Raw genomic sequence first — 144,179 nt, forward strand, 5'->3', positions numbered from 1 at the left:
ATGGCCCACCATGCCAAGACCCTATGCACGGTACGGCCCACGTGTCTGTGCCGTGTCGTTCGGCCTGATTTTTCTAATGCCATGACGTGCTATGGGCCATCCTAATTTTGCCTGACCCATATTCCAGGACTACTTCGTGTTGTGAATATGCAAATGTACTTTACAAAAAAGAGGCACATGGGAATGGATAGTGTATCGGTTGTAGTGGTCGTGTAGCCCTATCAGAAACGCTTCAGGAAGGAGCAGGTGCTCCGATTTTATTTCAAAAGCTGGCTCGAGGAAGCAGAATGAACTGTTGTGGTTCTTCAACAATGCAACACTCCATATACTCATTCAGTCCTGTGTAAACCCTTTTCCGTATCCAGCATGTCTGATCAAAATTTGTTACTGATCCGCCAATTTTCCTATAGCGATTTAATCGAACCAACTAGCACAGGCAGGGAAGCAACGTGTTTTGGAATTGGGATAGATAGCTATCGTCGACTTAGGGAGTAAAAGAATAGAACTTGGTTCGAATATTGAGGGGATGCACAAGAGAGAAATGGAAAGATGTGTTTGGCACCCGTGGAGAAGTTTGTACATACAAGCACTTGCGAAATAGTTGCAATGTTTCTATACACAATGGGTGTATGTCTAGCCAATAGAAATACACAAAATCGGTTCAAACATTCAGGTGAAACGGTTAGTAGGAAGTTTGATGAGGTTCTATGATTGCAATAGTAGAATGCTATTCGAGACCTAAAGACTCTAACTTTTTCACTGTCATAAGAAGATTATAGATTATTAAAGGGTTTATCCAAACGTCAAGGATTGCATTCATGCTTTTGATGGGAATCACATACGTGTGTCTCTTTCTCCAGATGAACAAATGAGGTATATTGGATGGTCTAGAATTGCAACTTAAAATGTTTTTGCAGAATGTGACTTCTATAGGCCCTGAGTCATGTTGAGAGAATGGTACCACGTTAGCCCCCCTGAGTTGAATTCAGTATTAATATAATATGAACATAGGTAGTTAGAGTATGACTATAAATACCTCATCTCATTGATACGATGACATTAACAGTTGAGATACCAAAAATATATGTTCACTGTGTTGTGATTTAGATTCCAACAAATCGTATGTATGAAACAAGTGTGCTATATCATACAATTAGGGTTGATGTACCAGGCTTCCCACATCCTCCTCAAGGTAAATATTATGTCAATAAATGACTTGAATTGTTCTTTTAGAAAAGTATTATGTTATCAATACAAACTATCCTAATTGACTCATAAAAGAGTTAAATGTACTATTTACCTAAGTAGCATAGAGACTTATAACCAAATATCTCAGAAGAAATTCAAACAAGCACACTCATATGTACGTAATGTTATTGAGTAATTTTTTGGAGTATTGAATTCGAAGTGGCAAATTTGGTATAAGATGCCAAGCTAATCGATGGAGAAGTAAAAATAATTATCGCTGCTACTGTGGTGTTTTACAACTTCATATATGAGTATGGGAGTGATGACTTATACTTTGCTGACTGTGATCAAGCTATGTCTCTATCATTTTGGAAAGATATAATAAATATGTTATTTCTTAAATAGTATTTGATGGGCTAATTTTGTAATAAGTAAAATATCTATGGATACATTTTGTGATGATATGGTCACTGCTGTTGCTTTTGCCCTTGCTTGGGAGTAGTATTTTTGCGATGTGATATGAGTTCATTTTGCTAGCTACTCAGTCACCGCTATGGCTTTTGCTGTTGCCTGGGACTAGTTGGCTTTGTTTCACACTCGACGCTAGGGCGGCTGCAGCGAACACTTGCCGTGTTCTTACCAAGCCAAGCCCCAGCCCGCTTTCCCCATTCGGCGAGCGGCGACCGAAACAAAGGCAAGCGCAGGCCCCGTTGGACCCGCACCTGCTTCTCCCCTCCCCACTTCCTTCTCCTTCCACTGCAAGCTCGCTCATCCGCCCCCCAAATTCCCCAACCCCACATGCCGGCCGCCGCGCCCTAGCCCCCTCCCGCACCCCACCGCCATGTCCGAGCCGTCCGCGTCGGCGGCGGTGGACGGGCTCCTCGCGCTGGCGGAGGAGGCCGAGCGCCGGCGCGACTTCTCGGCCGCCGCCTCTTGCCTCGAGTCCGCGCTGCGCCCTCCCCACGCCGCAGCACTCCTCCCACTCGCCGAGGCCCGCGCGCGACTCCGCCTCGCCTCGCTCCTCCTCGACCGCCGCGCCGCCACCGCCGCCAAGGGGCACCTCGAGCGCGCGCTCCTCCTCCTCTCGCCGCTCCCGTCCGCGCCGCCGCGGCTCAAGCTGCTGGCCCACTCCCACCTCGCGGGCGCCTACGCGGTCCTCGGCGCCGTACCGTCGCAGAAGCACGTGCTTCGCCGCGGGCTCGGCCTCCTCGCCTCCGCGTCCGCCTCTGGGCTCCTCCCCCGCGCCCCCGCGCTGCTTTGGACGTGCAACTTCCAGGCGCAGCTCGCGTCCGCGCTCGCCATCGACGGGGACGCCGCGTCCGCGCTCTCCACCCTGTCCGCGGGGGGAGCCGCCGCCGCGGAGCTCCAGAGCCCCCAGCTCGAGCTCTTCTTCGCCGCCACCGAGCTCCACGTCCACCTCCTCTGCTGGGAGGACAGCGCCGCGGTTGAGGGCGCCGTCGCGCGCGTCACGCAGCTCTGGGACACACTCCCGGCCGAGCAGGTAGCCGCAGATTAGTATTCCTTTTTATTGCCATAAATAGCAGCAAAGAGATGTAATCTAATGCATATATTTCTGTTGCTGATTTGAGTGCAGAAGGAGCACTGGGTTGGGCTGTTCTTCTACACAGAGCTGCTGCGGACCTTCTACCTGTTGAGGATCTGTGACTACAAGCGCGCCTCACAGCGCGTAGAGCTGCTGGACACAGCTGTGAAGAGAGAGATGCAGAGAGGCCAGCACATTAAGGGGCTTGCAAGTGAGCTCACCGCAGTGGAGAGGACTCTAGGTCAGCCTGGGTTGAAAGAGCGGGAGAGGTCGGCACTGGCACACAAGCAGAGGCAGCTGAAGGCTCAGTTGCGGACACTGTGTGGCTATGACTCATTGAACGATGTGCTGGATTATGGAGATAAGTTGCTTTTGGCGCCACCGCCGATGCATGGGGAGTGGCTCCCGCGGACTGCGGTGTTTGTGCTTGTAGATCTCATGGTCGTCATGGTGGGTCGTCCTAAAGGGATATTTAAGGAATGTGGGAAGAGAATAGATTCAGGACTGCAGCTCATCCATGGTATGTGCTGCTGAATACTAACCCATTTGAAGTATTTCTTCTAACGCCATCAAACTTTTAGCTAGCAAGGCATGTTAGACGTGGCAAATTGACTATCATGGCTACACCCGTGTCCATTTTTCTTTTGACGAATCGGACACTCTGAATCCGAGTCGGATTCCAACACCCATGTTGGATTCCAAATTGTATTTCGTGTGTCTAAATTTTCTTTGTCGAATCGGACACCCGAATTCATGTCGGATTCTGGCACCCGTGTCCGTGTCCAGGTAACGCTGGGTAGTAGCCATTTTTGTTAAAGCGTGTGCACCTTGAGAGGTACTGATGCTGCTTGCATATCTTGATTTATTTCGTGAGGTCCATGCATATTTTGATGAATGGTGAATGATTAGCTACTAACTAGTAATCACACCTACTTGTCATGAGTGTCTTTGGTACTATACAACTATCCACATTGACTATTGATGTCTTTGCCCTTGTGAACCAGTTAAAACTTTGCACAATTCTACCCATTCACTTCCTCATCTCCTGTCTTCGCAAGTAGTAATTTTTGAAGCAATCCTCACTTTTTCAACTTTCAAGCCGTTTTCCCATTACTTTTTGAAGCAAGTGTTGTTCAACTCACTAAGAATCCAGGGAACTAGTGAACCTATTCTCAAGAATGAGTTCATAATGTTACTCCAATGAATGCATTCTTCAATACAAAAAGCATGGCCGTCTTATAATTAATTTTCACCACCCATACATTTCTACAGAGAACTAGTGTGGTGACAACAGCAGTGATCTTAGATTGTGGGCTCTGACATTATGTTAGCAACACTGACAAGGTTATTCTAGTGTTGGTCAGGATCGGTTTGATGAGTTCATCATCATAATCATATTTGGCAAGGTCTAGAGCCAATCTTAGGCGCCCCTGCAGCTACATGAAATTAGGTTTTGTTGAGCTTGTGTGGCACAACATTCCATGGCCCATGGACAAGGCTACACAAAATTCAACTAGGTTTTTGTCTCATTGCTTCCTAAAGAGTAAAGAGAGCACATTACTAAACAGCAGTGACCATGTTAGTTATGGTAGATTGAGAGTTGAGACACATGATGTAGAAAGGTGGAAAGAGACAAAGGATGAGAAACAGATGTTCTATTTTGAAGTGAAAATTACTGTTCTACCTTTCTTGAGTTGGTACTGTATGCACCCATCCAGGAGGTACTGCCCAGCTACAATGAATCTGCACTATTCTGTTTCATTAGACATGTGACCCGCATAATATTGAAATCTTTCTGTTTCGTACCATTATATCCACTTTTGGTCCATTTCGGTCATTTTGGTCCATGCCGACCGGACAAGCATTCTGGTTGCCTTGTAAGAACTCACTAGATCTAGGGTGGAGTCTGCCGGGTCGAAGGAAACTGAAGAGGCGTGATAGCCAACAGAGTGGAGAGGGTGGTGTTGATCAACGTGCACGATGCAGGTGCCGAGCTCAGTCGATACGGTGCATTCCTTTTTTTAAAAATGCCTTTGATCGTTCTAGATTTGCTGGGTCTGTAGTTGTTGTAATGTGGTTGTTTTACAGTTTATCATCAATATCGTTAATATTAGTGTATATGACATTCCACCTCAGGACATTTTTAGCCCTTGGTTGTCTGTTTGGGTGTGGTTAGGTTCTCTATACAACTGTAGTAGAATATATAAGCCTAAAAACCGTCAAGACCAAATGTTAAACCAGAGTGGTCATTGGAATGAAATAAATGAGTCTGATACACAGTCTTGTAACGCTGATTGTGTATTGCATCTTCTAAAAGTTATCATCTAGACAGATTTGTTTCCTGTGCGTGTAAAGCTGAAAATCCAGAAACTTGTCTCTTCCTTTTTGTACTTAATGGATTTTCACATTGTTTTCCACAGATGAACTCTTGAAGCTTGGCATCATGGATGGTGTGACAGGTAATTACTCTGTTAAATCTATTACCCTTTTTTTAGTGTTACAACTGTATTTCCATATTTTAGAGCACATTTATGCATTGCCCTGATGGTTTTCTTATCATCCATGTGATGTAAGAATCCCACACATTATTTTGTCCAAGTAACATAAGCTCTTTTTTAGGGGTCTTGCTAGGATTAGGCTCATGGGAGCAATTCATTTATTTGTGTACTCTATTAAACTATATGAGCTGAATTACGCTACTAAGCACTACTTCCTCCATTTCCTATGAAAAGTTGGACATGCCTATCCCCATTGAGTAAGATGGTTGGGATATGTAATAGTTCTACCTTTCATAGGGGTAAACATATTAAATGTACCCATAATTAGGAAAACCATTGTGACCACACTAAATTTATCAACCAATTAAATTGAACATCCACAAGCAGCATTAGTTCCATTTTAATATTGTTTCCGGTCTTAACAGAGTTCAATGATATAACTTTTCACAACTCACAATCTGTTGCCCTTTCTCATTCGTCTCCTCATCCTTTCCAATCTCCCTTTTACCTTTTGAAGATAGTGGAACTATAGAGCCCTAACAACCTAATCATATGGTCGATCTTTGTCCCAGTTGATCAGATCAGCCATAATAGTTACTGAACTATTGCTTTTGAATGAAAGAGTGAACTATGTCTGATTGGATGCTTTTTCTTTTCGAACCTTCTACTGCTTGGTACTTTAGTTAAAGGCTTAAATCACTTATTCCATCTACGGGAGTCTCTTTTGTACCTTACAGAAGAAATGAATCTTACCAATTGAGGCCTGTCTTGTGGTGTTCTTGTCCTCCTGTTCCCTTCATCTTGTCTGACCTATGTGTAGTCACTGATTTATATTTCATGGTGTAACTTCGATGCTATGCAGAGGCAAATTTGGAACACTCAACAATATGGACAGCTGGGCTGTACTTGATGCTTTTACTTCAATTTCTGGAAAACAAAGTTGCTGTGGAACTCACAAGATCAGAATTTGTTGAAGCACAAGAGGTTAACACTCAAGTATATTCATGTTCAACTAGTATGCATGCTTCTGTTTTCATCCAGAATTATTAGAATTTTTCTTGACTGTTTAACATGGCTTTTGTTAGTTTTGCTGTTTTCCCCTCCTTTTTTTGTGGGGCGAACTCAGAAGATCCTTATATGGTTGCCTATGTTGCAGTCATAATTGATGAATCAGTTCTGTACTATGCCTTTTGAAGATACTTGTCCATTTCTTATGAGCACATCTTAGCGCCAAGTAGTTTACTGCAGATATATCACACGATAGGTTTGCCAAATTTATATCGCCTGCAGATTATGGATTTGATGTTAATCAGATTTTATCCAGCATGATAGCTCACAGTTGGTCTAATGACTTCTGGTTGTTAGCTAACCCTTTTTCTTTCAATTGGCCACCTTTCTATAGGCTTTAGCACAGATGAAAAACTGGTTTACTCGTTTCCCAACAATTCTCCAAGGTTGTGAAAGCACCATTGAAATGTTAAGGGGACAATATGCACATTCTGTTGGCTGCTTTGATGAGGCTGCTTTCCACTTCCTTGAAGCAATGAAGGTATTTTTGGCCTATCTTTTCATCTTTTGTATATCCTTTCCAAGATTGCCAAAGCAAAAGCATGTAGTGAAAATGGTAGATTTTGCTGTTATAGACCAAGTTCATTAATGTTCTTTTGCATATGATCTCAGCTGACAGAGAGCAAATCAATGCAATCAATGTGCCAAGTCTATGCAGCAGTGTCATACATTTGTAAGGGTGACGCAGAATCTTCTTCACAGGTACAGTAGAATTTGATATCATATCACGGTTTTATACCTGTCTTTTGTTGTTTCAAGCCAGGTGGCGACTAAATATTGCTTACCTGTTTCATTCCTTAGGCACTAGAATTGGTTGGTCCCGCTTATAGAACAATGGACTCATTTGTTGGCGTACGAGAGAAGACTTGTATCATTTTTGTTTATGGACTTTTACTTATGAGACAGCATAATCCACAAGAAGCTCGGTAAGCGTACTATCTCAGAAAGTAGCAAACATGAGAATATTATTTTTCTCAAACATAACATGAGAATATTATAAATGTTTGTGTGTTGTGTGATAGGCTTAGGGTCCACATTTCTTCAGACATATTAGCTAATGTTCTGCATTATTTTTCTCCTATTGTGTCCTATCACGTACTAATTTTCCTTACCTTCTGAGCACACTGTTAGCATGTTTGCTAATACTTCATTACTATGTTGTCAATATTAAATGCTTATATGCAATACAGGAATCGCCTTGCAAGTGGTTTGAGAATAGCACACCAACAGTTGGGTAACATCCAATTGGTTTCTCAGTATTTAACAATACTGGGGACATTAGCACTTCAGCTACATGATGCGGGACAGGCTAGAGAGATCCTGAAGTCAGCATTGACCTTGGCAAAGACGCTATATGACATTCCAGCACAGATGTGGATCTTGTCAGTATTTACAGGTATGCCATTGAGGTTATGTGGAATTCTTGTCAAAGCAATTGAAACAAACAGTTCTAAAGTTAGGCATTTGTAACTTTTATAGTACCTGGTGTCCTGGTTTCATTTCCTTTTATATGCTGGTTATTTAATATTTGTTATATGCATATTCTGAAAATAGTGGTTGATGCAAACTGATGTCCAATTATATAGCCTGGTTATCAAACCTCTTCATATGCATGTTTTGAATGTAGATGTTGATGCAAACTGATGTCTGATTTCAGAGTTATATCGAGAATTGGAAGAGAAGGGAAATGAAATGGAGAACTCTGAGTATGAAAGGAAGAAAGAAGATGATCTGCAGAGAAGACTTTCTGAAGCTCATTCTCATGCTTTTCACCAGGAGCTGGTATGTTAACGGTAGTTGAGATTTGAAGTTAAGCTAATTGCATACTTGCTTCCACTTCAAGTGTGTGAACAACTCCACAAATAAGATCTAAGAGTCTGTTTTGTGCCAAAGTGCTTTTAAATGAGTGCGGTGGACCACAGAAAGCATTGGTGATGTTTTGTTTGCAATGCTGATTGCTGAAACATCTGCCACATTTTTATAACCCAGAATGTGAATCTGCATGGTGAAACAACATGCCGCTTTTTCTTTCTGGTTGTGTACCAATCCTTTATTTTTGTGTGTGTGTTCGCTGTGGTGGTTATGAAGAGATCTCTTTCTGGGGTTGTGTAGGAAACCTTTTGTGTGTGTTATTGTTGGAAAGAACTCCAACATGGACATACTATAACACATTTGAATGATGAGCCAAATAATAGGCAGATGTCAGTTGGCCACCTAGGTGGTTCTGGCAAAATATAGCTATTAACCATGATAGGCATCTTCGTACAAGATACACAGCTAGCTGTACTGAATAAACACAAATGCATTAACAACAACATAGTTGAGGTCTGGAGGCATAAAAAATTTGGCACAAGAAACCTACATTATGGTTAATTTTCAACGGATGAATATTTTGTGAATGGCCACTGGTTCTACAGTGTTAAAGAAATCCCAAAAGTTATCCTTTTTTTTTAAACTCAGCTGCTAGGACAAGTTAGTACGTTTCAATTTCTTTCCCAAAATTAATATCGTGGAATGATACTTTTTGAAACATCAATGGTAGGATTGTTTGTTTGCAATATCTTGCCATTAGAAGTCACCAATCTGGTCTCAAGCCGGCCAGGCACAAGCATCACCTAGAAAATGTTGAGTGAATTGCACAAAACTACAAGTATTGTGTCATTTGTAACACAAACTACAAGTATTATGCCTAATAACACAAAACTATAAGTATTGTGCACTAATTTCGTATAAACTCGATTTTAATTGAATTCACTAAAAAATGATCTTATATTTCTCAAAAATTCTAGGACTTTTTGTATATGTTTCATAATACCTATTTTAATTGGATTTACCTAAAAATCTGTATAAAATTTAAACTAAAATCTAAAAAAAAAACTGTTTTTATAACTCCTAACAATTATTAGAGTCTTAAATAAAATCTTATAAATATGGAAAAATTTACTAATATTTTTATTATATGATGGACTAATTTTTAAAATTATTTTTAGCTCTAGGTTATATGGTGAAAAAGTGAGTTTCTTTGTAATGTTTCATTTATATGCTCCATTTATATTACTTATTTTTACCATATAACTTAGGATTGGAAATAATTTTAGAAATTTGTAAATCATATAAAAAGAATATTAATGATTTTTTTCAGATTTTTTGGATTTTATTTGAGGCCCTAATAATTGTTAGAAGTTATACAAGTAGTTTTTTTTGAAGAATCTTAGTTTAAATTTTACATAGTTCTTTTGAGTGAATCTAATTAAAATAGGTTGTATATGAATTATGGAACACGTATAAAAAGTTCTACGAAAAGGTGAATCTAATTAAAATCGGGTTTTATGTGAAATTAGTGCACAATATTTGTAGTTTTGTGTTACTAGTCATAATATTTGTAGTTTTATATGTTATAAATGGCATAATACTTGTAATTTTGTGCAATTTGCTCAAAGTTTTAACCAGCTGACCTATACAGTTTTTGTCGCCCCTAGCGACCATATTTGGAACTCATTTATCAAATTTAATAATGCATAAGCAGTAATGGTTAATTTGAGCTCCCTTCCAGGTGGAGAAATCAAGAATCCAGATTCAGCCGCTGCGTGACTTATCAAGGAACCAGCCGGAGATGGGTGCCTCAATGGCGAACACTGATCTTGACATCCCAGAATCGGTGGGGCTCTCGGCTCCTCAGCCTTCATCTGCCAAAAGGCTGGTCGAGCCAACGAGGCGCAGTGCCAGGAGGAGGCAGTCTTGACAAATGTTGACCTGACGCCTGGTGTCACCCATTAAAACGGGGTGCTGTAATCATATAGTGATCTTGTTGGATAGGTGTAGTGGATGACATCTAACTTGATGTGTTTTTTAGGCTCTCATTTGCTGATTTGTGTTAATTATTTGTATTCGACAAACATTCTAATTTCCTCTGTAAACAGAAGAAAGAAAAAGGGAGAGAAATATTCAATTCCAGTGTAAAGGTAAAATCCCAGTTCAAAACAAAAAGATGTTTCGGAGAAGTCAAGCACAGTATATACTGGTGTTTTCTTTTGATTATTAAGACGAAATGACAGCAACTATAAGATCACGAATCTTAACACTGAACTGAATCTGACACCAGAAGTTCCGTTTATGCTTCGGCATCCATCTTTTCCAAACCCATCGTTACTACGGTAGACGCAGCTCAGTTCATTGATGGCAGCACGAAATACTCCAGCTTTTCTCACCATCAGTGTTATAAAAGGTTGCATACACGTCCAAGCATTCGCCATAATCCGTGAGCTGGCCAAGGAGCGAGAAGCCAAACAACCTGACCACCAAGACCTGCGACCTCCACCCCCATCCATTTCAAGACCGAACGGAGCGAGAAGCTCAACGAAGGCCAAATGCCTCGTACCAACATTTGTTATAGCAAGTCTAATGGAAAATTTACCGTTAACCAACACCAGAAGAAGATGCAACTAGACAAACAGCAACCAATAACTTACGTCTTGTACAAATAGCAAGATAGAAACGAGAAATAGACACACCACATACAATTTATCCGATGTCTTTCTGAAATATATAGGCAAGGTTCCTGGAGCAGGCACAGCGCTAGCCGCTTGGTGTGGGTATCAACGCCAGCATTTGGTTTTTTATGATGCCCATGCACATCTCGATCTCCCTGAAGATCTGAATGTTCTGGGCGCTGCATGGTTGTAGGCGCGACAGCACAGAATCGAGAACGTCCGTGACTTCAGCAGGATGATACTGCTTCTCCGTGCAGTTCTGATGAATGGAAGCGACAGCAGTATGAGATCACCAGGTAAAGTAGTAGGACTGCCGGAATGCTCTCAGTTCTAAATAATGGGTAGAACTTGGATGTTTTACCTGCATCATAAGAATGGTAGCTACACAGGACGAAATCAACTCCACAGGAAATTGAGCTCTGGAATCACACCCATCGGACAATCTTGGACTGGAAGCGTTATTTGTTGCAGGGCCAGGTGTGCCGTTATCTTGATAGGATGTATTTGCCTGTTCCGAATCAGGAGGTATCCGTCTTATGCCCGGTAAGCATTCTCTATACAGATTATCTAGTGCTTCACCTATTTTTGCAAAAGCATTCTCTCCTTCACCCATTTTGCACATCGCCTGGTAAAAAAAAGATAAAAAAGCAGCAAATATGTAAATTGAAACAAAATAAATTTAAAAATGGAGAGGGGAAGAAAGGCTTATATTTCCGTGGCACCAGAAATCGTACAATAGAATAAAACAGGTAATGCTTCAGTCAGATAGACAAACTCTAGAAACTAGATGCAGCCTCTAATACAACAATAGGCATAACTAACAAGAGTGCAATATATCGAAGCTACCCCAACAAGCAGACAGCAGAGCATCAAGTCAAATCTGAAATAGCAAATGGTCAATTGAATGTTGAAACATGCTCATGATTAACTTAAAAAATCCCAAAAATTGATGATCGATCGAGACAAATCAGGTCCTGGGTTTTATCATGAACTCAATAGTTACTATTAGATAGGCAGTTTTATGTTATTTTGGTTAGTAGTCATTACTGAGTACTGGGCCCATTTGATAGAACTAGTTTATTGATTCGTTGACAATATGAATTATAAATTTTATCGTTTTCGTCAGAACTGTGGCAGGCAATGCTTGTAAATTGGAACTACTTTCTTGTTAAAATGCAGAGAATAATTCAAAAGTATATAAAGGGATGAGTAGATCAGAACCATGAGGAGCGCTAGGTCAGATAGCGTGACATGATATTCACAAAAATACAAATAATTCAGGCCAACTGACCTGAATAGCGACATCAACCATCATTTTTGCTCTGCATCTTGAAGTCTCAATAATTTCAATAGCTTGGGAACCAGACTCTGGATTAATATAACCAGAAAGGTTATAAGGGTCTGGTGCTCCATTAAAGGCTCCACCATTTTCCATAGATTTAGGATATGACTGTACTGGATTCCCATGATATGTGTTACGTTGCCGCAGTGAAAGCAACGCTGAGGCTACCTGAGTGTGATAGTATGTTGTGTCATTGGCCTAAGGGCACGAAAATCACCAGTTACTTAATATGGCAGCTTTGAACTTAGGAAGGTTACTTGATCATTGGAATCTCTTAGCTGCACAAGCACCATAGCATATTGCGCCCTGAAATGCTTCGAGTCTCTAATAGTTTCCCCATCCTTTTGCTTTCCAGACACTTCTTCATTCATGTGCCTCAGCTCTACCAGCAAAGCTTCCTACAACAGATTTAACAGTTCATCATAATCAAAGCAAGGATTTTACATATGAGTGTGGATTTCGTATCCAAGGGTTCCGGGGTCCCCGTTAGCGAATTCAGCATGTTGCAATGTTTCAAAAACTCGTAAAAAAATCATGTATGTAGTACACATAAGTAAACCTGCAAAAAATTCAATTTCAAATTCATCCTAGTGTTAAGAAACAAAATAGATAAATAGTCAATCTGGCATTGTTCATCATGTGCTAACAGTACCACTTGTCATTTTTGAATCTCGACATCAGAGATGAATTTGACTTTGAATTTCTGTAGGTTTATTTATCTATATGTGTATGACATACATGATTTTTTATGGAAATTTTTAAACTTTGCAACATGTTAGATTAATCAAATTTTTGCTAAAGGGGACACTGGATCCCCTGAGCACCAACTAATTTTCCAATACATAAACACTACGCGCTTGAATGATGTAAAAATTTCCAAAGCATGTATATTAAATAATAATAATAGCATGTCAATTATATTTAATGGTGAAATACAAACTGCAGCTGCAGAATGATGTTACAACGATAAAAGTACTTTGTAGCCACACCCAGATCTGGGAACTAAAAGGAACTCATCTTTCAAACTGTACAAGTGGATTAGTTTATACTCCATGACAGGTAGCCCATTTCAAGTATTAGCGAGCTGAATGGACTATCAGCATTCAATATTGGCCCATCCTAATAAATAAGATTTAGGCAACGCTACGACAAGATAAAATATAGAATAGGTGAACCATCAATATCTATTGTCAGATAGTTGAGAGCACATCACTGTAAAATTAAGGTCAACTCAGCTGTGCCAACTGCACTCCATCTATGCATGTATGAATTTGTGAACGTCCAGTTCATGTTTGCAATGTAGTTAACTCTTTTTAGAAACAAAGATGGTGGAGAATTCAATTCAAGCATGACCTAGTCTTCAAACATTAGAGAGATACGAAAACAAGGCACAAGTCTTGTCACACTTGCCTTTTTATCAAGAGCACGTGATAGTTCAGCAAGAGCTCTTATATCAGCTTCTCTTTCCTGTATCTGTGATAGAGTGCATGGCTGATTGTACATTGCCTGTTGTGCAGCGACTGTAACCTTATTAACTGTAGCTTTGGCCTGTGCAATGGAGTCAATTGTGTCACCCTATTGCACAAATCCCAAAGGGAAAACAGTTAGCTTATTCTACATAATTATATAAAGGTAAATAGCTTCCACATCAAACATGCACCTTCGCTTGCTTTATTAAAGTACTTATTGGGTGACCAGAAGGTATATGAAAGGTTACATCGGCACCATTTAAATTCGCATTTGCTGTGAATCCTGCTGCACCTCCGCTACCCAACTCTTTCATTGGATCCTCAAGTTTTGGTTCCAATAAGCTGTTGTAATATTTGTTCAAATTTTCCAGAGGATGCAAGGGCATACAATCAATATCCTGCAAAACAAGTCACTTTTAATAGCAACCTTATTTGTCATGCCAACTCTTTCATCTTTGTATCAATATTTGTTATTATATTTCAATGCAGGTGAAACAAAATCATTTTAAAGACATGAAACAACATGTTTAACTACTAGTTGCTTATCATGTTTTTCTTCACGTTTAAAGACAAGATAAAGCATGTTTATATTAAGGAAAAAGTCCAAATTACTCCCCTGAACTATGGTTGTTGTCCGGATAACCCTCTGAACTTTAAAACCGTTTATTTAACCCCTCGAGGTTTTTGTTTTTGATCATTTTTAACCCTAGGCTATTTTTGAACTCCGGTTTCATTGACATGGAAGGTGGTTTTCGCCCTCTTATCCAGATCAGCATGCCGACGTGGAGGGCTCAAATTGGTCCACAAAACCCCCTAGCCCTCTCACCTCACACTCCTCTCACTCCTCCTGGATTTGGCTGTGTTCCTTGGGGATTTGTTCGCCGACGTCAAGCTAGGGTTCCTCTGTGGGCATGTTGGAGAGGAGCTCGGCGACGTCATGGCCTTAGGGTTTGTCTGCGAGCAGCGGGTGGTGTGCCTCCAGATCGGCCATGTCACTGGTTCGTTATCGGCACAAGCCGCTGGGCTACGAGCCACCTGTGTGGTGCCTATGTTCGAGGAAGGCAGCAATGTGGATAGCTTGGAGTGATTCGAACCCGGGAAGAAGGTATTTGACTTGCACAAATCGTCGGGTAAGGAGTCCCCCCTTGTTCGATTAGGTCCAAATCGAATGTTTTTTGTTTGATTTCATCAATCTATTTCTACCTACTGTGTTTTTCTTGATGGTTCTCTCATTGCATAGAAGACTAAAAAGCAAACCGCAGCTTCTCGTTCTAGTGCAGAGGCTGAGTTGCGAGCTATGGCACTGTTGACAGCGGAGCTCAGTTGGTTACGGTGGTTACTTGAGGATTTTGGTGTTTCTTCTCCTGCACATACTCTTTACTCAATTAGTGCAGATGCTATCAGTATTGCTCGAGATCCAGTAAAGTATGAGCCCACTAAGCATATTGGTATTGATGCTTCTTACATACGGACACAGGTACAGAATGAGGTGATTGCTCTTCAATATGTTCCTTCCGAGTTTCAGTTGACTTATTTCTTCACGAAAGCACAGAGTACAGCTTAGCACAGGTTATATCTCTCAAAACTCAGTGTGGTTGATCCCCTATGAGTTTGATGGGGGTGTTAGATATATATATTATTCTATGTAATATCCCCAGACCATAAGGAGATAAGGAGTTTCTTGCATCTTGTCACCTGTACATATGTATATATATTTGCTCAGGGCCTCCAGGGAATAAAAGTTGCTACTCCTAACAGACATGTTATCGTAGACTCACTTCACCAAGTTGATCTACCTGAGGTTCGGGCCACCTCTACGCCAACCCCACTGGGCGAACGTCTTTGAGCGTTGGGTACCGACAATGCTGGCAAGTGGCCGCGCACTTTGCAGCCCGTTCCACCCATCGCTTCCATCCCCATCAACGTCCAACGTTGAGCACATGATTGTATTCATCACATCAGCCACGGGACAACCGGCAATGCCCAAGGCGCAACAATCGGCCACGACGGCTATCGCCGCCCGAGATGGAGGGGTCAGCTTGGGCCTTGGGCCCAAAGTGGAGTAGCAGCATGGGCCCAGGTTGGGTCCAAGTGGGGAAAAAGGGGTCGGCTAGCCCTCAGAGTCTACCCGAACATTGTTTTTCCTGTTTTAAACATTTTGCCAAGGTATTTTCAGTTCCCGCGATTCATCAGAGAAACTGGAAAATGACTTTTTCGACTTCTAAGGCATTACATCCATGCAGTCCAATTTTGCTCTAATACTATGTTTTTCATTGTACAGTTATACTTCTTTCCTTTATGCTATGTCTTCAAACACAACTGCTTATGGAAGATAGTTTTCCCCTCTATGAATGGGTTTTCACCAAATGATTTTGTTTCACCTGCATTGAAATGAGATCTTGAATCTCACCCTTGCTTTATCGTTATAGGTATGCGTTAGTGTGACTTGTCGATCATGAAGGGCTTGGGAGTAGTAGCACACACAACACCACTTAGGTTGTAGTCTTTTGTATGTGATGAAGTTTTTGGTTCATGTTGGTAGCTAACCTAACTTGTGAAATATATATTAGGAAAGTATGGTTTGGTGGTATTTACCTTGGGCAGTAGAGGTATTTGTGTCTTTTTTTTCCTTATGTTTATGTAAGTGCCTCAGTTTTTCTTCTGTTGTGAAAAGGAGGTTCTGCCGAACGAAATTTTCATTTTTTTTTTTTTTTTGCAAGCTTAGTGTTTCGTAGGCTGTTTGTGTAGCATCACTGGGTGAGAGGCACACCTGGGGTGTTATAATGGATCACATTGATGATTACTTACACCTAACAAAAATACACGGACATGTTTTGTTTGGCATTTGAGTGGCTTTTACGGTGCACTTCCATTTCACCATTTTTGGATACATAACTATATAAGAGACAAAACAAAAACACTACAGTACTGCAGATAGTAAAAATCCCGTACAATGAATTAGATTCCACAAGACAGCACAGCAACCAAACAAGATCATGAGTAAAACCAAGGGTGTTCTAGGTCTAAGCATATTCAACATAGAAACAGGAACACAAGGAACAGAACATATAGAAAATTGCTTTTTCCTAGTATCTCAGTTCAGAAAAATGCCTTTTTGTTATGTGCATGGTTGGGTGCAGGTCCAAGGACCGAGGGTAGGGCACTCACACTCATCTTACCTCCGGCAGGACTCTTCCTTGGAACCATGGCCGTGTAGAGAGGTTCCAACACCAAGAAAGAGGAGACTACGAACCATCTTAGTTATTCTCAGTATTCTACAAAGAGCTAGCCTAGACGGGAGGGTAGTCCCTCGATAGCAAAATTAAATGAATCAACCTTTTTCCCAACTGGGAGCCGTTGGTCATGAAATTAACTAGAGAAAAACCATATGTGCATTAAATGATCACGCATTTAATCTTTTTACTAGTTATATGTAAATATTAACACAACAAGTGCTCTGTAAGATGTTCAGAGGCTTAGCAGTCTTCTATGTCAAACTGTTCTACTAATTTATTACAAGGCATGGACATTTCTAGAGTACAAGTAATCAAAACAATCAGCTGAAAGCATTTTAAACCAAAAGACATTAAATGAAACTTCCAGAAAATGGTAAAAATACTAAGTGAGATAGCAATTGATTACCATCGCAAACTCAACACCCAGCTCAGGCCGATCAAATTGAACCCGGCAACAATTATGATCAACAGTCAGAACATTCCCATCATGAAGTTCCCTTGTTCGAGGATGGCAGGCTATAACACGCTGTCCAACTGCTAGAGGTCGTGCAAGATCTGTCGGCAGACCTTCTTGAACACCAGATCGAAGTTCAGCATAGTGCTGTCTGACTGAATCACGATATTCAGAAAGCTTCTCTCTCTCCTCATGCAAAAACTGTTTCGACAATCGACGGGGCTTTCCAAGAGAACTGCAAAACAGAAAGATTTAGGAAACAAATTTAACTAAAGCAAACTAAATATCTGAAGATTACAAACCTCCTTATGACATCCCACTCAACACGAGTCAGCCTTGGAACATGACCCAGCTTGACATGATTCAAATACTCAACAAATTCACTCTTTGCAAACCATGGATAATCAATTGCACTATAAAACCATTCAAACATGCACCATCTACGGAGCAAACGTGACGGCAAGCAGTGAGCGAGTTTGTCCTGCAACAGGTCAGAGCAAATATGAATTTTCATCCTTGCAAGTGATGAAAAACATTGTTCAGCGCATTTAACTTGATAAAAAGCAATACCATACCTTAAGATCAATAAAATTATTCACTGAGTAAGAACATTTATCACTTCCGGTATCGCTAGCGCCCTCTGTAGGTTTACATTCTGGAGTTTGAGATTTCTGAATGCCTAATTTACGGCGGCTTTTACCCTTTGATGTCAAGTCAGCTTGCGGAGTAGTTGAAACTTGTGTAGTTGTCTCTACGATATCCATGGCTACTTTTCCAAAATCAGTATGTGCTGGAGAAGTATGCCTACCTTTATTAGAAGATACCTTCCCTTCTTCAGTAGATACCTATAAAATACAGATATGCAAGACCAAAAATTATATTGTATCAAGCATAAGGAGATAAACAGGAAAGGTAAAACTTGACTACACATGGGTAATGATTCGAAATGATGAACTATAGCACTATTGATTGATAAGGCTTGGTACAATAGTGTAGATTGCAATCATGCCATATGATGCATGCCATAAAAAAGTTTTGATATTATTGTTACAGAATGTCAAATTTAAAACCATAGCACTTATTATGATTGTCACTGTTGGTGCCATGAGATGTGACCCTAAAAATAAACTACAAGAAACAAGAAACTATCGCATTCCATCAAAAATACTTTGTTACTTTCAATGTGATACATATACGCCACATGATATATGTAACAAAAGAAACTTCCCAATGGGTCATTAAAGCATCATGGCAAACACTACGACAGGTATAGAAATACTGGCAAGGACCAGCTGAGTCCTCAATGTTTTGGGGATACTAAATAGCTATTTCACTGGAGTATTGCTGTTAAGTATTGTGCAAGATTAGACAAACATAAAACTAAAGGAATTTATGGAGAAAAGGGGAGATAAAAACAAGTGGACTGGCAAATAACTGGGCAACAAAGCTCAGCTGGGGTCCAGCATGTCTGGTATCCGATCTAATCTCACTCAAAAATTCTGTGACACTATGGGACATGTTTATTAGTTATTGTTCTAGGTGACAATACTACCACGTGTGATACTAATACTATCTTACAAATAACCACCTTTTATCTATAAAATTTGTTGTGGGGAGCTCCCCCACAGTTTCCCTAAAAGAATACTAATACCAACGGGATGCTGGCCCAATACAAAGGTATTGTTGATCTAGAACTGTGGTATATTTTTTATGTAATTCCTAGATGGAACCCATTATTGAAATTGGACCTACGGCCCTCAGTGCTCCTTACTAGTCATAGAATAAAGGAAAAAAATGCGATCTAAAACGGTAGCAAAACTGAATGGCTTGTCATCCTCATCCATACCTTAACATGACATTAATTAAGTAATTTTTCATATACTATTTGGTAAAACTCGACTAGGGAGGAGAGACATCCACCCTAGCATTAATATGTAGAATGTGAGAATCGAACCATGGTTGGCTGGGTGACAACCACCTCGACTAGAAGTGTTTTCTTCTAAGGTGGATATCGTTTGTTTCCAAGAGACAAAATTATCTTCCATTTCCCCTTCGCTTTGCCTGCCGATAACACGAGGGGTGGAATTCTTGTTGCGTGGATGCTTTAGGTTCTAGGATTGATAATTTTTCGGTCTCGGTTCTATTTGCTGATGATAATGGTCACAATTGGTGGTTCACCGCGTATGGGCCTCAAGAGAACGAGGATAAGCTGCTGTTTTTACAGGAGCTTCGTGATGTCCGCGCGCTCTGTGATGGACCATGGCTTTTGGCGAGGGATTTCAACTTGATCTATCAAGTCGAGGATAAAAATAATGGGAATCTTAACAAGCCGATGATGGGTCGTTTTTGTTGTTTCGTTCATGATTCGGAGATCAAGGAAATCAATTTGTTGGGCTGCAAATTTACTTGGTCGAATGAGCGGTCTTCTACCTTAGTGAGGCTTGACCGGGTATTCTGTTCAGTTGATTGGGAGCATATATTTCCGGATTCTCTCCTCCAAAGTGTTGCTTCCTCAATCTTTGATCATTGTCCTTTATTGCTCAGCCCCAAGGAAAACATTCAGGGTAAGCACCGCTTTCACTTTGAATGTTTTTGTCCTTCTCTGGATGGTTTTCAGGAGGTGGTTCCTTCTAATTGGGAAATTCTGATGGCTGCTTCTTGTCCTCTTGAGCGATTCCGTTTCAAATTGAAGAGACTTAACAAGGGTCTTCAGAGTTGGAGTCAAAGGAAGGTCGGCCATATCAAAACTCATCTTATACGCGGATGATGTGGTGTTATTCATCAAGTCGATCGTTGAGGATTAACCTTCTCGACGCTTCAGGTGAGTGAGTCTGCTTAACAGTTCAAATGAATAGGAGTTAATAAAGGGAATTCTCCAGATCTTTGGAGACGCCTCGGGTCTTAAGACTAACCTTCTCCAATGTTCGGTAACTTCTATTCATTGTAAGGAATTAGACTTGGCTATTGTTCATGACATCTTGCCTTGTGATGTTAAGGATTTCCCGTGTCCATATTTGGGCCTACCCTTGTCGGTCAGAAAGTTGACAAAGGCTAAGCTTCACCCTCTTGTTGATAGAGTGGCTGATCACCTTCCAAGTTGGAAAGCATCTTTGATGAACAGGGCTGGGCGCTTAACAATGGTTTGCACGGTTTTGTCGGCTACTCCAATTTACCAAATGATTGCTATGGATTTACCTAAATGGGTTCTCAAGGCAATTGATAAATTGAGGCATGGTTTTCTTTGGAAGGGGCAAGAGCAGGCTAAAGGTGGAAATTGTTATAGTTTCTTGGAAAAGAGTATGTCTGCCTCTTCAATATGGTGGTCTTGGCATTCAGGATCTTTCGATGCTCGGATGGGCGCTCCACATGAGATGGCTTTGGCTTTAGAAAACGGAACCTTCTGGACCTTGGGCTGTAAGTCGCTGAATTCTTACTCTTGGTAGTAGCAGAATTCTTACTCTCATAGAGAGGATGACACTAGGAGTTGGGGCAAATTTTTCTGGTCTATTTCTCACTTCTCATACAATGCCATGCCAACCTGAGGGGTTGGGGATACATATTTATAGGCCCATGGCCAGCCAAGCATATGCCAAGATGCTAGTCTAAGATGAGAGTCTAAGATGCTAGTCTAAGATGCTGTCCTAGATGCTGTCCTAGATGCTGTCCTAGATGCTGTCCTAGATGCTGTCCTAGATGCTGTCCTCTAGTCTAAGATGCTGTCCTAGATGCTGTCCTAATGTCCTAGATGCAGCCCCACAAAGACCATGCAGCAGCACAAGGACTTATCCCATCATTCTCCCCCTAAGTCTTGTGCGTCGTCTTGTGGGAAGATTGAACCATCCCGGTCCTGGAGCAGAGCTCAAGGAACTTGAGCCTCCCAAGAGGCTTGGTGAGCAGGTCCGCAAGCTGATCCTTGGTGTTGATGTAGCTCGCCTTGATGCTCCCTTCCTCCAAACAGCCTCGGATGAAGTGGTACCTCACCCGGATGTGCTTGCTCCGTTCATGGAAGACGGGATTCTTTGCCAGGGCTAGAGCGGACTTGCTGTCCACCCTGAGCTCCACCGCTCTAGTGTCTCTGCCGAGGAGATCACCAAGCAGTCGAGCGAGCCAGAGCGCCTGAGTCGAAGCGGTGGAGGCCGCTATGTACTCGGCCTCGCAGCTGGAAAGGGCCACCACCTGCTGCTTGACCGATTGCCAGCTAACGAGGCACTTGCCGAGGAAGAAGAGGATCCCGCTCGTGCTCTTGCTGGTGTCGATGTCGCCGGCGTGGTCGCTGTCGCTGTACCCGACGAAGTGGGCCGCCCCAGGGCACCTAGGGTAGTAGAGGCCGTGGTCGAGAGTCCCCGCAACGTAGCGGATGATCCTCTTCACAGCCTGCTGGTGCTCCGTCGTCGGTCGCTGCATGAACCGACTAACGTAGCCGACGGAGAATGCCAAGTCCGGCCGTGTGTGGGCGAGGTAGCGAAGGCTCCCCACAAGACGCCGGTACTGCGTAGCGTCCACCTCCTCCGTCGTGCTGTCGCGGCTCAGCTTCAGCCTCTCCTCCATCGGAGTGAGAGCTGGGTTGCAGTCGGTGAGCCCAGCTAGCTCAACGACGCGCTTGGCGTAGGCGGTCTGTCGAAGCGTGATCCCGGAGTCATCCTGGTGCACCTCGATCCCCAGGTAGAAGGAGAGAGGCCCCAGGTCACTCATCTGGAAGGTGGCCTTCATCTCTTCCTTGAATGCCGCCACCTCCGCATCCTTGGTGCCGGTGATCACCAAGTCGTCGACGTAGACACCCACCAGCAGAGCAGTTCCTCCACTGCCCCGTCGGTAGATGGCCGCCTCGTGCGGGCTTTGCTCGAAGCCCATCCCCTTTAGCGTGGAATCCAACTTGGCATTCCACGCCCTCGGCGCCTGTCGCAAGCCATAGAGGGCCTTGCGCAGGCGGAACACCTTGCCCTCCTTGCCGGGGATCGTAAATCCCGGCGGCTGGTGCACGTAGACCTCCTCCTTCAAGTCGCCGTTGAGGAACGCCGACTTGACGTCCATGTGATGAACACGCCAGCCCTCCTGGGCAGCTAGCGCAAGGAGGAGTCGCACGGACTCCATCCGTGCCACGGGAGCGAAGGCGTCGTCGAAGTCGACCCCCTCCTGCTGCACGAAACCTCGTGCCACCAAGCGAGCCTTGTGCTTGACGATGGCGCCGGCTTCATTCCTCTTCAGCTTGAACACCCACTTAAGGGTGATCGCTCGGTGACCACGAGGGAGGTCAGCAAGCTCCCAGGTGCGGTTCTTCTCAACCGCATCCATCTCCAACTGCATCGCGGCGCGCCATGCCGCGTGTCTCTCGGCCTCTGCAAACGACCGAGGCTCGCCGTCGTCACACGCAAGGTGCAACTGCGCCTCCAGATCGTGAGGCACCAGTCCCGGCACCGGCTGGTCGCCGAGAAGGTTCTCCATCGTACGGTACCGCAACGGCTCGCCGTCGTGGTACGCGTCGATGCGCTCCTCGTCGTGAGAGAGCGGAGTAGCGAGCTCAACCGGGCTGTGCTCGACACGAGCTGGTGTTGGAGTAGACGTGCCCGGAGAGGTGCCTGTCGGTGCTGGAGTGCGTGGCGTTGCCGGCTGTGGTGGAGCTGGCGAAGAACTCATCGCAGCCGAGGTCCTGGCTGGAGAGCGTGGTGCTTTTGAAGTAGCAGGCGCCGGGGTCGGTGGAGGCTCGGGGACTGGGGTAGACACGCTCGTCGAAGAAGAGCTGCCTACTCCCCCAGCTTCCTCGAAGTGGACGTACTCGACAGTGAAGTCGTCGTACGTTGGAGCCGAGCCGTCGTCCACCGCCTTGTCCCACGCCCATCCTCGCCCTTCGTTGAACACAACGTCGCGCGCCGTGCGCACACGCTGTGTCTTCGGGTCGAGGATGCGGTAGGCCTTCGAGCCCTCCGCGTAGCCGATGAACACTCCCGGAGTGCTCCTGTCGTCGAGCTTGCTGATGTAGCCAAGCTCCTTGGCGAACGCGAGGCAGCCGAAGACCCGCAAGTGGGAGACCGCCGGCTTGCGCCCATGCCAAACCTCGTACGGCGTCCTGCCGTCGAGCGCCTTGGTAGGCGAGCGGTTGAGGATATAGACGGCCGTCACCACCGCCTCTCCCCAGAAGACAGCCGGCATCCCCCTCTGCTTGAGGAGGGCCCGAGCCATCCCCACAACCGTCTGGTTGCGCCGCTCGACGACGCCGTTCTGCTGCGGGCTGTACGGCGCGGAGTAGTGGCGCTGAATGCCCTTGTCAGCGCAGTACGACGCAAATTCAGCCGCCGTGAATTCGCCGCCGTTGTCGGTGCGCAGCACGCGCAGCTTGCGGCCGCACTCCGCCTCCGCAGCAGCCTGCGCGCGCCTGATGGCGTCCGCAGCCTCTCCCTTGCTGCCGAGGACCATCACCCACATGTAGCGGGAGAGGTCGTCGACGAGCAGCAGGAAGTAGCGTCGTCCTCCCGGTGTGGCCGGTGTCACCGGGCCACACAAGTCCCCGTGCACAAGCTCGAGCCTCTCCTTGGCTCGAAAGCTCGCCTGCTGGGAAAGGGGAGTCGCCTCTGCTTCGTCAACACGCAGACGTCGCAGAGCTGCTCCACATGGTCGAGGCACGGCAGGCCTCGCACCATCTCTGCGGCACTGAGCCGCTTCAGGGCCTCGAAGTGAAGGTGCCCGAAGCGCTCGTGCCACTGCCACGCCTCGTCGTCCCGACGAGCGACGAGACAGAGGGGTTGTGCCACCTGCACGTTAAGGACGTAGAGTCGATTTGTGCCTCTGGTTACCTTGGCAAGAAGGCGACGACGGCGATCCCAAATCCTCATGACTCCATCCTCAACCACCACGCGCGAACCGTTCTCATCCAGCTGTCCCAAGCTGATGATAGAGTTCCTCAACGCGGGAATGTAGTAGACTCCGGTGAGCAGCCTGTGCTCACCAGACACGGCGGTGAAGATGACGGAACCGACGCCCTTGATCTCCACGCCGGAGGCATCCCCAAATTTGACGGAGCCTCGGACGCTGGAGTCAAGCTCGGTGAAGAACTCCCGTCGACCGGTCATGTGATGGGTGGCGCCGGTGTCGAGGCACCACCCGTCAGTCTTGTCGCTGCCGGAGCCGTCACCGAGGAGGGCGTGGGCTTTTGGCTCGTCAAGGTGGAGGAGAGCCGCTGCGGCCGGTGCCGCTGGAGGTAGCTCTATGCTCGCATGAGCCATGAACAGAGCCGGCTCCTCCTCCTCCGCTTGTGCGACGTGGGCCTGGCCGCGTCGTGGCTGACGACAGTCCTTGGCCCAATGGCCAAGCCGGCCACAGTTGCGGCAGGTGTCGTCTCGTGCCGGCTTGTGCTTGCCGGCGGCGCCGCCCTGGGCGCCTCCGCGGGCATCACCCTCGGCACGTCCTCGCGCCCCGGCCTCGGCGTCTCTGCGCGCCTTGCGCGGCTTGCCACGCTTGCGGCCGCCTGTCGTGGAAGAAGGCTCCCCCTTCCTCCGGTCACCCTGGCAGGCATCCCACTGCTCCCGAGTGAGAAGGAGCTTCCCGCCAGTGGTGATGGGCCCCGAGAGAGACTGTGGCTCATCGCTGTCGACGACCTTGAGGCGACCTATCGCCTCCTCGATCGACATCGTGGAGAGATCCAGCAGAGACTCGATCGAGCGAGCCATCTGCTTGTACTTCTCGGGGACGCAGCGGAAGAGCTTCTCGACGGCTCTCTCCTCGCCGTAGGTGTCGTCGCCGAACTGCACCATCTTCTGCAACAGAGTGTTGAGACGGAGAGCAAAGTCATCAACGTCCTCACCTGGCTTGAAGGCCAGGTTCTCCCACTCCTTGCGAAGTGCCTGCAGTGTGGATTTGCGGGCGCGGTCGCTGCCGATGCGTGCCGCAGCGATGGCATCCCAAGCCTCCTTGGCAGTCCGCTTATTGGTAAGCGAGAACTGCATCTCGGACGGGACTGCAGCGATGAGGGCATCCAGCGCCCGTCGATCCTGGTCGTAGTCGACGTCGCCGTACCGGACTGCCTCCCACATGTGCCGCACCTGGAGCTTTACCCTCATCACCGCAGCCCACTCAACATAGTTGGTCTTAGTGAGGGTAGGCCACCCACCGCCGGGGCCGACGTCCCTGACAACAGCCTGGAAACCGTGGTGACCACGGTACCGATCCGGGGAGAGAGAGCCACGCCGCCTGTGAAGGCCGCGCTCTCCATCGACCCGTCCGCCACCGTTGCCATGCACGCCTCCTCCAGGAGCGCCGCCGGCGTGCGCGCCTCCTCCAGGAGCGCCGCCGGCGCGTCCGCGCCTGTCTGGGCTGCCGCCGCGCTCGTGGGTGTGCGCGGCTGCCCACTGTGCCGCCCGCTCTCGCGCTGCCTCTGCCTCCGGCAGCTCGAGATCCGCGTCGGCGCTGTCGTCAGCAGAAATGGAGCTGCCGGTGCTGCCGCGCAGAGCCTCGACCTCCGCTGCCGCCGCACGCGCTGCATCCGCCGCCGCCGCTGCTTCTGCCTCCGCTCTGGCTGCTGCCAGCTCCGCCGCTGCTAGCCTCGACGCCCTTGCCGCCGCCGCAGCGGTCTCTTCCGCCGCTCGCTTGCGTTCCTCTGCCGCGGCAAGTTCGGCCTCCTGCCGACGCCGCGTGCTCGAGGCGACCGAGCGCTGAGACTGCCCTGCGGACATGACGCGCTACCGGGGGAGAGCTGCTGCGTGGGGAGAGGGCTGCTTCAGACGAGCTGCTGCTCGTCTGTGCAGAGGGAGAGGAGTGAGCAGGAGCAACCGGGGCTGCTGCTGCTCTTAGCTGGGGCTGCTGCGAGGCTGAGGGGGGAGATGAGCAAGAGATGCTCAGGCTACAGGATAAACAGGCTCTGATACCAGTTGTAAGTCGCTGAATTCTTACTCTTGGTAGTAGCAGAATTCTTACTCTCATAGAGAGGATGACACTAGGAGTTGGGGCAAATTTTTCTGGTCTATTTCTCACTTCTCATACAATGCCATGCCAACCTGAGGGGTTGGGGATACATATTTATAGGCCCATGGCCAGCCAAGCATATGCCAAGATGCTAGTCTAAGATGAGAGTCTAAGATGCTAGTCTAAGATGCTGTCCTAGATGCTGTCCTAGATGCTGTCCTAGATGCTGTCCTAGATGCTGTCCTAGATGCTGTCCTCTAGTCTAAGATGCTGTCCTAGATGCTGTCCTAATGTCCTAGATGCAGCCCCACAAAGACCATGCAGCAGCACAAGGACTTATCCCATCATGGGCAAGTCTGTAGGTTCAGGTTCATCCAAACTTTAGGGCCTTATTTTCTGTTGCCATGGTGACTTTAGTTGGAGATGGCTCTAACACTATCCTTTGGCGGGATCGTTGGGTTCATGGTCGGTCCCTAGGTGAGATAGATCCGCATCTCTTTACTTTAGTACCATGCAAAATTGTTAAGCAAAGGATGGTGGCTAAAGCTTTGGTCGATCTCACTTGGCTCTCGAATATCAAAGGGACTATCGGTTCTTGCCATTTTGGAATATCTCCAAGTTTAGGATTTGCTTGATGGTTTTATTCTACAACAAGGGGAGTGTGATCAGCATGTTTGGCGGTTTTCAACCTCGAGAGTTTAGTAAGTCGGCATATAATGCCTTCTTCATTGGCTCTACTAGGTTCGCTCCCTGGAAGCGCATTTGAAAGTCTTAGGCACCACTGCGCTGCAAATTCTTTCTTTGGCTTGCAATCCTCAATTGATGTTGGACCACAATAGATTGGCCAAACGGGGACTTCCTCATCCTTCTGCTTGTCCGCTTTGTGATTTGGTTCACCATCCTCAATCAGGTCGGCTTGCAAGCGATCACTCCTCAACTGGGCTGGTCTACGTTTTCAAGCTGATGGTGTTTTGCATTGAAGGTCGATATGCAACATAGGAAGGGGCTTAATTCCATTATCATCCTTGTGGCCTGGGATATTTGGAAGCTTCGGAATGATTGTGTATTCAATGGGGTTTCTCCAATTGCTGATTTGATGAAGTAGGTTGTGGCTGTCCAAGAGCCACTTTGGTGCGCTGCTGGTGCAAAGGACCTCCATGTTCTTTTGGCTGGGTCTTAGTTTTCTTTGATTGTTTTCTTGGCTCTCTTTTGAGCCTTTGTTCCTTGTGTCTGTTCCTTTCATCTTTGTGTTTTGTTGTCTCTGTTCTTAGAGTGTTTGTCTGGTTTTCGTTTGTGCTTTTGTGTGTGTTGTACTTCAATCTTTGCCTCTACTTATAATGAAATGACATGCAACTCTCCTGCACGTTCGAGATTATATATATATGTAGGAAATACTTGACAAATGAAGCAATTTCAATAGCTATATCCCAAGAATAGACATTATTGTGTCTAGATGCTAATATTGGTAAAAACAAACTTCCGTCTAGCTATATTATTTAAATGTCAAACATTAAGAAATGGTAAAATCAATCAAGTAAATATGGATTGGATATTTGAAGTTATCTAGGATTTACAATATAACAATACCATACTACAGAGAAGTTTAAAAAAATAGAAATGGACAATACTTAACTTTATGTGTACTACATACTTTGTTTTTTTTTTTTTTTGAAACATTGCAACATGTTAGATTAATCATCTTTTTGGATTTGGGGACGCCGGAACCCCTGGGCACCAACCAATTTCCTTTTATGACCTTCAAATATAGAGCAAACAACACTGATTCTTGCAGGAATGTTGAACAAATAATAATATCAGGAGTACCTTAGCCGTGGAAGATTTCCTCTTCTTTTTCTCTGTTTTAACGCCACATGTGCAAGCTTGCTGCTTTACTTCAGACGTGGTGCTCCCATCATGATGAGGATCTTTAGCAAGTTTAGCTTTTTTCCGAGTAACCATCTCGGTGTTTGCAATTTCTGACTGCCTTCTGAGTTTTTTTACTGTACTTTTGGATATAACTTTCTGCTCATATACTGATACTGCTGAAGGCATACCAGGCTTTTCATCAGAATCAATGTCTTTGCTTTCATCCTTAATCTGTGATGATGATTCTGGAAAATAGGGGCAGTATTAATAACACTATCATTAACAGAAACAATGTTCTAAAAAGCGCTAGGCAAGCGACAGCGTGGCGCCTACTGGGAGTGATAAGGCGGACACTTTTAAAATAGTGAACAGAAGTGTTAAAAATAACAGATTGATAGGTATGACTGTTAGAAATTATCCATCACTAGAAGCAAGTGCATGGAGTTAAGGGAGGTTGTCGTATAAATTAGGTTAAATCGGCTTTGTGACATTTATTGGCATTTGCTGGTGGACACCGCGAAGTCAATATTACACTGAGTGACACTACAAAATTGCAGACATTTCCAGAGCTGTTAGGATAAACACCAGCCGAGAGGATAGCCGGGCGGCATTGGCTACTAGGGGAGGGACTGGACTATAGATTGGGGAGACTTAGAAATATTGGGGGAGACTAGATTAATTCTTCATGCTTCGTTTGATCTAGGTGCAATGCCACATATATATAACCGGCTAGGGAGTATCCCAGCCAGCATACAAGTCCCAATTCAAACCCACTTCTATCTCTGAACTCTATCTCTAATTCTTATCCTGATTTAAACTAACTAATCCTATCTTATCTCCTAAACCGAATTGATTTAAACCAAACTGGACTCTTATCTCTAAACCGGACTGATTTTATCTCCTAAACCGACTAGACTTCCTCTTCTAAACAGTAATCCTTCACATAACAAGAGCACTGTCCATTAAAATACTAATTTGCAAAATTTTGGAGGGGCATGGGGGGAGGTGGGAGGTGTTGCAAATTCATATTTTCTCATGGATACGGATCACTTCTGTGTGTCAGTGCAGTTAAGATCCCATCCAAATGGGGCCTGTCTAAAATAGTAAAAAATGACTTCTCCACAAGTCTTTATTTTTCTGGAAAAAGTCCACTTTACTCCCCTAAACTATTTCACCGGCTGTGTGTTCCAGGAAATGACCCTGATTTCATTAAGTCACTCATTGAATTGACTTTGCAATGCCCTCCAGCGATCAGTAGTTAGAAAACAAAACCTTGCTGCACTGCATCCAACTGTTCAAGAAAGAAGACAGGATACAGCACTGTCATAGTGTCATGAAGCTTCATACCTATGAATATGTGTCTATAAACTGTCCACATTTCTATGCAAAACAGAGTCATAAGAGTGGCAGACAAGTTCAAATGCAAAAACTCAACCATGCACCCTGCTGAGGTACGACCACTGAACTGTTCTGCCACCTCAACATTTAGTAGAAGAAACAAATATGGTAATGGAATAAAATGGGTTGCATCAGAACGAAGTATTAAAAACACTAGCAGTTTGAAAATAAACAATATAGTATAAGATAAAACTGACCGGATTCAACAATTGAAGAAGGTTGAAGGATATTCACAGATAGATCAGCTAATGTATGTAATGCATCTAGAGCTGAGCTTTCATCTGCAAAACAAGGGCATATGGAAGGTTTGCACGTATAGATGGAATGAAAGCAAGAATCCAACAGGTTGACCTTACAATTTATCCAGCATCACACAAAAGTATAACATTATAAAAACAATAAATTCTCAATCAGGCCATTTGCATAGCAGCAAACTCTTTTGAGTGTGATAAGTGACAACTGATAACAATGTATGGTTCTATTTATGTTTCCCATGTGAGAGATATCAATAAATATAATTTTATAGTGCGTCAAACCAATTAGAGACGGCGAATATTCTGAAACAGATTGTTTTATGAGATCATTCTGAAACAGAAATTGATGATGACAAAGATGGTATAGAACATATTTATTTTTGTATTCCAAAAATTGAGAAAATTTTGTACTGCACAGTTTCTAAATGTTTGTCCACCACTCAACCTTGATGAAACTTTTGCCTCGCGCTAGAAGAAAGAGTTCTCTTGTCATTACATAATATAGGACATGTTTGCTTTTATGCTTTACATTTCACTTCCACAAATTGAGAAAGTACTGTGATGTACAGTCTCAGAAAAACCTACCCCAACTTGATTGGGACTAAAAGGCTTTGTGTTGTTGTACAGTTTCAGAAAAGAAACAAAACCAATTTATCCATTGTTCAATTTCCAACTTGCTTGGGAAAGAGAACGCTGTTGGCATTCGATAATTCAGTACTGCTCAACAGAAAATAAAATATAAACATTAAATTGCTAGAGTAGTCATACCGCAAAAAAACAGTTGACTTCTTTTATTCGATGTGCTAGATGGCCATGCAGTTTTACTTCCCAATGCCTCCAGCTCTGATTCCTCTTTAGCCTTTCTCGCACTATGCCCTTCTTCAGTGCCACTGCAAGCCTCTCTGTCATCCTCAAACTGATCACCTTTTTTGTGTGCAGCTTTTTTCCTCCTCTTCTGAGATCTCTTTACTTTTTTCTGAGACTTACCAGATGCAGCACCTTCGTTAGTCATCAAATAGGATGCACCTTTGGAATAGTCACCAGTTTCAGCTTCCCTACTTCCTAAGCTACCTTCAGGGTAATCAGCATCCAAATGAAACCCATGCAACTTTGAGCTTCCCATCTCTGAATCAGCATTCTGCAAATGCCATACAGGGATCTTGATCGTACAATCACTTTACTAAATGAGTGACTAAGAAAAATAAGAGAAGGCACATATTCTACTTTCTTACATTTCGGTCACTAGTTTTAACAGGAGACGTGAACATACAATCACCAGATCTTCCAGGTGTTTGAGAAGCCTGAGGTGAGCCTCCCCTTTGACCTACCTCTGCTAGAGCAAGCGCAGCTCCATGAGCTCCTTCATCATCACCATTGTTAGCATCTGGTTTTGCTTGTCTATTTGCTACACCCCTGTCATCTCGATGGTACATACTTGCGACAGGTACTCTTGGAGTCCTTTTTCCAACAGCATGTGGCCTGTTCCCTACAAAAAGGTCTAGAAAGACTTCAAGACCTGAAATCCTCAATCTTATTGTCACTGTTTGAGGAACACGAGACTACAACATTCTTTTTTATGGTATGGCAGTGTTAGGTTCTAATATCTGATAGAAAGTAAGTTGTTATATCTTAACTTCAGTTAAGTTCACAAGCATTTAAGAGTTGTTGATATTTGCGGGGAGGGGGGGGGGGGATGCAACCACATATATGGGGCGCAAATATGAAAACGTTTTAAGGAAAAATGTAAAATAAGTGTTTCGTTTCGGGTGATCTATTTATGGTCCAGGAACAAAATGAATTGTGACAAAAGTAGCTTTGCTAAAAGAGACATAAATCCCATGTGCAATTGCAAGGCTTGCGGTTGACTCTATTGAAATCAAGACTAGCTGGATTTGAAGCACATAATCTTCAATAGTGCTCTGCTTCTTTCCCCTATTATTATTCTCAAGAATAAGCATGCAGATGATAAAAACTAACGAACGATGCCTAATAAACAAGGGTTAATTAGATCCATGCCGTTGCAATTTCACCGGTTTTGAAACATGCCACTACAAAGTTGGAAATTGTAAACATGCCATCGCGATTTGCTTCTTCTTCGAGATAATGTCATTATGTTACGTTTTTTTGGACCAAATTGCCCATACCTCCTTCCTCCTCCCTCCTTATTGTCTTCCTCCTCCTTCCACTCACTCTCTACAAGCAGCTCACCGACCACTTTGGCTTGCTGAAGCTCAGGCTCGCGCCCCACTTTGATGTGCTCTACACTCGTCGCCGTGCCTTCAACGCATGCACCCACCGCACGCTCGAATCCTTACACCGCTAGGAGTCCTCCATCAACAGATCTCCCACGCACTCGACCACCTCGATTTAGGGACGTTCCTCGGGTTCATGGTCATAAAGCTCGAGGAGGCGGACGCAATGCCTGCCGAGATGTTGTCCACGCTCAAGTGTTGCGTTGATCCAATCAAGTTTGTCATGGACACGGTTGCCAACGTGTTCCCGGTGGATGGCCATGAGTTGAAGAACCACGCGGACTTGGCTTGGGCGTGTGTGTTCATTCTCGAGGCGACCATGCCAACGCTGGCGGACCCAGACCAAGAGATCAGGGTGGCGCAGACCTAGACCTAGAAGATTAGAGCAACCTAGATCTAAGTGGATCGGGTTCGGGAAGCTCTAGATCTAAGCGGCAGGGAGGACGGTGACGAGGCCGGTGCTGACCATGACACGAGCAGCAACGACAGGGTCGCCGGACAACTCACTGATGGCAGGACCGCCGCTGCTACCGTTGTCACCCTTAAGAGGGTGTTGCCCCGCTATTACGGCTGAAACGACGACCTCGAGACAACGGATTTGTCAAACAATGAGAATATATCGTCTTCGGACATGAGAGCGGGAGGGTAGTGCGGCGAGCAGTCGTCATTGTTGACACTGGTGGTGGTGGGAGGAGGTGTTCGCTGGAAGCCATGGAGGGGAGTGGAGGATCTCGTTAGCGGTCATGGACGAGAGGAATGAGTTGGGGAATGGGAGAGCTAAGAAGGGAGATGGGGGTAGTTTGGTCCAAAATTTAACATAATGGCATGGTTACAATTTCGAAAGTGGTCGTGGCATATTTCGAAACTGGTAAAATTGCAATGGCATGTATCTAAACAATCACTAATATTTTGTTCCCACATTAGCTAGGTAATATAATAACTGATTTCACAAAATGTGAGTATCAAAGAGAGGTTACGGTATTTTGCTCTTGGGACTGGGTATATCACAGAAAGATGAGTCATAGGTACATGGGAATATCTCAAATTACCTCCAAAACATTTCTTCTTCAACAAAGAAAGGCATCCATAGCTCGATGAATCAGGCTGAGATTGCAATAAATCAGGGTAACGTGTATCAGATGTTTTAGACACAGATTGAAACTTAGCACAGCCACGCTTCTGTGGCTTCCTAGAAGCTTTTGGTGAACCATTGCTTTCACAATCACTGTGACTTCCATCCTACAGTTCAGAACAGATGTCCTTGTGAGTATTTTCAATAAATGTAGCGAAACGATATAACATTATTCTAGAGTGTAAATCAAGGCTGCTCAAACCGCATATGCCACCACATAAGAAGTAGATCCACCATTCTGTGACACCATTTCAATCAATGACACTGAATGCCTGACAATATTTGAACAAGTGCCAAATGTTTCACAACCAATTGAGATTTTAGCATGGAACTAGTAAATACAGGTGACAATTACAATCAGGTATTTGGAGCTGCCAAGCATTTCAGTACAACTATACTGACGAATGCAACAAACAGTTCTAGATCTTAGAATTTGTTATTGATGCCAAACTAATTACTGATTTTGCATATGCCAAAACTCAAAAGAACAGGTTTCTAAGACTTCTCTTATGATACTACTTTTTAGTCAATGCTCACAAAGATGCAAACAGAAAAGAAAAATTTCTCATTCAAGCTTCAACTTTTTAAGAACATTCACAATACTTTTCAAGTATTAGAGAAAAGAATTACAGAAGCAGTAGATATAGTAAATAACTAAATCTTGAAGTGTATGACCATTTAAAAATTCTTACCAGAATATTGTAGTGATCAGTCATCATCGCTATTAACCCCGCAGCAGTAGCGGTTCCCTCCGGAAGAGATAAATATGCCTGGATATGCCCCACATCTAAGTCTAGCACAACAAATCGTATATAGGAAAATACTAATGAAATAGCAGAAAAAATATGAATTCAAGCAAATTAAGGTTTGCTACCTAAGTGAGCTGATCTACTGAACTGATCTACCGAAATTTAGGTTATTAAATGGAAAAGTCGGCTATATATAATGTGACCAACCCAGTATTTACCTTATTAATGTTGTACAGAGCCTCCACCATTTCAGATGTTCTATCACGGATAGCACCAGCAATCTAGAGAGTGAAATGGAAAATCAGTACATTGAAAGGAGGTCACAAACTAGATATAAATTTCTCAGGTGATCATGTTGAATGTAGGGCACGTGCAACCACATAAGCGCCTTTCTGTTGTCTGAGTTCTGTCTAGAGAAGCATAAAACAAACCTTTCTCCAATCTTTTCCATATTTTCTGTAGGCTCCATAAAAGCGCTCGAGCTCATCTTTGCTCCACTGAGACCCAAGCATGTCTGAAAACTTTTTCTTCTGCAAGTGAGTTTTTCTTTGATCAATGACCAAGATGAAGTTAAGGTACTGCTAACAACTCGAATGCATTAGCAGTACGCCAGTACCCGAAACGATGCTTGAAACCGCACTTTTTCCTTGAAAGCATAAGTCTTCTAGAAAAAATTACTATCACTTGACAGTCCACATGATACTACCATATCATGTAAACAAGCAGAAGTCGATAATGTTCTTTACAGAATATGAAAAACGAAGAAAAGAAATTGCATGTGAGAAGAAACAATATTGATTTTCGCATATACTTACTCGCACTTTACTTTTATGTACATTTGTTTCATCTTTATCCTTCCAATCTTCATTGATTTTGGGATAGCGTTTATTTGCATTTCTCATTTTTCTTGATGGGATAAGTCCTTGTGCTGCTGCATGGTCTTTGTGGGGCTGCATCTAGGACATTAGGACAGCATCTAGGACAGCATCTTAGACTAGAGGACAGCATCTAGGACAGCATCTAGGACAGCATCTAGGACAGCATCTAGGACAGCATCTAGGACAGCATCTTAGACTAGCATCTTAGACTCTCATCTTAGACTAGCATCTTGGCATATGCTTGGCTGGCCATGGGCCTATAAATATGTATCCCCAACCCCTCAGGTTGGCATGGCATTGTATGAGAAGTGAGAAATAGACCAGAAAAATTTGCCCCAACTCCTAGTGTCATCCTCTCTATGAGAGTAAGAATTCTGCTACTACCAAGAGTAAGAATTCAGCGACTTACAACTGGTATCAGAGCCTGTTTATCCTGTAGCCTGAGCATCTCTTGCTCATCTCCCCCCTCAGCCTCGCAGCAGCCCCAGCTAAGAGCAGCAGCAGCCCCGGTTGCTCCTGCTCACTCCTCTCCCTCTGCACAGACGAGCAGCAGCTCGTCTGAAGCAGCCCTCTCCCCACGCAGCAGCTCTCCCCCGGTAGCGCGTCATGTCCGCAGGGCAGTCTCAGCGCTCGGTCGCCTCGAGCACGCGGCGTCGGCAGGAGGCCGAACTTGCCGCGGCAGAGGAACGCAAGCGAGCGGCGGAAGAGACCGCTGCGGCGGCGGCAAGGGCGTCGAGGCTAGCAGCGGCGGAGCTGGCAGCAGCCAGAGCGGAGGCAGAAGCAGCGGCGGCGGCGGATGCAGCGCGTGCGGCGGCAGCGGAGGTCGAGGCTCTGCGCGGCAGCACCGGCAGCTCCATTTCTGCTGACGACAGCGCCGACGCGGATCTCGAGCTGCCGGAGGCAGAGGCAGCGCGAGAGCGGGCGGCACAGTGGGCAGCCGCGCACACCCACGAGCGCGGCGGCAGCCCAGACAGGCGCGGACGCGCCGGCGGCGCTCCTGGAGGAGGCGCGCACGCCGGCGGCGCTCCTGGAGGAGGCGTGCATGGCAACGGTGGCGGACGGGTCGATGGAGAGCGCGGCCTTCACAGGCGGCGTGGCTCTCTCTCCCCGGATCGGTACCGTGGTCACCACGGTTTCCAGGCTGTTGTCAGGGACGTCGGCCCCGGCGGTGGGTGGCCTACCCTCACTAAGACCAACTATGTTGAGTGGGCTGCGGTGATGAGGGTAAAGCTCCAGGTGCGGCACATGTGGGAGGCAGTCCGGTACGGCGACGTCGACTACGACCAGGATCGACGGGCGCTGGATGCCCTCATCGCTGCAGTCCCGTCCGAGATGCAGTTCTCGCTTACCAATAAGCGGACTGCCAAGGAGGCTTGGGATGCCATCGCTGCGGCACGCATCGGCAGCGACCGCGCCCGCAAATCCACACTGCAGGCACTTCGCAAGGAGTGGGAGAACCTGGCCTTCAAGCCAGGTGAGGACGTTGATGACTTTGCTCTCTGTCTCAACACTCTGTTGCAGAAGATGGTGCAGTTCGGCGACGACACCTACGGCGAGGAGAGAGCCGTCGAGAAGCTCTTCCGCTGCGTCCCCGAGAAGTACAAGCAGATGGCTCGCTCGATCGAGTCTCTGCTGGATCTCTCCACGATGTCGATCGAGGAGGCGATAGGTCGCCTCAAGGTCGTCGACAGCGATGAGCCACAGTCTCTCTCGGGGCCCATCACCACTGGCGGGAAGCTCCTTCTCACTCGGGAGCAGTGGGATGCCTGCCAGGGTGACCGGAGGAAGGGGGAGCCTTCTTCCACGACAGGCGGCCGCAAGCGTGGCAAGCCGCGCAAGGCGCGCAGAGACGCCGAGGCCGGGGCGCGAGGACGTGCCGAGGGTGATGCCCGCGGAGGCGCCCAGGGCGGCGCCGCCGGCAAGCACAAGCCGGCACGAGACGACACCTGCCGCAACTGTGGCCGGCTTGGCCATTGGGCCAAGGACTGTCGTCAGCCACGACGCGGCCAGGCCCACGTCGCACAAGCGGAGGAGGAGGAGCCGGCTCTGTTCATGGCTCATGCGAGCATAGAGCTACCTCCAGCGGCACCGGCCGCAGCGGCTCTCCTCCACCTTGACGAGCCAAAAGCCCACGCCCTCCTCGGTGACGGCTCCGGCAGCGACAAGACTGACGGGTGGTGCCTCGACACCGGCGCCACCCATCACATGACCGGTCGACGGGAGTTCTTCACCGAGCTTGACTCCAGCGTCCGAGGCTCCGTCAAATTTGGGGATGCCTCCGGCGTGGAGATCAAGGGCGTCGGTTCCGTCATCTTCACCGCCGTGTCTGGTGAGCACAGGCTGCTCACCGGAGTCTACTACATTCCCGCGTTGAGGAACTCTATCATCAGCTTGGGACAGCTGGATGAGAACGGTTCGCGCGTGGTGGTTGAGGATGGAGTCATGAGGATTTGGGATCGCCGTCGTCGCCTTCTTGCCAAGGTAACCAGAGGCACAAATCGACTCTACGTCCTTAACGTGCAGGTGGCACAACCCCTCTGTCTCGTCGCTCGTCGGGACGACGAGGCGTGGCAGTGGCACGAGCGCTTCGGGCACCTTCACTTCGAGGCCCTGAAGCGGCTCAGTGCCGCAGAGATGGTGCGAGGCCTGCCGTGCCTCGACCATGTGGAGCAGCTCTGCGACGTCTGCGTGTTGACGAAGCAGAGGCGACTCCCCTTTCCCCAGCAGGCGAGCTTTCGAGCCAAGGAGAGGCTCGAGCTTGTGCACGGGGACTTGTGTGGCCCGGTGACACCGGCCACACCGGGAGGACGACGCTACTTCCTGCTGCTCGTCGACGACCTCTCCCGCTACATGTGGGTGATGGTCCTCGGCAGCAAGGGAGAGGCTGCGGACGCCATCAGGCGCGCGCAGGCTGCTGCGGAGGCGGAGTGCGGCCGCAAGCTGCGCGTGCTGCGCACCGACAACGGCGGCGAATTCACGGCGGCTGAATTTGCGTCGTACTGCGCTGACAAGGGCATTCAGCGCCACTACTCCGCGCCGTACAGCCCGCAGCAGAACGGCGTCGTCGAGCGGCGCAACCAGACGGTTGTGGGGATGGCTCGGGCCCTCCTCAAGCAGAGGGGGATGCCGGCTGTCTTCTGGGGAGAGGCGGTGGTGACGGCCGTCTATATCCTCAACCGCTCGCCTACCAAGGCGCTCGACGGCAGGACGCCGTACGAGGTTTGGCATGGGCGCAAGCCGGCGGTCTCCCACTTGCGGGTCTTCGGCTGCCTCGCGTTCGCCAAGGAGCTTGGCTACATCAGCAAGCTCGACGACAGGAGCACTCCGGGAGTGTTCATCGGCTACGCGGAGGGCTCGAAGGCCTACCGCATCCTCGACCCGAAGACACAGCGTGTGCGCACGGCGCGCGACGTTGTGTTCAACGAAGGGCGAGGATGGGCGTGGGACAAGGCGGTGGACGACGGCTCGGCTCCAACGTACGACGACTTCACTGTCGAGTACGTCCACTTCGAGGAAGCTGGGGGAGTAGGCAGCTCTTCTTCGACGAGCGTGTCTACCCCAGTCCCCGAGCCTCCACCGACCCCGGCGCCTGCTACTTCAAAAGCACCACGCTCTCCAGCCAGGACCTCGGCTGCGATGAGTTCTTCGCCAGCTCCACCACAGCCGGCAACGCCACGCACTCCAGCACCGACAGGCACCTCTCCGGGCACGTCTACTCCAACACCAGCTCGTGTCGAGCACAGCCCGGTTGAGCTCGCTACTCCGCTCTCTCACGACGAGGAGCGCATCGACGCGTACCACGACGGCGAGCCGTTGCGGTACCGTACGATGGAGAACCTTCTCGGCGACCAGCCGGTGCCGGGACTGGTGCCTCACGATCTGGAGGCGCAGTTGCACCTTGCGTGTGACGACGGCGAGCCTCGGTCGTTTGCAGAGGCCGAGAGACACGCGGCATGGCGCGCCGCGATGCAGTTGGAGATGGATGCGGTTGAGAAGAACCGCACCTGGGAGCTTGCTGACCTCCCTCGTGGTCACCGAGCGATCACCCTTAAGTGGGTGTTCAAGCTGAAGAGGAATGAAGCCGGCGCCATCGTCAAGCACAAGGCTCGCTTGGTGGCACGAGGTTTCGTGCAGCAGGAGGGGGTCGACTTCGACGACGCCTTCGCTCCCGTGGCACGGATGGAGTCCGTGCGACTCCTCCTTGCGCTAGCTGCCCAGGAGGGCTGGCGTGTTCATCACATGGACGTCAAGTCGGCGTTCCTCAACGGCGACTTGAAGGAGGAGGTCTACGTGCACCAGCCGCCGGGATTTACGATCCCCGGCAAGGAGGGCAAGGTGTTCCGCCTGCGCAAGGCCCTCTATGGCTTGCGACAGGCGCCGAGGGCGTGGAATGCCAAGTTGGATTCCACGCTAAAGGGGATGGGCTTCGAGCAAAGCCCGCACGAGGCGGCCATCTACCGACGGGGCAGTGGAGGAACTGCTCTGCTGGTGGGTGTCTACGTCGACGACTTGGTGATCACCGGCACCAAGGATGCGGAGGTGGCGGCATTCAAGGAAGAGATGAAGGCCACCTTCCAGATGAGTGACCTGGGGCCTCTCTCCTTCTACCTGGGGATCGAGGTGCACCAGGATGACTCCGGGATCACGCTTCGACAGACCGCCTACGCCAAGCGCGTCGTTGAGCTAGCTGGGCTCACCGACTGCAACCCAGCTCTCACTCCGATGGAGGAGAGGCTGAAGCTGAGCCGCGACAGCACGACGGAGGAGGTGGACGCTACGCAGTACCGGCGTCTTGTGGGGAGCCTTCGCTACCTCGCCCACACACGGCCGGACTTGGCATTCTCCGTCGGCTACGTTAGTCGGTTCATGCAGCGACCGACGACGGAGCACCAGCAGGCTGTGAAGAGGATCATCCGCTACGTTGCGGGGACTCTCGACCACGGCCTCTACTACCCTAGGTGCCCTGGGGCGGCCCACTTCGTCGGGTACAGCGACAGCGACCACGCCGGCGACATCGACACCAGCAAGAGCACGAGCGGGATCCTCTTCTTCCTCGGCAAGTGCCTCGTTAGCTGGCAATCGGTCAAGCAGCAGGTGGTGGCCCTTTCCAGCTGCGAGGCCGAGTACATAGCGGCCTCCACCGCTTCGACTCAGGCGCTCTGGCTCGCTCGACTGCTTGGTGATCTCCTCGGCAGAGACACTAGAGCGGTGGAGCTCAGGGTGGACAGCAAGTCCGCTCTAGCCCTGGCAAAGAATCCCGTCTTCCATGAACGGAGCAAGCACATCCGGGTGAGGTACCACTTCATCCGAGGCTGTTTGGAGGAAGGGAGCATCAAGGCGAGCTACATCAACACCAAGGATCAGCTTGCGGACCTGCTCACCAAGCCTCTTGGGAGGCTCAAGTTCCTTGAGCTCTGCTCCAGGACCGGGATGGTTCAATCTTCCCACAAGACGACGCACAAGACTTAGGGGGAGAATGATGGGATAAGTCCTTGTGCTGCTGCATGGTCTTTGTGGGGCTGCATCTAGGACATTAGGACAGCATCTAGGACAGCATCTTAGACTAGAGGACAGCATCTAGGACAGCATCTAGGACAGCATCTAGGACAGCATCTAGGACAGCATCTAGGACAGCATCTTAGACTAGCATCTTAGACTAGCATCTTAGACTAGCATCTTGGCATATGCTTGGCTGGCCATGGGCCTATAAATATGTATCCCCAACCCCTCAGGTTGGCATGGCATTGTATGAGAAGTGAGAAATAGACCAGAAAAATTTGCCCCAACTCCTAGTGTCATCCTCTCTATGAGAGTAAGAATTCTGCTACTACCAAGAGTAAGAATTCAGCGACTTACATTTCTCACCAAAGCCATTGAAAATTGCACAACCTACCTGAAAACAGAATTTACTGAAGATTATTGCTAAATCTCTTCACTAGATCTTTAGTGAACAATGCAAAAGGAGAATTTCAATAGGATAAGTGGACTGTAAACACTATTTTCCCAGGATAAAACAAGTTTTACTTATAGAGAATGGCTTTTTCTACTTGTACATGTTGGTACATGCACAATCACCATCATGAAATATGCAAAGGGATTGAGAAATTTCAATGATCCAAACCACAGTCACATCTTGTAATCATTGCAATGTCCATGCACACATCATGAGGCACTTTATAGGGCTAAGATGGTACATGCACCTACATGTATGAGTGTCTTACCATTTTTCTTTAATTGTATATACAATCTTCTGGAACTAATTTTACAAACCAATAGCATAAGGAATTAGCTAACAAGCTTGGCTCTTGAAATTTCTCAGCATTCATTGCATCATACAAATAACTCCAAAAACTTTGTCATAGTTAAGACAACAATAACAGTCAATAGCATATGGATTTACATGACAAGTACGGAATGCAGATAGGGAATGATGCATGGTATAGAAGGGGGAAATAACACTCAACAACAAATATTATAAGTGTCATGTGCATCCCATTAGGATCCATGTGATGGAGGAAGGAGCAGCAATGTACCTTCCTAAGGCTGGCACCCTAAGAAGCTACGGTGTTGTTCCTTCCTCCATCACATGGACCTAATGGGCAGTACATGACAACTTCTACCTCACTTCACAACAGCTCGTCCTCAAGATGTGGTGGAGGCTATGGCAGCGCTGAATTTGGCTGTAGTTATGTCACACTTGGGGGTGACAACAAGGACCAGACATAGTAATATCATCATGTGCAACCATGCAAGGAAGAACTTTTCTGTTTTGACTCAGCATACCTGCTCCAAGTAAATTCCTTTTTACCATTAATATTCATCCTCTACCTCCTTTCAATGTTTGGTTAGGACTCATTTTTGTTTTGTCACTCAAAACAGCAACATCTATCGATTATTAGGAATAGCAACTTGTATTCAATAGTAGCCTCATGGGGGCAATATATGGAGTACATGAGGAGTACAGGATAAGGACCCTAGTAACCTAACTTATACGTCATGGATAAGGACTATATATTCCTAACATCAATATCATAGGACTATTGCATCGTCCACCAAGATTAGCACAACAAAATCATAGAAGTGTTACACTGTCAATGTTTTGCTAATTTCACAGTACCATAACCATATTTAAGCATTTTTGGCAATTGTTGGTGGCTTGGTGCCACTTCATGGTTGGCGGATATTGACAAAGTAAGTAGTATAATATATTGTGATCCGTATTATCAATCAGTAGATGGCAATGTATAAGTTGCATTTTCAAGGTGCATGCATCAACAGGGAAAAATCGATGTTGGAAGGTTTTGAATACTGTTGAATAATGAAGAGTAACAGCTTTCTTAAGGTCTAACACAAGTAATAAGTATTTTCCTTCCATGGATTTGGTGCAGTGTCACTAGAGGATGTCCATTTGAATTTAGGAATTAGGATAATAATGTGACTCAAACACTCCAGAATTAAGATGCACTATTATTCTCAGAGTACAAAATTAAATGTGTGCTTGCTGGGGAGCTTTGTTACTTCCACAGAGGGTGATGCAATGATGATGAAATTTTATTTTAGTTCAGTTCCCAATCCATCGTAGTGCCCTCAACTAATTTTAGTTCCAGTGAGCTTTGAGTTCACTTTGACAATGGACAGGCAAAAGATATGGGAAGCATGGAGGGTATATCAATGCTACCAGAGGCAACAGCGAGCTAACAGTTACAGCAAAAAAAAATAGTGGCCCTCCTTGTAATGGCACTCAGCATTAAGACGCATTGTTATTCTAAGACTATGCAAGAAATTGACCTTGACCAGAAAATAGAAATGAGTAAAAAACATCACAGAACAGGCAGGAGGAGATGCAGGGCTTTCCAGCACTTCCACAGAAGAATATATCACACTAGCATAGTCTGATAACACCACCTTTCATAGATGGTAACACCAAGCATAATACATTATACTAGAGCTATCCCCAGAGCTTAAGTGGTAATTACTTAAGCACCATGATTTACACCCTTCATATAGAGGTACCTAGAGCTATCCTCATTATCTTCTTAGCGTGACAACTGACAGCTATCAAAATTATCAAGGATGAATCGTTGCCATTAGATTTAACCCTACAAAAAATTAATGGCAGTGATCATCTTACTATTCAAAATATATTTGCCACAAGTTTTTACGGGTGTCAATTTTAGCAATACATCATTCTAACAGTACATGTCATTTAGGCATTTCCAAGTGATGCTCTGAAAGCAAAGACACAGCCAGATAGATAAGGTTGGCATTTCAACTATAAAAATTTAACTTGATTTTTCTGTTTAAAACAATTCTATAGATAGAGAACCTTTAAAGCTGACACCAACAAACTCGACATACGTGCAAAGTGCAAAAGATATCCTATTCTAAATTCTCTCATAAAGGTAATTTGCTACCTTTTTATCAGAAGAAAGGCTCTGATATAAGGAATTATGCATGTTCAGCTCCCAACCAGCTAGATTACAATTTACAAAGCCATGGAATGGAATTGAGATACCCGGAACAGCTCAGTATTAGGAGCGAAATAGGAATCTAATGCTTGTCCTGATAGTCAAAGCAATCGAAAGAGGTACTTGAGTTTAACAACTGGAAGCTAAAATGCACTATGCCTCCTGCCAAAAAAATGTGCCTGAGTCAGAAGGGCAAAAAAATGCGTTTCTCCACCTAAGGTGAGCAAGCTCGTGCAGAGAACAAGCCGAGGCACACACACGCTCGAGTGCCTGACTCAGCAGCTTCGTATCACTAGGGCGAAATAAACAAAACGCGCAAGGGCACACCAATTCCACGCGCGGCACTCGATCAACGACTCCAGCAACAGCGAAGTTGAACAACCCACACCACAACCAGGGGTTGATTGAACCGCTGGCCGCTTTGGAATTGGGGATGGGGATGGGGATGGAGTGAATCAGTAGCTAGGGCTTACCAGGAGCGATCCTGATCTCCGACAGTCGATGAGTCAGGAAATCGGGGAGCCGGAGAGTCCCGAATCCCCGGAGATGGCCGCGGGGGAGCACCGCGAACGGCGGCGGCGCTTTTCCAGTTAGGACGCGAATCGGGGTGGCTGTCCGTCGGCTCGCGTAAACGGAGGCGAGGTCGAGCCGGCTGCTCTCCCTTCAGTGCGAGGCCACGGAAGAGGATGCACCCGTGCGACTGCGAGCCTCCGCCGGCGAGCGGCAGCTGCGGGATGAGGGGCGGTGAGATGGGGGAAAACTGGGACGAGGAGGGGAGTGGGGTGCGAAGAGGAGGGAGAAGTGGAGGAGGGAACCCACCGAGACACGGGCGGGCAGCTGACGCAGACTCGCCGGAGAGGGAGGAGGAGCCGCCTCGCCGGAGACGAAGAGGGAGTGGAGGGTGCGAGCTGCGAAATGGCGAGGGGAAGCGAGGCGAAGAAGCGGAGGTGTGGTTTCGCGGCCTGGGACTGGGGGAGAGGAGCAAAAATTGATGATTTGCCATTCGAAGCTGCTGCTCTGCTTTGCTGCATGGACTTTGCGGGCCACAGGATCTTGAGCCTGTGGGCTGGGCCGCCGGCCACAAATGACTCTTGTTCCTTTCTTCCTTCAGCTGCTTTTTTTATTAAAAAAAATAGAAAGCGAATTCCATTAACGAGCAAAAAACCAAAGGAATTACATGTCCAATGGTAGCTAGCTTGTGAGCTACCTTATTATGCAGCATTCTAATCTAATTTTGAAACTAGTAAATATGAGGAATTTAATTTAATCTCTCTAAAAGCACACCGATGGCTGTCGAATCTAATTTTGAACTGACGATAGCAGTCTTTAGAACAGTCACGTCCGTCTCAAGTTCAGTACCCATCATACCAGCATCACTTGCAAAATCGAGTGTTTGTAAACATGCTTCACTTTCAGTTTCAGTTTCAGACTGCAGGCTGTAACATCCCGATTTTTAGAGCTTTTTAAAATTTAATTTATATAAAGGAAAATAAATAAATACAATAAGTGAATTATATATTAAAAAGTTTACTAATTTTTATTTGCAAAGTTTTTTATGTTGTGCTTGTTGGATTTATGATGTATAATAAATAGTATACAGTATATATCCAGGAAATAAAAGAAAGAAATAGAAAGTAGAAAAGAAAAGAAAAAACTTTTCAACACTCTCGGGCCAAGCCCATTTCCTTCGGCCCACCTCTCCTCCTCTCTTCCAGCCCAACCTAGCTAGCCGCCCTCTCTCTCCTAGGCCGAAGCTGCGCCGTCGTACCCACTTTCCGCGCAAGGACGTGGCCCACTCGCACAACGTCGTCACCCTCCTCTCACTCTCAGTTTTCGTCCAGTATGCGTGCAACAACGGTGACTCCTGTGTCGACCCAAATCGAACTCGAGATGGATTCCAGCCGAGCTTAAGCCAGATGGACTCCATGTATCCTCCACTATCTTTAGCCTACAACATCTACAATGAAGCTCGTTTCAAAGGTGAGATCGAGTTTGACATGTACCCATCGCTAAGCCGAAACCCTTTTCAAATTGAGGCGAATTTGTGAAGATATCGTTCCAGGAGCCGGTGGAAATAGATTCCCTGTGATCTTCACGATGTTTTGCCCAACTTATCTCTAATCGAGCTCGTTTGGACTTAGAGATCAACTCGGAATTAGAATGTATATCCATCAGACTCACCGAAACACTGTCCATCTCTAATCTGAACTCCTCAAGCCTCCTAGATATAAATATGTGATCCCTACCCCTCCTCTCCATATCATGCTCCTTGTGTCCAAGTCTCCAAGACAGATTAGCCATTAGAACCCCTTCATCAAGGAGCTCTAAGGAAGAACTTTGTCATTCATCGTCGCTAACTGTAGTGAAAATTGTTTTATTAGGCCATGATTCTGATTAATGACAATATAGTAAATAGGACTAATATATTTGTCAAAAATATATGTTAGTATGTCTCATTGATGCAATACATTAAAAAGTCATCGTAGCCGGGACAAAGTTTGGTCAAATTGGAAAAGTCTGAGGAAGATTTGCCGCACCGAATGGTTCAGTGCTGTGGATATTGAGATCATAAGAGCATATTTGACAAAGTAGAAAGAGGCCTGAAGATCTCACCAGAAAGTTCGATGATTTGCAAGTATGCTCACCGGAGCAATTCTTCCAGAGAAGAGTGCCATGCTGAAGAATGAAACAACACATCAGATAGTCCGGTAATCAGAGGAAGATACATACCAGAGCATTTCTACCAGAGAAGGTTGCAGCCGTGGAAGATCGAAGATCAACACGCTGGAAAGTCTGGTGATGAAGTAAGGCTACACCGGATAATGAATAGTACAAAGAGGTAGAACGAAGTTTAAGACATCGGATAGTCCGGTGATGAAGTGATGTACACTAGAGGCTTATACCGAAGCAATTTACACAGAGAAGCTGCAAAGATGCGGTATGACTCAGATAACTCACTAGATAGTTCGGTGATAGGGATGAAGTATATACCGGAGTGTCTGGTGTTCAGGATGACTTTGAGTGGAAGTACAATAGCTAGTTTCTGAAGATGTACTCACTAGATGATCCGATGTTAGTACCACTGTTCTTACTGGATCATCCGGTGTTAACAACTTTTCTTAACCATTGGGTTAACGGCTAGTGCACGAGTTTGAGACCATAAATATCTGTCCACTCAGTCATTTGAAGGTGTGGCATGCAGCTGGAGTCCTGAGAAGTTCATGTACACTTGAGAAGACATACAAGTCACAAAAGTGATTAAAGTGATTATCTAAGGCGATTAAGCATACCATTAGAGAGTGATTGGTGCTTATAGACCTAGAGAATGTGTTGCTAGGTGATTGCTGCCTAGAGAGTGAATTAAGGAGTGATCCAAGCTTGTACCTCTTGGTACGCCAGTACCTTTGAGTCTTGGTGACTTACCGGCAAACTTGTTGATCCTCTGACTTGGTGTGGAGCGGCAGCAAGACACGTGTACGTAGACACGGAGACCCTTGCCTTGGTAGCTCAAGCTTCGAAGTGATCACGGCGGTAAAAGACCGGAAGAGAGGCTTGTGGTGGGGCCTTATCTTGGTGGCTTGATGGCTCATCCGGGTTGAAATATTATCTTTGTGACTTAGTGGCCTAATAACCATGATTGGGTACCGACCAATTATGCCATCGATATCATGAGATAAAAAAAACCTTGTGCCGAGTTTGCTCTCTCTATCTTATTTATGTTTTCGCATTTACTTTCTTGCAATTTACCTTCCTAGATAGGTTGCAAGCTCTTTTAATTGGTAGAGTAGACTCACTAGATAAACGTAATGGATATTTAGATAAAAATTGATATATATTTATCTTGTGTAGTTTTTAGAGCCAAATATATTCTAAGTGTCCTAATTTACCTCCTCTTAGGACGTCATCGATCCCTTCACCAACCTTCTCTGAGCATCATCGACAACAACATATTGCTCAAGTAAGTTTGTTGTTGTCTCCTCTCTCTCTCTCTCTCTCTCTCTCTCTCTCTCTCTCTCTGTTTTCAGTTGCTAACATCATAAATAGTGTCGACGATTGGTGAATCGTCGATCTTACGAACTTGTATGAAGGATGGGATGCTTCGAGTAAACGAATCATAGAACACATAGAGGATTCTTATACAAGTTTAGTCTTCCCTTAAGATAATAGTCTTACATCATGTTGGTCTTGTATTGTACTCTATGACTATTTACAAGGGGGTGTGTGACTAGCCTAGATAGATCTAAATCTAGTCGGAGGGCTCTTTTATATGTAGTCGGAGAGAGTTGCTAATACAGATCTAAATTGTAGATGGCTTTGAGCATCAAAGCTTCCGCAAGCTTGAATGGTATGTATGAACTTGTACGACTTGTTCCTCCGTAGGTTCTCCTGCCTCCATATATATAGGAGGTTTTTTTGTATGGCCACATGAGTCCTTCCTTCCCAATTTTGGAGATTAACTTCCCTGTTTACAGGATATCCTGAGTATTTGCGGTCAGTTTCCATGCGTCAAGGAATTCTCTTCCCAGAGATAAAGATATATCCTGATAATGATGAAAAATCATATGGTATTCAGATGGTGGCTTGTGCAACTTCTAATGACTTGCACGGGTGGTTTCATTTCATCTAGGGATCTCTTTTATGGAGATAAAGATATGCCCCGAGAATTACGAGAAAATCTTAGATACATAGATATGGTAGTTATCCAGTAGTGCTTGTTAGTTTTGTTTTACAAACATGAATGCTAATAATATTGTTGGAAATCCCATGTTAGGTTATACCCTTTGTTTTTCTTTAACATCCTTGTCACCATGGTTATTATTTGGTTATGGAAGGGTAGATGATGCTTAGACTTGCCTTGGAATGGTGATAATAATATTTGTTCAACTACATTTGCTAATGGCTAATGGTCTTATGCAATTATGATACAAGATGATGGGATAATATTTTTTTACAATATGGAATTAGGATTTGAGCAATTGGTTTGAATGAGACCGGTATATGTTGTATGGTTGGTTTTTGTGGTAGTCATGCTCAAATCTAAGGATCGGTCTGTGGAATGATCATTTTGAGTAAATAGTACAACTGCGAGCCTAGTATGAGACGGGCCTAGCTGATTAATTTGCTTTACTCTCAACATGTGTAGACTAGTTGGTGGTATGGGGAATAGAAGGATGTACTTCATGGGATCCATAAGATGTAAGAGAGGGCTTTTTTGTTGTTGAGGTGTATTCACGCAACGGTGAAATCTTAGTGTGTATGCACATGTTGATAGGAACTTTGCAGTAATTCCTAGCCACATACCTCATAAGTGTGTAAGTGTTTCATGAACACAGGTAAAATAGGTTATCATAACTTTATGGGTAAAGTGTATAATCTCTATACAGTGTAAAATTGATTAATTAGCAGTACTCACAGTCACGAGTGGTAAGAAATCCTCACATGATTAGAACTTGATAGTCTTGTTGGTTTGGTCTATCATGGTGGTGGGAACTGTGATTGAGGTGTTGGTAATGGTCAACTAAGGTGGTGAGAACCTTGGTTGAGATGGCCTGTTTTGTGGTTAAGTCAAGATGGTTGAAATCTCTAGGTTAGATGTTTAATTTATGTTTTTCACTCAATTCATTACTCACTTTTAACCGTTTTAAGGAAATGTTGTTTTCATGCAAAAGAGCCATATTATTGTTCCAACCTTGATATTCATATTTTTCTTGTCGAAGAGGGAAACCTTCCTCCGATATGTAACTATTATTCAAGTATGCAGCTTGTATTTGTTGTTGAAGAGTGAAACCTTCCTCCAATATGTTTTTGAGTGACATAGGAGGTGCTTAGGGCAAGGTGGATTTTTCCTAAGATCCGAAAAGCTGTATTTTCTTGATTGTCTGCAGAATGCGAACCTGACCGATCTTCATTCATCGAGGTGCATACTCTATTGGAGCAATCAATCAGTTGGGGCTAGATGCATCGAACATTTAGAGTAGAATTATTTTGTCTTGAATATATGCCCTTCTTGTTCATTCATTCCTTAGTTCTCACTTCGCCCCTTCTCCCGCTTAGCGGGCTTGGAACAGATCAACGAGTAACGCTCCTATACCGCTAACTAGTATATACCTGAACTTATAAAACCCAAATTTAGGGTTTCGTTTTTAGACTCTTTTAATTGTTCCAAACTAATAGAAGTTGCATTAATAAAAAAAAAATCTCGTTCTATCTGAGAGTATCACGAGGCTACCGACTGCACGGACGCTAGGAGGAGACGTACAAGAAATAATGGTGGGAGAGGTGGCGTGTGGGAAAGTATCCTAAAGGAAGTAAGGGCTTTCCAAATTAATATTTTGGAAGGATGGCTAGTGGGGGATTAGATGGAAAGTTAATTATGTTGATTAAGGAATTAATTGATTGGTACAGTACAGTTTGTGAGGGTGGATTCAATCAGCTTAATTAATCAGCATGATTTGTGTGTGAAGGGGGTGTGGGGGGGGGGGCAACTTTGGATCTCAGCCATGCGATTGAGTTTGACTGACGGTCGAGATCAAAAGTTCCCTACCAAACACATGATTTTTTTATTAGTATAGATATATATTTTCTGTGCCTATTCGGTGGCAATCATCTACCCTCATGCAGAGCTGTGACAATGGCCAGCGAGTACTACGATTCAAAGTTGGCTGTGGCCAAGTACGAATGTGATCGCCTTGTGTGTGCATTGCTCTTAGCGAGCAACTTCGCAGACCGAGGCAGCAACGACGATGACGAGATGGCTCCAGCTGCATAGTCAGGTGTACCAAGAGGTTTTGCAGCTATTTGATGCCTCACTTATTTTATACGCGTGGAATCATTTTAGTATAAAGAGGTATGATAATTGTTATTTGCAACAGTGCGCTAACTCTGATATAATTAAATTCGAGTACCTATATTCTAACGGAAATATGTAGTTGTCTCCACTCCCAGGTGGGGAGCTACCCACTCCTTTATAGTTTTGCTTTGTTTGTTTTTTTCACTTTGGAAGTTCCCGCCCTAAAAAATGAGTTGGAGTTTCTTTGAATTTTTACGTTGAAGAAAAGGTTTCGATTTTGAGTTTAGTCTTCATTTTCTAGTTAAAAGTTCCCAAATTCTTAAAACTGAAGGTTATCAATTTCTTGTTTAAAGAAAAAAATTGTTGAATTTGAGTTGAAAGTACCCAAAATTGCAGGCTATACTGATGAAACAAATCCTGCATGCTTTCTCGGTATTCACTGGCCTAAAGATGAACTTAAGCCTCCATCCAAGGAACAAGATTGTCCCAAAGAGGCAGTGAACATTCTGGTGCTTGGCATCCTTCTGGGATAAATGTAGGAATGAGATTGATGACTAGATGAGTGAATAAACGGTTTAATATATTTCTTACGAAATCGATATTTTTCTCCTATTTAGATCACCTAACGCACCTCAAAACTCAAACGGAAGTAAAAAATTAAGAGAAATTTTAACAAGAGAAAATAGAGGCAACACGATTCCACTGATGGTATATGAACATATGTTTCATTTAAGATCAATCCATGTGTCTTAGTACTTAAAAGATCACAACTAGCAAAGAAACAAGAAAAGATGAACACCGAGCAACGAAACTCTCCAAATTGATTGTCTAGAGGCAAAAGAATTCAAGACCCTATCACATAAGTGTGTATGTGAATTTTATGTCTCTAGTAACAAGAGAATGATCTCATAAGGTGCTGAAATTTTAACTCAAAAATAAAAATGAAAATCAAAACTGGAAAAGAAAAACTTACACACAAGACAAAAGAACAAAACTAGAATGAGGGGAATTCAAGTACATGAAACAAAATAAATTTCATTACTCAAAGATGTCAGTTCTATTTTAAACGGGTTACAAAGATTTTCTCAAAAACTCTCACATATTACAAAGGCTAAGCACTCATCCTTCTCTCTACTAAAACCCTAATACAATGCTCTCATATGAGTGACACAAGGTGCTCAAATGGCTAGTTCATCCTCTCCCATAGCCCTATTCCTCTATTTATAGGTCTAGGAAACTTAACCCATATATTTTCTAATTTTTTTTCCAAAATATCCCTCTCTTGTAGTACATTACTATCTACCATCAAGGGTATTTTGATCTATTTTCTCTTGCATCGATCAAACGATCTTGGCGCCTTCATGACATAGCTTCGTCTTGACACAAGCTTCACGATGATACCATGTGCACACCATCTGCCCACAGTTTTGTGGCCAAACCGGGAAACTAGCACACGCTTCTCAAGGCGTGACTAACAGCTGCTTACTTTGACCTCAAGCATGTCTTTTGATATTGACGTGTGTCCTCTATTTTGCGATCCTGACTACCGACAAGTCTCTCTCGATCCCGATCCCTCGGACCGCCTTGTCACTTGCACCAGCATCACCTTCGCTTGACTTTGTCAACACGCCGTCTTCATCCTTCACCTAATGCTTTACTTGACCTCCATGTATACAGCCAGGATCACCCTTGACTCCGCTCGACCTCCTTAATCGTCTGGCACCAAGCACCCCGCTTGGCCCCGATCACCCGTCATCGACCCTCAAGTTGCATCCAACACATGCACATTATTAGACAAGCAAACATGCATCTCGAGAATCATATAATATCATCACATGTTAGTCCAAATCAAAATCAAGTTAAAAAAGATAAGACGTAACAAAAATGTGAACACCAGATGATCCGGCGTTCACACCAGTGCAACACCGGACCATCTGGTGAGTACAATTCTATTAGAGCCCGGTTTGCATTTCTTTGTGAAAAAATTAGTCCAATGACCACTTTCGGTGCTCACACTGTCAACACCGGACCATCCGGTGAGTACAACTACTCTTGTTACACACATTTTAGCCATTCTAAAAATATTAGTCCAGTGTGCACCCATTGTCAACACCGTACTATCCGGTGCTTTCTCCAAATTTAGCGTCAAAATCCTTCTCTGCAAGAATTAGTCTGATGCTCACTCTCATCTACACCGAACCTTCTGGTGAATGAATTTTTTCTCTACCTCTATATAAAAAAACTCTAGTACACATAAATAGTATATACCGGACTATCCAATAAGGTCAAACAGACTCACACTAGATTATCCGATGAGTGTAAACTTCTTGCATCGAGACAACGACATAATCTTCAATTCTTTGCTACTTTAGTTACACAAGACCAATCATTGCATACATAACTATGCATTTATAATCAGATGGACACTCAATCAAAACCACATATTATCGATCACGCATTCCAAACGATAAACCAAGACTACCTCAACTTAATTTCTCAGTAACAAAATAAGAGCACACAAAAACTGCCCGGCGTGGTGGAGTCAATGGCGCACATTTCTCTCAAGATCGATGTGAGCTTTGCCTCGCACGTCTGGACTCAACCTTGTTAGACTTGTACAGTTTCTGCCTTAAGGCTTAGACAGACATGGCCAGTTTCCTTTGCTGCTTGCCTGCGCTTAACTTGGAGCTGTGGTCCGCTAGAGGCATGGAGAATGGATGGAGACAAGATAGGGTGGAAGAGCGCGCGAATCTTGGAGTAAAAATCCAATGCTGCCGTGCCCGTCTTCGTCGTCGTCGAGCAGAGAGGCTTCACTTTGAAACTGACTGCTCCTTGTATGAGGAACCACACCTCATACATGATAATTGTGGACCGTCCATTCTGTTTGATCCGAGATATGAGGAACCACACGCCAAGGTAGAGCATTCAGGGGGGTGGGCCCCACCTGCCACTTCACGTTCCTCACGTGCCAGCTTGAGCTAGCAAGCCTCGACAGACCCAGCCACACACGCACACGGACAGACTATCAGCAGCGTACGTTCCCATGCGCGCGGCGCGGGACCTGGAGTGGAGTGGCCAAACAAAACGAAGCGCCCAGCCAGCCTCGCACCTCGCCACCACACACGCTTCTCCTCCTGGCTTCTCGCTCGGCGAGTGGGCTAGCGACTGATCGAGCTACAGCCTACAGGAGGGCCAGCGCCCAGCGATGATGATGGCCTTGCACGTCGCCGGCGCCGTGGGCTACTGCTGCCGGCCTCCTCTCCCTGCCCGGCGGGGGCTCCGTCCGCCCCGCGCGGCGACCTCCGAGGCGACGAGGAGGAGGGCAAGGTGAGGCTGGGCGGGTCCGGCGTGGCGGTCACCAAGCTCGGCATCGGCGCCTGGTCCTGGGGCGACACCACCTACTGGAACGACTCCGAGTGGGACGGTACGTGCCTGCCACTCTGCCTCTGCCTCTGCCTGCTCGGGTTCTCGGGAGAGCAGAAAGAGTGACCACCAACGAACGTTCTGAAATCCCGGTCATGCTTCCTATGCCACCCATAAGGTGCCTGTTGCATTGCCTGAAAGAAACCGTGTGTAACTTGCACGCATGTCGTCGATTCAACCAAAATGAAATTGCCATGTTTTTCCTTCTTTTTATGATCGCTCCACTCCAGGCAGATATGTTGTCGTCTTTGCGTTTAATTGTGACAGAATTATATCGTTGCTACTTTTACAGCATTAAGCGTGTCAATGATCGATGTACCTCCAATGTAAAAGGTGCATATACACTTTCTTTGAGTTTGTCAGATAGGAGACTGAAGGAGGCACAGGAAGCATTCGATGCCAGCATCGATAACGGGATGACCTTCTTTGATACCGCAGAAGTATACGGTACAGCGGTAAGATATTATACCAGCTACCTAGCTCACTGGCACATTCTTCCCTGCTCTTTCCGAATTCTTAAGGCACATTGAACTGAAAGTTCTTCTGTCCTTCAGCTGATGGGAGCAGTGAACTCTGAAAGTTTACTGGGAGGGTACGTATGCCATGTTCCGTTGTTTGTCACTTCAAAATTCGGCAAAAATTATGTGCATCAGTACGTAACCATCTAGTGATCGATGCATGTGTTGCCATCAGGTTCATTAAGGAAAGGCAGCAGAAAGAACAGATTGAGGTGGCCGTCGCAACAAAGTTTGCTGCCCTTCCTTGGAGATTTGGCCGAGGAAGTGTTCTTTCCGCGCTGAAGAAATCGCTAGACCGTCTTGGCCTATCCTCAGTTGAACTCTACCAACTTCACTGGTCGGCTCGTCTGCTCTCTCTGATACATGTATATGTTTGTATATTCTTAGCAGTTTTGACTAAGCTGTTTTCATTATCTCCTTTTCAGGCCAGGGATATGGGGAAATGAAGGTACCGAATGCAACCTACCCTTTGCTAAAATCTGATTTTCTAGTACCTTCTAGCGTGAGTAAACTTCATTGTTCTGACATGACTGAGCATGATCCAGGTTACCTTGATGGCCTTGCAGATGCTTATGAGCAAGGCCTTGTAAAGGCTGTTGGAGTCTCAAACTACAATGGTTTGCATTCTGACTTTGGCTTGCAAATGATCTTTCATGTTACTTTAATTGGCTGCTTCTTTTTCAGTAAAGCTCATTGGAATAACAGTCTCCATTATGGTTTCATATAAGAGAAACGCCTTCGGGATGCATATGCGCGCCTGAAGAAGAGAGGGGTTCCACTTGCTGCAAACCAAGTGAATTACAGCCTGATATACAGGACTCCTGAGATGAATGGTGTAAAGGAAGCTTGTGATGAGCTTGGTATCACCTTGATTGCTTATTCCCCAATAGCCCAAGGTAGGAACTTGCAGTTTCTTAGTTTTCTTTACCCAATTGTTCAATCGTATTGAGTGTTTTGATTTTCAATACAGTGGGTCCAATCTAGTTCTTGGTTTTCCAGTCTCATTTCTTGTACTAACTGATTCCCGTTATTCAGGTGTTCTGACAGGAAAATACACCCCGGAAAATCCGCCTACCGGTCCTCGAGCAAATACATACACTCCTGAGTTCCTCACCAAGGTCAGATATTTGTAAATCTTAAGCTAGCTTCAGCCTCTGCAATGGAACTTTGCTATCTGAAATCTGAAGATGTTTCACGTCACATATATACACAGCTCCAACCACTAATGAACAGGATCAAAGAGATTGGAGGAAGCTATGGGAAGAGTCCAACCCAGGTGCTTCACCTACAAAAGCTCATCGATCCATACAAGAAAAGGAACATATCCTAATCAAAGGCATCGAGGTCTTCACTTTCTTTATTTCTTTCAGGTGGCTCTGAACTGGCTGACCTGCCAGGGGAACGTGGTGCCGATCCCCGGAGCCAAGAATGCCAGCCAGGCCAAGGAGTTCGCAGGCGCGCTCGGGTGGAGCCTGACCGGCGAAGAGGTCGAAGAGCTACGGTCTCTGGCGCGCGAGATCAAGGGCATCAAGATGCCCATCGAGGAGTCGTGAACATGAGTTCTTGCTTTTACTCTGCATTTCACCATACAAGGGTATAACGCTGATAGGAGACTACTGTGCCATGCAGCAGTAAACGTTTTTCTGCGAGGAAAAACGTAAAGATGTAGAAATGAGCCAGAAGTTTCTGAGAGAGACTCAAAAGAATTGGAGGACACGCCACACAATCGGGGCGATCTCTCTATCGATATATATATATATAGCGAGTTAGATCGTGTACATCATGTGCAACAACCTGATAGCAACAGCCGTGATCACGGTGAACAAACTAAAGATAAAGCTAGCAAATCTTAATAACATGAAGCCTTATCTCACTGAACCGGTACAACAGCATACGACAAGAGTATATCTCCAACAGTTTCAGCCTGTGTAAGTACAAAAATATGGTTTAGATGTCAATGATTCTCATCCCTAGACACTGTAAATCTGTAATATAAGTATGTCGACATTTTCATTTGCATAAAGCAGGAGTCCGACGTCCACAATCCATATGTGAAGTGCGGTGTGAGTTGAAGTGCGGTGTGAGTTGTGATGAGCAACTAGGATAGCTTCGATCAAGATAAGCAGCACAGTAACAATCACATGCACAAATGGCACAACCATTCACGTGAAAGAACGTCCTCAAGGTGTGGAGTAAAAAAAAAAAGATCAATCAGTCCAGTTCAAACTTCTAGAGGATTACGACAGCAACAACACATTTATCAAGTTACAAACTTGACATCAACAACAACAATCATTCACAACTAACAAGAGATACGACAACTATTAATTAGAGAAGACACAATTTTTGTCCCTTTCGATTGTCTTCTCATATCTCAAAAATCATAGGTTCATGTGCATGAAATTTGGTAGTAATGTAGTTCCATGTAGACCAGCAAAAGGTTGGTTTGTTTTGGGCCTAAAACATGTGCCCAGACTTGGGCTAGACAGCTATTCTGCATGCATTTGTAACCGAAATAAGCCGGGCTCAGGCTAGACCACTCAATCAATTTTACATGTAAAAGTAAATAAAAATTTTGTTTCGAACCTGGCTCGAACTAGGTCTGATCATTTCGGGCTTGCTGACCTCTGCCTAGGCCTGTCCATTAAGCCACATTGGGCTAGCGTTTTCGGGCGAGGCTTCGGGCTCGGTTAACGAGAAATCTCGTTTGTCTGATCATTTCGACAAACGAGTTTATTTTTATTTTTATATTTTTTCATTAAAAATTTAAATAAATAGATTTCTCATGAAAAAAATTGCAAAACAGCTGCAGCCCTCTGAAAGGGCGGTTAGACCTGCGCCCCTAGGAGGGTGGGTGGCTTAACCGCCCTATCAGAGGGCAGCAAGACTGTTAACCGCCCTCTAAGGGGACGGGATAGGGCCTGGGAGGACGGTTAGCAGCCTAGCAGCTCTTTGAGTGGGCGGTAATGGCATATTTTTTGCTAAAAGTTGTAAAATTTTGTGTATTTCATCAAAATTTAAAATAGGAAATTTGCAAAATTTGGAATTAAAAAAGTTGAAGAGTAGTGAAAATGGTATATTGAGGAAGCGAGAATTTGGAGTAGGTTACGTAATTTTTGGAGGATAAAAAATCAGTATTTGTGAACAAATTGTATATGTGAAGCACTCGCAGCATATTACACGGGTATGAGTTTGCGAACGGCAACAAACATAATATTAAACATATGGTGAAAAATATCACATGAGACTGTAACCACGATGACATGACGAGGAAAAGAAGGTGGCATGTACGGTTCGCACAAAGACCTACTTATTAGTGCGCCGCTCCTAATCATAACATGCCTAAGCGAGTGGAAATATATCGGGTTACATTAGATACTCTCTACTGAGTGTACGGCACAAGGGTCCTCGCAACCAGATGACCTTGGCCGCTGGTGAACATAACCCAGCTAAACAGCCAAAGCAGATAGGCCTCCAAATACATGGATACCGAGTTTGTGTTGGTCTGTGTGTGCATGTACGCCGGCTGCAAGTATGACAGGTGACAATAAGGATCATAACTAGATACTCGAATAGTAAATGAGAGGTTGTATTGTACGGTACCTGAAACTGTAGGATCCACTTCTTTGTTGGCCCTCGTGCATCGGACAAGAACTCAGGCACGTAGGGGGGTGCGTCGGCCGTCCGCTCAACCGGGCCATAGCGTTGATGCATGACGTTGATCTAGTCAGCATCCATGTCGATGACCCCAACCGCATCTCCAGCGCAAGGCAAGCCCAAGAGGTAGGCTACGTCCTGCAAGGTTGGGGTCATCTCGCCATAGGGGAGGTGGAACGTATGTGTCTCTGGCCTCCATCGGTCAACCAGTGCTGCTATCAGCGAGAGGTCAAAGTAGAAACGACGCGCCGCTGCCTCGGGGTTCTCCGTCGATCGAGCCTCAACCAAACGGCAAAGCGGTAGGAGTCTTGCTACTGCCAACCTGAACCATTGGGAATATAAATAAACTGGGGAATGCAATAGATCAATGATATGGTAAATTCGTATAAAAGTATGGATACCTGTGCTTCCACCGATCGTCGATCGTAAGTAGCTCTCCAGGGCCACGTGGTCGGAACACTCCTAACTCCATCTGGTGCTCAGCGGACAAGAAGCTACGGTGCCTCTTGTCCACTGCAGGGTTGAGAAGCTCGGGAGTCGCAGGGTCCACCATATCTGCATTTGAACGACATGTACATTAATACATTGCAACATGTAGACAAGAACAAAATATATTGAATGCCAAGTCACTTTACAACTATATGTAACATGAATATATTGCGACATGTACTTACAAATGAAAGGTTCAAATGCTAGATAGCGAAGTACAATTAAGGCAGCAAGCTATGCTAAATACAATCACACTAGAACGCGTCATAATACTCACCTACACAACAGGTGCATTTTTAGGACAGTACTTGTACGTGTGACCTGTTTCATTGCACTGACTACATCGCTTGACCCTAGGACACGCTTCGGATTCATCCATATCATTGCGAATCCGGTGAGTTTGTTGACGGCCTGGTGCGTTCTTCATCTTTTCCAAATCAGGCACATAGATTTGTGAAGGCCTTGGATTACTTGTAAAAGTGTCAACAATGCCGTAACCATACATCTCATGATTCCAGGGGTTCAGTATTTGATCCTTCATGAAATACTTTGAAACATATTGCCTGGGAAGCATATTGTGCTCCGCACACGAGCTATGATGTGTGTGTACAAGGTTTGTGCAGCAATTGTGGCTTCTGGCAAGTACAAATGCATGTCCCACTCCTAAGCACGCACTCTTGCACATGCTGCTCACGTCTTCCACCCCTCCGACCCTTATCCCGGCACAGGACATTGAACCTGTGCTCCGCAGTCCCCTCTTGATTTGCGCGATGCATGTGGGCCTTCTCCATATACTCATATAGCATCCATCCATAGAGCATACGATTATCCTCCATTACATTTTTAGCAGCTGCGTACCGATCAATAGAGTACTTACAAGTCCCATGTAAAATGCCTTCTACAATTCTAACAAGTGGGAGGGACCTCATTCCTCGCATGACCTAGTTATAAACCTCAGCAAGATTGGCTGTCATTACTCCATATCTTGCCCCACCACTATCGTATAGCAAAGCCCATTTTTTATTTGGCTCATTACGTATCCACTGTGAAATGCTCCTAATAGCTGACCCTGACCTACTTATTATCTGCAGTCCAAGAGCTATCGGTTCATCACCAGTAGGTGCAGCCTCCACTGTCTGTTTCAGAGTTAGTTCATCCAGTCTTGCCCATAGGGCATTGAACTTCCGTTGCTGGTTTTGACTGCACAACTTTTTGAAAAGCTTCATCAACTCTTTGTTTTTGAACTGTCTATAGAAGTTTGCACCCATATGACGCATGCACCACCTACTCTTCAGGTCGGGCCACTATGCTGCTACACCCCGTCGAACACTACCATGTTGCATATCCAGCAAAGCCTGCAACAACCCTGCATATCTATCATGAATCAAACACACATCTGGCCGGTCAAGAACAATAGCATGTTTCACCCACTCAAGGAACCAATACCAGTTGTCCCCGTTCTCACTCTCCACGAAAGCAAACCCTAGTGGTAGGATTTGGTTGTTACCGTCGACCCCAATTGCAGACAATATTTGTCCTTTGTACTTCCCAGTCATGAATGTTCTATCCAGGCAAATGATGGGTCGACAGTACCGAAATGCTTTGATGGATGCAGCGAATGCAAAGAAAGCACGCTGCAATACTCGTTTCCCGCTGTACTCCGCATCAGTGGAGGGATAATGCTTGATATCATAGTAACTGCCTAGGTTCCTTCCACATATTGTAGCTGATTGACGAGGTAGATTGTGATATGATTCTTCATATGTTCCGAACCTCATCTCAATAGCCTTCTGTTTCGCCCTCCATGCCTTCGCATAGTTTATTGTGTACTGGAAACTTTGCTCAATAGCACGGATTATTGATCGTGGCTCATACCTTAGGTTGTCCATAATCTCCCCCATACATAACATTAGCAATAAAGACAGATGACAGGTTCCGGTGGACGAACTCTATTTTCTTAATGTGACAATTATGTTCCTTGACTATTGAGCAATGCTAGTAGTCTACCCATTTCCCTCTAAATGCGTGCACCCGTCAAGGACATTGAGGCACCAAACACTTCACATCATACTCCCTTTTACTAGATTTAACAACCTTGAACTGCCTCCGAAGAGACAACGACCAGAATTTAACTGCATCAATAACATACTCCTTTATAGGGTACATAGCATCCTAAGACACCTCGTTCTCATGGTACTGCCACGGTGTCCGATCAGCCTCGCTAACCACCAGCTTTAAAAATTCATGATCTCTCCGCTCTGCAGGCACTGGAGCATTACCCTCCTCGTCAGATGAAACCCCATCGGCAACGGCTTCCTCCAGCTCTTGATCCTCCAACTCCATCTCTTCAATTATACTAGGGATATGCTCCCTCTCATCGGCTACACCCATCGAATGCATCTCAGGAATATCCCTAACATCTGCCCTGGTCCCGACGTTTACTGGGTCTGATTAATCTTCCACTGCCTCACTTGGTGCCGCTACTGCTTTCACAGAGTTCACCTCTGTTTGATCTTTTCGTTACACCTCAGCTAACAAAATCAGAGGCAGGCCACGTTCACAAGATATATCTATATACTGCCTCTAAGTTGATGTGGCTTCGATCGGAACCACCTCGCCAAAGTATCCATGACTAGCACAGTTGAGGACAGCTTTCAGCTTAAGATCATGTTGTTGTGGATCCAGTTGGAAAAACTGCATGAGCCACTTGCACACACCCGCAATGGTCCTCTCATTAGCTTCACTAAAACCCTTCATAACATGACGAAATCTAGACAGATCTACATCGTTAGGACCGTACCTAATTTCACCATCACCATAATATATCTGAAAAATTAATTTATCTGCCATCCTTGGAAACATCCGTAAATATAACCAATGTTAAGACCGACGAACTATATTTCTCAGTATCGGAAATAAAAAATTTACCGACACCGATTCATACCTAACAATAGGTTCTTCAATACTACCCCTACCCAAACTTACCTACAAATATTACTCTATACAATCTACATTTAATAGCTATCCTACCATGTCAGAATTAATATTCATAGTATACTACCATTTTCTAAACACTACATCCTAGGTCATACCATTATCATACAGTGCTAAATCCTATGTCACATAATACTACCCTACAATTATTACTCTATACAATCTACATATTCAAAACTAACCCATACTACAAATAATATTCTATATTTCATTGCTATCCTACCATGTCGTAAGTAAAATTGACAATTTTCTACTAAATACATCATTTTCTAAACCCTAGATCATACATGTCTAAACCTATGTTATACAGTGCTACTGTACTAATTAACAACAATAAAAATATAGAAGAACTTATCAGAAAAGTGATCTTCAAATCCGCAGATCAAATGCAGCAGGGTTCCACCGCGCTCTCTTCCTCACCTCTCTTCTCCTCTCCTCCCTCTTCAGAGCTTTCTCTTTTTTCGGAATAAAATGAGGATTTCACCTCATTTTTTGCCCTCTTATAGAGGAGGGGGAAGGGGGGAGGCGGGTGGGCAGTCACCTTACTGCCCCCTCAGAGGGTGGCAAGGAGCCGTAACTGCCCTCTCAGGGGGTGATAAGGCCACGGCTCGGGCGGGCAGGTTGTAGCCGCCCTCTGAGGGTCGGTTAGGTCATCCGCCCTCCCGGGGGCGGTAAGTAGGCCTAACCGTATTCTCAGAGGGCTGCAACCCTCTAGTTTTGTAATTTTTTCCACGAGGAATATATTTATTTAAATTTTTAATCAAAAAAAAAATATATAAAAAAACTCGTCAACAAACTATCAAAATCAAGCTCAATCGGCGCCCTTTCACCACCCAAACTGACATTTGCGCCAAAATTGCTCATAACTGAAATTGTAGTAGTCCGAACAAAACACCCCTCAAAACTCAAAAATCGGTGCTCTAGGCAACAAATCCTCAAACTCCCTTAATAAACCAGAGCTCATCAAATTTGATGCCGATTCAACCACATTTTTATTGTATGTCCCATTCTGTCTCCTTTGTGTTGTGCCTTGGGAAGTGGGTGGAAAAACAGGAGAGAAACGCGTCATAGGGATTATAAAAGCATGATGAAATGCCCTGGATTTGGGCGCAGATAGTGCAGGGACTATAAATCATTTTTTCAGAAGGGTATAATATAATGTTTCCTAGGCAAGCTAAGAAATCACCGTACATACTACAGTATTTTACTCCATTTCTTGTCAAACAAATTACGCCGCCAAAGACAAAGAGCACGAGAAACCTCCAGGCCGCCTTGTAAAACCTCTCCGCTCACTCGAATCCCCAAACCCTTCTGGCCTCCCCATGGAATCCGACGGCCACAACACCTCCACCGTCGCAAAAGTGCAGCGTGGGCCACCGCGCCTCGCACCCGCTGTCGACCTCGGCGGGCAGCCGCGTCTGCCTCTCCTATGCCGCGGTGCTCCTATCCTCCGCGCCGTCGTGCACACTCTCGCCGACCCGACACGGGCTTGTAACACCTGTTGCCGCCGGCGTTGATCACGGGGATGTGAGTTAGAGGATCGCACTTATGAAGAACTGGAGGGCGAAGAGAACTCAAGAGAGAAGAAGACAGGAGGTAAGTGTTCTGAATGTTTTCATGTCTGAAACTCCAATTCGGTTAAAGGTTGTGTTATATACTCAGCAGCTACTCACTGGCCATAGGGCCCCACCCATGCCAGCTAGACACATACACCACGCCAGCTCATCAACCGATCGCTGCCAACCAACTTGTTTGAATCGGTTAGCGCCCGCACTGCTCTCTGGAGATGCTCCTGTGGCAGGTCCGACATCTTCCCCCGCTTCAGACATAGCTTGACCCCAAGCAATGGCGTTAGGAAAATATTGCTGAACCACATAGAAATCCGCCCAGGTAGCACAATCAGCTGGCAAAGAGATCTACTTGATTAGCTCTTGTGGCTTCACCTAATTGCCCTTCTTAACCAAGGGTCGGTCCAAAATAGCTTCAGGCAACACATCTCGGCCATCCAACTCAGCAATCTGCGGCAAATGAGCATACACTGGAGTTTAATTAGGTGTAAATGGTTTCAATTGAGATACATGAAACACATGATGAATTTTGGCTTCAGCAGGCAACTCCAGGCGATAGGCAGATGCCCCAATTTTCTGAACCACCTTGTAAGGACCAAAAAACTTATAAGCCAGCTTAGGAAAAGGCCTATTGACCACTGATGTCTGGGCATAGGGCTAAAGCCTGAACAGAACCTGTTCCCCAATCACAAATTGTCGGTCATACCTTTTTTTGTCAGCCTGGACCTTCATGCGGTTCTGAGCTACAACCAATTGAGATTTCAGGGCTAATTGCTGTGTTTCTCGTTCCTTCAGAAATTCACCTACTGACAATTGAGTGGCCTTGGAAGGCCCATCAGTCTAGTCATAACCGTTTTTGCAAGTTAGATTGCAAGTGCTGCTCATCCAAGTAACTCTCGTAAATGGATAAGTGTTGATGCACTTCTCTGAGAGCCTTATTAAGGAATGCCATTGGTTGTCCCCATTGCATAAGAACAACCCCAATCCCAGAGGCACAAGCATCAGTTTCCACCACAAAAGTATTACTAAAATTAGGCAGGGCTAGAACAGGAGTGCTACTCATTGCCTGCTTGAGGTGATCAAAAGCTGCCTATGCTTTTGCAGTCCACTGAAAGTGTTTCTTTTTCAATAGATTGGTCCTTGTGACAGTGACGAGTCCCTCCTGCAGGAAATTCTCCATCACGGTAACCGTCTAAAGGTTTAGCAATGATCCTATAGTGTTTCATAAATTTTCTATAATAACCAGTGAGACCTAAAATTCCTCTCAACTCAGTCACATTGGTTGGAGTAGGCCACTTAAGCATACCTTCAGTTTTGCTTTGATCAATTGCCACCTCTTCATAGAAATAATATGGCCTAAATAGACCAATCTGTCTTGGGCATAAGAACACGTAGATCTCTTAATGTAGAATTGATGCTCTCTTAATTTATCCAAGACCTGTCTCAAATGATCCACATGATCTTCCAAGGTAGCACTATAGACTAATATGTCATCAATGAACACCAATGCAAACTTCCTCAAAAAGGACCCAAGAATGTCATTCATAGCACATTGAAATGTAGCTAGGGCATTTGTAAGCCTAAAAGGCATGACCCTAAATTGGTAATGGCCATGATGGGTTTTAAATGCAGTCTTGTATTCATCCTCCACATTCATTATTACTTGATGGTAACCAGCCTTCGTATCTAAGCTAGTAAACCATTTTGCTGCAACCAACTCATCCAAAATTTCATCAATGATAGGTATACGAAATCTGTTTTTGATAGTCAAAAAGTCCAACTTCCTATAGTCCACACAAAAATGCCATGATCCATCTTTTTTTGGGACCAAGAGTACTGGAGAAGCAAAAAGGCTAGAGCTAGGAATAAGGAGACCAGACTCTAGAAGCTCCCTAACATGCTTTTTTATCTGATCTTTATGGAAAGGTGAATATATATAAGGCTTAGAATTAACTAGGACATCATTAGGGATGAGGGGTATGGAGTGATCACAAGTTCTGGCAGGTGATAAGGTACTGGAAACACCAAAACCATTTTGATATTCAGACAATAAGTGCTGAATTACCTCAGCTGCAGAAGAATCAGCAGGTGAAGAAGGGGACTACAACACTGCTAAAGCCCATATTTCATTGCCTTGGCACCATTTCAGAACTTGTACTGCATACATCTCATTGATCCCAGTTTTAGGCACTCCCAACCCATGCAAAGTGATATCTCTCCCTTTGTACTGAAATTGGAGATATTGATCCTCCCAATGGGGAACCATTGGACTGTAATGCTTCAACCAGTCATAGCCCAAGATTGCATCATAGGCACCCAAATCCAACACCCTCATATCAGTCTAAAAGGTGTGGCCTTGTGTCCACCACTCCAACTGAAGGACAGCCTTTTTCACTGAGCAATGTATCACCATTAGCCACCCTCACCTGAGTAGGTGATATCTGAACTGGTTGCACCCCAATTCTAGGTAACAAGGCAGCATTCACAAAACTATTAGAGCTACCACTGTCCACAAGAATAAGCATGACTTGATTTTTGACTAAAACTCTAATCCTCATTTGATCCTTGGACATAGTACCAGATATAGCATTGAGAGACAAATGATAAGAAGTAGAAGTCTAAATATCTTCCAACTCTAATTGCTATAACACTGAATCAGACAATTCCATCTGAAAATCCTCCAAGGCCAAAGCATTCACCTGAGTCTGTGGTTTCTTAGGACAATGTTGAGCATGAGTAGAATCAAACTTGTCTCCACAATGACAGCAAAGACCATTGGCCCTTATGTAATCACGTAGTTGGCGTTCTTTCCACAGATTGCTCCTAGCTGTACTCAGTTTGGTGCCTTCTTTCCCTGAACCCCGAGTACCAGGTCCTTGGTAGGGAAATTTAGATTTACCCTGGGCCAACAACTGCTGCTGCACTCTAGCAAGAAAAGCTACCCTATCAACTGAATCAGAAAGCTGAGACTGAACGGCCCCTCTCAACTCATATTTCAGTTCTTTCATGAACTGAGACACAAAAAACACTTAATCATAGCCTATGTTATGCATTGACAACTGATATCTAATCTCTTCAAACTCCTTAGTACAGTCCTCAACCGAACCAGACTACTTAAGATCCAACATATCAACAATCGCTCTTCGGTAATCACCCACACTGAATTTAGTCTCCACAACGCCAATAAACTTCTCCTAAGTTCCCATCCCAAGAGTCACCCGATAAATTTGCAACCACTTAGCAGCGTTGCCTTCCATATGCAATGAAGCTACTGTCGGCCACATCGATGCATCCACATTATACAAATGGAAATAATCGAGACACTTCTCCTTCCAAATACACGGGTGATACCCATCAAACTTGGGAAACAACAACTTGGGCACATAATTGCATTGCATATGGGTAAACTGAGTACTACTGCGATGTGGACCAAATGTCGAGTAGGTAATTGAAGGCTCACCTGCAGATGCAGTCGATGCTAGTGGTGGCTGACGAGGAACTGGACATGGAAGCAGTAGATCCCCATGCATATTGACGAGACACAGCGGACTGCTTCCACGATGCTCCAAGGGCCCGGACATGTTCAATTTTTCCTCCAATTGACTTGTAGTCGCCATCAGTTGCATCAAGTGTTGATGGTCACGATTGGATTGATCAACTGACTTCATGGTGACTTCCAATTGGGCGTGCAGCTACCGCTGAGCGTCATCGATCAAGCCCACCCGCGCAAACAACATGTCCAAACTCTCCAAAATGTGCTCTCAATGATCTTTAGATTTCTTCTCTGACACCTCCATCGCCACCAAAACAAACGATTTCTGAGGAGATGGTTTCGGAGGGGTCGTGGTCACCACACCTCAAACTCACCAAACCAGCAGGGACTATTGGGACGTCAAATTGAGACAAGAGAACTCGGACGAAGTCAATCTCAACTACCCCACTGGATTTACTGACTAGCCGAAGGAGTTCTGCACCAACCAGACGCAGTGCCCGCCGAGGACCGCAGAATCTGATATCACTTGTGATAAACCAAGTTAAAATATGTCTTGATTTATTTATGATGGGTGATTGATATTAGTATTTATTTAGTTTGATGATCTTTAGTTTTGCATGAGCTTTGATGTGATTTGAATTGATATGGGATTTCATTCGAGGATATTGATTATGGACTAACTGGAACTAGAGTTGAGGATATATGTTTTCTTATCTCATAGTGTACAGGTGATGGATGCAACTTGGCGATCGACGGGGGGATGAGCAGGACCAACCAGAGTGTTTGTTGCCGGATGATCAAAGAGACCGGACAGATTCAATGATGATCCTAGCTGAACACGTAGAGGTCAAGCAAATCATGAAAGGCGGATAGAGACAGCATGTTGACAAAGTCAAGAGAAGGGGATGCCAGTGCAAGCGACAAGACGGTCCGAGAGATCAGGAGCGGAAGAGACTTGCCGACGGTCAGGATTGTAAGACGGAGTACACGTATCGATATCAAAGCATTTGTTTAAGGTGTAGGCAAGTGGGGAGTCACGCTTTGAGAAGCGTGCTAGAGTTTTGTGGTTTGGCCTCAGTCATGGGAGGACTAGAGGAGTATGTGTCACCATCATGAAGCTTGCATCGAGGTGAAGCTAAGTCATGAAGGCACCATAGCCATTTGATGAATCGAGAAGAAAATAGATCAAAATACTCTCAGTAGTAGGTAGGAGTATACTACAAGAGAAGGATATTTTGGGAAAAAGTTAGAAAACTTATGGGTCAAATTTTCTAGGCTTATAAATAGAGTGGTGGGACTATAGGAGGAGAGAAACCAACCATTTTGACCCCCCCTTATGCCATCTATATGAGAGCCTTGTGATAGAGTTTTGGAGGAGATAAAGAGGAGTGCTTAACCTATGTATTAGGTGAAAGCTTTATGAGGAAAAATCTTTATAATCTACCTAAAATAAGGCTAACCTCATCTGCAATGAAGTTTATTTTTCTTCATGTTATTGTGCTCATCTCCTTCTAGTTTCCCTCTATTGGTCCCCTTGCAAGTTTGCAAGTTTTTCGGTTTCCGTATTTGATTTTTGTTTGGATTTTTGGGCTGAAATTTTAGCGCCTTGTGAGGTCGCTCTTCTTGTTTCTAGAGGCATAAAATTTGCATACACAAGCTTATGTGATTGGGTCTTAAATCCCCTTGCCTCTAGACAATCAACTTGGAGAGCTTCGTTGCTCGGTGTTCATCTTTTCTTGTTTCTTTGCAAGTTGTGATCTTTCAAGTGCTAAGGCACATGAATTGATATTAGATGGACCCTATGTTTCATATACCATCTGTGGAGTCGTGTTGTCTCAATTTTCTCTTGTTAAAACTTCTCTCTATTTTTTTTTCCACTTGAATTTTGAGATGCGTAGGGTGATCTAAATAGCAGAAGGCCATTGATTTCGTAAGAAATTTATTGAGACTTCTATTCACCTCCTATAATCGCTAATCTCATTCCTACAATTAGTATCAGAGCCAGTTTGATCACTTATTGACCTTTACCGGCTTTACGATTTGTAGGCAACAATTGGGAGAAGTTGGAAGATTCCTCTATTTAATAGTCGAGAGTTTTTTTACTGGAAGGTGCGCATGAGCGCTTATCTTCTAAGCCAAGGAAGTGCAATTTGGGAAATTGTTGATTCCAACTGTGTGATTCCGGCTGCTCGCACAACTCAGATTCAAATCGAATAGTATGAGGCCAACAACAAGGTCAGAAATATTTTGTCCACAAGTCTAAGTTGGAATTAGTTTAATACGGTTCAGCACCTCCGTATTGCCCGGAAGATCTGGTCTACTCTGAGTGTCTTTCATGAAGGCAGTAATCAGATTAAGGCTAGACACCAAAGCACATAGAACTAAGAATATCAAATATTTATGTAAGGCCCCAGAGAGTGTTTGGATGAGATGTTTTCTCGCTTTGATGGTTCATTAGTAATCTTCGATCCACTGAAGTTGTGCCCTATTTTGACCACAAGAGAGTGATCAAGCTTCTCTATGCTCTTGACCGTAGCACATGAGAAGTGAAAATCTTAAGCATTTAAGAGTCACCAAGTTATGACATATTAACTTGTGATGAACTCTTCAGCAAGCTCAAATCCACCAAGATAGCCAAGGTAGGTTTTGGAAACTCCCTATTTCGGAACATGGTGTTAGTTTCTGGATCGAATGGTGGCAATCTGGCTGGAGCTAGCTTCTCTTGTGCTAACACTTCATCGAGTTGTTTTGCATTGTTTTCTTTTGTTTCTATCATAGAAGAGCAAGTAGACACTTTAGATGATGAAGACCTTGCTCTTATTGTGAAGAAGTTCATCCGCTTCTACAACAATCGCCAAGACCAGAGGAGGGGCGGTTCTCGTGCCTGCTTTGAGTGTGGTGATACCACCCACTTCAAGGTGGATTGCCCTAAGCTCAAGAAAAGGGAAGATCACGACCACAACTACAACAAACACAAGATGAGGAAAAAGAAGCCCTTCTTCAAGAAGAACTGCAACAAGATGGCCAAGAAGGCGACCAAGACGGCTTCTAGGGCATTTTTGGCTGCTCTCAGTGACATCGACATCTCTTCTAGCTCGGAGGAGGAGGAGCTGCCCTTGAAGGACAAGAAGAAGAAGAACAAGGACTTCACCGGTCTCTGCTTCATGGTGGATGACAACAATGACAGTGACCTCGAGCTTGATCCCTCTGAGGTATTACCTTCCTATGATCAGCTCTCTTTCCAAGTTGATACCTTGAATGATGCTCTCATTAGCCAGGATATGTTACTTATGAAAGCTATGCGTGAGTTGAAAGAGCTTAGGCCTAAGTATGAGTTGTTTCTTCTGAGCTTGCATTGCTTAGGTCTGGGTTTGATGATGAGGAGTGTGAGAGTTGTTTGTTGGTTATGACTGAACTTACCGAGCTTCAGAATGTGCATGCTTAAGTCACTAGTCGGCTTGTGAATGTCGAGAAGAAGCTCCTTGAGTAGGAGTCTAGGTCTACTCTTTTAGGTGCTTGTAAGAATTACCCTTTACTTGTAAAGGATATTGAACTGAAATACAAGTGCCTTAAAGAGCTAGAATCTATATTGGCAAGTGATGGGTGTTCGAAGGATGTGCAGCCGAACTGTTCCACTTGCATATTCTTTCAGGACAAGCTCAGCTAGGTTAGAGGGCAAGTTCAGAAACTCTTGGATGAGAATGACTATCTCCTTTCTCTAGTGGAGAAGTACTCAGGGGGCAAGAGAAAAATGAATTAGATCTTGGCCGAGACCAAGATGTGTGCTGATAAGGCAGGTTTGACTCTTGGATTGAGATTTGAGAGGGTTGCTTATAATGGGTATAGTAAGACTGTTTTCACCACACCTACTACCCTAGAAGCTGAGAAGTCCAAAATCAATGTCATATCACAACCCATCAAAAAGAAATCCACACCACAACCTACTAAGAATCCAGCACCACAACCCAAGAAAACTCCACAACCTAAGGTGAGAGCCCCAGTGAGAGAGCCTAGAGTGACCGGCACTGCACCTACTACTAGAGAGAGGGTCACCTTGTTAGGTTTTCCTTTCATCGTATGAGAGATGAGCGACATGAGTGGGAGTGGAGTCCTCGGGATATGATTTGTCTCTCTGTTGGTGTACATGAGTCTTTTTCTCGCTCTCGCCCATGAGTCTTAGATGCTTGTCAGTTTTGTTCCAGTGGTTTTACGTGGTGTGGATTTTACCATGACTCATATGGTTTTGATCCACATGTAAGAGGCTTTGAGTCCCACCCCTAGCGTGCTAGTGTTGATCTACATTCACTTGCTTTCACTGCTTAAAGGTGGATGACCCAATATTGGATTCCCAAGGGATTTTTGTCTAACCCTAGTACTCATCCACTTACTATTCTTCTCATATGTAGGTGGCACATTGAGGCCTAGAGAATAAGTGGCTCATTGACTCCAGTTGTTCAGGTCATATGAGGCTAAAGCCAATGGTTTCCCTTTGTGGACGAAATTCATGTCGTGAAGGGATTTTCGTTCCCTTCAGCGCTCCAACAGTTTCCCTTCACGGTTCTAGTCATTAAGGGATTCCCAAGGTCATTCCCTTCAGGATGGGATTCTCTCTCCTTTCCCATCGCGGTTCTCCTTGAAGGGAAGCTATTGAAGATGAGAGAAAATAAAGGGAATGAGAACGGGGAAGGGAATCAGGAAGGGAACAAAATGAAGGGAATATTGTTGGAGATGGTCTGACTGGAGATGCATCATGGTTCTCTAGTCTCACCTCGATGAAGAAGAACGAGTACATCACTTTCGGGGATGATCGGAAAGGAAGAGTGAAGACCAAAGGTATGATAAGGGTGAGTGAGAGTTTGACTCTCAAAGATGTGGCTTTGGTGTAGCATCTAGAATACAATCTTTTCTCTGTATCTTAGTTGCTAGATGAGGACTTGGAAGTGCGTTTGAAACACGATACTTCTCAAGTTCTTGATTCTTCTGGTGCTTTGATTCGCCAAATTTTTAGAGTTGAGAGAGTTTTTGGAGCTGATTTTTTTGAGTCTCTTGGTTCCTCTTGTTGTTTGATTGCACAGCCTTCTTCTGAGCTTTGGATGTGGCATAGGAGACTAGGTCACACAAGCTTTGATTTGCTTACTCATTTGAGTGCCCTAGGTTTAATCCGAGGATTGCCCAAGATCATGTATGAGAAGAACCTTATTTATGCTCCTTGTCGTCATGGCAAGATGGTTGCTGCTCCTCACCCACCAGTCAATCTGGTGATGACTGAACGACCAGGAGAACTTCTCTATATACACATTGTTGGTCCTTCGTGGGTTCGTTCGGCGAGCGGGAAGTGGTATGTTCTTATCATTGTTGATGACTTCTCTCACTACTCTTGGGTCTCCTTTCTTGTGTGTAAGGATGAAGTGTTATCACACTTTCGAAACTTGGCTTTGAGATTGTTCAAAGAACTCTCTGATGCATTGAAAGCAATTCCTAATGATAATGAAACCGAATTCAAGGACTATATCTTTTTGCTTTCTGTCTAGAGCATGGCATTGAGCATCAATTTTCTTCCCCACACGTTCATCAACAGAATGATGTGGTGAGAGGAAGAATCGCACATTGATGGAGATGACTAGGATGATTCTTGATGAGCATAGGACTCCTAGGAAGTGTTGGTCTGAGGTTATTAGCACGGTGTGCTACATCTCCAATCGAATTTTCTTGTGCTCGATCTTGAATTTGACTTCTTATGAGTTGCATTTTGGGAGGAAGTCAAATATTTCGCATTTGAGAGTTTTTGGGTGTCGGTGCTTTATCCTAAAGCGCGACAATCTTGATAAGTTCGAGTCGCTTTCTTTCGATGGTATTTTCTTGGGGTATTCTCTTCATGGTCATTCTTATAGGGTCTTTAATCTTGACACTAACACCATCATTAAGTCATGTGATGTGACTTTTGATAAATCAACCCGTTGTGGTAGCCTTGTCTTTGAGTGTGCAGGTGACTAGGAGATGAGCGAAAGTATCTTTGTAGATGACAACCTTCCAGTTTTCGGGGACAACGAGGATGATCCACTACTTTCTACTACCACACTTGCTACCGAGCTGGTTCCTGCATCCTCTATATCGGCAGAGGGTCCTGCAACCTCTACTTCCACTTTAGCTACTTTTGAGACTACACTAGCAGTGTTTAAGAGGGAGATCATCTCGCGGCGTGAAGCTCCTCAACAAATTCAGCGGCGACACCCTCCACAGATGATGATCGGTGACATGATTTAAAGGGTAACGAGGTCCAAATCTGCTCATTATCCTCATTTTACTGATTTTGCATTTGTTGTTTCTTTTGAGCCCCATGATGTTGGACATGCTTATCTGATTCGAGTTGGGTCAATGCTACACATGAAGAGCTAGAAACTTTGAGAAAAACCAAGTTTATGTCCTTGTAGAGCCACCCCAAACTATAGGCACCAAATGGATTTTTGAAAACAAACAGGGGGAGGATGGGTCTGTAGTAAGAAACAAGGCTAGACTAGTAGTTCAGAGTTTCACTCAGGTAGATGAGATAGACTTTGGAGAGAATTTTGCTCCAGTAGCTAGGCTAGAAATCATTAGGATTTTCCTTGTATTTGTGGCATCCCAAGGTTTCAAGTTGTATCAAATAGATGTCAAGAGTGCTTTTCTAAATGGTTTTGTAGAGGAAGAGGTCTATGTCAAACAACCCACATGCTTTGAGCATCCCAAATACCCTTATAGAGTATACAAGCTTTAGAAAGTTTTGTATGTGCTTAAACAGGCACCTAGGACTTGGTATGATAGGCTTAGATCTTTCTTGCTAGGGCATGGGTATGTGATGGGGTCAACTGATAAAACTTCGTTTACTCTCAGGCATGACAATGATTTCTTACTTGTTCATATTTACGTGGATAATATCATTTTTTGTGGCTCTTCTCTTGCACTTGTGGCTAAGTTTGCAGAAACTATGAGCTGAGAGTTTGAGATGTCGGTGATGGGTGAGCTCAACTTCTTCCTTGGACTTCAAATCAAGCAATGCAAACAAGGCACCTTCGTCCACCAAGCAAAGTGATGAGCCCATAGATCCTTTGGATACAATCAATATCGCCAATAATCCTCAAATCATACAAGGTCCAATTACAAGAGCACATGCACGACAATTAGACTACCAGGTGAACTCATTTCTCACTGTTCATGTTTCCTTGGATGAATTACTACTAAATTCTTGTGATATTTTATTGTTTAGGAACGTGGGAGAAGCACTACAACCTTACCCGGAGGTCACCCCTCAAAGGCCAAGTCTACTCGGACTCGATGCTAAACTCCAGTCGAAATCGTGGTCGTAGTCAAGTCTCAAGACAGCACGTCAGTAAAACATGCATAACTCTCTCATAAAAAAACCGTTTAGGCGTTCTTGGACTTGCTGAAAAGCTTATGTCGAGCCCTTTCCAATGGATCTATTCTTGACCAAATATTCCTTATGGTTTAGTCAGAGTCAAAGGAATAAAGTGCTGTATCACCGTTTTGGACCTTGTCGAGTCTTGTAATCATGTCAGGGTCGGAGTCCAGGTTGTGCACGCCTGTTTCCATGGCTGCACAACCCTAGGTCGATCTCCTCACATCCTCAATATATATATATAGTAGCCATCGTAGTTTAGGCTTGGGTTTAGCTTAGATTATTCTGTTTTAGACAGTTTCACCGTTTATTGGTTTGTTGAACCCCAAACTCAAGCACTTCATTGGTAATTAGCAATATTCAGATTGCATCTACATGTTCTTGCTTGTTTTCTCAATTCGCTTGCAGAAAAAAACCTTCTTGACGAGGTCAACCACGTCTTGGCACGATTGATAACCACAAAGTAGTGGTGTAGAGGTTGTGAGGGTTCTTGATCTGTTCTGGTCGAAGCCTTTGGATCATCAACGTCGAAACTCCATCAATCGACTTATCATATTATCTTCGGAAGATCGGGCAAACGCGCATCAAGTGGTATCAAAGCCTCGGTTGCCCGTTAGGTAATTTCAGTTATTCCCTTTGTTGTTTTGTTCCATTACCTAGAGTTCAGAAAAATTGCCCCACAAAATATTAGATCATAGTTTTTCCGCTATACAAACCACTTTGAGCTTTTCACAATTTTGTTTTCAGTTTTCACGTTATTGAGTTTGAGTTCATTGTCGGTGTCTTTATTGCTAGACGAGTCATCGTGTTCTAGTTTCTAGCGTTGAGTCTTTGCTAATTTAGTTGTTAAGTTACTTGGCTTGCCCTAGTCTGCTATAGCCGAGACTGTATCTCTAGTCGAGTCGACCATCAACTCTTTTTCGACCACTAGTTACTTTGACCATCTACTCGAGTTCGACCACTAGTCGAGTCGACCATCAAGTCGTGTTCGACCACTAGTCGCTTCAACCATCTACTCGAGTTCGACCACTAGTCGAGTCGACCATCTACTCGGGTTCGACCACTAGTCACTCCGACCACCCACTCGAGTCCGACCACCTAGTCGCTGCGACCACCTAGTCGGTTCGCTCACCTTCTCGGATCCGACCACTTAGTCAAAGTCGCCCACCTTCTCGGATCCGAACACCATAGCCAAACCAAAGGTAGCCAAAGGTCAGGGAGAGAGACAGGGAGAGTGAACCATATACCCCTGCTCTCTGAAAAAAGGTTGTGACCCATATACCTCTTTCGACTTAGAAAAGTTAGTAGAAGAGTTTTGAGTTTGTGTCACATTCATAAAAAAAAGAAGAAGCAAAGAGTGCTAAAAAAAAGAAAGCAAAGAGTGCAAAAAGAGAGAGAAAAAAAAGAGAATCAGTTTGCATTGCGATTTTTGTTCCATTGTGCTTGTGTCTGATATAGTCTTCGGCTTGCTTAAGCTAGTTCTAGAAACGTGATCGGGCCAGCAACTGTGATGAGTACTTTGAAATTTTATTCAGCTTTGCTAATCTGATTTAATTAATTGCTATTCCTTGCTACTAAATATTGCCTGTCCAAGCTACACCTTCTCTCGATCAAAACGGTATCTTCCCTTGCAACTACCTCACTCGCACCCGATAAGGTATCATGAACCAGCCACCGGTTGTACCAACTGCGGTGATTGGTAAGAACACTTGCAAGAGCGTGGTAAGATGCTTGAGAGTATGTGACTCCACCTCCACCACCTAGTAATCGATAGGGATAATTTATCTTTCGTTGTTTTCTATCTTTGACTAACCATGGCAGGAGAAGCATCGAATGCACATGAGTGTGTTTTGAGAGAAGAACTCACAATGTTGTTGGATGATCATCAAAAAACTATTAATGACGATATTGACAAGAAGCTTGCAGGAATCAATACCGTATTACAGCGACTCAATGAAAGCATTGCAATGCTCAATACACGCTTTGATCGATTGGTTAATCCGCCACCGAACAATGGTCGTGTGGATCCTCATGGTGCAGCCTACGAACAAGATGAGTCCATCGTGGATAATGAAATTTTGAGACAAGAACGTGACGCCTTTGATGAACGACAAAGGAACCGATTGAACTTCAACCGTCAAGGTATGAGAGGTAATAATTTTTAGCAATATACCCATGTATTAATTTGATCTATTTGCTAAGGTTAAGTTTACTATATCATGTTTTGATGGTACTTATGATGCTGAATGGTATTTAAATTTGGAAGATGATGGTAGAACAGAAGTTTAATACTTATTTAGTTCCTAAAGTGCATAAAGCTAGGCAAGCCACTAGTGAATTGAAATTTTTTTGCAATCATCTGGTGTAATAGAGTTTGCATCGATGGATTAGCACCTCATACATGAAAATGCTTTAAAGGTTACTATGCGTAACAGATTTGTTCCATCCTCTTTTAAATGTGATTTGCGTAAGAAATTACAGCGCTTAAACCAAGGTGATAGATCCGTAGAAGAATATTATCAGGAGCTTCAAATTAGTATGTTGCGTTGTGATATTATTGAGGATGAAGAGGCTACAATGACACGCTTTTATGGAGGGTTAAGGTGGGAAATTCAGGACATAGTTGATTACAAAGAATACGATAGTGTTCCTAGATTGTTCCAACTTGCGTGTTTGGCAGAAAAAGAATTGCAGGGACGAAAAAGAGGCCAAGGATCAATTTTAGAAGGATGACTACTTCAAAATCAACACCAGGACAAGTCAAAATAGCCCCACGTTCAGCTACATGATCTCCTGCCCCCTTCTCGAGTAGGGCGCATTTAGCAGTACCTTCGACACCATCACACGCTCCTGAGGTAAGCAAATTCGTAAGTGTGCAGGGTCCAGCCAAGAGCTCTTCTTTGGTTGCTTCTATAGGCCGATCGACCGGGATTGTATGCCACCGATGCAAGGGAATGAGCCACATCATGAAGGATTGCCCAAGTCAGCGAGCGTACATTGTAACAGAAGACGGTGGATATGTAAGTGCTAGTGATGTTGAGAATGAATATGCTCTTGTAGCTAACCATGCAGGTGACGAGGATGGACTTGAGACGGATATCGACCATGAGGAAGTGTTCAATGCCACTGCCACGAAGAATTATAGGACCCTCATTGTGCAACGAGTGTTAAGCACTCAAATAGAGCAAGTAGAACAGCTACAACGCCACAATTTATTTCAGATGTTTCTCATAGTCAAGGATTATCGTGTTCTAGTCATTATTGATGGAGGGAACTGCAATAACTTGGTAAGTTCAGATATGATCAAGAAACTTGCCTTGCCGACAAGAAACCATCCTCACCCTTATCACATTCAATGGTTCAACAACAGTGGTAAGGTGAAGATAATGCAAACAGGTAGGGTGCATTTTTCTATTGGTTCATATCATGATTGTACTGATTCCGATGTAATACCCATGCAAGCATGTTCACTTTTGTTAGGACGACTATAGAAGTTTGATACTAATGCAACACATTATGGTAGAAGTAATAAATACACCCTTATGCATAAAGGAAAGAAAATAACTTTCTACCTTTAACACCTGCTGAAATTGTAAAATGTGAACAAGAGATAGCTAAAAATAACAGAAAAGAGTTTGAGAATGAATCTGAAAATCAGCAAGTAGCGAAAAAAGTTTTTCCACCCAAAAAGGAGAAAATAACAACAATTTCTAAGTCCGATGGAATTAGACTAAAAGGATGTGTTATGCTTGCTACTAAGGCTGTGTTTGTTTCTGCTTCTGAAACTGCTTCTGCTAGTGGCAGAAGCCAGAAGCCAGAAGCCAGAACAAACGAGGTTCTGGAGAAGTGGCTTCTAGAGAAGCCAGAAGCCTGTTTCTGAGGAAAATGAACTAAAGCTGAGAAGCTCGCTGAGATGTGCTTCTCTGAGAAGCTATGTGCTGAGAAGCCAAAAATTTATTGCAGAAGCCAACAACCTATTTCCAAAAGCAGCTTTTCAGAAAAGCCAAAAGCACTGCTTTTCAGAGAAGCTCAAAAGCAGAAGCTCAAACAAACACGGCCTAAATCTGATCTTGCTGAAATTTATGCTAATAAGTTGTCATGCCATGCTTTGATATGCAAAGAGGCCTTAGTTTCACTCAAGAATATATCTAGCTCTTCGCCTCCTGCTGTTGCTAACCTTTTGCATGAGATTTTAGATGTATTTTCAGCTGAAGTTCCCCCGGGATTACCACCAATTTAAGGGATAGAACATCAAATTAATTTGATTCTAGGAGCAACTTTGCCAAACTATGCTGCATATAGGATCAACCCGGAAGAGACTAAGGAAATTTAGCGACAAGTCCAAGACATTTTGGATCACGGGTACGTACGAGAAAGTCTTAGTCCTTGTGTTGTTCATGTTCTTTTGGTTCCTAAGAAAGATGGTAGTTGGCATATGTATGTTGATTGTAGAGTCATTAATAATATTACTATAAGATATTGTCACCCTATCCCTAGGTTAGATGATATATTTGATGAGTTGAGTGATTCTATAATTTTTATTAAAATTGACTTGCGAAGTGGATACCATCAAATTAGGATGAAACTTGGACATGAATGGAAAATTACGTTTAAAACGAAGTTTGGCTTGTATGAGTGGTTAGTAATGCCTTTTGGGTTAACTAATGCACCTAGTACTTTCATGCGATTGATGAACAAAGTTTTACGTGCTTTCATTGGAAGATTTGTGGCGGTATACTTTGATGATATCATGATTTATAGTCAGTCACATGAGTCACACTTTGATCATCTATGTGCTGTTTTTAATGCTTTGAGAGATGTATGTTTGTTCGGTAACCTCGAAAAGTGCATCTTTTGCACGGATCGAGTCTTTTTTCTTGGCTGTGTTGTTAGTCCATATTTAATAGAAGTAGAGGAAGCAAAAATTAAAACCATAAAGTGCTGGCCAATCCATAATACTGTTACTCAAGTGAGAAGATTTCATCGTCTTACGGGTTTCTATCAGCGCTTTGTGCGGGATTTCACCACCATTGCTGCCCCATTGAATGAATTGATGAAGAAAGGAGTGGTTTTCAAATGGGGACCTACACAAGAAAAAATATTCAAGTTGTTGAAATAGAAACTTACCCATGCTATTTTACTCCAACTCCCTGATTTTGGTAAGACCTTTGAGCTAGAGTGTGATGCTAGTGGGATTGGAATTGGAGGTGTGTTAATTCAAGAAGGTAAATCTGTTGCTTATTTCAGCAAAAAATTAAGTGGGCCAAGTCTGAATTATTCCACTTATGATAAAGAATTGTATGATTTAGTTCGTGTGCTTGACATTTGGCAACATTATCTATGGCCCAAAGAATTTGTTACACATTCTGATCATGAATCGCTGAAATATATTAGGAGTCAAGCTAAATTGAATAAAAAACATGCTAAATGGGTCGAATTTATTGAATTTTTTCCATATATCATAAAATATAAGAAAAGAAAGGACAATATGATTGCTGATGCGCTTTCTAGGCGTTATACCATGTTATCTCATCTTGATCATAAGATTTTTGGTTTGGAGACCATTAAGGACTTATATGCTGTTGATTTGGATTTTAAATAAGTGCTTGAACATTGTAAAGAGTGGAAAATATGGAATAAATATGTGCTGAATGAAGGATTGCTCTATCGTGCTAACAAGCTAGCTCCGTTCGTCTTTTGTTGTTACAGGAGGCGCATGAAGGAGGATTGATGGCACATTTTGGAGCAAAGAAGACTGAAGATGTGCTGGCCACTCACTTCTTTTGGCCAAAGATGAGATGAGATATCAAATGCTACGTGTCCCGATGCACCACTTGCAACAAAGCTAAATCTCGCTTGAATCCACATGATCTTTACATGCCTCTCCCTATTCCTAGTGAACATGGGAGGATATTTCTATGGATTTTGTTTTAGGACTACCTAGGAAAATGAGGGGGGATAGCATATTTGTAGTTGTGGATAGGTTTTTCAAAATGGCACATTTTATACCTTGTCACAAGAACAATGATGCTACAAACGTAGCTAATTTATTTTTCAGGGAAATCGTTCGACTACATGGAGTGCCTAATACTATCGTCTCAGATCGTGACACAAAGTTTTTTAGTCACTTTTGGGGATCACTTTGGAATAAATTGGGGACGAAACTGCTGTTTTCTACTACGTGTCATCCCCAGACCAACGGTCAAACAGAGGTTGTCAACCGTACATTATCGACCATGTTATGGGTTGTTCTAATGAAAAATTTAAGGATGTGGGAAGAGTATTTACCGCATATTGAATTTACTTACAATAGGTCGGTACACTCTACCACCAAGGTAAGTCCGTTCCAGGTAGTGTATGGATTTAATCCCTGTGCTCCTATTGATTTGCTACATTTGCCTACTTTTGAAAGACTTAATTTAGATGCTAAGAAATGTGCTGAATTTATTCTTAAGTTGAATAAATCAACTAAAAAGAAAATAGAGAGCATGACTAAAAAGTATAGGATTGCTGGAAGTAAATGTAGGAAGGAAATAAAATTTGAACCGGGTGATTTAGTTTGGTTGCATTTGAGGAAAGATAGGTTTCCAGAACTAATAAAATCAAAGTTGATGTCTAGAACTGATGGAACATTTAAGATAATTGAGATAATCAATGATAATACATACAAATTGGATCTACCTATAGATTTTGGGGTTAGTCCCATATTTAACATTTCAGATCTGAAGTCCTACTTAGAAGAAGAAGACAAGTTTGAGTCTGGGACGACTCCAATTCAAGAGGGGGAGGATGATGAGCCCATGGCTCCTTCAGATACGATCAATACCACCAATAATCCTCAAATCATATAAGGTCTAATTATAAGAGCACGTGCATGATAATTAGACCATCAGGTGAACTCGTTTCTCGCTGTTCATGTTTCCTTAGATGAATTACTACTAAATTCTTGTGGTATTTTATTATTTAGGAACGTGGGAGAAGCACTACAACCTTACCCGGACATCACCCCTCAAAGGCCAAGTCTACTCGGACTCGAGGCTGAGCTCTAGTCAAAGTCGTGGTCATGGTCGAGTCTCAAGACAGCACGTTAGTAAAACGAGTATAACTCTCTCATACGAAGTCCGTTTTAGGCGTTCTTAGACTTACTGGAAAGCTTATGTCGAGCCCTTTCCAATGGATCTATGCCTGACTAAATATTCCTTATAGTGTTAGAGTCAAAGGAATAAGGTGTTGCATCACTGTTTTGGACCCTGCGTCACTATTTTGGGCCCTGTCGGGTCTTGTAATCGTGTCAGGGTTGAAGTCCAGATTGTGCATGCCTCTTTCCATGGCTGCATAACCGTAGGTTGACCTCCTCATGTCCCTCCTATATATACACAATAGTCATTGTAGTTTAGGCTTGGGTCAGCTTAGATTATTCTGTTTTAGACAGTTTTGCTGTTTATCAGTTTGTTGAACCCCAAACTTGAGCACTTTATTGGTAATTAGCAATATTTAAATTGCATCTACCTATTCTTCCTTGTGTTCTCGATTCGCTTGCAGGAAAAGTCTTCTTGGCGAGGTCAACCACGTCTTGACATGGTTGATAACCACGGAGTAGTGGTGTAGTGGTTGCGATAGTTCTTGATCTATTCTGGTCGGAGCTTTTAGATCATCAACGTCGAAACTCCACCAATCAACTTATCATATTACCTTCAGAATATCGGGCAAATGCGCATCACAAAGTACACCAAGGATCTGCTGAAGAAGTTCAACATGAGCAATGCAAAGCCATTGGCGATGTTGATGGCTACCTTGACCGTGCTTGAGCCGAATGAAGATGGCGAGGAGGTGGAATGGTGGGAGTACAGGAGCATGATCGGCTCCCCCCTTTATCTGACGGAGACAAGACTAGACATCCACTTTCTCGTATGCTTGTGTGTTCGCATCCATGCTTCACTGAGGACGTCTCCCCGCCTAGTGGTGAAACGCATTCTAAGGTATCTCAAGCACACTCTCGAGTATGGCCTTTGGTTTTCTGCATCCTCTTTGCTTTCTCTTCGTGGCTTTTTGAATACAGATTTTACTGATTGTAGAATTGACAAAAAGAGTACCTCTAGTACTTATCATTTCTTGGGTAGTTCTCTTGTGTGTTGGTCTTCTTGTAAGCAATCTAGTATTACGCAGTCTACTGCTGAAACCGAATATGTATCTATTGCTAGCTGTTGCTCATAGATTTTGTAGATGGTTGCTACTTTGAGGGATTTTAGGTTAGATTTCAGGAGTATGCCGCTTTTATATGACAACACTAGTGCCATAAGTTTAGCCAATAACCCAATTCAACACTCTAAAACCAAACACATAGATGTGAGATTCCACTTCCTGAGAGACCACAGTGAGAAAAAAGGCATTGAGTTGATCCACATAGATACCCAACACCAGCTAGCCGATATTTTTACCAAGTCTCTAGATGCAACAAGGTTTGCCTTTCTGAGGGGAGAGCTTGGTGTGTACCATCCCTATGACATTATGTGAGAGGGGTTGTCTTTGTATATACTTTATCTTACTTATATTGCATTTGCATTGTATAGCATTTTGTAAGATAATCATGTTAGCAAGCTTCACTTATATGTTCTTTGCACTTTCTTGTACTAGTTGTGAATTTGTACTAAGTGCAGTGGATGTATAACAATTTGTGCAAGCTTAGGCTCTTATTGAAACATGGTATAAAATATGTTGAACAAGCTTGTCTTTTCTAAGAATGAACTTGAAATGTGAACATAATCTTATGTCACTTTTGAGTATTTATTTTAGCTTTATTAGTGCTTAAATTATGGCTAGTTCTGTGAAAAGTTTGTGCTAGGTCGCTTTGTTCAGTTCAGTGGATTAGGGGTCTTTAACCTTTGTCTATGTAAATATTTATCCTATGATTAACCATTAGGAGAGTATGCACTCTTTTATGTCGCAAAGGCGTAACTTATTTTGGCTTTGTGAAAAATTGCATATTTTGAATCCTATATTGAGTTAATAAAATGAATGATCAAGTTTTGAGCTAAAATTGAATTCAATATGGTGACTTAAGACTTCATGTGGTTTGCCAAAGAAGTGAATCTATGGTTGCTTAAAACTCACTTGAGAATAGTTAAATGATCAAATGAGAAAGTTAACTTGCGTTTTCTAATCTGCAAAGAATGTTCTTTTTCATGTTGTTAAACTAAGGCTTGGATTGATATGTGGGTGTTTGCATAGCCTGTCGGGTTGAATTTGGTTGCTTAGTTTGAATTTGACATAGCACTAGTTTTTCTAATCTTTGCACAGGTCATAAAACGGTGGATGCTTTTATGGTGATATCTTTTGGATAATTGAACAACATGATCAAAACTTGCTTCACTCCTAGTGTCTGTGACATGAACTAACTTCGAGACTTTGTGCGTCTTTGAGTTATATTGTTTACTCCTCATAGTGCTTTGACATCTCTAGTCCTTGCAAATTCTTTGTGATCTATATGTGAAGCTTTATAGGCTTGCATTTCATTTGCACATCTTTCATATTGTCTTGAATCCTTGAAGTTTGCATTTCTAAAGGGGAGAAAATGTGCCAAAGATATTATGCACAAATATTCAATAGAGGGGGAGAAAATTGCATTTATCTAGAAATGTAAGGGAAAAAAAGGAAAATGTGCAATCATCAAATAGGAGAATGGGAGTTTTGGGGTTTTGACTTTTTCTTGTCATTTTGAGGTTTTTAGCTCGTCTTTACCTCTCTTGGGGTATTTACAACCTTTATTATGCCAATTGATATGTTTTGCTGTTTTTTGAGTTTTTTGTCACTTGAATGAGCTTATCTTGTTTTAATTTCTTCAAACCAAAATCTTTGTGCTTTGAGAGTTGTTAATGCACTCATTGAAGGGTTACGGGTAGGCTACGCTAGCATAAAATAAATTTTCTCTACCGCATTCAACCAGGAAGCCATGCGAGTAGGGGATCATGAATCGTTACCACTTGACGAGCAGTGCAACGGAAGAAGAGTTGGAGCAGACCAATCCAACGTCGTGCGCGTCAAGTAGTCGATTGTCAACCTCGTCCCGAGCACGTCCCGAGCACCTTTCGAGTACTCGTGGGTACGTCCCGAGTACTCCCGAGCAGATCAGTACCGCAATAGTAGCAGCGCCTCTACGGTATCCACACGTACAAGGATGGAATCGTCGTGCGTCGGTGTGCTAGCACCGCGCGCCCGGCTAGGGTTTCGAAGGGAGTTCGGGAATAGGAGGCGGCCAGGGTTTCTAAAAAACTCAATGCGTCTTGACCCCTGCCTATTCTTATATAGAGCACGCTAATGGGCCTTTAATCAACATTAAAGCCCATTATGACTCTAAACCCTAATGGTCCTTTAATCAATATTAAAGCCCATTAGCAGATCCAATCCGCAAACTCAATCGCCTCTAGGGCATATCACCAACAATCTCCCACTTGCACTAGAGTCAGTACAAGTTTTATATTCCATCCCCTTAAGTGTGTGACCCGTTAGGTTCATGTGTAAACGGCCGCTATCCGGAAACCCTTTTCCGAATTGCAAGTCAATAGCGGTACCTAGCAGGACATATTGACTCCCGAATGCACACAAAGATCATATCGGCTGAACCTTGATATACTCATGCACCAATCCCTTTACCACACGATACCAGTCAAGCTCAAGGCGAGATTCGTGCCACCCTTGTGATAGCTCGACCATTCACTCGATCAAGTAGTGGATTCACCATGATTAACTCTTTAATCACATTGGCATGGCCATGCACTTTCCAATCCAACTACCTCGAGGGGCCCAGAGATATCTCTCCCGTTATTTAGGAGGGGTAAATTCCATCTTGATCACTCACATCCCACGACATGTTTCATAACATACCCGAAAGCAACCTTTATAACTACCCAGTTACGGAATAGCGTTTGGAAGCCCCTAAGTGTGTTACTACACATTCTGGAATCAATGATGATCTCAGGTCAAAGGATTCTGTAGGTACACCATTTGAGATAACAACTGATGGCACATTAAAAATAACAATCCCAGCAGTATCTCAGGGTGGGTCTATCCAACATCATGTTCTCTAACATGTGTCCACATTACTGATTTGATATCTCCATATCTATGATCCGTGAAACATGATCATCATTCAGTCAAATGTGCTAATCTATAAATCATTATTGTCCCACACAATGATATGAGATTAGGGACTATTTAGAATAACATCATAAAAACAAAGAGTTTCACAAACAAGTCACATACTTGCTGATCAATGTAAATGATAATTATTCATGGAACCAGATAACAATTATCCAAAAGTACATTAGCATAGACAGAACACATTCTCTCACATGCACTAGAGTCTATCCCGCAAGTATCTAATACCCATAGAGCTCAAGTGTGCCTCATGCTTGGGCTGTGGGAGAGGCTTCGTCAACGGATCAGCAATATTCGAATCCGTGTGCACCTTGCATATCTTTACATCACCTCTATCAATAATCTCTCGAATGAGGTGATAGCGCCGAAGTATGTGCTTGGACTTCTGGTGCGACCTAGGCTCCTTGGCTTGTGCAATGGCACCACTATTGTCACAATAGAGGTACATTGGACTGGACGCACTAGGGACCACACCCAACTCAGAAACAAATTTTCTGATCCAAACAGCCTCTTTTGCAGCTTCCGAAGCTGCGATATACTCGGCCTCCATCGTGGAATCAGCAACCGTTTCTTGCTTGGAACTCTTCCAACTCACCGCACCTCCATTAAGGCAAAACACAAAACCAGACTGCGATCTCGAGTCGTCCTTGTCGGTTTGGAAGCTAGCATCGGTGTAACCATTTACAACGAGCTCCTCCTCACCTCCATAGACTAGGAACATATCCTTAGTTCTTCTCATGTACTTGAGGATACTCTTTACTATAGCCCAGTGACATTCACCTGGGTTCGATTGATATCTGCTCGTAACACTTAGAGCATAGGAGACATCTGGGCGTGTACAAAACATAGCATACATGATGGAACCGATAGCAGAAGCATACGGGATCGCACTCATCCTCTCGAGCTCATCAGATGTCTTAGGACATTGATTCTTGCTGAGAGTGATGCCATGTGACATTGGCAAGAAACCTTTCTTGGAATCTTGCATATTGAACCGATTCAATACCTTGTCAATGTATGTGCTCTGGCTTAATCCGATTAGTCTTTTCGACCTATCTCTATAGATCTTTATGCCCAATATGTATGCTGCCTCTCCTAAATCTTTCATTGAAAAACTCTTTTTCAATGAAGATTTGACAGCATCGAGCATTGGAATATTATTTCCGATCAATAATATGTCATCCACATATAAGACCAGAAACACAAGTGCGCTCCCACTAGTCCTTTTGTAAACACAAGGCTCTTCTTCATTCTTGATGAAACCAAACCCTTTGATTACTTCATCAAAACGAAGATTCCAACTCCGAGAAGCTTGCTTTAGTCCATAGATGGACTTTTGCAGCTTGCAAATCTTCCCAGCATTTTTCGGATTGACAAAACCTTCAGGCTGTGTCATGTACACATCCTCACTTAGGTTTCCATTAAGGAAAGCCGTTTTGACATCCATTTGCCATATCTCATAGTCGAAATATGCAGCAATTGCTGGGAGAATCCGAATAGACTTTAGCATTGCGACGGGCGAAAACGTTTCATCATAATCAACACCTTGAATTTGCCTGAAACCTTTCACCACCAATCGTGCCTTATAGATGTGAACATTTCCATCAACGTCTATCTTTTTCTTAAAAACCCATTTACACTCGATAGTTTTCACACCATCAGGTGGATCGACCAAGTTCCAAACTTGGTTTTCTCGCATGGATTCTAACTCGGATCTCATGGCTCCAAGCCATTTTTCGGAGTCTGGTCCCACCATTGCTTCCGAGTAAGTCTTAGGTTCATCATTGTCCAACAATAATATGTCGCGATGCCCCGTGGTTAGGAACATAAACCGCTCGGGTGCACGACTGAACCTTTCCGACCGACGTGGGGCTGGTGTCTCGACAACAGGTTCTGCAACATCTTGCATACCGAGTTGTGGTTCAATAGGAGTTGAAGCACTTTCAAGTGGTTCCCGAATTTCTTCGAGTTGCACCGTACTCCCACTAACTCTCTTCGCGAGAAACTCTTTCTCAAGAAAGATACCATTCCGGGCGACAAACACTTTGCCTTCTTCCCGGTTATAGAAATAATATCCTTTGGTTTCCCTAGGATACCCCACAAAGAAGCATTTATCAGATTTGGGAGTGAGTTTATCAGACGACAAACGTTTTACATAAGCCTCACAACCCCATATCTTAAGGAAAGACAATCCGGGACGCTTCCCGGTCCATATCTCATATGGTGTCCTCTCTACAGCCTTAGATGGAACCCTGTTTAACGTGAAAGCAGCAGTTTCTAGAGCGTATCCCCAGAAGGACAATGGAAGATCAGATTGGCTCATCATCGACCGGACCATGTCTAACAAGGTTCGGTTCCTCCGCTCGGACACCCCGTTCCATTGTGGCGTACCCGATGGAGTCAATTGTGGAACGATTCCACATTGCCTTAGATGATCACCAAATTCGTGGCTCAAATATTCGCCTCCACGATCTGATCGCAGAAATTTAATTGTCTTGCCTATATGATTTTGTACTTCATTCTGGAACTCCTTGAACTTTTCAAAGGATTCAGACTTGTGCCTCATTAGGTAGATGTAACCATATCTACTAAAGTCATCGGTGAAAGTAATGAAATACTGAAAACCACCTCTAGCTGTAGAACTCATCGGTCCACATACATCTGTATGTACTAGGGCCAATAATTCATTTGTCCTCTCACTTTGACCAGTGAAAGGCGTCTTAGTCATCTTGCCAAGTAAACAAGACTCGCATGTATCAAATGATTCGAAATCAAATGAATGTAGAAGACCATCTTTATAGAGCTTCTGCATACGCTTCTCATTTATATGACCTAATCGACAATGCCAAACAAAAGTGGGATTCAAATCATTAAGCCGAGGCTTCTTTGTATCAATGTTATAGATAGTTATATCCTCAAGATCCAATATATATAATCCATTTACTAATGGACAATTACCATAGAGCATACCATTCAAAAATATCGAACAACACTTGTTCTTTATTATGAATTCATAACCGTCTTCTTCCAAACATGAAGAAGAGATAATGTTTTTGCCCAAGGCAGGAATATAATAACAATTATTTAATTCCAAAACTAATCCTGAGGGTAGCGATAAGGAGTAAACGCCAACAGCCAACGCAGCAACTTTTGCACCATTGCCGACGCGAGCATCCAGTTCGCCTCTTGCACACTTCCTAGTCCTTTTCAGTCCCTGCAACGATTTGCAAGTATGAATCATTGATCCGGTATCAAATACCCATGAATCATCAGGACGAGTAGCAAGATTAATTTCAATAACATTTATACCTGAAGATGAAGTCTTACTTCCCTTCTTCTTTTTGAGTTCTTCCAAGTACAATTTGCAGTTCCTCCGCCAATGACCAGTCTTATGGCAGTGGTGGCAAGTGTCAGAAGCGGCAGGGCTAGCCTTGGGCTTTCCAACAGGTTTAGGCTTAGAACTCGAGATCTCATCCGAAGTTTTAGCCTTGTCCTTGCGCTTTCTCTTCTTGCTATCCTTTTGAACCATCATCACATGACTAGAGCTCTTCTTAATGCTTTCCTCAGCAGTTTTTAGCATCCCATGCAATTCAGCCATGCTTTTCTCCATGCTGTTCATATGAAAGTTCAAAATGAACGGCTCGAAGCTCGCAGGGAGCGATTGGAGAATTACATCCGTAGCCAACTCAGGGCTAAGGGGAAAACCAAGTTTTTCCAGGCTTTCAATGTAACCAATCATTTTGATCACATGAGGACTGACTGGACTGCCTTCTGTTAACCTGCACGCAAACAAGGACTTTGAGGTGTTGTACCTCTCGGCCCGAGCTTGGTTCTCAAACATGCCTCGGAGTCCCACAATCATATCATGGGCATCCCTGTTCTCATATTGCTTCTGAAGCTCAGAGGACATACAGACAAGCATGAGGCAGCTAACATCCAGTGAATCGTTGGTGTGCTTCTCATAAGCCCTCCGATCCGCGGCAGGAGCATTATCAGCTGGTTCATCAGGATAGGGGACCTCTAGAACATATTTCTTTTTCTCTTGTTTGAGAACAATTCTCAGATTTCTATACCAATCAATAAAGTTTGTTCCAGAAAGCTTCTCTTTTTCAAGAATTGATCGCAAATTAAAACTGGAAGTGTTACTAGCGTCCGGTGCCATGATCTACAACAGAAAATGCAGGTTCAGCACTATGCCTATGTGAATCTTCTATTAAACAATTTAACAAAAGATACTCCACTATATGTGTTTTCCCTCTAACAACATATAGAGGATCAAGATCCATATTCAACTAAGTTCTAGTGAGCTTTGGCATCACTGCTAGAAACTTAGTGACATAGGTAAGCAACGCCTTGCTAATCACATCCCTATGTGACTCTTGTTTGCTGGGTGGCATCGAATGCCCCGGCGCCCAACATCATGCCCCAAAGCCCAAAACCGTTTTGATAGCTTTATCAAGTAAACCAATACTATGCGTGTGGATGTCTGACATCCACTCTAACTGGTTAAGATAAATGATGGCACCCTGCTTTGGCAGACCTACCACACAATGATCAAAACCTTTGTAGGTGCAGCTATTGGAAGGGCATCAATTACTCTTGATTTTTCTGAGGGAAACTACTCTATCATGAAAATCATATCCACCACATATAAAACATGAAAGAATAGTATGACAGGAACATAAAAACATCACAGGCAATCATATTAACTGTGACATAGTATGGCCCCTTCACATGGTGATCTTCATCGCCACGGTTCCTGTCCTCCGGGTCATCATGCTTCAAATCTCCATGATCTTGTTCTAGTCTATTACACCTAATAGCACTAGATAAATTACATGAGAAGAAGCATCACAAGTCGACACGCATGCCGTTATACAATAACATGACAGCCTTGGGCTGCAATTAACCATGACACGCAGGCCATGAAAAATTACACACATGCATCACATATCACAAGGCCATACCAGTCACAACATTCTCTGCAAAAACGAGTTAAGCGTAGAATCGAATTCTAATGTCGTGATGGGATCATGTTATTACAACAATCTATGCGTGTACGCGACGGCGGTCCCGCTATGAAAATCTCATCGGATCGATCGTATCGAGCCAATTCCGAGTCATTCATAATGCCTCAATTTCCATTAGATCAATCCCATTGATCATCGCGTGAGGTTTTTCCAGAAACGATGACAGCACACACGACCTCGATCTGCTGTTCTCCCGACCATGTCGCGATGCACGCAGTTAGCCCCGATGGTGATTCCAGCCGGTAGGGGCAAGTCGCATGCAAAACCAGGTGGGAGATCGAGCTAATCTTTTTGGCTATGTGGTTTCATCGACTGGCATCTCATCCGATCTCTAATTCACCAACCGTGCATTGATCAATCCATCATATGAACTGATCAAAAACAATAGATCTAATCTATTTCTATCACATATCTTCTATATGTGACTGATCCAGATCGAAAACTACGCAGGATGGCTCTGATACCACTGAAGGGTTGCGGGTAGGCTACGCTAGCATAAAATAAATTTTCTCTACCGCATTCAACCAGGAAGCCATGCGAGTAGGGGATCATGAATCGTTACCACTTGACAAACAGTGCAGCGGAAGAAGAGTTGGAGCAGACCAATCCAACGTCGTGCGCGTCAAGTAGTCGATCGTCAACGTCGTCCCGAGCACGTCCCGAGCACCTTCCGAGTACTCGCGGGTACGTCCCGAGTACTCCCGAGCAGATCAGTACCGCAATAGTAGCAGCGCCTCTACGGTATCCACACGTACAAGGATGGAATCGTCGTGCGCCGGTGTGCTAGCACCGCGCGCCCGGCTAGGGTTTCGAAGGGAGTTCGGGAATAAGAGGCGGCCAGGGTTTCTAAAAAACTCAATGCGTCTTGGCCCCTGCCTATTCTTATATAGAGCACGCTAATGGGCCTTTAATCAACATTAAAGCCCATTATGACTCTAAACCCTAATGGTCCTTTAATCAATATTAAAGCCCATTAGCAGATCCAATCCGCAAACTCAATCGCCTCTAGGGCATATCACCAACACTCATCAAGGGTGAGATTGATAAACTAAGTTGAAATATGCCTTGGTTTACTTGTGATGAGTGATTGATATTGATATTTATTTACTTTGATGATCTTCGGTTTTGCATGAGCTTTGATATGGTTTGAATTGATTTGGGATTTCATTTGAGCATATTGATTATGGACTAACTAAAATTGGAGTTAGAGATATGTGTTTGCTTGTCTCATGGTGTGCAGGTGATGGATGCAACTTGACAGCCAATAGCGGGATGATCTGGACCAAGCGGAGTGCTTGGTGCAAGAACACATAGAGGTTAAGCAAAACATGAAAGGCGGATGGAGACGACGTGTTGACAAAGTCATGCGAAGGGGATACCGGTGTAAGTGACAAGACGGCATAAGGGATCGGAAGCGGGAGAGAATTACCGGCGATCAGGATCGCAAGACAGAGTACAAACGTCGATATCGGAGCGCTTGCTTAAGATGTAAGCAAGTAGAGAGTCACGCTTTGAGAAACGTGCTAGGGTTTCGCAGTTTGGCCTCAAAACCATGAGAGGACTGGAGGAGTACGTGGTACCACCGTGAAGCTTGCATCGAGGTGAAGCTAAGTCATGAAGGCATCGTGGCCGTCCGATGAATTGAGAAAAAATAGACCAAAATACTATCGATGGTAGGTAGAAGTGTACTACAAGAGAGGGTTGTTTTGGGAAAAAAACTAAAAAATTTAAGCGTTAAGTATCCTAAGCTTATAAATAGAGGGGTAAGGCTATGAGAGGAGAGGAACAAACCATTTTGAGCCCCTTGTACTATCCATATGAGAGATTTGTGCTAGGGTTTTAAATGAGATGAAGATAAGTACTTAGCCTATGTATTGGGTGAGAGCATTGTGTGGAAAAATCTTTGTATCTGTCTAAAATAGGGCTGATGTCTACTACAATAAAATTTATTTTCTTCATGTTATTGTGCTCACCTCATTCTAGTTTCCTTCCATTGGTTCTTTTGCAAGTTTACAAGTTTTTCGGTTTCCGGATTTGATTTTTGTTTTGATTTTTGGGCCGAAATTTCAGCACCTTGTGAGGTCATTTTTCTTGTTGTTAGAGGCATAAAATTCACATACACACATTTATGTGATGGAGTTTTGAATTCTCTTAGCTCTAGACAATCAACTTGGAGAGTTTTTCTTTCTCAGTGTTTATCTTTTCTTGTTTCTTTGCAAGTTGTGATTTCGGTGTTAAGACAAATGAATTGATCTTAAATGAAACCTATGGTTTATATATCATCTGTGGAGTCGTGTTGCTTCGATTTTCTTTTATTAAAACTTATATTTATTTTCGCTTTCGCTTGAGTTTTGAGATGTATTGGGTGATCCAAATAAGAAAAGATCATCGATTTCATAAGAAATTTGTTGAGTCGCTTATTCGCTCCTTCTACTCACTAATCTTGTTCCTACAACTTGTAACACCCGTTGCCGCTGGCGTTGATTATCGAGATGTGAGTCAGAGGATCTCACTCAAGAAGAACCGGAGGGCGAAGAGAACTTGAGAGTGAAGAAGACAGGAGGTAAGTGTTCTGAATGTTTTCATGTCTGAATCTCCCTCCAATTCGGTTACAGGCTATGTTATATACTCAACAGCTACTCATTGCCCATAGGGCCCCACCCATGCCAGCTAGACATATACACCACACCGGCTCACCAACCAATCGTCACCAACCAACTTGTTTGAATCAGTTAGCGCCCACACTGCTACCTGGAGGTCCGACATCCGCGCGGCCCACCCGTGCCTCCTCGTGGCCCCGCTCGCCGATGCGCTCGTGGGCGCCACGGCCCGACGCGATGCTGCGCTCGCCGCGCAGGCGTGCGACCTCGCAGCCGCCGTGGGCGCCCCCGCCGCCTCCAAGGTCATCGCCCGCCTCGCCCGCGTCCTCTCCTTCGGCTCCCTCGTCAAGCACCTCCACACGGTACGTGCGCCCAACTGCGCCGTCCCAGCTACTCAGGTTTTCATGCTACGCTAGCTATCTCAGAAAATTCTATCGTTAGAAATGGTTCTGCACGGGAGGACATTGTGAGATAGTGGATTTTTAGAAGGCTCATTCTACGCTGATTTGGTTGGCTGCAAAGATGTTTGGAGGAGGCGTGCAGTGGAGGTTAAGTGTCACTGGATCGAGCGTTTGAAAGGAAATTCTAATTTTTTTCTGCATGTAAGAATGAGGTGAACAGTAAGCCTAGCGTTGATAATTTTTCGGCATGTAAGGCTCCATTTGGCACAGCTCTGTATCCAAGATCCATGTTAGATCTAAAGTTATTACGTGAAAAACAGATAAATAAGACATAAAATTAGTGGTGAGTCATAATATGACTTGTCAGTTATAATAGTAGTGATAGGTTGTAGTTGTGATCCGTTACTTATGACAGGTAATAAGTGGCAGTTCATCTTAGACCAGTCATAAGTGACATATCAAATTATAACCCATCATCGTAGGCTAGTTATAAGTGATGTATCAAGTTGTGACCTGTCACTAACGACTAATTAATCAGGGACGGGTCATCCTAGTGTCATTAGTGACGGATCAAGTTGTGACCCGTCACTAATGATCATTTTGATGAAACAGAGCAGATAAAGAAATTTTAATTAATCAATTATTAGATGTATTAACCAATCAATTTGCTATCACAACTTACTTCATTTTTTACGTAGTAAATGTACATAGTATGATGCTATAATTTATTTATTTATTTTTTATTTTTTCTCATCTCAGCAGTATTAGAATAGGAATCATCGTATATTTCTACTCAAATTTGATGTAAGGGGTGGCGATATAGACACAAACGCGTATTCCAAAAATGGTGCAGAAACTTTAGGGAGGCGAGAACTCAATCTTCTAGACCATTTTTTGTCTCGAAAAATTCACCAAATTTGACAAAGTCAAAAAGAAACAAATGCAACTTTTTCTGTAGATATCTGTAGAGTCAAAAAAATGTCAAAATTGGAGTCTGTATGCAAAAGTTATGTCTGTTTTACCGAAGACGCTTCGGATCACCTACTTGGTAACATGGTCATAGGCGTCACCTAATCAGTTTATGACCCATCGCCTATGACTTTTGGCAACAAATATTAAAAGGATAAAATATCTATTTTCTATCACAACGATATGATAGCTGAGGTGGTAAGGAGTACACACGTGAGGGGAAGTCGCGGGTTCGATTCTCGCAGATGCAAAGACTAAAAGCGGTTTTAAAATGAGGAAGCTTGTGGGGCATATATGATGTGCCCTGTATTGGGTGGCTCGCGTAAAAACATATATTTTAACATTTTTTGTCAAAAATCACGAAAATATCATAAATAATGGGTCACTATAATGACTCATCACTTATAACCTTTATAATTGATAGATCAATTTATAACCCGTCACATATGACTGAATTGGTGACAGGTCTTAACCCGTCACCAATAACGACTCATTAGTAACATGTTCAGAGTGAAGAGTGCGAGATCCATCACTAATGACAGTTGTCACCGTCACCCGTTAACTTTTTTCATGTTGTGAGTTTGTATAATAAAATAAAGTGATTTAAATATTTATTTTTTATTAAAAATAAAACCAGATGACTCAACCAGATACCCTCAATGCACCCACAATTCTAAATCCTAGATTTTTTAGAGCTGGTTGTAAATCTAGGATCTGGATCATGTCAAAAAGCCCCTAAGAATGAGCTAGCTTTCTAGTTGTTGCAGTTCATGAATCAAACAATTATTTATAGTGGTGAAATCGCCACATGATTTAGTGGCTTCTTAATATGTCGGCAGAAGATTTATTAGAGCTATTGCACTAGATATGGAAGCTGATACTGAAGAAGAATGACGAGAATATTTGACTAGGAGGAAGAATTATGGGAAATTGCCAGCCTTCACATGATTGACGCACTCTACATTCTCTTATTTTTCGTTACTCCTCAGAGGCCAATCTCATTTCCTATAATTGTTTGCACTGTCATGTTTCAATTATTTCTGCAACACCACCGTTCACATTAATCTCAAATTTTCAATAATGTGTATTTTTTTACAAAGGAGGTATGGTTTTTTTTTTCTTCTTGAGAATGCCTTTGTACTCAATTGCCTTACATTTTCTTTTGCCATCATATGAACAGCTACAAACTGAGAGAAGCATCAATTAAGCCATTTCAGTTGTTATCCTCTTTGTCTGATTGTACTGAACTTATATTAGAATATTCTCTTATACATTTATACCATTAAATAGACTGGCAACAGTTAATAGGATGCTTAACACACCATTTGAATTAAACATACTACTGGTGGCAGGGAAAAGCTTAACCCAGTGCAGAATCATTTTAATTGATTAGTGTCACTCCGGGAGATGTGTCCAAAGGTTGGAGGATGATCGGCTTGCTTGCCCTGTTACAGTAGTTGTGGTTTCGGACTACTGCATTTTGAGTGGCCCGCAGACCTTAGTAGTTGTGATTTTGCTCATTTGGAGTGGCCCGCAGACCTTTTACCTCATCATTTGACTGAGGCAGACTGGATCACTTAAAGATATGAGGCACCGTGGTACTTCTCTTGTAACTTATGCTGAAGTAGTGACCACAATATTGTTGCAATTTTCTTGAATTGATTTATCTCCTCATGTCTGAATCTTTCTTTTATGTCAGTGCAGCTACATTGTTTGGGGCTCTTGCTAAACTCTACCAAAGATGCTGCAGCATATATAGGAGATAAACATTCTCTTTTCTTAAACCTTGTCAATGATCTCTGACTACCAAGGTGAACACAACTGAATTCTGATGTTTATTTCTTACCTTCCAAACACCTGATCTGGCAACATCCTTAACGTCCTCTATACAGTGATAAAATTCGTCGAGAGACTCTTTGTGCTATACAAACTCTCTATATTAAATGCTACCCCATGGGACAATATATGTGATAATGGAGATGTGGACCTTTCAGAAACTGGAAGGAGCTTGCTTCAACTCTCTTGAAGTCCTACTCAAAACTCAAAATGATTTTGTTCGCTTGAATTATGTTGGTTAGCATGTTTCTTATTTTTATTTAATATTGTTTTAAGAAATAAATGGACTATACTAGCATATATTGTTGACTGAAAACAGAATGCAGTACTAGTGATGCATTTTCTCAGATAATTGTTTACTTATTGTAGTGTTATATACAAGTTGATGCTCCATCCAGCAATAGATTCCTGATGTTTGAACTTTAATATTATCCAACAAACAACTCTGACCATTAGTTTTTGTCACAACATATACATAAAGTTGACAAAAGTTCTTTGTGACTAATCCACACGTTATTTTCATGTGAACATTCTAAATATATAAGATACAATTAGTCAAAGATCAAACGAGTTATATGGCAAGCTTCACATAGTTTATAAACTTGAGAGTAGTGAAAGTGGTACAAAAAGATAGTCTGCATACATAAATTGACGAATGCACCATTTCTGAAGCTATACAAGACTGTAGGTACAGATGAACTTCTGGAGCAAGCTTCAATACTTCAGAGTTCCTTTAGTTTAAGAGTGTGTCAAGGTAGGAAAAGAACTCAGAATGTTGATTGAGTACCTTCAAATTGTTTGCACTTTGCAGTGATGAAATTCCTTGCAGCAATAAGAAATATAACATCTTCAAACTATTTTGACTAATGAATTTCGGGTCACTTTTTCTATAGTTATCAGACAACTCATCGAACGTCAAAGTTGAAACTTTTAGCATTTGCTCGCTCTCTACTTGTTAGTGATGTTCCTTTTTTGTGATTCTGCAGCATTGCTCCTTACTTTAGCAAAGAAAGGGCCCTTTGACGTTTTGCTGCTTAGTGATTAGAGTTCTGTGAGGAATAGTGATGTCCTAAAAAGAGATGAATTAGGACACTTAAAAAACTAACGACTTCAAAAACTTCATATGACAAACCTATCTCAATTTCTATCTAAATATGCTCTAAGTTTATCTAGTGTATCTACTCTACCGTTTAAGAGGATTACAACCTACTCTAGGATGGTAAATTGTAAGTATGTAAATGCAGAAATATAAATAAGGTAGAGAGGCAAACTTGGCGTAAGGGATTTTTATCCCGTGGTATCGATGGCACATAAGTCACTCCTAGTCCACGTTGGAGCCCTATAAAGGATATGCTCTTGATCGCCAAATCGATTCCGGTCATAGCTCTTGAGCTACCAAGTCACCAAGACAAGACTTCAAGCACGATGAGCTACCAAACCACTACGGAGAGGTCTCACCACTAACCTCTCTTCCAGTTACTTGTGCACCATTTTCACTTCAGAGCTTTAGTCACAAAGACAAGGGCATCCGCATCCCCACACAATCTTCTTGACGCCGCTCCACACCAAGTCAGAGGGTCAACAAGTTACCAATGAGTTACAAAGACTCTAAGGCGCTAGCGTACCTCTCGGTACATAGTTGAATCACTCCTTGATCACTCTCTAGGTTGTAGCACCTAGCAACACTTATCTCTAGACCTATAAGCACTAATTGCTCTCTAATATTGTGCTTAATTGCCTTAGATGAACACTTTAAACACTTTGGTGACTTGGATATCTTCTCAAGTGTATATGGGATTCTCTAGACTTTAGCACCTTTAAATGGACGAGTGGAGGGCCATACATAGCCTTAACCCTACGGACTAGCCGTTGCTCCAACGACTCAACTTTATTGTGAACACCGGATCATCTGGTGTAGATAGTGGTATAAGCACCAGATCATCCGTTGTGTACAACCTCATAAAATAGCCATTAAAACCCACTCAGAACCACTTATGAACACCGGATTGTCTGGTGTATACTTTATCTAAATCACCACACTATCCGATGTGTATACCCTAGCCTAACCGAGCCAACTTCTCCACTGTTTAACTGTTCAATGTATTGATCTTTTGATCACAGGACCTTCTGGTGCGTATAGCTTCATCTTCTCAGAATTTTTCACACACTCTGTTAAATACTCCGGTGTGAGCCTCTAGTGCACACAATATTGATCACCGAACCATCGGTGTATATAGCTTCATCTTCTACGAGTTCTGGAAAACACTCTGGTGTGCACTGTCTTTTTATCACCAGACCTTCCGTGAGTACCAACTCATATCAGCTCAATTTTGTATCCTTCTAGAAAATGCTCTGGTGTGTATACTTGTGGTATCACCGGACCATCTGGTGTAGTTATTTTCTCTAAGATTTCTCCAATTCAATCAAACTTTATCCCGCCTTTGGTGGCTTCTTCATGTATTGCATCCATGAGAGCTACTAACATATATTCTTGACAAATATGTTAGTCCCATTGACTATATTGTTATTAATCACTCAAATCACAATTATGATCTAATAGGGCTATTTTCACTATAATCTCCCTCTTTTTGGTGATTGATGACAACACAATCAAACCAAGTGGCAAATAATAAACGATACTAATTGTAGAGAGTATAAAGCCTTACCACATTGCTTGGTGTAACACCCGGTTTTAAGACTAAATCGAATGTAAACTACATGTATGCCAAGATCAAGTTACATACACGTAGTAACGTCATAAGTGAGTAACAAACATAATATCATTTATTACAATGTTACTTTATTACACCAATGTACCAAGGGTCTAAAAGAATATTACAAAGCAACGGAAATAAACTTAGCATGGCGCCCAACTCCACAGGCAATCAACCAAAAAGTCACCTAGTTAGAACTCAGCTCCATCTTCTGGGAAATCCTCGTAGTCTTTGCCTTCTGGGCAGCAACAAAATTATGGGGGAGAGAACAAGCGTGAGTATATGGAATACTCAGCAAGTGTGGGAAAAAAATATGACACGTGGGCCAAAAGTATAGATAGGCTTAACTCAAGGGTTTGTTTGCATAAATATCATTTTAATAATAAAATAGTTATAAAAGCAACCTATTTCTATGTTAATGATTCTTATGAGCCAAGGTTCCGACCACCTTGCTCCACAACCGAGGTTCCAACCACCTCTAAACAAAACTAACTTGAATCATAGTTTCCACCGCTGTGATCCACCAAATCCAATTCAAAACCAACCTGGGAACACCCGATTCATCATGTGAGGAGTCCATGCCGCTCATGGCCATGAGCACGGCTGGTATATTAGTTTTCACTCTACAGAGGTCGTACACTTTACCCATAAGACGTGTCCTCCTTCTTGCCCGTGTCGATCAAACACTTACACACTTCCGAGGTGTGCGGTCAGGATTCAACTGCAAAGCCTTTCCAATGCCTCTCTCAGCAAGTGTCGACCCGCTGAGGTTTCACCACCGTACATAAGTTGAGTACACCCTCTACCGCATAAGCCCCCTCTTGCGCCTTACGGTTCTAGGAATTACATCATTCTGTCTCCGTACCACCAAATGATTTCCACAATACTGAGAATAGCGAATTACTAGGCTAGGCTCATCCCATAACAGGCTTGTGGTTGTACTATTTTCATGGGTGGTCGATCCACGAACCGATCTTTAATATGGTCTTGGCAAGACCGATAGCATCCAACATAGGGAGATAACCGATATCTGATAAAGCTAACATTCTTATCTGGAACATTTCCACATGCCAACCAACATGCCAACTTGCCAAGATCCTATTTCCAAGTCTAAGCATTTTACCCAAGTTCAACATTATTAACCAAAACCCATTTTTCCTATGCTACCCATGAGTAAGCACGACTAAGCATTTCTACCCAGAACATGACGATTACACTACGGGTACAAGGAAGGTTATGGAAAACTAGTAAACCCTAACAATAAGATATCATGTTTGATGAGCATGCAATTTGTAAAACAGAACTTTATAAAAAAAATAGGTGCAAAATGTTCGAGGACACTTGCCTTCTCCGTTGAGTTGCTCGAAATCCCCAAAGTCTTGGTCCTGAATGTTCTCGATCGCCTCCGCGACAAGCTCCTCTACAAGTGAGTAAACAAGCACCACTAAGAACAGACACTAAACAAGGCAACCACATAAAACCACCTAAAAGAAACACTAGAACAAGCTAGAGCATAATTTTAGGAAGATATAGGTGAGAGAACCACCCAAATCAGAGCACCGATGCCAAAATTATGGCTAGTGGAATTTTAAACGGCTAAAAATGATTAAAACTATTTTTCTGCAACTATACCTAATTTTTAAAAGGCCTAAAACATTTATTAAAATTTTTTCCAGAGTTAGTTTATAGCATAAAACTAATTAAAACAATTTTTTATAAATTAAACTAATTTTATATGCAACAAAACATATTAAAAGCATATATTTTGTCAAAGAAAACATTTTTAAACATTATCAGAATTAATCTAGATTTCCTAAACCATTTTCCAATTTAAAATATTTATTCTAACATTTTTACAATTATTTTTACAATAGAAGAACATTATATAATATTTACATAAATAAAAATAGAGCAAAAACATTTATATAAAACCCTTTCTATTTTCTAGAATTTTTGTAAACATAAAAACCTATTTTCGGAATATTTGGATTATCACGAAATATTTTTCTAAAGAAAACTCGGCTATACTGCACAATCGCTGACATCAGCGACTAACTAGGCTCTGATCTGCTGACCGGACCGCCACGTAGGACAAAGATGCCTATGTGGCCGCAAAGATGCCTATGTGGTCGCAAAGATGCCTATGTGGCTGCACACGTAGCACGTTGACTAGGCCGAAGGCTATTTAAATCACGCGCATCAATCTGAGAAAGAACGGTTGAGATCCAACTACTGCAAAGGGGTAAGTTACTTCTAATCTACACCGATCACACGAGATCTAATGGTAGAGGGGCGAGCTACCTCGGCTCCAGCTCGAGAAGACGTCAGCGCTGCGATGCTCGGGAGTCGACAGAGAATAGTAGAGTGCGACCAGAAGGCAACAACAAACTCGTTTGACAGGTCACGGCACGTCAGGAACGATGGACGTTCGGAAGTCGACAACGAAGGGTCGTGGATGACAAGATGCGGACAACGGGAACAGGTGCGCACTCGGACGCCTTCTGGGAGGCTTCGAACGTCACGGCAACAGTGAGGTGGCTGGGCGGAGGTTCAGCGACAGCGCTGGAGTTCATGGTTGGAGGAAACTTGATAAGACTTGGGGCTTTGGGCGCGGTGGAGTGCAAAGAAGCTCGACCTAGGGGTGAATCAAGGTTTCATAGAGGGAGGAGGGTGAATCGACGAGGTCGGCGGGGTCTTAACTCGGCGACGAGAAAATAGGGTGTGATTTCCATCTTCCTAGTGTGATTTCCTTCGCGATTGCGCCTGGCTTGATTTCCTTCTTCACTGTGGTGTCAGTTACAAAGAAATCGTGGCCTCTTTCCATAACTTGGGTGAGGGGATGACAGGAACCCAACGGGCGGGTGCTCACAGAGATGGAAAGAGAGGATTCAAAAGAGAGGAGAGGGATGACAGGCGAGGCCCCCAAAGCAAAGAGAGAACACATAGAGAGAGATCACAGGGAAGGGAGAAAATGGGCGTGACACTTGGATGCATGTTCTTACCACTTAGTCTCCCTTTTGTTGTGGCTCCCCCTTTCTCCATTGCTGCTATCTCCCTTGATCGATCCATACAAGAGCTTCTCCATTTCATGCTTTTAATACTAAATGTAGATGAGTCCCCCTTTGTCAACCTTGGCATCTTGCTTGTTCTCCACTAGGAATGCCTCTTCCTTTGGTCATAAAACTTCTTCTCCTTTGTCAACAATCTCAAAAGGGCTATATACACATGTTAAACTCGAGGAAGAGCATTAGAGCACATGGAAGAGGGTTTTATAAATCATGATCCATATAAAATAATACCAATTTAATAGGTATACCAATTGTAAGGATAGGAGGCATTGATATAAATTGAAAAAGACAAACAAGTATCATAATTCATGAAATTCATACGATATAATCTAAACTCTCTTATATGTGTGCATATATATAATGAGACCCACTTGTAGGAATGAAGCAATATATGCATAACTAGATAATAAGTAGAGGAAGGAAGTTTAAGCTATATCATGTATGGAGGTAGCTTAAATGAACAAATAGATTGATAATGATACCAATTGAAGCTCTTAAGCATTGCATACCTCTGGGGACTTGTTGATCACCACATGAGACTACAAAAGATATTACTTGAAACACATGTTAGTCTCAAAACTACAACCCATAGGATATACTCCCCCTAAATGTATGCATACAAGTGTTGAATACTTATGAGAGATAAGCACTTATTTTTTTATAACAATTGGGATTTATCCTATAAATTGGATCATGACACATGAAAGATACCAATTGTAAAACTAGTGCCATAAAGGAACCTACAATTAATAAACCATGTAGGTTGCACATAAGAAAGAGAGAAATACAAGTAACCTACAATATGAAAATCTAAACTAAGCATTGCAATAAATATACATATGCATATACAATCCTAGACAAGCCAAATGAGATACAATAGTTGAAAGATTTTGCATCTAGCTCCATTACCTCTTTTACCTTTGGATGAGGATTTGGGTATTTAATGATCATGATCTTCATTAATGTGCCCAAAAATATGCACTTGACTTTTTTGCTTGAACCTTCACTTCATCTGGCGAGCCAAGTCTCTAAATCCCCGAGTCAACTTGTGGACTTCAAGTCTTCTTTGGAACCCAAACCGATTGGGGTCCCTTCATGTTGATGATGAATTCCTTATGCACCTAAATCGGTTGGTTCCACCCTCAGTCGTTTCTTCTAACCATGTGTGTGACTACTTTATCATTGTTTTTCTTCTTGAGCTTGTAGTGGTTGCTCTTGATCTTGGTCTTGTAGTTGGGCTTGGTGTATACGTTGAATGTCTTGTTGGAGGTTCATGATCTTTTTCTTTTTTTTGATCTCCTTCTTGACTTGCTTGATTGAAAGGACGTGTGACCTTCTTGATGGCACTTGAAGCATGTCACGGTGGACCCCTCCGCAAGCTTCTACATTATGATAGCATGTTTATCTTGAGGAGGTTGGATATGGTTCTTGCCCTTTAATCTTGCCAAGTCCTTCTTAGGCTTCTCCACTTCTTACTTGATCTCATCATTCTCTTATGTAATGAGGTTGTTAGGTGGTTCTACAACAACATTCTCAACACAAATCTCACTGCAAAGGGGTGAGCTAGATAAATCAATTAAATCCTCATAAGAAGTGGAAGCATCTACCTTAGGTTTGAAATTAAAGAGAGAGAGATGGCTTCAAAGGTAGCATGAATATCATTAAGGGTATTGAATTTCTTTAGTTATTTAGATTGTTTCTTTAAGGCCCTTTGTTATTCGTTGATCAAATCAAGAAGTTCTTCATGAGAGGGAGAATCCTCATCGGATTTATCATCACTTACGTGATGACGACTTACATGATGACGACTTTGAGGAAGAGCTTCTCTTGGAGGGGAGGATGGTGAGGCTTTCATCACTTAAACTCGATTCTTCATCGTCGCTCACCCATCTTCCTATGCTTGTGAATGCTTTGCTTCTTCCTCTGGTCTCCCTCTTTTTCTTAGTCTTCTTCTTTTTCTTGATATGATCAATTGTTTTGACCAAATCTCAGCATTGATCATCTTGATCTTCTCCTCTACTTGTAACATAAGCTTAGCCATCTTGGGATCAATTTCTTCATCGCTTGATGTGTTTTGATCATCCTCTTCATAGATCTCTTCATCTTAATCACCATCATCTTCGCTTGTGCTTGACTCTTTCTCTTGTCTTCTCATCTTTGCCTTCATGTGTTTGCATTGAGCTTGCTTGCTCGTGAGAGCAAGTTTCTTGGTGCCAGATGAGGTAGAAGCTTCAACCCCCATTTTTATGGTCATCTCATGGGTGGTGATCTTTCCTAGAACTTGGCTTGGAGTCATCTTGCTCATGTCGTAATTGTTGTAGATGATGGAGACAATCAACTTGTACTTCGGAAGAAGAACTTGAAGTATTCTTCTCACCACTTGAGCATCTTCAATTTGTGTCAAATCTAGCCCATTGATCTCATTGACAAGAATATTCAAACGTGAGTACATGTCATTAGTACTTCTGAGAAACCAAATTGAGATATGCCTTGGTTTATCTTGTGTGATGAGTGATTGACGTTTGTGTGGCTTTTGTTGATTAGCATATGCTTGGTTATATACTGTATTGTTGATTTTGTCTAACCAAAGTTGAAAAGAATTAGAGTTTGTATTGGTATTTCAATACAGGAAATTTGCACTGACCGGATAGTCCAGTGTGAGGGTTTTTTTTTTATCTCACTAGATAGTCTGATGTGTGGTGTAGATGTGAGCACTAGAGCTTTTCAGTACAAAAGCAGAGATAAATTCATTCATCGAAAGGTTCGGTGTGGGTGAGAGTGAGCGCCGAACTATTTTTCTAGAGAAGGGTGCAAATGTGAAAGTCTGGTGCAGTAGCCTCACCGGATGGTCCGGTGTATGCACGGGTTATCACCAGAGGCTTCATCGGACAAAGATTTCCAGAGAGGTTGAAAAACTAAGTTCCAATGAAGATGTACTCACTGGATGGTCCAGTGATGGGCGTGTGAACATCGGAGAGTATCACCGGAGTTTTTCAGTTTTGAGGCAAATGTTAAGGTGTTCACAGGATTGTCCAGTGTTGGAAATTTGTGATCACCAGACTATTTTTTCCAAAGAGGAATGCAAACTGGGTTCTAGTGGAGTTGTACTCACCGGATGGTTCGGTGTTGCACTAAGACCGAGCGGAGTTAAGGATGATCCTAACGGTACACATAGAGGTCAAGCAAGGCAAGAGATAAAGGTTGATGAAGGTGGCGTGTTGACAAAGTTAAGCAAAGGGGATACCGGTGCAAGTGATAAAATGATCCGAGGGATCGGGAGCGGGAGAGACTTGCCGATAATCAAGATCACATGACAGAGGACATGTGTCAACATTGGAAGACTTACTATAGGTCAAAGCAAGCAGCTGTGAGTCACACATTAAGAAGTGTGCGAGTCGGTTTCCCAGTTTGGCCACAAAACTGCGGGTGGATGGAGTACACGTGGCATCATCGCGAATTTTGCGTCGATGCAAAGCTAAGTCGTAAAGGCACCATGGTCGTTCGATGGATGGAGGAGAAAATAGACCAAAATACCCTCAGTGGTAAGTAGTAATGTAATGCAAGAGAGGTGTATTTTTTAAACAGTCAAGAAAACCTGGGGGTCAAGTTTCCTAGGCTATAAATAGAGGGATTTGGCTGGTTGGGAAACCACCCCTTTGAGCCATCCATATGAGAGCTTTGTGTTAGGGTTTTAGAGGAGAGGGAGAGAATTGCTTAGCTTTTGTAATAGGTGAGAGTTTTGAGAGATAAATCTTTATAATCCACCTAAAATAAGGTTGACCTCTTTGAGTAATGAAGTTTAAGTTTTTGCATATGTTTGAATTCCCCTCTTTCTAGTTTCCTTTTATTGGTTCTCTTGCAAGTTTGCAAATTCTTGGTGTTTTATTGTTGATTTTTATTTTTCTTTTTGAGCTGTAATTTCAACACCTTGGGAAGTTGATTTTCTTGATGCTAGAGGCATAGAATTCACATACACATGCATATGTGATGGAGTCTTAAATTCTCTTGCCTCTAGACCATCATCTTGGAGAGTTTACTTGCCCGGTGATCTTGTCTTTATTTTGTTTATCTTCAAAGTTGCGAGCTTTTAGGCACAAAGACACATGGAATGATTTTGAATGGAACATATGGTTAATATTCCATCTGTGGAGTCTTATTAATTTGAAACTTTCCATCTTACTTTGCCTCTCTGAGCATTTTGCTTCTGCTCAAGCTTTGAGGTGCGTTGGGTGATTAAAAATAGGAGAAGGATATCTATTTTGCAAGAAATTATTGAGGCGTCTATTCACCCCCCCCCCTCTAGTCCACTTTCGGTCCTACAACTTTCATGAGCAAATTATTTGATGCTATTGAGCTTAGTAACAAGCACATGGTATTTCTCATTGCGCACATCCTTTTGTGCTTTCATGTATTTTAAGGAGACTATTCTAAATATCATGTGCATCGGTGAAAGAATAAACAGATTAAATGTATCAACACATCAAGATGATAAAAGAATATTCTTTACCAATGCATCTAATTATCTTGCTTTGTTTATGAGGCGTTGCCTCATCCCTTCCTCGATGATTCTCCAACATCTAAACCTTTGGTATGCAAATAATAAGTCATCAGAATTTTCCATCGGGGAAAATTAGTGGCGTTGAAATGTGGAGCATTATAGGTATCCATCCCAATTCTGGACATCACAACTCTAGGTGGTTAAACCTATCAAGAGCACGAGGCGCTGATACCAATTGTGAGGAACAATAAAGTCCTAAGAAAGGGGTGAATTAGGACACTTAAAAAACTAATGACTCCAAAAACTTTCCAAGACAAATCTATCTCAATTTCTATCTAAATGTGCTACCGCTCAAGAGGATTACAACCCACTCTAGCAAGGTAAATTGCAAGTATGTAAATGCAGAAACGTAAATAAGGTAGAGAGACAAACTCGGCATAAGTGATTTTTATCCCGTGGTAATGGTGGTACACAAGCCACCCTTAGTACATGTTGGAACTCCACAAATAATATGCTCCCGGTCGTCAAGTCTCTTCCAGTCACGACTCTTGAGCTACCAAGTCACCAAGACAAGACATCAAGTACGATGAGCCACCAAGCCACCAAGGCGAGGTCTCACCACTAACCTCTCTTCCGGTCACTTATGCACCATCTTCACTTCATAGCTTTAGTCACAAAGACAAGAACCTCCACGTCCCCGCACAATCTTCTTGCTGCCACTTCACACCAAGTTAGAGGGTCAACAAGTTACCGACGAGTCACAAAGACTCTAAGGCGTTGGCGTACCTCTCGGTACACGGTTAGATCACTCCTTCATCCACTCTCTAGGTTGCAGCACCTAATAACACTTATCTCTAGACCTATAAGCACTAGTCACTATCTAATGGTGTGCTAAATTGCCTTAGATGAACACTTTAATCATTTTGGTGGCTTGGATATCTTCTCTAGTGTATATGGGATTCTCTGGACTTCAACACCTTCAAATGGATGAGTGGAGATTATATATAGCTTTAACCCCGCTGACTAGTCGTTGCTCCAACAGCTCAACTTTACTGTGAACACCGGATTATCTGGTGTAGACAGTAGTACAAGCATCGGACTATTCGGTGTGTACAACATCAGAAACTAGCTGTTAGATCCCACTCAGAACCACTTCTAAACACCGAATTGTCCGGTGTATACTTTATCTCAATCACCACACTATACGGTGTGTATACTTGAGCCTGACCGGGTCAACTTATTCACTATTCAACTGTCATGTGTATTGATCTTCTGATTACCGAACCTTCTAGGGTGTATAGCTTCATCTTCTCACGATTTTTCACACACTCTGTTAAATGCTCCGATTTGAGCCTCCGGTGCACATAACATTGATCATCGGATCATCCGGTGTATATAGCTTTATCTTCTCTGAGTTCTGGAAAATACTTTGGTATGTACTGTCTTTTTATCACCGGACTTTCTGGCGAGTACAATCTCATTTTAGCTCAGTTTTCTATCCTTTTGGAAAATTCTCCTTTGTTTATATTTATTGTATCACCGGACTATCCGGTGTAGTTATTTTCCTTGGGATTTCTCTAATTCAATCAAATTTTATCCTGGTTTCGGTAGCTTCTTCATGTATTGCATCTATGAGATCTACTAACATATATTCTTGACAAATATGTTAGTCCTATTGACTATGTTGTTATTAATCACCAAAATTAAAATCATGATCTAATATGACTATTTTCGCTACAAAGTTCAATCAACTCAGGTAGAAGCAGAAGAGTCCATGCAGACAGATTATATGTCCCTAAATGCTTCTCTTCTATTTGCTGAGGCTGTCAAAGGATCTCTGTTGTCTACTAACCTAGAAGTTCAGACTGGGACATTGGATTTCATCTTTCATTTCCTGTCATCTGATACATATATTTGTGCTCTACTTCAAATTTTGATCGATGAAAATGTTGCTGATTATGTAGTTGAGGTTCTCAGATTATCAGGTACGAGAAGTAACCTTTTTGGAGTCATGCACTACTTTCTGAAAGCTACTATGCATTACGAATCATGAAGGTTTACCAAGTTCTACTTTCTGAAAGCTTCTATGCATTATGAATCATGAAGGTTTACCAAGTTGAACTTTTGTTATACATTCTTCAGGAAATAATGATCTACTGGTCATTTCCTCTATTCAAATACTATCACTTTTAGCCAGATCAGAGGATAAGATTCAAAGAAAAGCTTGCCGTTGGATTTTCCACTCTGCTTCCTGTTCTTCACTATGTTGCAGAGAGACCATTTCACCCAGTCCAATCCCATGTTTTACAACTTGTTTGGATTTGCATGGTTAATTGTTCCGGTATTCTCTCGCTACCCCAAGAAGAACAGATAGCCTGTACTTTGACCGCAATTTTGAGTAGAAATGGCAATGGTGAACTTGGCATGAGTTCTGAAACCTTTATTCTGGTTTGCTCAATATTAATAGAGATTCTGAAGTCACCTCATGCTCATGATGTTGAAAAATTACCACTATTTATTGAAGAAGTATAGAAACATGCGATAGCTTCAACATTATCAGACGAGTATGATTCTATGCTCCTTGTTCCACATTCCCTTCTTATTCTGAAATAAGCACTTATATTCTACCTTGAAGGGAACAAAGATCATATTTCTGGCAAGAAGGATCTTGAGGATAGCATCATTGAAACTTGTGGAACATTTTTACTGCATTAGCTTGAAAGTGCTGTTGTTGATGGTAATGATGAAAAATTAGGGATCCTTCAGATTTTCAAAATTATTTTATCAAGGACATCTAATGGCAAGCGGTTCAAGTTTGCTGAATTGATTGCATCATCGTCATGGTTTAGCTTGTCTTTTGGATTCATGGGCTTATTTCCTACTGATCATGTAAAATCAGCAGTATATCTGGTCACTAGTTCAATTGTTGACAAAGTTTTGGGTTGGAAGGCTCTATTTGGTTCAGCTCCTGCTGGCTTTTGCTACTCAGAAGCAGAAAAAGCTAAACCAAATAGTCCATTTTTGGAAATGGTTTTTAAGAAGCAAAAGCTAGCACTATTACTAGAATTCAGAAGCTGACTTGGATGAGCTTTTGTAATTTTTGAGGGATGATATTCTAATAGGTATTACATATAATATACATTTTATCCGTATCAAAAACTAATTCAAAAGCAACTTTTCTATAAGTAACTTTTTAACAACAATTTTTAGAAAAGCCTCGGCCTAACCAAACAGGCTCTAATTACGGAGAAACCATTAGAGATGCATATATTTATCTGCCATCAGATCCTACAGAACTGATATATTTACTTGGGCAATGTAGCTCAGAAGACTTCAACTTGGCATCATGCCAATGTGTTATTCTTGTTATACTGTATGCCTGTTCATTCTACAATGATAGGTACTCATCTCCGGCTGCTTTCACTTCACCATTTATAAGAAATGAATGTTAATATGATTATTGTTTTAACTACTCAGGCTTGCTGTTGACAATCAAATTCTAGCATCTGTTGAGCAATACATCCTCCTCAATGGTGCGAACTTCCCTTACGAAATTAATGGTTCTGCTATGCTTACGCTTCTGGTCCATCTTTATGCCTTTGTCAGAGGCATTTCCTACAGCATTCCACATAGTCCAGAAGCGGAGAAAACTCTATTCCATGCAATGACACGTAAGGAGTGGGATTTGCTTGTGATCTGAGTCCATCCAGTAGCAATAAAATGGCTCTTTCAGAAGCAAGACCTTATGGAACCACTGGCCTTCCAGATGCATAATTTTTGTAAAACTTCTGTGAAAATGAAACTGTCATGCTTTCAAGCAGCAGTCTGGTAATGGACATACAAATGGTTGCAGAGCTGGTACTTTCTGTAGAAACCAGCATCTCGTTTTTTCTGGTGTCCTTACTGAACCAGATTGTAAAGGAGGGTACAGTAGATGAGGTCTCCTCAGTGGTCAATGCTATTGCTGAAATCCTCATGATTTTTCCTTGTTCTTCTGATCAGTTTATATCATGTGGTGTTGTCGATGCATTCCGTGGTATATATTGCTCATTGTACTCTTCAAGGATCAAAACAGTTTGTTCTTGTTTGATCTTTAACATTTTATATTCAGCAACTGCATTGACGTTCTCTCAGGAACATGAATGGCTTGCTCTTATTGTGAAGGTACTCTTGATCTCTCTATATTAGTTAAAACTTGTAATTTTCGATGTGGAGTGTACTTTTAATTACATTTACGCAAATAGCCTTTGGCTGATTACTAATAGGCAATATCTTTGTGGGGTGACTATCTTACAAGTGCATATCTGATAAAAAAAATCGCTTCTTTAACTATTGTCCTGAAACTTTTAAATAAAGAAAGTCTAGTATAATACAGGACATTTTTAGTATTTTAAACATTGTCTGAGTTAGGATTTTCTGGAATCCTAGGGATCCAATGTCTTTAACACCTAGTGTCAGTTTGGGCCAAATCTAAAATTCCAAACAGAACCAATTGCTAATTAGTATTTCCATTTGTTTTGTTACTAGTTAGATTTATAATTTATCTTTTTTGGCAGTTATTAGAGTTTTTCAATTCTGGTATTGATTATACATCTAGTGATCAAGAACACAAGATATTGATTGGGATATTATGCCTTATTTTGCATCATTCAGCAAACAAAGTTCTTATTGAGCCTGCAAAAGCCATAGTCTTGAACAGTTCTTTGGTTTCTTTGACGGATGTTATAGTACATGAAGCTTGTGCCAAAGGCCCATCTTTATTTCAACATAATCAGGAGACAGCCTTTGGGGAATTTCTGATTCTTATACTTCTATTGGTGTTTTTCTCTATAAGAAGGTACGAAGCTGGTATTTGCGTGCTTCATTTTATTTGCTTTGGTATGCACTGATAATAGTCTGTTTTTTCAGTTTGCACGCCATTCTACATGCAAGTATTGACTAGCAGGACTTCCTTCAGTATCCAAATGGCATCCAGTCTTCTTCTGTCCATCTTCTATTAAACTTATTGCTTCACAATGCCTGTTGGAATTGCTCACGAGAGTTTCGGATCAAAGAATCTGTTGTAATGCTGAGTTAAGATGCTCTGTGAAATATCTGAAGTCCATTATTGCAGTGATAGAGGGTTTGGTCTTCAGTGAAGACAGTAAAGTTGCTGGAAATTGTGGTGCCTGTCTCTCTGTGATTTTAGGCTCGGAGAAATTAGGAAGCCAAGAAAAGGTGGCCGTCAAAGAATATAAATGGTTTAGGCTAATAATGGAGGAATTTGCAGTTGCCTTGACTGCTCCTTGTTTGATGTCCAAATCTTTCAGTAATCAGCAGAAGTTTGCAGCGAATCGTCATTGTTTGATAGTCATTTGATGTCCGGAATCGTCGCTAATCTTTCTGCTAGGAATGTTACTGCAGAAATCGTCAATCTCTTCAGTGAGCTCATGGCTAGGAAATATCTTAGTCAAGACCATGTTGTTGTTCTACATAACTTGCTCCAGGTTCGTACCAATTCTCTTCGTAATCCTACAAAGTACGGAGCATGTTATATAATCATATAAGTTGAGAACGTGCTGCTGATAACGGTGGTAAGTCACCGGTTATAGTGCTACCAACAGGAACTCGAATTTTGGTTGTTGTGTATCGTTTTCAGTGTGATTTTAGATGACTATGAAGTCACTTTCAGGGATGTCCTTAGGTGGTCGATCTTTGGTGTATTTTCTCGATTTTTAAAAACTAATGTCATAGTCTGTATTCTTCCATAGGTTGAGGTTTTTTTATCATATACTCACTTCGATTGCAAATATAGGTTGTTTTAGACTTATACACAAGGATTAAGAAAATAGATCAAATGACCTTGTTGTCCTTTATTTATTCTCCGTTGAAAAAGATAACTCATTCATTTGTGAGAGTGATAGCATTTATTAAACAAGGATAAGAAGAGAAAAAAAAGAAAAAAGTGCATAGAAGTTTGAGAATGATTTATATTTAGATAATAGTTGAGGAGGCTAAAACAACCTACATTTGTAATCAGAGGGAGTAAGTAGTTTATTTTTTTGAATTCCCCTGCTGTGGTGTATTTGATTTGATTTAATATTGCTAAAGATCTGAGGAACACAACCTGCATTTCGTTCTTGGAAGGGAACCGATGCTAGCTTCGTACTAGATCTGAAACATGTGGTCGATCAAAGAGCTGAAGAAATGTCGGTTGCCTCCAGGCTAACTTTCATATATTACAATGCAGGTGTGCAGTGTTGGAAATCTTGAGCCAATCACACTCAAACACGAGCATAACACACGTGAGAACATGCAGGAATTTTTTATGCTGCATTGAACTCACGTGTGTTCTGCTCGTGTTTGAGTGTGATCGGCTCATAAGTTCTAACATTTGGTACCAGAGCATGTATTGTCGATCCAAGTGCAGCTATATCGTCGTGGGTTCCGGGCAGTGGCGGACCCAGGATTTGGCGATTGGGTATTCAGTATTAAAAAAAATGTTCAATCTAAAATACGAGAAGTCCATAGTAGCGTAAATTTTAAAGTATAAATTATTCATAGTAGAGAAGTTTTAACTAATTAAAAGAAATTACAAAGCATTTAAAGAAAATTACAATTTAACTTTGTGTTCCTTTTATAGCTTGGAAGCATTTAATGATGTCACTATCCTTAACTTGCACAAAAAAATTCACGCTCAACTGCTGATTGCCGAACTGGGCAGTCACAACATAAAAATCATAAATACCTGATGTTTATTGCTATGTGGGCACTTTTCAGTTAGGGAAAAATGCAAAAATCCCCCAAAAAATCACTTGGATTTTAACTTTCCCCTCCAAAAATTGTTTTGTTGCAAAAAAAACCCCAAATATTTGATTTTGTTGAAAAACACGCCCAAAAATTTAAAATTTTAAAAAAAATCACAAAAAATTCTAAAAAAAACTAGAGACAATTATAAGACCTTTTGTGAAATTTGTTTTCAAAAATAATATCCTTTGCATCATATTACATGGAGAGTAAGTTTGAAAAAAAATGTACAACTCATTTATTAATTCGAGTTAAATGCATAGTTAATTATTTACTAATCCAAAAATTATGAAACAAAATTTTTTAGTCTTCTTACATGATCCTCTATCTTGTAAAAATACATGAAATCTTGAAATAGTTATTGTAACGTGCAGGATTGAGTAAATGTATTGCAGATAGATTAATTCATAATTAATCCATAACACCACAAAATTAGTGAAACCACTTTTATTAGTTTACTAAAACAATTAGTTTACAATTTGTTGAGTGGTCTGATAGATTGAAACAGCAAAGATATATATACTCAGTATAGGTGCTATATACTCAATTTTTTTGCAAAAAAGTTGGGTATTCAATTGAATACCCATGCATCATGGTGGATCCGCCCATGGTTCCGGGTGGCATGCAGTTGAAGACTCCTTCGCACCGAGGCCACCGTAGCTCACCGAAACCTTCGCACTAGCCGCAACACCATGACAATGGTGGTCGTGAGGTGGTCATGTAGCGCGTTGTCAAGGAGGTATAGGGTTCGGTGGTCTACCCCACGCTCACACAGACAAACTACACCGAGTGGGTGCTCGTGATGTGCGTGAACATGCAGGAGCAATGCCTTTGGGAGGCAATCGAACCCAGCAGTGGTGCCTACCATGATAATAGGTTGACGCTGTCTGCCATTCTCCATGCCGTGCCATCGGAGACGCTATCAATTCTCACCGTCAATGACACCAAGGATGCTTGGGACACGTTCAAGATGATACACGTCGGCGTCGAGCGTGTTAGAGAAGCAAATGCACATAAGCTGCAATGTGAGCTCGACGAGATCGAGTTCAAAGATGGCGAGTTTATCGATGACTTCGCCATAAGGATCACGAGCCTTGCCAACAACCTTCGAGTACTAGGGGATGAAGTCACTGATGTTGAGGTCCCGGGAAATTTCTGCAAGTCGTTTCGGAACGTCTCCAGCAAGTCACCATCTCCGTCAAGACCCTCCTTGATTTGAGCACGCTATTAATCGAGGAGGTGATTGGTCCCTTACGTGCTATGGAGAATAGGTACCAGCTCAGCTCTTCGGGTGGGAGTAGCTAGCTCGCGATGGTGAGGGAGGATCCAGTAGCGGCAGCAATGGTAGCTCCTATCGTCATCATGGAAAGAACCGTGGGTGTGGCTGTGGCAACAAATCACGCAATGGCAACACCAAAACGTCCGACCAAGGAGGTGGTCGGGACCAATATCGAAACTGCGGCAAATATGGCAATTGGGCCAAGGATTGCTACAGCAAGCCGAAGCAGGCCAAGGCCCACCTGACATAGGGTGACGACGATGAGTCCATGCTTTTGATGGCCAAGGCTTATGTCGCACCACCTGCCATGTCCACTCCACAATTGGTCAAGACGAAGGTATTCGCATAGCTAGATCGAGAGGAGGACCACGATGATTGCATGTGGTACCTCGACACCGGTGCCACAAACCACATGACCGGGTCACGCGCTGCCTTCTCCGAGGTCAACTCCAAAATCCAAAGCACCGTCAAGTTCAACGACGGCTCCATCTCCAACATCGAGGGGCGCATCACGATCTTGTTCGCTTGCAAGACTAGTGAGCATCCCGCACTTACAGGTGTGTACTTCATTCCCTTGCTCACCACCAACATCATCATCATCAGCATCAGCCAGCTTGATGAGAACGACTGCCTGGTGCTGGTCAACGATAGTGTCCTATAGATCTGGGACTAGAATCGATGACTGCTGGCGAGCGTGAGGCGCTCCCATAGCCGATTGTACATGCTCAGCCTTGACATCGCATGACCGGTGTGCCTGTCGACAGGAGTCTCAGAGGAGGCATGGCGTTTGCACGCAAGGTATGGACACCTCAGCTTCCAATCCCTGCACAAGCTCTCCAAGAAGGCCATAGTGTGAGGGCTGCCATGGATTGATAGCATTGATCAAGTATGCGATAGCTGCCTCGCTGGGAAGCAAAGGCGAGCATCCTACCCCAAGCTGGTGAAGTATTGCACGGAGCACATCCTCGACCTTATGCACGGTGACCTGTCCGGACTCATCACACCCATGACGCCGAGCGGTAACCGTTATTTCCTCCTGCTTGTGGACGACATGAGTCGTTACATGTGGCTCAGTCTTCTCACAAGCAAGGACCATGCACCGATGGTGATCAAGCGATTCCAGGCAACGGTGGAGGTGGAGACAGGATGCAAGTTGAAGGTCCTTCGTACTGACCGCGGTGGCGAGTTCACTTCGGTGGAATTCGGTGAACACTGTACCGAGTGCAACATGAAGCGGCAGCTTACAGCTCCCTATTCTCCGCAACAAAATAGAGTTATTGAGCATCATAATCAGATAGTGGTTGCCATGGCTTGTAGCATGTTAAAGGGGAAATAGTAGGGCAATCCCCATAGTGGTAAATATATTATATATAAAACAGAGAAGAAAAACAAGAAAAAGGAAAAAAAACAAGGAGGACTAGACAAGAAGAGATAAGGAAACTATACAAGAGAGGAAATCCAGGAGGACACCAGCGATTTAAAGGCTCACGGACCCTATTTAACTGTAAAAGAAGTTCAGAAGTGAAACAATCCTTCCATCCAAGGAGGGAATGCCTGACATTTCTGAAAATAAGATTGTTCCTCTGCTTCCAAATGCTCCAGGTAGCAATAATAAAGATCTCCATAAAGAAAGGCTTCTAAAAATATTTTACAGTCTTCTGCATCATCATGAAGAATTGAATATTAAGGTCCCAATGCATATGGATAGAGTACGAGCAGTTGGCTGCAATGGGGCAAGTGAAAAAGAGATGGAAGGTAGTTTCTTAAATGTTACTAGCGCACATCACACAATTGTAGTTATTTCCTTCAATCTTAAGTATCTTTCTTTTCAGGATGTTTCTTGTATTGAGCTTGTCCATTAGCAGTAACCATGTAAACATTTTGAGCTTTTTGCTACAAGTAGCCTTCTAGATCCAACAGAAGGGAGGTGGAGGTTGGATGTTTCTGAAAGGGTAGTTGTAGAATTCCTTTGCTGTGTATGAACCATTGCCCCAAATATAGTGCCATTCATCATTCTAGTCTGATCAATACTGGAGGGGGTTTAATTTTGTATGGAACACTGTGAGCTCCTAGAAAGCCTGTTCTAAAAGAGGGATATGAAAGTGTTTGTGAATTGATATGTCTTCTCTGAAAGCAGCCACTAAAACATGTTCATTTTTGGCATAAGAAAACAGTTTGTGCAACTAATCCTTAAGCAGAACTGTTTGACCTTTGCTAGGGCTATAGCAGGATATGCCCCGAAAGTGGTCTGTAAATTTGAGAATGTCTCTCCACCAAAAAAAAGCCCCTATCATTGGCAACATGAGGCACATAATGATTGGCATAATATGTATTCCAGACTAGGTGAACCCAAGGGAGGTCACGGTTGTTATATAATTTGTGAAGATGTTTCAAAAGAAGAGCTTCATTCTGCAACTAGAGATTGACTACTCTCAAACCTCCATTCCTTTTAGGTCTATAAATCTTCTCCTAGACCACTAGGGGTTTCTTATAGGTATTTATATCCGAACCACGCCAAAGACATTGTCTTCTGGCTCTGTCAATGCTTTGAATAACTCTAGAGGGTAATGTGAGGGTGCACATAGAGTAGATTAGAAGAGCTGATAGAACTGAATTCACCATTTCTAATCTACCCGTCATTCTAAGGAAGTTAGATACAACAAATAATCTTCTTTCCACATTGTTCATAAGAGGGGAATGATCCACAATTTTTTGGATGGGTGGTCCTGAGAGGCAGGCTAAGATAGGTAAAGGGGAGCTTGCCAATAGAGCAACCAAACATTGCATCCAATTGAGAAGCTTTTTCATGATCAATATCGATAGGAATTAGATAGGATTTATCAAAGTTGACCTTGAGTTCAGTGGAGGCAGTGCAGGAATTTAGAATTGCCCTCAAGCAGAATAACTCATTTTGAGAGCCATTTAAGAACAACAAAGTATCATATGTATACTGAATAATTGGAAAATCTTGGTCCACTATCATCTAAATAGGCATAGAGAGGGTACCATTTGTGTGGGCCTTGTTGATGATACACTACATGAGGTCTGCTACAAGCACAAATAGTAGGAGTGAAAGAGGATCCCCTTGCCTCCCACCCCCCCCCCTACATCTGAAAGATTTCCCTGATGTCCCATTGAGGAGCACGACTGAGGATCCAGTGTTCAAGATATTCTCCATCCAGTTGATCCAACGTGTGCTAAAGCCAAGCTGAGCAAGCATAAGGAGAATGGCGTCGTGTTTTACAATGTCAAAGGCCTTTTCGTAATCAAGCTTCAAAATGACAATTTCCTGTTTTGAATGATGGCATTGATGTAAGTATTCATATGCCTAGGCCAGACAATCTTGGATGGTTCTCGATTTGGTGAAACCATATTGATTTTTGTGGATTAGAGGAATGATCACACTCTGAAGTCTATTACCAGAAGCTTGGTAATCAACTTTACACTAATGTTAAACAAAGAAATAAGTCTATAGTCTTTGATTGCCGCCGGTTGTTATTTTTTGGGATAAGAATGATGAAATAACTATTTATGACCTGGAAGTCAATGGAGCCATGATAGAAGTTCTCGTAGAGTGAATAAAAGTCATCCTTGATAAGAAGCCAATAGTTTTTGAAGAACTATTGAACCCATCTGGCCCTGGAGGTTTATCATAAGGCATTTCCTTAATGATCGTATCAATTTCCATCTTGGAAAAGGGGTTAGAGAGGCTTTCAAGGTGATCAAAGGACTGACAAGATGATTTATATTAAACCACATTCTTGTTCTGTTGGAGGAACCCATTCTCTACTTGAACACATTATATAATACTTCAGCCTTTTCCTCATGGCTACTAACAATCCTTCCCTCCTGAGGTTCAAGAAAGGTAATTGTTTCTTTTTCTTGAACTTTTTGGTAGTAGTAGCATGAAAAAAAATTGTGCTTTCATCACCAAACTTCACCCATCTGATAGAGCACATTTTCATCCAATATTCATTTTGTAATGCAGGAGCTTAAGGATATGCCTTTTGAGGATTAGTATGAAGTTTTTCTCTTCAATGAAAAGAGGTCTAATCTCTCCAATTTTATCTAACACCATAAAGATACCACTACACTCAGTGATCAAAAGATTTAACTAAGAGAGAATTTTACTCCATCTCTTGAGAACCCTCCTTAACAATTTGAACTTGGCTGGAATTCTCTTTGCACTGTCAAATTCTCTGACAGGAGCCATCCAAACGTTGCCAACAATCTCCATGAAACCAGGTTGTTCAGCCCAAAAGTTTTTCAAACCTAAAGATCCGAGCTCTTGGAATATTTGTTCCAATTTGAACATAGCAAGGAACATGATCTGAGGTGGGCTTTGAAAAGAGGAGGAGGAGAGTGTGTGGAAAGTGAATAATACAGTTGGTGGAATTAAAACACCAATCAAGTTGCTTAAGGAGAGGGTCATGTTACATGTTCCTATAAGTGAATTTTCTCCCTTTCAAATGGATTTCCAAGAATCCCAAATTGCTAATAACTTCGTTGAAAGCTTCAATGTTACTCAGGTTTCCCCCTAGCTTGTTTCGATCATCTAGGGATCTGTAGAGATTAAAATCACCAATGAGCAACCAGTTTTCCTCATTCGCTATATCAATTCCATTTAAACATGTGAGAAACTCTGCTCTCTCAGTGGCACTGCTGGGACCAAATATGTTCATGAGAAACCAGTTTGCACCATTGAATGTAGATCAGAGCAAAAGGAACAGAGAAAATGATATTTCCAATAAAGTGGGCTCCAATCTAGGCCATAAGGAGGCCTCCAGAAGCACCAATTGAGGGAATGAAAGTAAATTTGTTAAATCTTTTAGGGGCAAACTTCTTAACGATTGATATGTCAATCAATTCCATTTTTGTTTCTTGGATACAAAAGATGTATCATGCACTCTCCTCAATTTTCTCTTTCAAGGCTAACCACTTGGATTCAGCATTCAACCCTCTGATGTTCCAGTTTAACACGTTCCAATCTCTTTTTTTGGCAATTCATTAATGACATGATTGTGTGTGGGGTCTGATGTTCTGACCGTAGGTCCAAAACAAGCAATAGACAATCCCCAAGAAGCCTTGTTGGGAATCCTCCACCATAGGAGCAGATAAACTGAAGGCATGAGTAAGCCGCAAAATAGAAATATGAGAGGTCTCCCTAACATTCATATTGAGCAAAGATCCAGCAACATTACTAATCCAAGTAGCACAGACCAGATGTCCAAAATACAACTAGAGTTTAATCCCCAAAGAATTGAACCATTCAATCATACATCACAACCTAAGATTATGTTTATCCATTACAAAATAACTAAGGTTTGATAATAGCTAGCTAGCCCTCCACAGACACTTCCATCCCGGGATCTAGTAGCCGCTCACGGGTCACCTCCTTAAGGGGTATGCTACATGTCTGAACTGCCACCTTCTAGATGGTAGAAATAGAAATTGCTGGTATAAGATTATGAAACGAATCAATGTTAGCACTAGAGGGAAACTTGAGGAGCTTAGAGACTTCATTGATCGGAGAGACCTCACCCACAATCAAAGCAAGACAGTTGAGGCTGAAGAGCCTTTAGGGGTCTTTGCACCGGTGATCATCGTGGTTGCCTTGTAGCCCGACGTATTGTTGTTTCTCTAGCTCCACCTCAGGTTCTTGGCAACCAAGGGTGGTCATCTTCCTTCTTTTTTTTGCCAATTTTTCAATTGGGACTCTCCTCACTGATCTCCTTGAGCTGAAGAGCATGCTTCTTTCCTGTAAGTCTTGGTGATTTGCCTATTCACCCTTAATCTTGTTACAGCGTTGATCTCTATCTTGGATGGCTTTGAGATTGACTGGGTCTCTTTGTGCCAAGTGAGAAGTAGAGGAGGCTCTGGCTGGATCAAAATGTGATCATGCTGGGGGGTGTAAGCATCCTCAATTCTCAGAGGAATAGAGTCATCATGCAAAAGAGTCTTTGCTGCCAGCATGGAGGTGACGAGACAGGACTTTCGCCTTCTAGTTCATTCTGGAAATAGGAGAACAAATCCGACTGCACTTGATCCATGAAGTTTTTGCAGATCAACTAAGGGCCCACCAAAAGATCAAAATGCACCTTGCGATGTCCTGATTGGTCAATGTAGAAAGGAGGCAGAAGCAGCTTCGAAGAGGACCTGAGCTAACACAACCGATTGGCCACCTCCAAGATTCCCTTCAGAGACTCATTCATGAAAGGAAGCATCATATTTTTGGAACTGATTAACTTCATTAGGAGAGGGGAGCACACCGTAGTCCCTTTGAGGAAACATGATGGTTCTATCTAGGTCGCTGCCCTGCTGAGGAACTTGGTTCATTGAGGAAGAAGAGGAATACATCTCTTCTGCATTTGCACTAGAGTTAACAGAGAGGGAGTAATGAGCGGCCTGAGACTGGGAAGCTTGTAGGGCCTGGACAATCGTTGGGTTAGGCACCCAAGCAGGACCCCTAATGCCATGCCTAGCTTGCAGAATTTGGGCATCCCGGAGAGGATCACCCATAGCTTGTTGCCAAGGTTGGGCAGCTTGGTTCTCATCAATCAGAGCATTTCCCTGGGCCACTAGATTGTGGAAAGGATGGGGGTTCCGTTGTCAGGAGGAAGATCATCTTCATCTTAAGGCTGCTGGTCGGCAAACTCATAGTTGAGCACATAGATCGGCATAGTCCAGGATCTGCCAATCCCTCCCCATTCAAAGCCCTGAAAAATGACTAAACTCTAGGGCATGCTATCCACAATATCAAAGAGACACTTAATCAGGACAAAGGCCTTATTTCTAGTGTTGGAATGCCAATGGATTAACTCTCGAACTGAGTGTAGACTTGGTCAAGAAAACTCAAATGTATATAATCTAGGGAGAAACCAAGCAAAAGAAACCACCTGATGCTAGTGTATGGGAGTTCCTAATGTTCCATGTAGCATCATGCTTGACAAATCTAATTCTGAAACCATCAATGACATGGACAATCTCACTAACCATTCGATAACACTGAAGGACATCACGCATTTGAAAAAGACCAACTCCATGGGGATGAGGGCAGCAAAACTGGACATGCAAGTGCCTTTGCTCAATGAGATATTGACGGATTTGATACATAAACACTGAATAGTCATCAACATCAATATCATTCCAAATAGCAATGGCGATCGCCACTCTTCATGCTTCATGAGAGGATTACCCGCTAGCAAGACTGAAACCCAAGCAAACCTTTTTTCTCTGCCTTCTCTTCAACCACCATCTCTAGTGGAATGAACCTCAGGGGGTCGATGGTAAAGTTCATCGTAGGCCTCCTTGCAGGAACAATGACATCACTTGTCACATCCCAAAAATCATGATCTCGTTTAAGCGTGCATAATCATCATGGCATCATGTTTTTGCCTAGATGATTTATTAAAGGATGTTTCAAAGAAATTTACCTGTTGTGGATTGTTGCTCATTTCCATCGCATATATGTATTTATAATTGTGGGTGGAAATGGTTTAGAACTAGTTAGACCCCGAAGACTTTGGAGAAGTAGAAGAAAATAAAAAGGGGAAAGAACGAAGCTTCCATCATAACGACTGTTCTTGCGATCTGACAAGAATTTCCCACAGTCTGACCGCCAGAGCGCAGGGGCTTATAACATAAGCCACCCACCGATGCTCTCTCTCTCTCTCTCTCTCTCTCTCTCTCTCGTTCATTTTCACTCTCACTCTATTCCTTCACCCGCACCAAGAGAGACAGAAGGAGAGATCATCTTCAATGTCCCCGACGGCTGAATATTGACGGAGAGGACTTCCCCGAGCTCCTGCCCCTCTTCTCCATCGTTGGAGACATTTCCTCGCAAGATCTACCACCTCGAAGCTGATAACCACTCCGGGAGCCCGATCTGCGAATCGACGCTTCCCCGCAGCGAGCTACACTGGTGGAAACCTTCCCTACGCTGAGGTGAGCTTTCCCCTACCATTTTTCTGTCATTTTTGAGCTCCAACCGATTCCCATTTGGTTTAAATTGAGTTGAACCTGAGCTCAGCCCTAGCTATAGATCTCATCCATGTCCTTTCTTGAGTTTTGGCTAGTGCATGTCATCCAAGCCAACCAAGAAAGTATTCCCCTAGTCTTGTTGAGCATTTTGGTAGCCTTCACGGTCGAAGGCAACACCGGAGCCTTCGCCGGCAACTTCGTTGAGGTGACACTAGCAAAGCCCAGCGGTCTGACCATCGTTAGGGCTGGTTTGACTGCCATTTGAGGCTAAGTCAATTCAAAATATCAGTCAAACTCCATAGTCAGGAGTCAGACCACTACTAGGTCCAGTCTAACCACCGGCTCTAGTCTGACCATCAGACTTGCTCAGTACCATTTTTCTTCTTTGCAGCTCGATGGTCTGACAGCCGCCTGGTTCAGTCGATCGCCAGCTACTCAGAACCCTAAGAACTTAGGTTGTCTTATCCGAGGTTTAAGCCTTTCCCTACCAAAATTGTTTAGCTATCCTTTGCAAATGCTTTCGAAACTCGGCGCTTTATTGTTGATCGATCATGCATTATAAGCATACATTTCCATCGTTCGTTCGTTGGTTCGATGCATTCTTGATTTGTCTAGAGTGACACGCCGATAGTTCACGTGGTCATGGCCAACTCGGAACCAATTTCGTACGTGAGTGAAGTGCTAGAGCCCTAAGACAAGCATCTAAGCATATTCTACCTTATACTTTGGATCGTGTGATGTCTAAATTGATAAATTATCACTTGATGTATGTTATGCATGTTAACGAGTCAATGCCAGATTTGAGAATTATTGGATTGAGCAAGAGCACTTTATGGAGATTCTACAGCATGAATGGTCAATTCCTACGAGTCATTTTGACAAAGCAAAAAGTATTGTGGCCAAGTTCAAAAATTTAAGAAGAATTTTTAGGCACTAGCAAAAAAATCTGTCAAGTTTGGCTTCTACTATTTCCAATACTAAAGTCATCATTATTTTGCTTGATACACTTGAGGATTTCCGTGATCTCTCGTTGCAAGAATGGAATTTCAGAAAAATACTTCAACAGCATCTAGCTCATTTGCTTGTTTTGCAGAAAATTTATTGGGTACAAAATGGTAACTTAAATTGGATTAAATTTGGGGATGAATGTACGCAGTTTTTTCATGTGAATATCACTATCAAGCATAGAAAAAATTCTATTATGTCTCTAACAGATGCCTCCAGGAAAATTTATTCCTCTCATGATGAGAAAGCTGCCATGTTATGGGAAGCTTATAGAGATCGCTTGGGTTCTTCAGATTTATCAAAAATGCACTTTGATTTAGCGAGTTTGCTTCCCCCTAGAAATGATCTTGAATGGCTGGATCTGCCATTCTCTAAAGAGGATATTGGTAAGATAATTGCAGGCCTTCCTTCAACTAAGTCTCCCGGTCCGGATGGTTTTAATGGGGAATTTTTAAAGAGGTGTTGGTCTATCATTGCTCAGGATTTTTATGATCTATCCCAGGGATTCTGGGAGAGAAATATTAATGTTCAAAGCATCAATGGCTCTTTATCACTCTTGTGCCAAAGAAAGACAACCCAAGTCTTGTGGGAGATTTTTGGCCCGTCGCTTTGCTTAATTCCTCCATTAAGTAGATCACAAAAATTCTGGCTGACAGACAGGAGAAAGTGATTATTCTTCTTATTCACAAAAATCAATATTGGTTCATCAAGGATAGGTCAATTCAAGACTGTTTGGCTTGGTCTTTTGAATATCTACATCTCTGTCATTATTCTAAAAAGGAGATTGTTCTTCCAAAATTGGATTTTGAAAAGTCTTTCGACAATGTGGAGCATCAAATTATCCTGGATATCTTTTTTCACAAAAGTTTTAGTCAGTGTTGGATTTCTTGGATCTCTGACATTCTTCAATCTGGTACTTCTACAGTTCTTTTGAATGGGGTGCCTGGAAAAGTGTTCCATTGTAGAAGAGGGTGCGGCAAGGGGATCCCCTTTCAACCCTCCTCTTTGTTTTGGCTATGGATCTTCTACAGAGTATTTTAAATAAAGCTCTCTTTGTTTTGGCTATGGATCTTCTACAGAGTATTTTAAATAAAGCTAAAGATCTAGGTCTCCTTCATCTTCCTCTTAAAATTGGGGCTAATCAGGATTTCCCTGTTGTGCAATATGCTGATGACACACTTCTTATCCTTCAAGCTTGCTCCAGACAACTCTTTGTGCTTAAAACTTTGCTCAATACTTTTGTTGAATCTACAGGTTTAAGGGTCAATTATTCAAAGTCAGTCATGGTTCCTATTAATGTGTTGGATGAGAAAATGGACATTCTTGCTAAGACTTTCAATTGTCAAAAAAGAAGTCTTTCCTTCACTTATCTAGGTTTACCTTTGGGTCTTACAAAACCCAATCTCGGACATTTTCTTCCTCTAATCAATAGAGCTGAAAGAAGGCTTATTTGTACTTCGACTCTTTTATCCCAAGCTGGTCATCTTGAAATGGTGAATATTGTTCTTTCTTCTTTGCCCACTTTCTATATGTGCACTCTCAGGCTTCCTTCGTGGGTTATAAAACAAATTGACAATTATAGAATGCATTGTCTATGGAGGGGGTATAATTTGATTGGTAAAAAGCCACCACTAGCTTCATGGTAAATGGTCTGTAGACCTAAACAGGATGGAGGCCTTGGTATCATAAAGTTGAGAACTCATAATGATGCTCTGCTTCTCAAGAACCTTCATAAGTTTTTCAGCAAGAAAGACCTACCCTGGGTATATTTAATCTGGGAGAGCTATTACAAAATTGAACCTTGCATTCCAATTCTAGAAGAGGGTCTTTTTGGTGGAGAGATACAGTTAAGTTACTGGATATATATAAAGGTGTTGCCTCTCCAATTGTTGGAAATGGATCTTCAGTTCTCCTGTGGATAGATATTTGGAATGGTTTTGTTCCTTCTCTTTCTTTCCCTGAGCTCTTCTCTTTTGCTGGAAATGATAAAATTACTCTTCAACAGGTTTCTCAGCTGAATAATCTAACTGAGTCTTTTCATTTACCCCTGTCTGTTCAAGCTTATCAGGAGTTTCAGCAGCTTCAAGATCACCTTTCTTGGTTACCTTTTACTTGTCAGAATGATACATGGACTTACATTTGGGGAAGTGCCCTCTTCTCTGCTAACAAAGTTTATATTTATCTTATGGGACATAGACCTATTCTACTGATCTTCAAATGGAACTGGAGAACTTGTTGTCAAATGAAGCATAAAGTTTTCTTTTGGTTGCTTCTAAACGATAGGCTTAATGCAAGAGAGCTTCTGCGATAGAAAAATATGACACTCCCTTCTTATACTTGTGATCTATGTTTTTGGCAGCTTGAAGAAACTCAATTTCATCTTTTCCTCTCCTGCAATTTTGCTAGGAACTACTGAGCATCGCTAAATCTCCAGTCCAACCCCAATGTTAGCCTGTTTCAGAATTTCATAATCTTCAAGAGAAAACTTGCTATACCTTTTGCAATGGAAATTACTAGAATCATGTGCTAGAGCATCTGGGTGATTCGGAATGATTGGGTTTTCAATGATTTGCCTCCAACCGTTCAAGCAATTTGGCAGTTTTTTCAAGCAAGATTTTGCTCGAATAATTAACCGAGCTAAAAGTTCTAGAGTTGATGACATGTGTCAATGGCTTGCTTCTTTAGAATAATTGTTTTAGGGCTTTTCTTGGTTTTTGTTTTTGGTTGGTAATCAATTTTTGTACTCTCTCTTTATTTTAAATTTAATACATAATCAATAGGGGATGATCCTACTATTTCATCAAAAAGATGAGTTAATGTCGGTTTTTTTGGGTAGAACCAATATTGATGCATTACTCCTACCTTGAATTATTGATGTTTCCATCCTTGTAACCTGGGTATAACAATGTTGATGTCTAACTTAAAAGTTATCTGAGATACTTAGAAATGCATAGGTCTTCGGTAGAAGTTGAGTAGTGGTTGGACAATCATTCGTGAGCTATAAGACTTAATTACTTTCATGATGATAATGATGTTGGGATGAAGAGTTTGTGAGAATAAGACAAGATGTGGGAGGTGCTAGGGGTAGGTCGGGGGAGGAACCCAGATACCATAGACTGCTTGCATCTATTAAGCACTGACCGTTGTTATCGTTAGCTTTAGCACTTTCCGTACTACCACATATTCGGATAATGGACGAATAAGATAATTATCATACGCCATGTTGACGCTTGTTGTGCGTCCCTATGACTTGTAAAAGAAAAAGAATAAGAAGTAAGGTGCTGGGGAGCCAGAGGTGTCTAGGACACACTTGCGGTAACCCCAGTGTTATAGGAGCATATGCAAGTGGGTAGTTGTGGGTATGAGAAAGATTTTCTAGTGGGATCAAGAGGATGGACTCGAGTAATGTGGGTAAATATGTACCCCTGTATGATGTAAGATCAATTCAAATTATCGTGCTCTTAGTCATGAGCATGCTTCTACCCATCCTCATCAATCGCAGAGTTCCGTTATTGGATTGTTAGGGTATGTTGCGAAATTGTTGTGATAGTTGATGATGAGTTGAGATAGTTCAAGTTGTAGTTATGTTTATGTTGATGATCTTAGGATAGGAGGGTACAAGGTTAAGTGTAGATGCTCACATACTTGAGTCCAACAATGCGTTTGCATATGAATTCAATTAACCTTGTAGCTGATTCCTTGCTACCATCCTCAATTGCATAATCCTTGGAGTTGGGTTATTATATGTACCCATCATGGATTAAGTCTTGCGAATACCTTCATACTCATGTTTGTTTTGACAAGTTTTGCAGGTGAGGAAGAATTAGTCTTCGCTTACTTCACACCCACTAATGTTGGTGATGGGCAAGAGTAGTGCTATCTACTTGAGTGATGACATTTTGCGTGGTGCCTCAGGGCAACTGGCTTCACCTATCTTTTGTTGTTGATAGACTTTATTTTTCTGCTGCGTAACATCTCTAAGTAGCTAGGAGGTGCAGTTGTTCTTTTGTCCTTCTAGCATTCGTTTCCTATAAATGAATGAAAAATTATAATCACTCAAAGACTTGTAATATTTCTATAATTACTCGCTCTTTATTATGCCTTGATGTGATGAAACATGTTGGAAGGGCGTGTGTTCCGATCTTGGGCATAAAACATATGCCGATACTACCAAGATTTGATTCTGGTTAATCATTATAGTTGTAATTATGTAAATAATCATCCTAATGATTAATCCAAATACAATTTGGACGATTCCTCACAGCACTAGGAGAAGAGGAAGCGAGACATGAGTAGGCAATGCCAGGAACTGGTGAAGAGGAGTGGGGTTTTTCCTCCTTGAACAAAATGAGGGGGTGGGCTAGGGGTAGACAAAATGGCACGAGTGGGAGAACCGCCTAGATAAAAAATTGTACAAGAAAAACTTCCTTTAGGAACCCATCTGAACTGTCTATTGCGCCCATGTTTGAGGCACACCCTCTCAATATGACCATATCCAAAGCATGCCTTACATCGGATTTGTTCACTATAGTCTCTGACGAGATGGCCCATACCCAGACATTTAACACAGCGGCTCGAAGCGGAGGAAAACCATGGCAAACTATCCTCAGAGCCACTCTCTTGTGCAGGAAAGCAATTGATTGCTTGTTCATTCCCAAGGGCTACTGAGGAGAGAGCCTTGGTCCAAGCAGCAAACCACTCATAGGAGTTGAGGCTGGGGGAGGACATGGGCGATTAGATAGGGCGACGACTGCACACTCCCCACCTGCCTCATCGATGAGGGACAACAACTTCACCACAGGCTAACCCCTAGGGAGGGCGTGGCAAGGCCAGAACCAGAGGAGAAGGCCAAAGAACCATGGCACGGTAGGGGGTGGTAATTTGAAAGGCAAAGCTTTGAATTGAAAAAATGTTGGCCCACAACGAACCAAGAACCCAGGCAAGAGCTTCCCTGCACAGGAATGGGGCAAGAGACTTTGCTGGTCTTAATGGCGGTGGGAAGAACAAGGGGAATGGATTTCTTTATAGGAGAGGAGAGGATCAGCCTCTCAGCAAAGGAGACCTGATTGGAAGGGAAAGATGCATATTTCTTTTTATTACTCAAATGTGAGACCAAAGTCTACTGCCTCTCTTCTCCAGCTAACCAAAGCATCTCTTCTCTTCTCTGGTCAGGGCCACCATCACGCCAAAGATGGAGATAAACATCAAAGCTATTAGCAATCACTCTGCGAAGGTCATAGAACATGAAACCCACCTCTTTTGAGGCAATTGAAAACCTGAAGTGCTTGTTAGACTCAAGCTTGACATGAAAACCCACCAGAGAACCTCCAAGAATGGAATACAAAGCAAGACTCACAGAGTCCTTCGAGAGACAGAAGGTAAATCGACGAAAAACAACCAAGAGGAAGAAGCTGCCATGTACAGAAGAGGAGGGGTGGTGTACCGCTGAGTTGAGACGATTGAGCACCTTTGCTTGGAAGTGCACGCCAAGGGAAGGATCGAACCCATCTAGGTGGGGAATGAGCTCACAAATGGGAAAAAGTTGTTACAATAGCCCAAAGCATGTTGAAGGAAAAGTGTCTCCTCAGAACAGTCTAGGGTGAGGCAATCTCCACCGCCATCTTCATCCTCAACCATGCACTGACTCAGGGCATCGATGGCAAGACTTCGTACGAGGTTTGGCATGGCATGCGGCTGACGATGCACTTCCTCCGCACCTTCGGCTGCATCACGCATGTCAAGAACGTGAAGCCTCATCTGCAGAAGCTTGACAACCACAACATTCTTATGATCTACGTCGGCTACAAAAGCGGATCCAAGGCGTACCGGGTGTATGACCCGGTTAGTAAGCATGTGCATGTGATGCGCAACATCATGTTCGATGAATCTACAGTGATAACCCCTTCATTGTGGAGTACGTGATCACCAGGGAGCTAATGCACGACACACGTATGAGCTCCCCAGACCACGGCCAAACACTTCCGCTAGCAACACCTGTGGCTGTGGTAGATCAAACTCCGGTGGTGATCGAACACATCACACCACCCACGGACGACTTCAAGCTTGATGCACCTACTGAAGAAGATGATCCCTAGCGCTACAAAACCATCAACAACATCCTCAGTCTGACAACTTCACAAGGGTATGCACCGTGCCAACTCGACCTTGACAAGCTTCACATGGTGAGCGTCGAGGAACCAACAGCTTCACTAAAGCATAGAAGAGTGACATCTGACGGAAGGCAATGCAGGAGAAGATGAACTCCATTAAAGACAACAAGACGTAGAGCCTTGTTGATCTCCCTATAGGTTACGGCGCGATCGGCCTGAAGTGGGTATACAAAGTAAAACGCGATGAGCGTGGAGACATCATGAAGTACAAGGCACGCCTCATCAAAAAAGGCTATGTCCAACAAAAGGGGATGGACTTCGATGAGGTCTTTGCCCATTTTACCCGTCAGGAGATAGTGCGACTCCTACTCGCTATCACCAGACATCAATCCTAGGAGGTTCACCATATGGATATGAAGACAACATTCTTAAATGGTGATCTCCGGGAGGAGGTTTACGTCGTGCAGCCACTCGGCTTCATCGACAACAAGCATAAGAACAAGGTGTTGCGTCTCCACAAGGCGCTTTGCGGTCTACGCCAAGCACCGCATGCCTAGAACGAGAAGCTAGATGCCACTCTGCTCACACTCAGGTTTCATCGCAACAGCTCCGAACATAGTGTACACACGAGGTGAAAGTAGGAGTCAGTTGATCATGGGCATCTACGTCAATGACTTAATCATCATCGGTGACAACATCAGTGACATCCATGAGTTCAAGGGGGAGATGAATAACATATTCTAGATGAGCGATTTGGGAGCGTTTAGGTACTACCTCGGCATCGAAATGCACTAGAGCCTGGACAGCATCAAGCTCGGGCAATCCACCTACGCACTAAAGATTTTGGAGAAGGCTGGGCTGGTAGACTGCAACCCTTATCAGACTCCTATGGAGGTACGCCTCAAGCTCAGCAAGTCAAGCTCCTCCCTGCCAGTTGATGCTACTCTCTTCCAGAGTCTAGTCGGGAGCCTCCGGTACCTTGTCCACAACTAGTCAAACCTGGCCTATTCAATAGGCTACGTCAGCCGCTTCATGGAGGCGCCACTTGAAGAGCACCTCATCGTCGTCAAGCGCATATTGCTCTATATTGCAAGGACAAGAACACTAGTTGTTCTCTACACACCCAGGAAGAAGAAGAGTGTCTGGCCATGTCTGCTAAGTTACAGTGACAATGACATAGCTGGTGACATTGATGATAGGAAGAGCACCTCTAGGATAATCTTCTTCCTTGACGGCAACCCCATCACCTAGTAGTCGTCCAAGCAGAAGGTGGTGGCACTGTTGTCCTGCGAGGTTGAATATATCACCGCGGTCTTCGTGGCATGCCAGGACGTTTGGCTGGCATAGCTTCTGAGTGACATGCTCAAATCAGAGCCCACCATGCCAATCTTGAAGGTGGACAACAGGTCCACAATCTCTTTAATAAAATATCCAGTGCATCATGACCTGAGCAAGCACATCGATACACATCATCATTATATCCAGGATTGTGCAGATCAAGGCCTGATCGACATCGAGTTCATCCGCACGAATGAGCAACTAGCAGACATTCTCACAAAGCCTCTCGAGCGCGTTAAGTTCATAGAGCTCTGCGCAAAGATTGGCATTGTCATTACCCAAGAACTGCATCAGGATTAGGGGAAGTTTGTTGCAAGATTTTAATCCTGAGTAGTTAATATTCTTTCAGTTTCTGTTTGCATGCAAATTAGTGGTCATCCATTTCAGTTTTTTAGTTTCTATGCAGTTAGTGTTTCCGTTACTGCACAGATACTGACAAATTGAAATGCATGACCACTAATTTGCATGCAAACAGAAACTGAAAGAGTACTAACTACTCAGGATTAAGAAAACTAACTGCTCAGGACTAAAATCATGCAACAAACTTCCCCTAATCCTGAGTAGTTAGTATTCTTTCAGTTTCTATTTGCATGCAAATTAGTGGCCATGCATTTCAGTTTCTACGCAGTTAGTGTTTCTGTTACTGCATGTAGGTCTTTAATTAGCAGTTTCTGCATGTAGGTCTTTAGTGCTTAGACATATGCTAAAGAGCTAGTTGTGAGACTTTGTTTGGATTATAAATAAAGAAGAAAACAGAAGCTGCAAGCAGTTGAGCGCAACACAAATGAGGGAAGACAGGTGTATGAGGGAAGTTTGAGGGAACCATTGTCGAAGCAAAGGGTTGAAAATGTCTCAAGAAGAACCGATGATGTGCTTGCATTGCTCTTTAGCCTGACGCTAAATCAGTGTGCAGACTCGGGTGCGGCTCAAGTGGAGCAGCAGAAACCCCTCCGTGAGATTGATTTGTTCTTCCAGGAGTCAAGCAGGAGAGAACAACATTAAGGCCAAAAAACCAGAACAGTTTTTCCGCCTTGGTATTGTCTACAGATGTTATTCAACGAAGTTCATGACTTCATGCTCTATGTTTTTGGAAATTGAGGAACCAAGTTGAAATGTGACTTGGTTTATATGTGATGAGTGATTGACAAGGTTGTCGATTTGGTTTGTCGAGTTTTGGATTGCTTGAGATTGGTTTGAGAATTTTGATAATGGACTAACTGGAGTTAGAGTTGGAGAAATGTGTTTACTTGTCTCATGGTGTGCAATTGATGGATGTAACTTGGCGGTCAACGGCGAGTGATCAGGGCTAAGCGGGTGCTTGGTGCCGAACAATCAAGGAGGTCGGACAGAGTCAAGAGTGATCTTAGTTGTACATGTGGAGGTCAAGCAAAACATAAAACAGAGGACGAAAATGGCATGTTGACAAAGTCAACATAAGGGATGCCGATGCAAGTGACAAGATAGCCCGAGGGATCAGCAGTAGGAGAGACTTGCCAACGGTCAGGATCGTAAGATTGAGTACACGTGTTGACATCAAAGTGCTTACTTAAGGTGTAAGCAATTGGCGAGTCACGCTTTGAGAAGCATTAGAGGGTTTCACGGTTGGGCCTCAAAACCGTGAAAGGATTAGACGAGTATGTGGCACCATCGCAAAGCTTGCATCGAGATGAAGCTAAGTCATGAAGGTGCAGTGGCTATTCGATGGATGGAGTAAGAAATGGACTAAAATTCCCTCAGTGGTAAGTAGAAGTGTACTGCAAGATAATGGTATTTTGGTAACAAGCTAGGAAACTTAGAGGTCAATTTTCTTAGACCTATAAATAGATGGGTGGGGCTATGTGAGAGTTTGAACTAGCCACTTGATCCCCTTGTGCTACGCATTTGAGAGCCTAGTGCTAGAATTTTAGAGGCGAAGATAATGATTGCTTAGCCTATGTAATAGGTGAGAGTTTTTTTTAAAAAAAAAATCCTTGTTATCCGTCTAAAATAGGGTTGACCTCATTGAGTAATGAAGTTTATGTTTTTGCATATGCTTGAATTCCCCTCCTTCTAGTCTCTCTCTATTGGTTCCCTTGCAAGTTTGCAAGTTTTTCTTTTTCGGTTGTGATTTTCTTTTTCTTTTTGAACTGCTGTTTTTCCACCTTTGTGAAGTAATTCTTCTTGTTGCTAGAGGCATAAACGTTCATATATTCATGTATTTGAGAGGGTCTTGAATCCCCTTGCCTCTAGATCATCAACTTGGAGAGTTGCTTATTTCGGTGATTGTCGTTTTGCTTTGTTATTCCTTCAAGTTTAAAGCTTTTGTGTAAAAAGACACATGGAATTTTCTTTAATAGAGCCTATGGTTCATATTTCATAAAATTTATGCTTCTGTTTGTGCATTTTTGAGGAGTGTTGGGGTGAACTATGAGTAGGCCATCTATTTCATAAGAAATTTGTAAGGCGCATATTCACCTTTTCCCCCTCTAGTCGCCTATCTCAGTCCTACAATTGGTATTAGAGCTGGTTTGATCACTTGTTGACCTTAACTGGCTTTGTGATCCTTATGCAACAATGGATAGAAGTGGGAAAATTCCTTTCTTCGATGGTCAAGGTTTTTCGTACTCGAAGGTGCGTATGGAGGCTTATCTCCAAAGCCAAGGAAGTTCAATATGGGAGATTGTGGACTACAACTATGTGATTCCTGTTGCTTATTTTTCTTCGGCCCAAATTGAACATTATGAGGGTAACAACAAGGCTCGCAATATATTGTTCACTAGTCAGAGTCATAATGAGTTTAATAGAGTTCAGCACCTCCGTACTGCTCGTGAGATCTGATCCACTATTAATGTCTTTAATGAGGGTACTAACTAGATCAAGGCCAAGCGCCAGAGCACGTACAACCAGGAATATTAGATGTTCGTACAAACACCTAGAGAGTCTTTGGATGCTATGTTTGATTTAGGTTTTGATGGAATTGTTAGCAACATTAGATCCGCTGGTGTTTTGCCCTATTCTAGTCATGAGAGAGTGATCAAGCTTCGCTATGCTCTTAGCGTAGCATATTGAAAGTTAAGATCTCAAGCATTGAAGAGTCACCAAGTTATGACATGTTAACTTGCAATGAACTCTTCAACAAGCTCAAGTCTACCAAGATAGCCAAGGCGGCTCGAATCGGTCTCGAAAACCCCATGTCTCAAAACATAGCGTTGGTTTCTAAACCTAGTAGTGGCAAGCAGGTTGGAGCTAATTTTTCTTATGCTAAGACTTCACAAAGTAGATTTGCTTTGTCTTCCTTGGTTTATATCACAGAGGAGTAGGTGGATGTACTGGATGATGAGGACCTTGCACTCATTGTGAAGAAGTTCGCTCGCTTCTACAACAATATAAAACACCAGGGGAGAGGGGGTTCTCGCGCTTGTTTTGAGTGTGGTGAAACCACTCACTTCAAGGCGGAGTGCCCCAAGCTCAAGAAAAAGAAGAACAACGACCACGACTACCACAAGCACAAGAAGAAGAAGAAGAACAAGAAGCCCTTCTTCAAGAAGAACTATGACAAGAGTCCAAGAAGGTGGCCAAGGCAGCTTCTAATGCGTTCGTGGCAGCTCTCAGTGACATCAAAACCTCTTCAAGCGAGGAGGAGAGCTTAGAGAAGGAGGAACCACAAGTGAAGGACAAGAAGAAGGCCAAGGTCTTCACCGGCCTCTGTGGATGACAATGACAATGAAAGTGACCCCGAGCTTGATCCTTCCAAGGTATTGCCTTCCTATGACCAGCTTTCCATCTAAGTCGATACCTTGAATGATGCTCTTGTTAGCCAAGATAGGTTACTTAAGAAAGCTGTGCGTGAGTTGAAAGATCTTAGGCCTAAGTATGAGTCTGTCTACTGAACTTGCAGTGCTTAGGTCTAGGCCTGATGTTGAGGAGTGTGAGAGTTGTTTAATTGTCATGGCTGAACTTGCTAAGCTACCGCATATGCTAAAGAATAAGAATGAACTCGGACGATGGTGTAGCAAGGGGCACGGAAGTTGCTGTCTCAGGTACTGAAGGAACTGTAGAAGTGGGAACAGCCTGAGAAGACCCTCCAGCCTCAGCATCATGTGACCTAAGAACTCAAGATCTGAAGAATCAGAGTCGTTTTCACTCAAGTAGAATGCGTGCGGGAGCGCTGCCTCGGCCGCTGCAAGGGTTTGATCCTCTACTACTGCTATCTCTCTAACATCAGCTGGCATCCACTCCTGAGCATGAAACATCGCATGCTGGCTTCATCGCCTATCTGAAGATGCCGTGGGAGCATACACATTATAGTGGGGTGACTACTCGTAGGCCTGGACGAACTAGGGGAATCTGACCGAATGTGAAATCATGTGGGATATAAAATGTGCATAAGACTGCTGTCTAGCCATGGTCATCCCCTCAGCAATCACATCCTCAATCTCACAAAGGATCAAATCAACCACATCAAATCTCTGGTGAGTGAGGATGGAGAGTATCAGCCACTGCTGCAAACTGGTGATCGCCTCTCCATATCCAATCCTCGGGAGAAGGCTGTGTCTCAATGCCACATGTAAAGCCTTTGCCTTAGGAATCAGCATATCTGACACTCTCGATGATCCTAGAGCAAAAGGTGGCCTGAAGATTGGTTGGATCTCGTCGTCTATCGGGAAGACTCCACCAACGAGAGGACGGCGAGGTGGCTGAGCGTGGGGATGAACAATCTTGTGTAACCATCGGGAGCTCACCTGAAGACCCAACGCCTCTAAAATGTTGTTTCAGTAGAGTCTGTAGCTCTCACCCTGGAACACAAACTGTATGAAGTTCCTCTCGGGTGCTATCCAGACTGTGGCATAGAACACTCTCACCCAATCCTCAACATACTGGCTCACTCCAGACACCAACTCAACTATTCTAGGAATAGACTCAAAATGAGCTCTCATATCAACTCCACTAACTGCCAACTCAAGATAATACCAGTTAATCTTCTTGTGCATACTCAGACTGACTCTCCTCCTGAGATAAGAAGTGTGAAAGCTCTCCTAGAGGATAGTCCAGAACCTCGGGTTGACCCCTTCATCCCTCTGTGGGGTAAACCACTCGTCTATCGGCACAAATCTGTGCTTCTTTATCCTGGGGAACTTGTAAGAGGTCAAGTCCAGTAACTTGAGCTCCCCCTGAGGCTGTGGCTCCTCTGTCTGCTCTAACTCTGACTCTCCCTGAGGCTCCTGACGAGCCCTCTTTCGGCTCTCCTGGCCAGACGGAATTGATCCTAACCCAGCTGCCCGACGAGTGCGGGTGGACCGACACGGTGGAGTCCTATTTGTGCCTCTGATCTGCAATCCTCGCAGAGAAACTGGAGCATTGGTGGCTGCAATTGCCCAATCCCACTCCTTCTGCTCATTTATTTTCTTCTTCTTAGGCTGCTCAATAGCCTTGCCCTTATTGCGGTGCTCATGACCCATCTAGAAGATCAAAAGATGCAATATGGATGAGTGAGAGATTTGGGTGTTTGAAATTTGAATGAAATTTGAATGAAATTGAATCCTAAGCCCTAATTTGAGGAGAATTTAGATGAACATGCTAGGGATTCAAGATTGAGACACTATTTGAAGTCCAATTGCATAAGATATGACCTTAATAGAAGCAATTTGACTCACTTTAGCTAGAATTTTGCACTAATTTGAGTGAATTTGAGGAAATTCAAGCTAGGCTTTAAGGAATTTGGAAAAACTTGAAGGAATTGAGCTCACCACGAGAAGAAGTTGATCTGGAATCTTGGGGTAAGCATCTGTTGGTCGGCGGAGAGCTCTAGCGGCGGCGGAGAGAAAATTTGCGGCGGCGACGCTGGATTCTCAGGAGATGGTGGCGACTAGGTGGCGGTGGCTCTGAGGGTCGGCATGTGGTGGCTACAGTGAGGAGACAGCCAGCGGCGAGCTCTGGTGGCAGAGTAGGAGGCGCGTAGCAGGGCGATGCTGTGGTGATGAAACGGCGGTGGAGACAGAGGCACTTGGATGTCGAGTCGAAAGAGGATAGGACAAGCGAATGAGAGACATATGATAGGTGGGTCCCGTCGATAATATGAACACCGGATAGTCTGGTGATGACAGGAGTGAGCACTAGACAAAGCACCGCTCCATTTAATAGAACCTCTGAAATTTTGCATCTTCGCTGAAAACTGAACCCCGGATAGTCTGACGTCTGACCGTATGCTCACCAGACCATTTTATCTTAAAAATTTCAATAAGCACAACAGATGGTCCGGTGATGTAAACTTTGAACTCACCGGACTATTTCTTTCCACTGAGATTTTTTTGCCTCTGAAGTGAACACCAGAAGGTCTGGTGAAGCCAACATGAAGAGCACCGGATAGATTTCCAGAGATCTTAGCAAACACTGACAACCAAGCATCGGATGATCCGTTGAGATTAACCAAGAGAGAACCGGATCATCCGGTGAGGAGAAAAGATTTCAGCTGAACTAAAATCTCGCGCTAAGTCCAAACTTCAAACAACCACACAACGAAAACACATGTTTGGACTAGTTTGAGTGAAATCTCACCCTCTCAAACACTCATTTTCAAATATTTTCCAAAAGGCTATCTTATAATTAATTTCGAAATAGGCAATAAAAAACCAAAGAAAGAGGAGGAATACTCCAAGGAAATATTTGAGCCATATTGCCTATGAATTTAAAATTTAAGGCTTTAAATTTGTTAGGACATGACTCAATAGACATTAAGAACTTATACCTTTCTAATCACACTTGTAGAGGCATTAAGCACTTATATCTTTCTAATCATATGGAAAGCGAACAACATTCTCAAAGAGTGATATTCTCCTTTGTGATCTCTACCACCAATGCACATGCAATGCATAACAAGTGCATGAATTTAAACATGAGTGCAAATTATATGGCATGTGAATGCATAGCATAAATCAAACTATCTTGTCATATTACTTCCCTTCTCAATCTTTTTCATGGTGAACTCAACAACATGCCTTGAGAGAAACTAGAAAACCACTGTCTCAAGCAAAACCCATGTTCACCACTATCTTGAGAAGGTTAGACAAGTGTCTATTATGAATGCATCTATATGACAAAGGCATCACATGGCATTTGAAGCATCTATAACATTTAGCTCACTTTGTAAACTACTAAATGTGGCTTCATTTAGAGGTTTTGTGAAGATATCCGCCAATTGATCTTCTGACCTTACACCACTAAGAGATATATCATTTTTGGCCACATGGTCTCTAAGGAAGTGATGGCGAATATCAATGTGCTTTGTGCGAGAGCGTTGAACCGTATTATTTGCAATTTTTACGGCACTCTCATTGTCACAAAGGAGTGAAACCTTCTCTAGATTAAAACCAAATTCTAACAAGGTTTGCTTCATATAAAGAATTTGAGCACAACAAGCTCCGGCGGCTATATATTTGGCTTCTGCAGTAGACAAGGCTACTATATATTCGGCTTCTACGGTAGACAAGGCTATGGAATTTTACTTCTTAGAAGACCAAGAAACAAGGGACCGCCCTAGAAAGTGGAACCCACCTGTAGTACTCTTACAATCCACACGGCATCCGGCAAAGTCCGAATCCGAGTAACCCAAAAGTAGGAAACTAGCACCTTTGGGATATAACAAGCCTATGCTAGGTGTATGCTTAAGATAGAAGATTCTTTTTACGGCACTAAGATGAGATTCTTTAGGATTAGCTTGAAAGTGAGCGCACATCCATACACTAAACATAATATTGGGCCTAGATACGATAAGGTAAAGGAGAGACCCAATTATAGAATGGTAAAGCTTTTGATCAATCGATTTAACTGAATCATCCAAGTAGAGATGTTCATTGGTAGGCATTAGAGTCTTGATTGGCTTGCAATCATCCTTCGTGTACTTCTCTTGATGGATGAAAGTCCCTTCCTTCAATTGCTTGATTTGAAACCCAAGGAAGTAGTTGAGCTCGCCAAGCATTGACATCTCAAATTCCTTTGACATCAAGTCCCCGAATTCCTTGCAAAATTCCTTATGAGTTGAACTAAAGATTATATCATCAACATAAATTTGACAAAGGAAAATCTCATTGTCTATGATCTTTGTGAACAATGTGGTGTCCACCCTCCCGATCTTGAATCCTTGATTGATTAGGAAGTCGCGAAGGTGCTCATACCAAGCTCTTGGGGCTTGTGAGTCCATAGAGTGACTTGTACAACCTGTAGACATGATTAGGATATCTGTGATCGTCAAAACCAGGTGGTTGTTCAACATATACAAGTTCATTAATGAAGTCATTTGAGAATGCACTCTTCACATCCATTTGATAAAGCTTAATGTTATGATGTGAAGCAAATGCAAGAAGGATACGTATAGCTTCTAGTCTTGCCACAGGACCGAACGTTCCACCGAAAACTAAGCCTTCCACTTGTGTGAAACTTTGAGCGACTAATCTTGCCTTGTTTCAAACCACCATACCGTTTTCGTCTTGTTTGTTGCGGAAGACCCATTTTGTACCAATGAAGTTCTTGTCTTGAGGCCTCTCTTCAAGTATCCAAACTTCGTTGCGGGTGAAGTTATTAAGTTCATCTTGCATTGCCATCACCCTATCTGGATCCTTAAGGGCTTCTTCTACATGAGTGGGTTCCACAGAAGAAACAAACGAGTAATGCTCACAAAATGAAGCGTATTGAGAATGAGTTCTTACTCCTTTTGATGGACTCCCAATGATCAAATCAATTGGGTGATCCTTTGAGATATGAGTTTGCTTCACTTGTGGCTCTTGTGGTGTGTCTTGCGATGGTCCAATGTCTTGAGCTTGAGCTTGAGGTTCCTCTTCAGAGATGTGTGTATCATGTATTGGAAGATGTTGTTTATCCTTTTCTTCATCTTGATCCACTTAGGGTGCTAAGGAGGTATGTGGAGTAGAAGTCGTAAGCATATGTTCGTCATCCTCCTTAGGCTTGATATCCTCAATGGCCATCTTCTTCATCACTTCTCTCAAAGGTTCATCACTTACATCATCACAAGCAATACCTTCTCCTTGGGAGCCATTAGATTCATCAAACTCCACATCACATGTTTCTTCAACAAACCGGTGGCATTGTTGAATACTCTATATGCTTTAGAATTAGATGCATAACCAACAAGAAATCCAACATCACAATGACGCTCAAACTTCCCTAGGCGTTCTCTCTTTTTGAATATAAAGCACTTACAACCAAACACCTAGAAGTATGAGATATTGGGTTTCCTCCCAATGAGAAGCTCGTATGGAGTCTTCTTCAATAGTCGATGGAGATACACTCTATTTGACGCATGGCATGCCATGTTGATTGCTTCCGCCCAAAACTTCTTCGGCGTACCATACTCATCCAGCATAGCTCTTGCAAGTGTAACTAATGTTTTGTTCTTCCTCTCTACCACACCATTTTGTTGAGAAGTGTAGGTAGATGAAAACTCATGCTTGATGCCTCTTTCTTCACAATACTCTTCAACTTGAGTATTCCTGAACTCCATCCCGTTGTCGCTTTGGATCTTCACTAATGTTGCTTCAAACTTATTTTGAGCCCTCTTTGCGAATTTTTTGAAGATCCCAACGGTCTTGCTTTTGTCATTTAGAAAGAAAGTTCAAGTGTATCTTATGTAATTCATCAACAATGAAAAAGTAATAGAGATTACCACCAAGACTTTTGTAGGTGGTTGGTCCAAAGAGGTCCATGTGTAGTAGCTCCAAGGGTCTTGATGTAGACATCATAGCCTTGTAAGGATGTGAGCTTGCAGCTTGCTTTCCCGCTTAGCAAGCACTACACAATTTGTCCTTCTCGAAGATTACATTCTTCAAACTAACCACTATTCCGTTCTTGAATCCCTTCTTGAGTTGGCTCATTCCAATTAAGCAAGTTGTCGATGCCAAAGTCAACCCAAAGATGTCTTGGTGAAGAGGCACGTTGTCAACCTAACTTCATTAGACGAAAAATCCGCAAGATATAAATATCCATGTCTAAAGCCTTTAAAGATTAGATCATTATGCTTCTTGCTAGTAATGACAACATCAACATCACTAAATATGCATGCAAAGCCTAAATCATATAGTTGAGCTATGGAAAGTAAATTGAAACTAAGAGACTCAACTAGAAGTACATTGGAGATAGAGAGATCATTGGAGATTACCACCTTACCCAAACCTACCCCATTTGCTTTTGAGTTATCACCAAAGGTGACTTTATCATGTCCACCCACTTCATCTTCTAGAGAGGTGAACATCTTTACATTGCCGGTCACATGTTGTGTACAACCACTATCAAGCACCCAATACTTTCCGCCGGCTTTGTAGTTCACCTACACACATGGGATCAAGCTTTTTGTTTTGGTACCCAACCAAGTTTGGTACCTTTCATGTGAGATACAAGATTCTTGGGCACCCAAATTTGCCTTGGAAGCTTGCCCTTTGCTTGAGTTCCAATGAACTTAGCCATGACTTTGCCACTCTTAAGCTTATGTAATAGAAAATGATGACTATTGAATGTAGACTTGTATTTAGATGGTAAAGTGGGAAGGGGTTTGGAAGGAATAGGACACTCACTTGTGTGGTGACCGGTGACTTCACAATGTTGACAATAGGAGCCAACTTCTTTGATGAAGCACTTGTTTATCTCCAGTGACTTGATGACCTTTTCCACCGGGTTGGGGAAGCAACCAATACCTCTCTTGTTATAGTACATAGCATTCTTCATGAGAATTTCTTTATGCTTATACTCCCCTTTAGTCAACCGGGTCACACATGAATTTAATCTTGCAATCTCATCCCTAAGCTCTTTTTCCCTTGCATGGTTAGTCTTTAAAGATGATACATCATCACATGAAGATGAGCAAGGTATTTTAAGGAGATCATCACAAGATGTAGATGCATTAATCTTAACTACTTTAATGGTAGACAATTCATTTAAAGAAGAATAAATGGCATCATATGCAAGTTCAAGTTCTTGATATTTGCTTTTCAAGTCAACATGCTCAAGTTTTAGCTTTTTGTTACTAGCCTCAAGAGACTTGCTAGATGCAACTACTTCATTATTTTTCTTAAGCACATCATTGTATTTATCAAGCAACTCGTTATGACTAGAACAAAGCATAGCATTAGCATTTTCAAGAGACTTGATTTTAGCTTTTTTTTTCTTGATTATAGTAGCATAGTCATTCATGAGATTAGATAGATCACTAGGCAAAAGACCATCATCATCACTGCTATCATCTCCATCACTACTCACCTTGTTGTTACCTTTTGCCATGAGGCACATAGGTGGTGGAGGTAGGGGTGCATCATCATCATTGGTGATAGCAAGGCCCACGAGGTTGTTACTTTCATCATTACTTGAGTCATCACTTGAGCTTTCGTCGGAGACCCATTCATCAACAATATAAGCCTTGCGTCCTCCACCCTTCTTGTTGAAGAGCTTCTTCCTTGAATACTTACCTTGGCTCTTCTTCTTGTGCTTGTCCTCATCTTCCTTTTCTTCAATCTTCTTGCCCTTGTTCATGTTCTTCTTGTTGGGTTCAGGGCAATCCTATTACATGTGGCCAAGTTCATCACAATTGTAGCATCTTTCTTGTCTTCTCCACCGAACTTGTCAAATTTCTTTGGGCGAAATTTGTTCTTCTTAGGATCATAGTTGTAGCCCTTCTTTTGGAATTTTGGGATCATCTTTGTAATTCTTCTCAAGAGAAGAGCAAGCTCGGCGTCGGAGTCATCATCATCATCACTATCTTCTTGATCGCTTTCTCTTGATAATGTGAGCTTCATCATCTTCTTCTACTTGTCAACCATCTTTGCCTTGAGAGCAAGATTTTCTTGGACGAAGACTCATGATCTCCAAATAAGAACATCTCATGAGCACATATTTTGCCAACGGCGTCGGTGATGATCGTGTCATTGATGACCCTTCTATGAAAAAGAGAGATGACAATGTTGTATTGCGGCTTTAAAACCACCATCAAGATCCTACGAATAACGTCTCCTTGAGACAATTGAGTTAGTTCAAGAGAGTTAATTTCGTCTACAAGCATATTCATGCGAGAATACATATCATTGCACAATTCATTTGGAAGCATCTTGAATTGATTGAGAGCATTCATAAGCACATGATTTTCCTCACGAATTTTCCTAGAACTCTCACGAATTTCATAAAGAGTGGTCCAAATCTCATTAGCATATTCCTTGCTACGAATTTTAGAGAAACCCTCTTAACTAATTCTCTCAAATATACCATTCTTAGCCTTAGCATTCCATCTAACTTGTTGGTCGGTAAAAGGGTGATCAAACCCAATGGAAGCGACTAGCCAAACTTCGGGAGAAATAGCCTTAAGATAGCTCGCCATGCGAACTTTCCAATAGGCGAAGTTCTTTCCATCGAACCTTGGTACACTACTTCCATTCCCCGGGGTCATTGCTATAAGATTTTAAACCTATAAAGAGCAGGAGACTCTGATACCAATTGAAAGGATCTAATGGCTCTAGAGGGGGGGTGAATAGGGCACTAATCAAAAACTAAACCAACTACCAATTTCTAGAACAAATAGCAACCTTAGCCTAGAATAAATAAAAACAACTAGACTACCTAGCAAGCTAGAATGATAAGCACAAACATGCAAGCATATAGAACATAAGTAAAGTGCGGAATTGAAACTTGCATGAAAGAAATGCTAGAAGTAAAATGCGGATTGTTACAAGAGTAGGGAAATGGGACACCGAGTTTTTCCCGAGGTATCGAAGAGTTGGCACTCTCCACTAATCCTCATTCAAGCATCCACGCAAGGATATCACTCCCTGTTGAGTCACCAAGACTCAAGTGCTCACTAGTCATTGCCACTTTTCCATCTCCGGATTGGCGGGCATCAAACCAAGTACACAAGCTTCCCGGGGCTCCCACAAGACCTCCAAGAGCTCACCGAGAACACCTCCAATCTCCACAACCGGCTATGTGTTGCCAACCACCAAGAGTAACAAGCTAACTAGTTCACTTGATCCCTATCAAGCCTAAACAATAGCTAGATGCACACTCACTACTCTTGAAGCACTAATGGAGTCCTTAATCTTCAATTAAGAATATGCAAATCACCTCAAGTGCTCTCCCTTCTCTCTAGATGATACATACTGTGTATGAATACTTCTGGGTTGCAAGAGAGACGAATGAAACCAAGTGAGAGGTTATTCAATGATTTTCTAATCTAAAAATTTGTGAAAAATAGTAGAATAAATTTATAAATTGGAAAATTGATTTAGAAAATATAGATTAATTATGATAATGTTTAGAAATGATTTCTTTAATAGAATAAATGCTTTAAATTTGTTTTTATGCATATAAAAATTAGTTTATTCCTAGAAAAATGCAAATAAAGTCCATAAAATTGTTTTAATCATTTCTATGTTATAAAATAATTCTAAAAAATATAAATAAATGTTTTAGGCCTTTTAAAAATTAGGTTTAATTCCAGAAAATAGTTTTCATCGTTTTAATCGTATAGAATTTTGTTTGGCCATATTTTTCGCTTCGTTGCTCCGATTTGGACGGTTCTTGTGCCCAAATCTTCCTGTTTGTGAGCCCTAGCTTGTTCCAATGTTTATTTTGTGTGTTTGCTTTGTTTAATGTTTGTTCTTAGTGGTGCTTGTTTGCTCGCTTGTAGAGGAGTTTGTTCCGAAAGCGTTCAAGAGCGTCCAGAATCAAGACTTCGGAGATTTTGAACAACTCATCGGAGAAGGTAAGTGTCCTTGAACATTCTGCACCTACTTTTATAAAGTTTTGCTTTACAAATTGCATGCTCGTCAACATGTTATCCCATTGTTAGGGTTTACTAGTTTTTCCTCAATATTCCTTGTAACCGTAGATGGGTTTTTCATGTTGGGTAGAAAGTGCTTAGTGATGCTAACTCTTGGGTAGC

General features: G+C 43.1%; 2 protein-coding genes and 2 pseudogenes across 13 annotated transcripts; 3 read left to right on the forward strand and 1 right to left on the reverse strand.

The window, feature by feature from the left end:
• Positions 1–1,840: 1,840 nt before the first annotated feature.
• LOC133924031 (sister chromatid cohesion protein SCC4) lies at positions 1,841–10,246 on the forward strand. The gene is made up of 10 exons (XM_062369396.1): positions 1,841–2,689; positions 2,783–3,251; positions 5,152–5,190; positions 6,092–6,213; positions 6,632–6,778; positions 6,910–6,999; positions 7,099–7,223; positions 7,488–7,693; positions 7,955–8,079; positions 9,851–10,246. The coding sequence occupies exons 1-10, from the start codon at positions 2,030–2,032 to the stop codon at positions 10,037–10,039; spliced, it is 2,172 nt and encodes a 723-aa protein (XP_062225380.1). The 5' UTR covers positions 1,841–2,029; the 3' UTR covers positions 10,040–10,246.
• Positions 10,247–10,650: 404 nt separating this feature from the next.
• On the reverse strand, positions 10,651–44,165 carry LOC133924029 (protein ALWAYS EARLY 3-like). 12 transcript variants are annotated; one of them, XM_062369388.1, is made up of 19 exons: positions 43,997–44,165; positions 43,651–43,904; positions 34,263–34,361; positions 34,050–34,112; positions 33,775–33,852; positions 33,000–33,189; positions 30,931–31,196; positions 30,467–30,836; positions 29,642–29,725; positions 28,005–28,291; positions 17,864–18,133; positions 17,591–17,769; positions 17,241–17,523; positions 13,790–13,996; positions 13,540–13,704; positions 12,387–12,527; positions 12,079–12,297; positions 11,149–11,412; positions 10,651–11,046 (listed from the first exon to the last, which is right to left on the reverse strand). In XM_062369388.1, exons 3-19 carry the CDS (start codon positions 34,341–34,343, stop codon positions 10,873–10,875), a joined length of 3,321 nt encoding a protein of 1,106 aa, XP_062225372.1. In that variant the 5' UTR covers positions 34,344–34,361; positions 43,651–43,904; positions 43,997–44,165; the 3' UTR covers positions 10,651–10,872. The 12 variants fall into 12 exon arrangements, with proteins under 12 accessions (XP_062225372.1, XP_062225373.1, XP_062225368.1 ...); XM_062369389.1 differs by lacking the exons at positions 43,651–43,904; positions 43,997–44,165 and adding exons at positions 34,448–34,533; positions 34,647–34,739; XM_062369384.1 differs by lacking the exons at positions 43,651–43,904; positions 43,997–44,165 and adding exons at positions 34,448–34,492; positions 34,647–34,733.
• Positions 44,166–52,982: 8,817 nt separating this feature from the next.
• Positions 52,983–55,952, forward strand: LOC133924032 (uncharacterized oxidoreductase At1g06690, chloroplastic-like; annotated as a pseudogene).
• A 6,418-nt stretch (positions 55,953–62,370) lies between these two features.
• Positions 62,371–113,777, forward strand: LOC133925420 (protein PUTATIVE RECOMBINATION INITIATION DEFECT 1-like; annotated as a pseudogene).
• Positions 113,778–144,179: the final 30,402 nt, after the last annotated feature.

This window comes from Phragmites australis, chromosome 7 (assembly GCF_958298935.1).
Source record: "Phragmites australis chromosome 7, lpPhrAust1.1, whole genome shotgun sequence".
Classification (NCBI taxonomy): Eukaryota; Viridiplantae; Streptophyta; class Magnoliopsida; order Poales; family Poaceae; genus Phragmites; species Phragmites australis.

Bases quoted from the DNA above. Each gene is read 5' to 3' on its own strand.
- LOC133924031 (XM_062369396.1), top strand. From the start codon at position 2,030: ATGTCCGAGCCGTCCGCGTCGGCGGCGGTGGACGGGCTCCTCGCGCTG. The intron at 3,252-5,151 runs GTATGTGCTGCT...TGTTTTCCACAG, and splicing joins AGGACTGCAGCTCATCCATG to ATGAACTCTTGAAGCTTGGC. The intron at 7,224-7,487 runs GTAAGCGTACTA...TATGCAATACAG, and splicing joins CATAATCCACAAGAAGCTCG to GAATCGCCTTGCAAGTGGTT.
- LOC133924029 (XM_062369383.1), bottom strand. From the start codon at position 34,733: ATGAGAAATGCAAATAAACGCTATCCCAAAATCAATGAAGATTGGAAG. The intron at 34,496-34,646 runs GTAAGTATATGC...AATTTTTTCTAG, and splicing joins TACATAAAAGTAAAGTGCGA to AAGACTTATGCTTTCAAGGA. The intron at 29,726-30,466 runs GTATGACTACTC...CTTGTTTTGCAG, and splicing joins AAGTCAACTGTTTTTTTGCG to ATGAAAGCTCAGCTCTAGAT.